Genomic DNA, 101,392 nt, shown 5'->3' with positions numbered 1-101,392 from the left:
GCTTCAATTAATAAATTTATCTTTAACATCAGTGGGATGAACGATTTCTCATTTTCTTTTTCTTTTTTTTCTTTTTTTCTTTTTTCAAACATCTTCTAGACCACAGCACTGCAGAGCACATTGTAATATTTTTTATGAATATCAATCAACTCTCGGTGATGTAAAATCAAACTTGATCCGTATAGGGTTTGGCAGGTAGATACTGCTGCACAGTGCCTGAAATTAATTTAAAGTGATGGAAAATTATAAACACAGAACGTGAAAGAATAGCCTTATGTGGTACACACAAATTAAGGTTAACTAAAGTAAACATTTGCATATCTAAACACAGGAATATCTCCAACTATTTGTACAATTGAAAACCTCATTCCAGTTGCTCTGAAGCTGCTCTCAAAAATAAAGAGCTTGTTAAATTAAGAGCAAATCTTCTGGTTACACACCGACACCATTCCACATGCATTTGCAACAGAGAGCTGCGACGGGCCTGTCTGTGACGCACAAATGCACTCGTTCCATTTTTATTTAATCATCAAATCATCCCAACCTGACAGTAACACAAGCAGCAATATGCTGAGAAATTATTGCAAATGGCTTCATTAGTCTAATAACAAGCATTATTTAACTACAATCATGTGACTAACACGTCGGGTTTTCATCGAGAAGAAACCAAATGATCAAATTCAGCAGCTTCTGTGAAAATATCCAGAGATGGCAATTAGAGTGGAAGTAAATGAGGCCTGCTAATCTTCTATTTTTTTTTTTTTTCAGTCATGCTTGCCACTTGTCTGCCTTGCCAAAACATTAACATAACCTGCTGACAGATTTTGCCAACATACAAGGCCGGGTACTGTCAGCTCCTGACATGAGGTGTGGGTTTTTTGTTTTTTACTGTTCCTGTTTGTGTCATTAAAATTATGCAGGTAAAGTTTTTTTTTTCTTCTAACCTGAACAGCTTGAGGACAGATCAATCAGTTTGATCCAAATGTAACAAAATATATATTTTTTCTGCAAGTGAATTGAACTGTTACTTTAAATGTACACACTCTCTGCTCTAACAAAATTTAGAATGCATAAAAACTATACAGATATCCAACAAAACATATATTAACACAGAGCTGCTAGTTGTATGTTTATATTTTCTTTTGTCTAATCATATATGGTTCTGGTATGAAATTGACATAAACTCATCACGGACATGAATTCTGAAGGAAAATGGGAATCGACCAGCAGCATTGTGCCGATGCTCCCAAGTGAGGGTGTTTTTCTTCTTTCACCCTGTGCAGTATAAAGAGCACTGATGACTTTAGTCATTTATCCTGGCAACAAATGCCACACATTCATTTTTTAAGCCGTACAGATGAAACTAGACACATGTTTGATTTTAAATAACAAGTAATGGTTGCACACGTTGGAATTTAAAGAGGGTTTTCTCCAATCTTCACAGGGCCAAGTTCATACGTATTGTCTCAACTATATTACATGCATATGTTGATATAATTACACATCCCTTGGTTGAAATCCACTAATAAGTTACAGAAAAACCACACACACTGGTCATTAATACATTTTTGAAGTACATTACCTTGTAAAAGTATTCATAACATATGAGAGTTTTCACGTTTTGCCACATTACAACAACAAACTTCAATGTTTTTATTGTAATTTGATGTACTAGAGCAAACAAACATAGTGCATAATTTAGGAATGAAAATTATACACAGTTTTAGAATTTTACATACAGGTCCCAACCAGCTTTTGACATCTAGAAATTGAAAGTTTTTGTCCATTTTTTTTCTTCCCCCAAATAGCTCCAGCTCAGTCAGATCCAAAGTAGAGCATTTGTGAACATCAATTTCTTCATGTACATTCTGACCGATTTATGTGTGGGCTTTAAATTTATAGCCACGTAATATGCTTATAAAAAAAGGACCAAGACCTGTTTGTTCATGATAACATAAGGTTATATACACCAAGCCTCCACCTTGATAGTCTTTTGATAGTCCTTTTTGAGCCTAAGAGTTGTTTGCTCTCGGGTGCGATTAAGAAACAAAAAGAGAAGTGGTGACATCTAGCGACAGTATCATAGAACTATCAAAAGTTTGCTTAATTTATAAATCAATTGGAAATAATGTCATGATTTGGGTTTGGTTATGTGTTTTGTTTGTTATTTGATTAATTACTTTACTCTCCTGCCTTAAGTTCAGTTTCTAATTTTGGTTCTGTCTTAGAGTTTGATTTTGTTTTAGGTTATAAGTTTATCTGGCCTGCTCAGACCATTTATGTCACCAGTCTAAGTTCAGTTCACCTGCCAGCATTCTTTTGTCTTCCTGTCACTCCCCTTCACCAGTCACCATCCAATCGGCTTCAGTTTACTCCCAAGCACTTCCCTGTTCCCGATTAGCTCCACCCATGTCAGTAATTAGTTTCACTCCATTCACCTGATCACCCCCTTACTTATACCTGCCTCTGCCCCCTGCAATCTGCCACATCATTGTTTGTTTCAGCCATGTCCATGGGTGAGTTTTGCCAGCATTCCCTGTACTGTGTTTTTCCCTCCCTTATCAAATTGCCTGCTTTTTTGCCTTGGACTGTTTTTTACCACAAGCTTTGTTTTTGTCCTGCCCTTCATTTTGCCTGCCTGTCTTGGTTTCTGCTCACATCTGTTTTTGGAAAAATAAACCTTCTTTAACCTAACCTCTGCTTGTCTGGTTGAATACTGGGTCCTGCTGTCTCTGGTTCGTGACAGAATGATGTGGCCATAACCGGACCCATCGCCAGACAAGTACGTTGTTTTTTTTTTTTTCTCTCCTCTTTTTCTTTTTTCCCACCATGACCCGACCACAGGAGGATCAGGCTCTATGGGAGAGGGTTTTTGCTCAGGTGGAATTCCTTCGAAGGCTGAGCAGAAAGCCTGAGAGGTTGGATATGGAGGCGATCAGGGCGGAGATCCCGTTCATCCTCCGTGAAGGACTTCATCCCCTGCCTATTCCCCGCCTGGTTCCTGCCTCACAACTTCGCCCAGCAGCGCCCAGCCGGGTTTCCCCTGTGCCACCCAGCAGTAGTCCAGCAGCTGCATCACACGCCACGGCCCAAGTCTGCGTGGGTGTGGAGCACGCTGCGCCGCCGGGCACAGAGGTTCCTGCCGCGCACGCCACGGTCCAGGTCTGCGTGGGTGCGCGCACTGCTGCTGCCTGTGCGGAGACGGTGCATGTCGGAGCATTGGGCACAGAGGTTCCTGTTGCACACGCCACGGCCCGAGTCTGCGTGGGTGTGCATGCTTCAAGACCTCTGGCCTTCGCCGATGTCCCATCTCTGCCTGGGGTTTCTGACTCACCGGAGCTCCATGAGGGGGTCCAGGAGGACCTGCCTCTTCTCAAGCTCCATGAGGGGGTCCAGGAGGACCTGCCTCTTCACAAGCCCCAAGAAGGGGTCCTGGAGGACCTGCCCTCAATCTCAGCCCCAGTGCCTGCTCCCCGCAGCTTAAAGACTGAGTGTCCAGTGCCAGCTCCTCGTAGCTTTAGCGCACTGTCTCCAGTGCCAGCTCCTCGTAGCTTTAGAGCACTGTCTCCAGTGCCAGCTCCTCGTAGCTTTAGAGCACTGTCTCCAGTGCCAGCTCCTCGTAGCTTTAGAGCACTGTCTTCAGTGCCAGCTCCTCGTAGCTTTAGAGCACTGTCTCCAGTGCCAGCTCCTCGTAGCTTTAGAGCACTGTCTCCAGTGCCAGCTCCTCGTAGCTTTAGAGCACTGTCTCCAGTGCCAGCTCCTCGTAGCTTTAGAGCACTGTCTCCAGTGCCAGCTCCTCGTAGCTTTAGAGCACTGTTGCCCGTAGCCTGTAGTCAGGTCCTGCCCGAAGCCTGTAGCCAGGTCCTGCCCGAAGCCTGTAGCCAGGCCCTGCCCGAAGCCTGTAGCCAGGCCCTGCCCGAAGCCTGTAGCCAGGCCCTGCCCGAAGCCTGTAGCCAGGCCCTGCCCGAAGCCTGTAGCCAGGCCCCCGCACCAGTCGCCTGTAGCCAGGCTCCCGCACCAGTCGCCTGTAGCCAGGCTCCCGCACCAGTCGCCTGTAGCCAGGCGCCCCCTGTAGCCGGTAGTCCGGCGCCGTTCCCAGCTTTTAGTACAGCGCCGTCCTTAGCGTTTAGTCCGGCGCCAGGGTCTGTTTTCTCCCTCTCCAGGCGAAGGCCTCCGAAAGCCCTGCTCCGCCGGCGTTCTCTGGGAGGTCCGCCGGAGAACCCGACACGCCGGGGCCGTGCTCCGGGACGCCCGCCGGAGAACCCGACACGCCGGGGCCGTGCTCCGGGACGCCCGCCGGAGAACCCGACACGCCGGGGCCGTCCTTCGGGACGCCCGCCGGAGAACCCGACACGCCGGGGCCGTCCTTCGGGACGCCCACCAGACATCCTGTCTCGCCTGGGTCATCCTCCGGGACGCCCACCAGACTCTTGTTTTGTTCTGTTCTCTGATTGTTTCTGTTTTCACCCTGTGGTTGGTTTGTGTTTGGACATTTGTTTGATTCTGACCCTCCGTCCTGAAACCCCCTCCACCCGCCCGGTCCAGTCTGTTTTCTTTCTTTTCATTAAGGTCGTCTGGAATCCGCCCTTGAGGGAGGGGCTCTGTCATGATTTGGGTTTGGTTATGTGTTTTGTTTGTTATTTGATTAATTACTTTACTCTCCTGCCTTAAGTTCAGTTTCTAATTTTGGTTCTGTCTTAGAGTTTGATTTTGTTTTAGGTTATAAGTTTATCTGGCCTGCTCAGACCATTTATGTCACCAGTCTAAGTTCAGTTCACCTGCCAGCATTCTTTTGTCTTCCTGTCACTCCCCTTCACCAGTCACCATCCAATCGGCTTCAGTTTACTCCCAAGCACTTCCCTGTTCCCGATTAGCTCCACCCATGTCAGTAATTAGTTTCACTCCATTCACCTGATCACCCCCTTACTTATACCTGCCTCTGCCCCCTGCAATCTGCCACATCATTGTTTGTTTCAGCCATGTCCATGGGTGAGTTTTGCCAGCATTCCCTGTACTGTGTTTTTCCCTCCCTTATCAAATTGCCTGCTTTTTTGCCTTGGACTGTTTTTTACCACAAGCTTTGTTTTTGTCCTGCCCTTCATTTTGCCTGCCTGTCTTGGTTTCTGCTCACATCTGTTTTTGGAAAAATAAACCTTCTTTAACCTAACCTCTGCTTGTCTGGTTGAATACTGGGTCCTGCTGTCTCTGGTTCGTGACAAATAATGCTGGACCGAGCCTGACCCTCTGCAATGCCTCACAATAAAGTGGTGGGAGCATCATGCTAAATGTTTGTCTCACTTGCAATGGTGCTGTTGAATTGCAAACATTTGATAAAATAATAAAGAAGAAGGACTACCAGGGAATTATTCAGCTTCACCTCAAAAAGCTTCTAGTCAGCTGGTATTTGGACAAAACCAGGGCAGTAACACCAAACGTGGATAAAAACTGAAATGAGTATGACCTCAACTGACGCTATGACCTCAAATTTATGGAATATGTTTAAAAGTGGGGTTTGTGCCAAGGAACTGGCTAAATGAGTTGATCTACTTCTGACAAGGAGACTCATCAAATATCCATGCACGGTTGTACCAGAATCATGTTGATGACTACAAAAAGCAAGTGCTTTTTATAAGGTGCCAAATACTTCTGGATTTCAGCAGATTGAAAGTAAAGTTCTGCAAACAATATTTACTTAAAAAAATCATATATATATATATATATATATATATATATATATATATATATATATATATATATATATATATATATATATATATATATTTATATATTAACCTGACCCTAGCCAGATTGATATCACTCCGCCTAGCTTCACTCACATCCATCTGGGACCTCTGTCATAAAGAGTGATTTCTTCAACCAATTTTATTGTCCAGCCAATCAGGACGCCGGGCTGGAGTGTCATAGATGTGACGTAGTGGAGAAGTGACCGTCACAAAAAAACATATATATATATATATATATATATATATAGTGGCTGTTTGTCCTGCTTGTCTCTGTGTTGCCCTGCGATAGACTGGCGACCTGACCGGCTCTCGCTCATTGACAGCTGGAGATAGGCACCAGCATCCCTTGCGACCCCGCATGGGATAGACGTGTTAGAAAATGGATGTATATATATATATATATATATATATATATATATATATATATGTGTGTGTGTGTGTGTGTACTGTATTGTCAAGTGTACTGTATTGTCCAAATAATGAAAATCCGGTGTGCCACTTCCATGGCCACAGGTTTATAACAGTCAAATATCCTGGCATGCAGACTTTTTTCTACAAAAATTTATTAAAAAAAATGGGTCTCTCTCAGGAACTCAGTGAATTCCAGGATGGTACTATGATAGGATCACTCCGGTAAAACAAGTCGAGTTCTGAAATTTCCCTGCTCCTAAATATTCCACAATCAACTGCTATGCTGACGTGCATTGTGCTCAGAGGTCGCCAACTTTCTGAAGAGTCAATCTCTAAAGATATCCAAAGTTCATGATGTCTTCAGGTTAGCTCATGAACAGCGTGTAGAGCGCTTCATGGAATGGGGTTTGAATATCAGTAAAGTTAATATGTGTGATCGTTCAAAGAAAAACAAGTCAAAATAGCAATAAAAAAACAAATTAACGAGATTAATGCAAATGATGAGTGTACGTAAATTTGACACTAAAAGGCCAAAGGATGCATTTTAATAGTACAACTTTCATCAATGGTCTCTGTGATTCCTCATATGTTAAACATAAGTGGAACAAATTTTATTAGGTCAAACTTTTCAAAGAATTTTGAGCGTCAGTATCAAGAGGTTTCCCTTCCCTTTAAAACAGCTCAATGTGTGATATAGGGTTTTGCTTTGGGAAGGAAGAAACTATTTGGTTGTGTATTAAAAGACTAAAACGACCACTTTGCAACAGATTGTAGGGCCAGAGCATGTATAAAATTGGGGGGCCTTGTGGATCCATGGTAACTGCATGATTTATGCTTTATGTTTTCATCTTCCTGGGCGGAAAATAACATTAGACCGAGGGGTTGGGGGGGGCGGGGGCTGAGCATATGGCGTAGTACATTTTTCATCATTTCCTTTTAGGAGCGTTTCTACTGTAACCTGCAGAGCTCTCCAGTTACTTTCACAAACATCAGAAAGGTAATGCATTTTCATCATGTGCCTTCGCGGTCTCGGCCAATTCAAAGCCCACCAGCCTCGTGTCTGCATCCAACAGACACATTCATCACTCTTTGCCGCTCCAAAACCTTGTCTCAGGGCGGGGGTCGAGTTAAAGACAAAAACACAAAGAGAACGACACTTTCGGAGCCGCAGACGTGCGTTCCGTCCATTTTTATCTGGCTCCTTTCCAGCAGAGCCACACAGCTCGTGACGAACGTGACTGTTATCCAGATTCAGAGGCTCAAAACCTTAAATACAGAAAACAGCCTGTCTGTCTCCAACCATGCGTGTGAATTATCACCTGTCATTAGAGAGGACCGGCATTTTCTGAGCAATGCTGAAATGCAATTTGGAAACAGCAGAATATGACAGCTTAATCAACCACCCTTTTATGACTTCACTGACTTTGGTTTATATGCCTCAGGCTAATTTTACTGAATGACAGTCCTCTTCCCATTTTCTGTTTCCGGCTCGCTTTCTTGTACGGTTTCCTTTGGAGTCTTGATTGGATCACACTAGGTTATAATCAAGAATGGCTGAGAAAAATGGCAGAAGATAAAATACATTTATGACATGATAATTATCTTCTTTAATTACATCCCACTAATTTCATCTTAAGACATCTCAGCAGTGTCCATGACTCATCAAAAAGTCATTGGTACATGTGAAAAAAAAACATATAAGTGCCCCTTTTAATGGCATAATGACACTAAAAATTCATTTTTTTAAATCACTGATAAAACTAAATTATCACCTGTCAGTTATACCAATTGACCAGCATTAGATTTTTCTCCCAATAAATGTTTTAAAGTTGACATGACAAGAAAATTGCTGGTGTTGCTAATAATAACGTAACAGACCAATTTTGAGTTTTTTTTTTTTTTTTTTTATAAATAGCTTTTCTTTCAATATATCATGCTTGAATGAAAGGTTTCAAAAAGATTGGTAGTAAAAGTTACATTTCTAAGAGTCATTCAGCGGCTCTTTGTAATGGCTGTGGGTTCATTTACCCAGTGGTAATCCTGGCAGAGTTGCTGAATACATGCCCATAAAGAGTAAAACAAAGAACAGTGTGACCTAAATATGTCTTCAGATATAACGGAAGAGTTGGCCTTCAAGGTGATAGCGTTTATTAGACCAGAGGCTGCGTCTTTGCTCAAGCTCCCAGTGAGCCAGCGGAGGACTCGCTGTAATATCTGCCATTGTTTGTAAGCAAAGTTTAACTTAATGTGGCGGATAAGGAAGTAAAAAAAAAAAAATATTTAGAGAGAAAGGGATTCGAGGTTGGTGGTTGGATAAATAGCGCTTGGCTTGTGATGTAACATGTTTGGAACGATATGTAAAATAAAACTTTTCAGAACAGAAACAGAATTATGAATGTGTCTGGGCTTTCTTCATATCTGCGGAGTTGAGAATGATAGCTTTTTGGAATATAAAAGGTCACAATGCATTCAAATAATTTCCCCTTCAGCAGGAAAACAACAATGTGAACAATGCTTATCCATGAATGAGTGAGATGCCAGCTACAAGCAGCAGAAATTAGCTTCTTCTGTAGGATGGAGGAGTGGAGCCGCTGCTCCCCCACATCGAAAGGAGACAGCTAAAGTGGTTCTGATATCTGATCAGGTACCTCCTGGCAGTTTTAGGCAATTTACTTTAACTACGTACATTGGAACTGTTCACCTGTCCCAACTAATGTTTTTTTAGGTCTTTTTTTAGGTCTCTACACCATTTTCTTTTCTTTTTTTTTTGCTTTGACTTAAGTGCTAGAATTCGGCTGACATGCCAGCTTCAGGCATCCCATCACTAGTGGGCCCAGCGAATGCCAGGGTTAATGCTGCAACAGAGGAGCTACAGATGCAGCAGCACAAGGAAATTGGGCAAGAAATAAATTATGTGGAGGAGGCGGTTATCTCCACAAAGGATATAAAAGGAAATATTGGGAATGTGGGAGAAACTTTGAGACTCTATTGAAACAAAATCCCCCAGAAAAAGTAACAACTGAGGGTGTGATGGAGCTATTTGACAACAATAGCTTAACTTATTTCAGAGAAATTCTGAAAGGGAGGATAAAACTGATTAAATTAGATTTTTATTGTACTTCTGTCAGCACATTAATGCCGTGTTGTGAGAAAGAGCTGAGACAAAAAGCAAAACTCTCTATTTACCGGTCTTTCTACATTCCAGTCCTCAACTATGGCTATGAGGTATGGTTTATGACCAAAAGAACAAGATCCTGGTTACCAGCGGTGGAAATGAGCTTCCTCCAGAGGGTAACCGGATTCCACCTTAGAGATCGGATGAGGAACTCTGTTCTTTGGGGGAGCTCAGCGTAGAACAGCTGCTTCTCTACTTTGAAAGGAATCAATTGAGGTGGTCTGGACATCTGATCAGGATTCCCCCACTGGCAGCTCCCTTTGGAGCTTTTTCAGATATGTCACATTGGAATGAGATCTTGCTAAGAGTTAGGAACTGAGTTACAGTATTATAAAACAAACTATTTACCAAATAAATTTAATATTATATTACATAAAAAGAAACAATTAAACACGTAAAAAAAAAAACATTAAAAATGTATGTTTAATTGTTTATTATAAAATTGAGTATGTGATTAATTAAATGGACACTTCACAGAAGTATAGACGGAAAACCCTGTACACTAACCCAAAACATTAAAATCATACTGTTTAATAATATGACACAAGATTCAATCAAATTCAATCTTAAATTGTAGATAAACATTTCAAAATTTGTAATAGTAGAACAATAAAACAGTGGGTGCCTAAGAAAAGAACATTATTGCACATCAGCAGGTTGCTACTAGCTATCAGATCAGTATAAACTTAAATTATGATTGTTAAGCAATGTAGTGGAAATTAAATAACCTCAATGGTCACAAATTCAGACAACTTTATATCAATAAACAGAGATTTCCATAAACAGTACAGAGAGGTTTCTCAAGAGCAATTCTTTGGGGGGATGGCAAAGGCACAATTGAATTTATTGTTGTAAAATGTACATATGGATCCTTATCAATACTGTATATATACTATATTTAGTATAATGAATAATTGGTATATATACAAACATAGATATGTATTTAATAATCCTATTAATGGCAATATCAATTATAATCATATTAACAGTAATATCAGTTATTACTATTCACGGCTTATAAATAAGCGTGTCACCAGAAAGTGCATAAATAAAAAAAGCAATTCTATTTATGCTTTTTATGTGGACCGCCAATGCTTTCGTCCCCCTTCTTACCCCTGTTCTGAGGTTTGTCTGAGAGCAACCTGTTTTGTTTACCTGACTCCGCCAGATAGATTTGCTCCGCATATCCATCTGGAAACCTTCCGTTGAAGTAATTTTGGGAAGGGGCGAAAATACTGGTTAGCTGATTGGCCTATGTTGGTGATAGACGAGCCAAATGAACCAATCAGATTCGTCGTCGCTCTGTTACGAGTGACGACGAAAACACAACCACAAGCCAAGCTACTCTTGCTGCTGCAGGTAAAGGCTCGTTAGCTCAGCAAAGAAATACTCTGTAATTCCGATAAAACTTGCTCGATAGCCACGCTAATGCTAGTTTCATCGGCTGAAGCCGCCATGTTCTTAGACTGAACTGTCGCGCTTCTCGTTGCGTCACACCTCAACCCGCCTCAAAGCCAACTCTGATTGGACGTTCGTTTGGTGAACGGCTCCAAATTTTCTTTAACGGAGAGTAGCCAGACTGATCTGCGAGTGAAACCTTGAAAGCTCGCGAGATCAGGATGGTCTCACTAGGCTACTGTTTTGTTGCTGTCTCTTTAAATCTAGAGGGGCACTTCACACCCCGCCCCCTCCAGGTCGCAGACAGTTACACTCCAGCCTGTTTGGCTATTTTTGTAGGATGCTGGGTGATGGTGTGATGCACAACCAAACTTATCCACTTGTAGCTTTGGCATCCTTCATGTTAGAAAACACAATCCCTCCAAGAAATAATAAAATGGCGGATTCACAAAATTGGTAAGCTGGACCTCCATGACCTTGTTTTGCAGATCTGCTGCAAATACTGTAATATAGTTGTTCAAGAAATGTAATAGAAAACACAATCAACTGAATGGCTTGAATAATGCAACCCAAAAAGAACTTAGACAAACTTTATTATCATTTTGTATGCACAGAGTGCAGAGAAACTAAGGATGTCTACGTAGCACCAGGACAGCCTATGAAAGGTCAAGCAGCAGGAGCTAGGAGCTTTTATTAAGGGTATTCAGGTGGAGCCTAAATCTCATGTCCCCAACCCCCACCCCCGCAGTATTTCTGCAACCCCTCTAGGGGTCGCAGCCCCCATGTTAAAGACCTTTGGTTTACAGGTTTACACATAAAAGATACATTGGTTACCATCAACAAAAAGCCCAAGTTTGTCCAAAACAATTTAGCTAGTTTAGCTAGCTTTGATTTGCATAGTACTTATCTGTCACAGGATCCATCTGAAGTAATGTGGTGAAGAAAATACAGCCTGATCCAAATGTTACTGCGTTTCATTCTGTTGAGAAATCACCAAGTCATCCAGGCTCATTCCAATTTACCAGCTCCTTGATTGGTATGTGGACTAGAAAACAGTAAAAAGAATAACTAAAAAACTTATTACGTACAACTGAGGATGAAAAGAATCCAACACATCAAAGTAGATAAACAAAGACCAAAGCAAATTTAGCCACCAACAATTTCACTCCTTTAACACATTCTCCACCAGCTTTAAATCAATACAAAAGTAATGAGAAAAACCAACAAACACATGAATCTTCTTGCAAACTATGAATGTTGCCACAAGAGGATTGGGTAATCTATTTTTTATCTTCTCTATGAAAAATGTATGGTTTTTGGTTGGAGGTTGGAAAAGATATTTACTAATACATGTGCTTACAATGAATGCTTTTCAGTGATAGTCTTTATTAGTTCCTATATTAGTTTAGGCTTTAGACTTGGAGAAATTGGTAAGCCACTTGCATGAAGGGTGTGATTTTTACCTTTGGCAAAGAGTGGCTTTTTAGCTCTTTGGCCTTCTGGATTGCACTTTCTGCAGGGTCTTGTGTTGAATGGTTACATTTTTTATGATGTAAGAAGCTTACGCTCCAGCGTTGATGAGCGTTTGGAAGAAAAACCCAGACTGGATCAATACAAATAGCTTTAAGGTAGAAGACTGCTCCTGTATATGCTCTGAGATGCATTAGTTTCTTAGCCTGCCTGTAAGGGTCACTCCCTGCATTCAAATGCTATGTAAATACAGTACTTGGTCATGATGAGTCACCTGCAAAACAAAATTGTGTCAACCCATTAGTGCTTAGAGGACATGAATATGACCATTTTAGCTGTAAAGCAAAACATCTAATGTGACTGTCCCCCTATAATATGTCATAACAAACAGTGTCAACCCTAATTGAAGTGTTTTGATTGGTCTAAATTAATAGATTCTTTTGAAAATAATGAGCAGATAATTAGTCATAATCAAGTATGCTAACAAGAGCTGATTTATTAACTGATTTCTCCATACCGGCTTCGTCTGTGTTCACTGCATGCCAGGCTTTATTTTAATAACGCTGTCTGTCCCAATCATCATCAAACCACTTTTTTTCATTGCAGAGAGAGAAGTCAGTTATGAAGCTCTCAAAGTGCCAGGCTCTACTGATGTTTTTTTTTTTTTTTTTCATCTAACACACAATCCTTTATTTAGTGTCCTGATAAAGCAGGTATTCAGAGAGGGGGGTATTTACAGAGATTACAAGTCATTGGGAGATGTACGTAATAGTTTTAGTTCAATATCTGTTCTGCAGGTCAGTAAAGAGGATATGCATCTTTGAATGGCTGTAGCTTCATGGTATATTCCATGTATTTTCTATACCTGCTTCTCACACCATATGGGGGCAGGGGGCATCATTGGGCAAGAGGTGGTGTATACACTGGACAGGTCTCCACTCCGTCACAGGTTATTAGCAGGTCAACGGACAGCCTTGCCTGGACCCAGGAACAGATGATTTTTGATGGACCACCACAACCTAGGTAATCTGTAACAAGTAGAATTTTAATATTTACCATTTAAAGACATGATTGGTACTGGCTTCTATATACATCTTCTACCTTCTTCTATCCTCTCTCCTTCTTCCCCCTCCTCCTCGGAACAGGTTTTGCATTATTTTCCTGATGAAAAAGGCTAACAATAAATTATTAAATACGTTGTTATAGTTAATAATTTGAATCAAATTTAAAATGTATATTCAAAATGTATAGATATTATTTGTATATGTTATAAAGGTCCCAATTAATCTGATTTGTTACCCTCAGCTGTAGACCAATCACCTATTATATAATACGTTTTGCCCCGCTAAGTGAGTTTGATGTGCTAATTAGAGAGATAAAATACATTCCCAATGTTCTGCAGCACATGCCCATGAGGTAATGTATGAAAAAGAACTAAAAATAAGGAAACATTTCTACATTTATTTAATATAAACATAGATACATTTATTTGATGCATGCATCACCAGCTTTATTTACATTTTCTATGCATAAATATACATTTTGGGAGTTTCATGTTTTTAATGCATTGAATTGTGGCGGTTTTGGCTCTCCACACTAGCTAAATCATTTCTATTTTAGGCTACTGCTTTTGTGACATGTTCAGATTTGAGCTCCGGATGCCATGGGCCGAACGTTTCTTTAGCAGCTGAGATTCTACGGTAGCTTCTTCTTCTTATATCTACCAGCCTCCAAATGTTACCTGTCAGACCTGTTCTGGTAATAACTTCAACTAGCAAAGATACACAATAGGTCTCTGACAGAACCGGCTATGTTTGGCAGCACGTGAAACAAAGGTGCTCTGGTTGGACGACGCTAAAATTAAACTTAGTGGCCCTCATGCGACACACTATATGTTATGGAAAACTAAGATTGTTCAGGATCGTTCAGGATGCTAGTTGGCAGCATCATTGAGGATGCTGTTCCTTAGCAGGGACACACTTGAGTGTAGCTAGATCAGTAGAGGCTCCACTTCAAGTTGTCTTTTTACCTAAAGGTCTGGAACAGCTGGGGATGGTTATAATGGGTGTGTGGGGATGCAAAAGATTTAAGACGGTAAAAGAGTTTCCATTCTACTTGTGAAAAATTTACTAAATATATTTTCCTTAAACTCAACTATAATGCACCGCTGCACATCATTGTAGTGCACTCATACTGTATAACCCGAAGAAATGTTAAGGTTTGTGGCAGTAACGTTACAAAATGTCAAAAAGGGAAGGAATGCTTTTGGGAAGCAATGTAGACATCTCCAGAAACATGTCCCTGGCTCCCAGTGCTGCACTAGTGGAAAGTAGCAATCAAAACTCTGTACAGATAGGCTTTGACTTAAAGAGAATAAATGGCAAAGAAAAGTCAACCAAGAAACTAGTAGAAACAATGAGCCCAATATCTGTAGCAATTAATTTCAAGTTCAGGGCCGAGGCTTTTTGTCATGCCAACTAATTTGAGTTGAATACCACTGGCCTACATAGAGCAGGAGGATTTAATATAATTGTTGTGATACCACATGTGAACATGACAGGCATGCCAACTTGAGAATATAATAGACCCTGGAGGCATAACTTGCTAAGGCAAGAAGTTATACAAAATCAGGTCATAATGTCCTCCACTTGTACTGATGTGGTTTTTAAACTGGAAAACAGCCCAAAAGATTAAAACAAGATCCCAGGATCCATTGTGCATGACCTCCTATCATTCATATTCCACATACGACCAAAACAAGTCAGAAGAAATCAGAGCTGCGTTCATTAAACCCTATATACGTAACTGTTTACCCCAGCTACAACATCCTAAGTCATTTAGCTGAAAGTCGAATCGACTCACAGTGAGAACTGTGACACCAACAAACTCTGCGGCAGCGTTTGTTCTGGAACAATAAAACCTCGCTGTAGTCATAGGTGCGACTGAAAATATTTCTCTTTGTGCGGCCTCTTTTGTTCTAAATCCGTAAATAACTGAGACCACCTATGCTTTTGAAGTGAGACGTGCAGAAATGTTAATAAGCGGTAAGACATACAGTTGTACTTCTGGACGTATTCTCCCTCAGAAGCTAATTAAAAGACATCTTTTTGATCTTGTAATAGCAGTGCTTCTTGGGTAAACAAAGCAAGTGACAATGACACAGTAATAGATTTCAGCATTTCAAGAGCAGATGAAACTTTTTATCCACGTCTATTTTTAACATTTTGTTTTGGAGAAATAGGTATAAAAAAATGTATTTCAGTGCCTCTCAGTATTAACAAAAAGCATCCAGATTCTGCCACTTCACAGAGATACTTTTATATGAATCTACTGTCCTGTTTCAGCTTTTTCAGCAAGAAAGGCTTCAGTTTGACCCAACTGATAGGAAGAGGCCTTGTCAGATGAAACAGAAAATTGAAAATAAAATGGCAATGAGAACTAACTACAATTTTAGGGAAGGCTGACAAAACGAATTCTGAAATAACAACTATCTTTTGTAAAGTAACCTTGAGTAGACATTTGTTATGACTTGGTGTGATATAAATAAACAGAATTGAATTTAATTACATTTTTAAAGGCAAAAGGAACATTACTCAGAGAATACAATATGGGTTTGCATTGAAATATGTTGAGGCACCTTATCATTTGGCCAAAAAGAAATTTCACCACGGTAACATGCGGTGACAATAAAAAATCTTTGAATCTTTAAATCCTTTAATACTCCAGAGGCATTTCAGGAAAACACGAGCTCCAGTTTAGAAAAAATAAATATATAAAATATATATATATATATATATATATATATATATATATATATATATATATATATATATATATATATATATATATATATATATATACACACACACACACACACACACATATATATATATATATATATATATATATATATATATATATATATATATATATATATATATATATAAAAAACCTAAGGAAGTTGATCATCTTCATTATTTTATAGGAAGGGAGGTAAGTAAACCCCGTTGTAATGAACACAAGTGCTGTTGTCTTGCTTATTTTATTTATTTATTTTATATTTTTACTTATTTATTTTTGTACCAAAAAACTACATTATTTAAGTAGCCACTTGTGTTCCTCCAGTTGAGCAGGAACAATGTCCTCAAAGATTAGACAACGTTACTTGCAGAAATGCATTTATATACCAGCAACGATCCTCTATTTTGAACTGTGTGGGCAGTCTCTCTCAAGGTTAAAGGATTTGTTTACTCAAGGTTCTCGAGTTGCAGTTCCCATTACTACGAGGAAGAATCTATTGAAATATGCTTGAGCTAAAATAGGATGAATAATGCTTTTTATTTTTAAATCATTTTTGTTTGTTTCACATTTCATCGAATCAGGACCCCTTAGTGCAACAGTTATAGCAATCACTTACAGGTACATCCAAATTACTCAAACTTAAATTTAGACTTGCATTTAAATTATATATTGGTATATCTGTGACGCATTGTTGTGCATTATAGACAATAATGCAGACCATAGGAATAACATGTTTTTGTAACAACAATTATCACATTAAATGTCACACACATTTTGTTAATTTTGATTTTGATTTTTGTAGCCTGTATCACGCTTTTTCATATAGATAGAAAACACACAAAGATAGAAACACTTATAAATGTAGTGACCTTAAATCCCATTCATGCCACTTGAAAGACAACATCTCCTCACACGGCTTACAAACCAAAATCCACTCAAGTCTACTGGATCCTCCGCCTGTAAAGGGCTAATTCTTCATTATAGTATGGCTCTGAAGCTTACGTTTCGATAATTTACGTAACCGCTTAAAATGACGTTCGGTCTGCGTCATAATTTCAGGAAAGCACGTAAAGGCAAAGTCGCGCTCGAACGTTACGGCTTGGAGTCAGGTAACCATGGAGACATTTCCGAGTTAGCTAAACTGCCATGTCGCTGCTGTTCGCCCCCCTCTAACTTGCTAGCTATCGGGTTCTGAGAATATAAACATTAGCACACCTTCAGTATAACGCTTGATACCATTCAGGAACAGGCGAACCTGAGCCGAAGGGTTTCATTCGAGCGAACTTTTTAACTTTCCTTTGATGTGACGTACAGCAATAAAATGTTCAGGAACAATTACCAGGTAATTGCGAGTTGTCCAAAGCGTGCTAATATGAGGAGTTTGCTTTGTAATGTAATGTTTTGCCTATGCATATTATTATTATTATTATTATTATTATTATTATTATTATTATTATTATTATTATTATTATTATGAGAAGGACAATAAATACCTCCTATTTGTTGCAGGGCGGAGCTGTATTTGATCTCTTCAGTGGACAAGGAAAGGACCCTGTAGCCAAATGGAAGCTTTGTGGGGGACCTTCGGCTATACATAAAGTGAGGTTTACAAGCGAGCTCCTATTTCTGCTTTTTTATTTACACCACAATCAAATTTAACAGGCCCATGTGTCCTCTAAGTCACGCTATTGTCGCATCTACACTACAGAGTTGCACAAGCCATTCATGCAATATATAGTACAGTCTAATGCAGCATGGTGGAGCAAAATACATCAGTGAGCACTATGCTAAGAAAAAAAAACAAAACAAAAGGTGTTACACAGCAGCTCAATAGCACGGTGCTCACAGCATAAGTGCCATATGGTGTCATCCTGATAAATCAGATCAGATGTTTGCGACACGCTTTTTGTGGAGGTCAGTTGCTTTTTTCATACAGAGCTGACAAATAATCTTACCTTCATTACAATAGACGCCAAGCAATACTGCCAACTAAACACTTTTTACAGCTGGAATTGATCTTGACACATAGACTTTATAGCTGAAGCCTCTTATATATGCTCCCATAAAAACCATTTGTTATCCCCTGGGGACATTTACACAACAGGTATACAGTCATACACGGGGAGGCCTCAGACTTAGTAAGACTTCTTCTGAATTATGTTCTCTCTTAGGAGTATAATAAAGAAGTTAAAGGATTTGTTTACTGTCTGGAGGGAAGCAGCCACACTGTCAAAATGCAAATGCCGGAGAATGCTAAAATGTCTCGTAAGTCAATATCATTCTCTTTACACATCCATCTGCAGCATTATTTGTGTTTATTTCTTTAACTTGCACGGTGATTAGAGCTCACCCCTTTGTTGTTTAATCACAGTTGGGCTTATTCAGCGATTTCTGGTGCTTCAAGTAAATGTTCCAGAGCGACATGATTTTTCTACTGAGCTTGTGTAAGTTTGAAATAATGTTCAATATGGTATGAAAATCAAAACTCTTGATAAATATTGCTAAATATTATCTTGTAAGAATATGTTACTGAGCACAAGAAAAAAGGGTAACCTACTGTGACCTCTTTTGAAAACAAATTAGAGTGTCCTCAAATGCTTATTTCAGTAATTCAGTTAAGAAAGTGAAAATCATATATTTATTACACACAGAATGATATATTTCAAGCATCGGTTTCTGTTAATTTTGATGACGATAGCTGACAGCAAATATAAACCAATTGTTTTTCTTAGGAAATATAGATAATTTAGAGAATATTATATTAGACCAATAAAAAAGAGGATTTTGAATGCAAAGATATTGACCTTCTGAAAAGTATATAAGCACATATTACTTGATTTGGGCTCTTCTTGCATGTAATACTACATCATTGTGGTGTGGCATGGAGGGCTAGAACACAGTCGACCAACACCAGCAGATGACATAGCTCCACAAATATTCACTGACAGCAGAAACTACCCACTGTACCTCACACAGCTTCTGTTCTCTCCAATCCTCCTCCAGTCTCTTGGACCTTTATTTGCAAACGAAATGCTAAATTTACTTTTCTCTGAGGAAAGGACTTTAGGTCACTAAGGAAACGTGCAGTCGTTCATCTCCTTAGCCTAGGTAAAACAGTTCTGATTGTTGTCTCTGGTTTAGGATTGGCTTAAAACAAGGACTGCAACAGTTGTAGCCCATGTGCTGGATATGTCTGTGTGCGGTGGCTTTTGAGGCGCCAAGTCTGGCTGCGGTCCTTGCCTTGTGAATTTCCGCCAAAATTATTTGCTTCACATTACTCTCAAGCCTGCGGTTATCCCTGTCTTTTGTGCACCCTGTTTGATGTAAATAATAAACTCATCCCTTTTGTCAGATGTTTCTCCCCAGGCCTCAAAAGCAGCAATTAGCAAACGATTGTTGAAAGGGAACAATCTGGACAAGTTGCTATTGCGAAATTACACGGCCATTCCCAATTTCCATTCATCAGTTAGGTTATTAAAAAAAGGTGTGATTCAGCAGGTAAATACCTTCTTTAATAAAATATGTTACTCTGTGAGTAATGAATGTGTATAACATTGATTCTTCACTTTTTAACTGAAATAAGTTTACTCTCCTGTGGTAGTCTTTTTTTTATTGAGAAGTACCTGCAGCATTAAATTGGATCCAGACAGCCGCTGTCCAGAGTTGCATTAAAGTGAAGACATCTTTAAGAAGTCCTATTAGGGACCAATAAAACTTTACATCCTATATAATCAGGATCTCCCAGTGACACAGTTGCGGCAGGTGATAATGCATGTGCTGTTGTGCTATCTGTTATAAACAGGATAACTGATTTAGAGCATCTTAAAAGAAGACTTTACTTTTCTACAGTGCATAAAGAGATGTCTGCCACACTTTTGCACACAAAGATACCTTTCACAGAGCTGAAGCGCAATATTGTGAGTATGTAATTCATGCTTTATGCATTCATCATGAATTTTTTAAACCACTTTTGGCTATGTACTTTTTTATCTTTTTCATGCTTAAATGTAAGAGCTGAACTGTATCACTGAAAACTTAAACTTATGCTGTACCTGTTGTTTCAGTGGTCTACTTTATGCATCGACCTGGCATCAATCGCCAGTGAACTTTTTAAGGGATTTCTGACTCTGGATGGCATCACTTTGTTTGCCACCTGTAAAATTCGGAGGATCTTCACCATGAAAACAGACCCTAAGGTCACGCCAGGTGAGTGTGATGAATTTAGTGATTTGTTGCAAGCTATCTGGATTTATCAGCTTGCCCAAAATCATCCGCATGTCTGGTTGTTTAGCAGTTACGAATAGCTAACTGCTGTTCAATGTAGCAGTTCAGTGGCGTCATCTTAAAGTATGTGCATCTTGTGTGTTTATAGTGTAGCATATGAATAGATTTGGAAATAGTTTGCAGTTTCTTTGTGATGGTTTGCTAAAAACGTATTGGTAGATTTTGTTGAAATGCACAACATAACCAGGTGCAAAAAAGTGGCTGGCCAGTACTTTTTCACTAATTTGTTATTTTTCCTGACATGATAATATGTCACAATGATAGAATTTGGCCTGTTTTCCCCAAAATATCCCCCACGTTTTGTTAGAATTTATCCAAGACTGCATATTTTTTTTTCCCCCATTGCAGACATATTTCTTACTGGGGCCTGTCTCAGGGAGATGATCCCTCGCAGTTTCTGGTACCCTTCAGATGTGAACCAAATTACTCAAATGCTGAACTACGGCAACTTGCAGAAGGCCGAAGTGAAGTCTGATCCTCTTAGCTCTGCCTCTGGTAAGTAAGACAAAAAAAAAAAACAGAATTGAAATGATTCAGTGCACATCGCTAAAGCTCTGAGACAATCCATTTCAATTAAAAATGACATTAGGTTATTTAACGGGACAAAAACACACAATAGAACAGATTATCCTCATCTTCATAGTTTTATGTGCTTTTGCAGTGGACTTTGCCTCTGCAGTCAGCGGTATTAGACGGTTGGCTATGCAGTCGCAGTGTGGGAGGGACCCTTTAATGTTTTAGCTTGGCTTTGCCCCCATGCACAAAAGTAGGTGTAAGTTTTATATGGAGCTTATTTTTCTTCTGAAAAACTTAACCTAAACTCTATTTTGCTATGAACTGCCGGCGGATAGAGAAGTTGCCCTTATCTTCGGCATCAGTACCTGACCACATCCACTGCTCTGGTGAAAGAAATCCCCTGCTGCCTGGAGAGACTTCTTTGTAGGAAAAAGGCAGATAAATAGCAATGGCGATGCGCTCAACATTCTTAAAATAACGTTATGAAGGTCGATTTTCATAATCCATCTAACCATCTTGTGTAACCTAAATCATTTCAGCGTCATGCTGGTAGGTGGGCGTGCTGGTCCTTGTAGTTAATGGGAGAGAGGCAGTGCAAATTGGGCAAGTCATCAGTAAATCAGAGAGCAACACAGACACGCAGGATAAATCACCATGTATGTGCAGTCATAGCTTTTTATTTTTATGTCCCAAACGCATAAATAGGACAAGTCATGGCAAAACAAAGAAAATGTAGTTGTATAGCACCATTCATACTCAAGGTCATTCTTAGTGCTTTACCACACAATAAAAGGAGGAAGGGAGAGAAAATTACATTGAAAGAATCATAGCAAAAATTAAGACACATACACTTTATGCATTATACCAATTTGAAGCAAATAATTAATTCAGATGCTAAAAATGTGCTTATTTTATAAGATAAGTTTTATCATCTGAACTATTGATAGTAATCGCAGACCTTAATGGAAAAGCTGCGGTAAACAGTTATGTTTTCAATCTAGATGTAAATGAGCCAACAGCTTTAGCACATCTCGGGTTTTAAGGGGGTTGGTTTTGGTGCTGAGGTGCATAAACCCTAAATGTTTAATTCTGGTCCTGGGGACATAGACTTAATAGGTCTCTGATGACCTGAAGGGTCCAGATCAGGTGTGTCTGACTCCAGTCCTCCATGACCGGAGCCCCCCATGTTTTATATCTGTTCTAGCTCCAACAAAACTGATTTAAATGCCTTGAACTATCTCCTCAAATTTCCATCAACCTCTGCAGGAGCCTAATAGGGAAGCAGTAATCGATTCAGGTGTGTTGAACCGGAGAAAGGTCTAAAACATGTAGGGTACTGACTGATTTTTTTTGACACCTCTGTTCTAGATGGTTCAAACCTGACAAGCAATGCTGAAACGTGCTTTATAGACCAATAACAAGGTTTTGCAATTTATCCTTTTACAAGCAGGCAGACAGTTCAGGGATTAGAGACTGGTGTGATATCCTTTTTCATGGTCGACTTGTTTTTTTGTTTCTCTTTTACAGCCAATGGTAAATATACTATTAAAAACCTACTAAAAATATTTGCTATGTGTTGTTTTTTTTTCGAGGAAACCCTAAGTTCAGTCGATTCCTTTAAGAAAGTGGTAGGCTAGTTCAGAATTCAACTTTATTTGAATGTTAAAAAAACCACAATGAGCCTGACTGAGAGTTGTTGAGTGCCACAATCAAGCCCAGAACCATTCAAACCTTTGGCAGATTTAGATTTAAAGTAACCTTTTAATTTTGCCAACATGCCTGTTCAAACAGAAAGTAATATTTGTGTTGGATGTTTTTATGTGTGGAGGAAGCTAAAGATTAGGGTGACAGGATACAGACATTCCAACCCCAAAGACCTGGAGATCATTACCAAAGATAGACCATCAAAATACCAATGGAAACATGGACAAATATGGTCAGCGATTATAAGAAGAATTTGATTTTTGTACTGCTAATTATAATTTTTGCATTTGTCTTGTTACTGAAAAGTACTTTCTAAATAAACTTGCCTTGCCTATTAAGAAAGGTATAAATGTTTTTTGACACATAAGCATATAGAAACTGAATAACAGGGGTCCTTTGAGGAAGTCTTGAGGGACTCCCACTTGTTATTTTCTTTCACTGAGTAGTCCTGGTCTGCCAAGTAAGATCTGGACCAATCTGGTACAATACAACCCCACCCAAGTTTCCAGTCTATGAATCTGTATTTTATGATCAACCGTGTCAAACGCAGCACTATGATCCAGTATTACCACAACATGGGTTTTTCATACATCGATGTTCAGACGCGCCATTTAAAAGAATGTAGTATCAGAACTAATATGGGGTCAAAAATCTATTTTTAACCACTGAAGAGATTTGTTGAAAAATAAAATATTGAGTACGTCCTCTGGACGGGTTCTTCTTTGCTGAAACATTTCGTCTCTTCTCCAAGAGACTTCTTCAGTAACTCCTTAATAAGTCCTCAGACTGAAGAAGTCCAGAGGTTCTATACATTTTTATTTATCTGTTTTTTCACGGTAGGGATTGTTTTTTGGGGAGATTAAATTAGTCGATAAACTGCTTTTTCAATGATCCATCTATCCATCCATTATCTATACTCGCTTATCCGTGCAAAGTCACAGGGGGGAGCTGATGCCTTCAGCAGGCTTTGGGCAAGAGGCGGGGTACACCCTGGTATCCATTTTAGGGATGTTTGAAGAGCGATATAGAGTGGCCAAATATAAGATAAAATTTATTTATTTTTTTCTCAAACATGTGAGACATTAGTTGTGGAACATTTCTGAAACACCTGACTGGCTTGTATCTATGGGAGATAGCAAATATTATTTTGAAAGACATGCTCTGATTATGTCAGTTTGTATTATTACGGTAAAAATAATAGACAATTAGGAAATCTTGATAGAGAGGCTTGCATATTTATAATGACACGTTGATTAAAACCCCTTTGCTTTTCCTTATTCCTTATTCTTCCTCATTTTTCCTTTTTGTGTTTATTTGGGTCTTACCTGCTCTCAAGAAGCTGCAATTATCTCCTCATACAAAAGGACACGCACCAGTAATCTAGTTCTGTTGCCTTTTTGGCCTTTTTTTATCAGCGCGTATTTATTTGTTCTGACAGCTGTCCAAGTCATGTTGAATCAAGCAGCAGTGCCCTTAGATGAGAGCCGTAACCACACACGAGAAACATCTTTTTATAATTAGCATGTGCGTTATTAGCACAACATACCTAATCATAATTAAAAACATTGCTATTAAAGTAGGCATTTAATTTAGCTGGGACACAGTTGTTTGTTGAATGTATATCCTTCGATACCCAAACTGTTAAAATGGAAGCTACAGATTTCTTTATTTTATTGTTTGTTGTCATACGACAACAAACAAGCCCCGGTTATCTCAGTGCTACACCAAAGACTCTTTGTTGCGCTGAAGGTCAATGAATTTTCACAGATCCAAATCACTGTTGAAACTACTTCTCCAGAGCCAGCTATCATACCTATATCTCATTGTAATCCTTCCTGTTATCCCATTCTTTATGGGCTTTTGCAGATTTGAAGCACACTGAAATTTATTCACACAACAGGTACAGCTCAGTGTGTTCAATCTGCTGTATCAGAGAAGTGTGATTTCCTCTTTCCTTCTTAGAACATCCAGCTAAGCTCGGTCGGTATCATGTTGTCGATCATGTTTGTCTTGCGGAGTGAAAGTGTTTGCTCGGCGCTTTGATGAGGATCAGATAGAACGTGTGTTTTGCTGTTAGCTTCAGCAGAGGTGGTCCTGATTAGCCCTGGCACAGATACAGCAAGGTCAGGTTGATGCCATATTACAACAACTCCCACTTCAGCCCATTATTTTCACATGATGAAATGGCACCGATAGTCAGAAACACATCTTTCAACTTTATGAGATAAGCTCTAGTTTAATTAAAATCCAATTATTAACTGTTTATATATCTTGATGCATAAATGCTATTTAATAGTGCAGTTAGTTGATGCACACAGGGTCATTCATATCACATTAATACCTGAGGTTTATTATTGGGTATGTTTACAATGTATTGCATCCTAAAACATACCCCTATATATAAACTAAACAAAGGCCTGTTTTAAAAGTTTTTTTTTTTTCCCAGTCACAGCGAAATAGAAACTTTTAATAGGCATTGTTACCAGACAAAACGCTGCTTCTCTCTGACCTTAAATATATCGTTCTGTGCACCAATAAGATGTGAAAATGTCTTTCTTTCTGCAGTGCCTGATCAGTCTCCAACTGCCACATCAACCAGTTATCGGAGAACCAAGCCCCAGGGTGTTTTACAGACAGCCTCGGGCTCCAGAGCATCCTCAGCATCTCCCAATACTGGAAGAACAAGCAGGCCAAACTTGGACAGAATGGTGAGAAGCGTACGCTTTATTTACATTACGGTAATCTATCTGATCCCAGAAAAAAAAAAAAAAAGCAGGCTGGTGAACCACAACTTCAAACATATTGCTAAAACTGTTCAGGTTCTCTTGGTGCGCCCAAAACAGCTGTGATCCTAGCTGCATGGATTTTGGAAGCCCTCTGAGGATGCCTGTTGGTAGAAAGCACCTATCATGTCAGAAGTAGCTCCTTAAATTCCTGTTTTGCAGAGTCTGAGGGCTGGACTTGACCTGTTTTTTTTCCCACACTTTAAAAAATGTCTCTGTTAGATTGAAATGTGGAAATACTGAATGCTCCAAGTTGTTCAAACTACTCCAGATGCATTTCGTTGTTTTGAATGACACATTATTCAGATAAAATACAGCTGTGTGGAGGAAATCGTTGCCTGTATTTAACAGCTAAAAAAGTGGATTTTGCATGATATTTCCCCTGGCATAGTGGACAGTTTTTTCCAGAAATGTAGATAAGAAAAGCCCAAGCCACTTTTTTTTTAATAACTGCATATGCATAAGAGCATCCTACCTGCTCTTCCGCCATCGCAGGAAAGAATCCCCCAAATACACTCTGCTCTTTCTTCTTTCCTCTGACGCCTTGCTCTTCTTCTCATAAACTTGTAAGACAATTTGCTTCTTGCGACTCTCAGCTATTTTCAAACTATATGGTGAGAGCAGCGGAGCTACAATGACAAGCTGAAACCGAAGCTAACTGGATACATACGCACTAGAAGTGCGCATGCGCAGCAAGAGAAAACTAGGAAGGAAAGAGCACGCACACATTGGCATGTAGGACAACCAATAAATAAGATGATCCCCCCCCCAGAACTCAAAGCCGAAAGAAGGTTGTTCACTATGCCTTTAAGTCTCTGCTTAACCAACATGTTCTCAAATATGAACAACGACTTATAGCTGTTTATTCTGATGATGAGAATGTCTGATACTTAGGAGGACTCGCTGTCACCAGGCAGAGAATTTAGAGCTCAGTTAGGGATAATTAATAGATATAAGAACCGGTTTATTCCCATGAGTTGGTAACAATATCATCCATCCATCTCCAGACAGACTGTATGCAGTTACCATATCCGTTAGAGTTATCAGCAATGTTTCAAGCAGTTTGTAGGAGATTAATTCTAGCCACACAGGAAAACCTTCACTGAAGAAACATGTCACGGAGCCTTGACCAACTATGACCGTTTTGCTAGGTGATAACCGTCCTTGGACAACGTTTAGTAGGCATTAAACGTGCAGTATCCAATAAACGTGTAATACACCTGGCTTTTTGGTAATGGGTTTAATGTTTTAGACAAATTGATGTATACCCCTGTGAATTATCTGTGTCATTACAATATAAGAAAAGGTGTGGAAAGCTTGTCATTGAGCTTGTCTGTTTCTTGTCACAGGGGTGTTCATCATACCAACTGAATCAAAAGAAAACCACAGAGAGTCAGAACATTAACATACGAGGTGAAAATCTCTCCAAAGGTCAACAGTCCCATACTATTTGTGAAGGTAAATTTGAGTATGATTATTATTGATATGTATTTTTCTTATTGCGTGAATGTTTTCAGCTTCTTAAATGCCCTTGTTCTCCTCTAGTTCATCATTGAAAATCACAGTTTTTTTCATTGTGAGTTTTGTAGTGTACGGGCTCCGACTAACAACTCAGGAAACACCTTCACATCTGTAACACAAAAAGGGAGAGAATCTGGATGTGACAGGGTGTGGTAGTTTTGCAGGAACATGACAAAATAAAAAAACAATCATGAAAGGTTTCAAAGGCTACTTCAACAAACAGAAATAGCTTCTAATGTTACTTCTGCCACACCTTTGGTAAGCCGCAGTGGTGTTGGATTTGCTGATATCTTTTATTTATTTATACTTTGCATTTCATCCAGTGACACAGAAGAATCTACCAGTACCTATCGACGCTAAACAACAAAAAAACAAAGCAACTGTCTCTGAAGTACCTTGAAAATGGCTACTGTTTGATATTTCCCTATTTCTCAGAGGGGAAGCTTTCATGCTTTGATTTAGTGCAATGTTTCATTTATTTAAACAGATAAGGTAGTAAGTACACTTAGGATTTGTGGCAGCATTGGTTGCAGCAGGCACTGCCAATATATGATATTGGTACTTTACATGTTATGATTCTGGCCTGGCTGCCTCTGCACCCTGCAATTCATCATCAGCTGCACCTGCTCCCATCTGCCACTACCTAATCAACCTTATTCAGCTCACCTGGTCATCTGCCTTTATATACTGGGCTTCCATACTCAGCCAGTCCCAGTGACTAAATGTCCAATGTTCAAATGTTCGCCTTGCTCTTGTCGGACACCCCTCTCGGATACCAGTGGTGTCCAAAGTGGGGCCAGTTGTGGCCTATGGACTTGTTTTGTGCGGCCCCCAGCTACAATTCAAGAATAATTCAGTCCACCAGCACAGCTGGTTGGGACAGACAGTGTTGTAGTCAAGTCACTATGCCTCGAGTCCGAGTCCAGGTTCGAGTCACCAGTGCTCAAGTCCGAGTCAAGTCCAAGTCATTAAAAAAAAAATCCGAGTCGAGTCCGAGTCGAGTCCACTACTCATCCGAGTCAAGTCCGAGTCGAGTCACTATTGATCCAAGTTCGTTGTAGAAACATGCCGTGACGTGTGATGTATGACATGAAGCAGTAACATTCCATTGCACTAATAACTCTTTCGCTGTAGTTACCCTTGGTTTTACTCGGTAAAACTACCGCTTTTTCCAAGTCTGGCGGCGGGCGGGGTTCGCACACCGCCGCGGCTCCGGGCGGCGGACGGGGTTCGCACACCGCCGCGGCTCCGGGCGGCGGGCGGGGTTCGCACACCGCCGCGGCTCCGGGCGGCGGACGGGGTTCGCACACCGCCGCGGCTCCGGGCGGCGGGCGGGGTTCGCACACCGCCGCGGCTCCGGGCGGCGGACGGGGTTCGCACACCGCCGCGGCTCCGGGCGGCGGGCGGGGTTCGCGCACCGCCGCGGCTCCGGGCGGCGGGCGGGGTTCGCGCACCGCCGCGTTGCTGGCCGGCGGGCGGGGTTTGCACACCGCTGGCCGCCCGCCACCGCAGATGCTGTCACGCATTTTCCTCGCCCGTCCACCGGGCGATTCCCACAAACGCGTTCGGCAGCGTTCCCCCATGACTCACAACAAATCTGGTGTGGATCGGTCGATGCAGCGAGGAGATCCAGCCGTTGGATAATGATAATGCATTTGGCTACCGGACCGGACTAAATTGTTCGGCGGGCCGAAAAATTTATACCGATTCCTGGACGGTGACTACAAACAGAAAAAAAACAAACAGCCGCTGACGCTATGAACGCCGAGCAGGAGAAAAACAACGACTTACCTTCCTATCAACTCGGCCCGTCTTTCTAAGCCCTCGACACTCAATCCATCGTTTGAGCTGAACGTTGGTATGTTGTTCCACAGTTCTACCAGTAAAATGGGCGCCTGGACATCCTTTTGTGAAAGTTTAACAGCGGAAAAGTCGGTCATATAGTTTTATCTGTTGCATGTGTAATGGCTGGTTGCTACGAGCGCTCTCACACTGTTTGCCCAACCTTAGCGGCAAGGGGCGTTGCTCATGAGATGGTGACGTCACGTGCGCGGCACGACATTTAGATATTAAAATCATACACCAAATAATATTCTAATGACATATTAAAATTATAGCCTAATGATATATAAAAAAAGTCGAGTCTTTTTCTCAATTTCCGAGTCAGAATGATCTGAATGTAGGAGTCCGAGTCCAAGTTCGAGTCATCAGTGCTCAAGTCCAAGTCAAGTCACGAGTCTCTAAATTTAGCTAATGACTCGGACTCGAGTTTGAGTCTCGGACTCGAGTACTACAACACTGGGGACAGATGAAGATCTTTTTGTTATTTTCAAATATGGCCAAACAAGATACAATTGACAACCTTAGGCACAACACAAAGTATGTCTTTTAATAACCACAATGTCATATTCTCTGTAATTTCAAACTAAATAAGACCAAGGACTTAGTCAAATGCAGACTTTGTTGCACAAAAAACTGTCTTTAATTCAGTTGTTAAAATTGGCTAAATTCAGCAAGTCTTTTCAGAGACAGACTGACCCAAATCCTGTTCCTATTGCTGAGAAAAGACACAATCTTTTTTAAATCAAGCCTAAAATACTTAGCAAACTGGATGACTGTATTTCAATGAGGCAAGTTGCGAAACCCTTTTCAAGTTTTAAATCTACAGGGATTTGCACATCCCTTTCCTACAGTGAATCTGGCTAATTTGTTTAATTGAAATATTACATGCTCATATTTTGTGGAGCAGGTAAAAAACAAATATCACAACATAAGTTGTTGGTCATTTTGTTTTGTTTTTCAAATTCGATTTTTTGGCCCTTGAGTACTTTGACTTGACAATTTTGGCACACGTGACAAAAAGTTTGGACACCTCTGGTTAATACCATTCAAACACTCTGTCTTCAGCTTCTAACTAACTGCAAAGAATTTCCATAAAATTTCATCACCTTTCAGACACACTTCAATTTTACGTTTCGATCCTCTTTAAATTAATTAACACCAGTTTTTTTTTTTTCTCACCAGGTATCTCAGAGTAAGCATGAGGAAAAACCCAACTTCAGTATAAAAACTCACAAATGTAAAAATGCTAAACTTTAGACAAATAAAAAAATATATTGAAACGACAACAGGGGGTCATCTCTGGGTAACAAATTACTTTTCTAGCTTGACTTTGCAAAGTAAACAACAAATAATTTATTTTCACTATTACCTTAGTTTGCTGTATCAAAAGCATGTAGTTAAGCATCACACATTTTTTTCAAATTAATGTTTTTTTTTTTGGGTGAAATAAAACGTTGTTTCAGTGAGCTGGAAGGATACCAACAAGTTTGTACGTATCTGTATCTAAAGCAGAGAACAAATAGACAAAACAAGAAAATGCTGAGGAGGAACCTATTCCCTGTCATTGGTGGAGAGGGCCTAGACACATAGGATGAATGTAAAAAATGTTAAGAGAAAGTGTCACTGACTTTGCCACTGCATTGCCAAGGAGTCTAGATAGCTTTGGCTCATTACATGGCAGCGCCTATGGCTGAGAATCTTCTTAAAGGAAGTGATTTAGCTTCTTCTTCCAAGCACTGTGCCCTTGTAAAAGTATTATATATAAGGCAACAAAAAAAAATAAGCCCTGTTCCTGCAGAGTATGAAGTCTCCCGAGCATCCAATACCAGCCTTTATGATTGGTAATACACTCTCCTTTCAGCATGACTGAATGCAGAATCTGGCTGATTAAAATTCCTTAATTCAGCTGAACATAATGTAGCTGGATATATTCTTTTTGCAATGAATGAATGTAAGAAGCTCAGTTGCCGAAATGCCTTCATTATTAGGGATTTTCACGGTGCATAATCAGTTCACAGATATGCTTCTGGCGAGCTTTAATAACATTGTTGTTTGAATCTATTGTGTTATAAACCATGTTCTGATGTTCAAATTATTATTTGTAGGAGCATCTTGCAAATTACAACCCCACCCACCCAAACAAAGGGTGTTTGGTAAGCAGGGATCTAAGAAGCTACGGATCCTGGCTCCCGGAAAAGAGAGGGTATCGTCATCAGGTACACAATATGTGTGTATCAGGGTATTATTGTGTTTTTATTATGTTAAAAATTACATTTTTGGTTTGACTCCCCCCAGACGCTGAATTTGGTGGTAAAACCAGTGGAAGTAGGGATAATAGCCCCTTTCCATCCAGGCTGCAAGAGCGCAGCCAGCCGCTTCCAACCCAAGCACTAATGTCAAGTAGTTACCTAGTACTAGGTAAGGTAAAAGGAAGATGATGAGTACATTTTGAGACAAAGAAAGTCCCGGTCATATAATAAGACAGCAAAGCATGAGAACACACATACACACACGCACAAAAACATTGATGTACTGATTAGATGATTTTTTTTCCCCTGTTCTGATTTTAATAGGCAGTTCCTTTATACTTGAGAAATAGCAGTCCTACTATTTAGATAATCCAGAAACCAGATCACTTCAAAAATATTGCATGAATTTTAATGCTTCTATGCTGCATATGTGCTTTTGTTCCCTCTTTTGAATTTTACATAACCCACATCAGGGCCACTTGCATGACCCTCCTCTCTCCAACCTGTGCTCTCTTCCCCCACCGCCATCCCCTCACGTAACCCTCATGCGCACACACCCACACTCACATTGTCCTTGCAAAACGAGTGCATGTGTTCTGAGAGCTCATTTATGGAGGTTTCTCCACAAGCAGTAAGCTCCTTTGGTGCAGCCCAGCCCACCGATGGAAAGTAGTTAGTTCATTAATGGTAATGTGGCACATTAAATAAAAGTCAGAGGGACATCTCCTGGGCCCAGGGTTTGCCACACAGTGGGCAATTAGAGGAAGTGATTATACTGTCGAGAGGTTCAAATGTGCTCACTCATTCAGATTTAGGTGCCTCTGTCTTTTAACTGAGGTTTATCTTAGAGAATAAAGATTCACTGTGTCTTACTTGCACTTACACATTGAAGCAACTTCCATTTAAGCTTCTGAAGGCTTTTACCCTCTTGATTGTGCATACAGTGGCTTGCAACACCGCTGATATTCATATACCTTGAATTTTTCCACATTGCAACCACAACCTTATTTGACCGACCAACACAGTACCTTGATTTTTTTAACAAATCTAAATTTTTATGGTTTTGTTTGTCTTTGTATTCAGCCCTCTTTACATTGATACCCATAAATCAAATGCAATGCTACCTGCTGTCTTCAGTAGGTACCTAATTATTCAAAAAGGTCCACATGAGTATGTTTTGTGAAGGAACTAAACAGAGGACAATAACGGAGGACAGCCTTTTGGAGGCTGCAAAAGACATGAGGCTGGGGTGGAGGGTCATGTTCCAGCAGTAAAAAAACAAACAAACAAAAAAAAAAGCAATTTACAGCCAGAACTTCAACTGAATGATTTAGATCCTAGTGCGTGTTGCGTTAAAACGGCCCAGTCAAAGTCCAGATCTAAATACGTTCTAGAACCTGTGGGAAAACTTGAACATCGACGTTCACATATTTTTAACATCCAATCTGACTAAACTTGACCAATTTGCTAAAAGGAGAAATTTGTAACCATTATTCAGAACATAAGTTAAGGCAGTGTGAAGTTCACAAGAGCACCTTGGGTAAGTGCAAAAAACAAGCATTACAATCACTGTACCTGTTTTACTTAAAAAAAATATTCCATGTATGAATCAATCCCGTAGTTCGCATTAATGTATTGAACATTTGTATTTACTATGTCCTTACAGTTTTACATAAACCTGCCATGGGACTGGAGATGAAAATTAGCCATAGGCTATAATCTCACATATTTACTCTATGTTGAGTTCAATATGTATTGTCCCTTTTATAAATAAATCTTTTTTTTTTTTTTTTTTTAAAAGAAGCACCTGCAAAAAAACAATCTCGAGATGTGCAAAGCTCTCATTGCAGTGAGGAGTGTTTTGGCAAACTATTAACTTAATGAAGCTATATCCATATGCACGCAACACAGTTAAGCTGTTTTTATTAAATTTCTATGGTCAAATTCCCATTGGGGCATTTCTATAAAGGGTTCATGAAAAGAAACTACTAACGTATCATGGTCACAAATGTCAAGAATGAAGGTAGATTTTCCCAGGCAGAGGAATTAATTACAGCTATTCATACTGGTATCAAAGATTGCTAAGTGGCTGTCATAAATAGAATTCCATCACCAAGTCATGAAGGTGATGTTATTGTGTCCATAGAGAAATCAATCATCAAAAACAGCCAGAGAGAAAATTAGCTTGAGCGCAGAATAATTGTATGTATTTATAATTCTAGATGAGCAGAGCTGCAGCCCTGCCAAGGAGAGTATGGAAGCCGCCCCCACACCAGTAGAGTCTCAACTTCGATCGGGCTTGTCTTCTGACCTGCAGGTCTGGAACAGCTGGGAAAGTAATGAGGGGTCTGAGCCCCAGCTCACTTTGCAGGAGGAGGTGTTCACTTTCTCATCCCAGCCGCACTCACCCAAACGAGGGCAAAGCCAGGGTGACCAGGAGAAGATGGAGCTGGGAGACGGTCAGGTCCAAAGCGCTGCTGGAGGGCGGCGGGATGCGCAGCCCGAAGATGACTTTATCGGCAGTGAAAGCGATGAGGTATGACTGTCTTTCCTGAGCTACAGAATCACACGTTTGCTTCACAGCACTAGATCTTTAATTATGAACAAACTGATAGCACGGAGAGAAATATATTTAACAGGATCTTGGTTTGGTTGATTTCAAAGCCGCCTTTGCCATTTTGTTATCTTTTTTTTTTTTTTTTGCCACACAGCAGAGTTAAGTTGTTCTTAACATAAGGAGGTGATTCAGACCCACATTACGTCCTTCAGTATGTTTACAATTCAGTCTGATTTGTTTGAATTTGAAAAGATGACTTTAACCACATCAGCTGTAAGAGTCAGGATGCATTGTGCGCTTGATATTCGATGTTAAGTGTTTCATGTTGCACATTTCAGTGCAAAAGTCAGTGGGTTGCTCCTCGTCACATGATATGTTAATCACTTTACTATTTGTACGAGCAGGATCTGTATATGCTGAGCAGGGAAATTAAAACTGTTGAAGTGAAGTTATAAAGAGCTATCTTCAAAGAAATGCTAATTGCTTTTACTTATTTAAAAACACAGAGTTGAGAACCTGCTGCTGATCTTTGTCATTAGAAAACTGGAAACTATCTGCCATTTTAATGACGAAGAAAAATCCTAGAACACACACATACATTCGAAATCAGATATTCACGGCCTTTACTGAACCATCAGTAGGACATTTTTACACTTCAAAATAAATGAATCTTTTATAATGACCTTTGTGAACTGCAGATATAACATTTTATTCTGTAAAACCTTGAACTGAACTGACATTTACTTTTAGAATTACCCTACTTGTCAGGCTTGAGAAGGTTTTTTCCAGCGCCTTGCAAAAGTATTCATTCCCTTTTATCCTGATCACTATTATTTTTTTATCAGACTACAACCACAAGCTTTAATGTACTTTATGGGGATTTTATATTATACTGCAAAGCAAATTACTACTTGATTATGCGACGTAAGTAAAATTATTCATGGTCCTCCAGATTTTTATTACAAATAAACATCTGAAATGTTTATATCAAGCCCCCCTAAATCAATTCTTTTTAGATTAGTCTTTTACTGCAATTATTGCTGCAAGGCCTTTGAGGTATTTATATGTGCCAAATCTGCGGATTTTCTCCCTATTCCTCTTTGCAGTATAGCTCCAGCTTGGTACGATTATAGAGATGAGGTCTGTAAACAAACATTTTTAAGGTTAGCCACAAACTCTCAATTGGATTTGGGTCTGCACTTTGACTGGGTCATCGTACCCCCTGGATACGCTTTAATGTAAACTGTTTCACTGTAACTCTGGCCCTATATGTTTAGGTTCATTTCCCTGTTGGAAGGTGAACCTTTTTCCCCAGTCACAAGTTTTTTTCCAGCTTCTTAACAAGATTTATTCCTGAATTAACCTGCTAAGGAAAAGCGTTCCCATAGCACAATGCTGCAACCACTTTGTTTCAAAATGGGGACGGTGTGTTCGTGTTAGTTTCCCCCCCCACACATATAGCATTTTGTATGTAGGCCAAAAGTTACATATTGGTCTCATATCACTCAAAAGCTCATTCTTCCACCTTTGCTGTGTCCCCAACAGGACATATGGCTTTCTATAAACAACAACTCTCTTCTTGTCACCTTTCCAAAAAAGGCAGATTTGTGGAGTGCACAACTACTGGTTCTCCTGTCAGAGCTGTGGATCTCTGCAGCTTCTCCAGGGATACCATGGGTTTTTTGGCTGCCCCTCCGATTTCCCTTTTCAGGGCTTTGTGCGATGGTGCTGGGATTAAACTACACAGAGCTGGAGTCCGGAGGCAATTTGTGTCAATTCGTGTCAGAGTAATAAGGGTTAAATACAAATGCACGCCACTTATTTATGTTGATTTATAACATAAAATTAGAATATTGTGCATTTCGTTACATTTAATTTTTCTGGTTGTAATAGGAGATTTTAAAAAATATGGCATATTAATGCTTTAGCAAGGCACCGTATATATCTAAAGCTCCTCTCTCCAGCTTGAAGTGCTCAGTCCTTTTAAAAGCTGCAATTATTACACATAACTTAATCAAATAGTCTGCAATAATATTTGTAGTTTATGATAGGTTCTATGCATTGTAGTACAAAACAAGCTGAAAAAACAACATAAATGAATAGACAGAGTCCGGTTTAAGTGTTTTCTTTGTATGTGGGGAGGAATCACATGGTACACTCATGCGCACACTCACACTGCACACCCACACACCCTCTCACAAACATACTTATACACACCCACATGCAGACAGGTTGTTAGAGAAAAGCATCTTTCTCTCCATGCAATCAAATTAACATGTAGCCTCTTCATTGAATTCGTCTGAACGCTTCAAAAGGAAACGAGCTCTTGAAAAGAAACGAACACCACCGTACGAGTGGACATCCTGAGATTTTCATAATATAGTATTGTGTTTCATATGTAATTGTTTTCATCTGCAGCAATTACTGTTATTTGTTATGTTACTGTTATTATTATTATTATTATTATTATTATTATTATTATTATTATTATTATTATTATTATTATTATTATTATTATTATTATTGATTCATCTATTAAAGAAGGAAGACCTGTCACCAACATCTGAAAAATAAGAACAATACTTCTGAATTTGAAAGTCACTGATTTTGAAAGTCACTGCTACTTTATCAGTCATTGTAAAACTTTGTGTCAGTTAACCTAATTTCTAACACTGACATTTATACCAGGGGTCACCAACCTTTTTGAAACTGAGAGCTACTTCATTGGTGTTTTGTCCTACGTGGGGCTACCAGTACTGACCTTTTGAGTACTTGACTAGAGAAGTCAAGAGTTCACTTTTACGTTGTGTAAAATAAACATATTTTCATGCTTTGTTATAGATATTGTCATTTTTGAATCTATATAAATGCAAGTGTGAATAAACAGGAAGAGTAATGGAATAAAACAAAGTTTTAGATGCAGCTCACTGGTGGATGGTGCTTTTTTTAGAACAGGCTTGTGGGCGCCACATGCGGTCCTCAGGGGGCTACATGGTTCCCGCGGACACCATGTTGATTATCCCTGATTTAGACTGTTGTGTGCTTTGTGATGATAGTTGGCACTCTGGAAAAATTATGTCAACTGAACTGAACTTTTTTGACAGTGCACATTATAAAAATGGAGAATATTTCCCAATAAAGATGGACAACTTATTATTTCTCCAACTTTATTCAAATGAATAACATAGTATATTCATCCTTTGTTAAAACAAGGCTTTATGCAGTTAAAATCTAACATTATTGTGGCTTGCAAAAGAATAAACCCTTACTTGTCCAAGAGTCTTCATTTGGTGGAATGTCATCCTACAACCTTCACATGGCTTTAATACACCAAAACCGCTCTGGATTTAGGCGTATTGACAGTTGCTATAATAGTAATAACTCCTGGCCTATTGTAGGTAATAAATATTTATTTTCTAATTTTACTGCACAGTTGCTTAAAAACATCCAATTTGTTTAAAGGGCTTTAGTTTTCTCAAACCATCAGTCTTGTTACAGACATGTAAATCAAATACAGTGTTGCCTTTTAATGTTGTAGCAAAGTAAAAAACCCGCCATTTCTCTAATGCACTCAGAAACCTTGCTATATTGGTCTAAGTACCTTTCAGTCCCACTTATGTGGTAATTCACATGCAACCTTCCTGAGCTGCAGTAATGGCTACATAAGCACCTGTGAGGGAGGCGTAAGAGGATCTTGATAAAGCCACATAAAGGAGATTTGTTAAGACCAGAATAAGAACAATTCTGGCTATTCTGTAGGGCTGGTTAAAGAAAAATGTTGAAGTGTTATGACATTTTAATTTTTGCCAAACTATAGATTAACTGGTTATACAAACGAAAACTTGATAACCAACTTAGCTTATTTTTTGTATATACAGATAAAGATTTTGTGAAACCTGTTAGGAATTCAGAGAAGCATATAGCACTACTGTAATTTAGATAAATAACTTTTCACCTGCTTTTTTGTTTTGAACAACAACTGTGTGTGTGTGGGTTTTTTGTCTTTTTTTGTCTTTGTGTCCTGCTGAACAGGAACGTTGCTGTAATACTCAGGGGAGTTTTGTTTCGTTGTCATTCTTTGGAAGAAGCTATTACAGAAACAAGAAAAATTGATTCAAATTGACTTTGGACATACATATAATTATGTTGTTGAATAATAGCTTTATTATTCAACAGGCGTTGTTGACTCAGTCTCAGGTCTCAAATTTCCAAGCAAACGATATTCAGATGTATTGATTTATCGATGCCAAAACAAAGAGATTACTAGAGATTTCAACTTGTAGTTAGCGCCTTGCATATTTGATTAAAATGTCAAGTTTGGGTTAGGTTTTTTTTTCTGTATTCACCATGTACATTTTATAATTTCTTGAGTTAAACTTGTCATTTTTACACTTTGTTTTTTTTTTTTTTGTGTTGGAGGTTTTAGCAACTTTATCTTTTGAAGTTTGGCTTCCCTGTTTATGTTATTTCCCAGCCTCTGTCCCTACATTCATTTGCCGTTTTTCCAGTCTTATTATTTGTTTGTTATCTCTTCCATTAGTATACTTTTTATTTGGTCACTACCAGGTCAGCGTTAGAGTGCTGTAGTAGTAGAAACTATTCACTCTTGTTATCCTGCTTCTTCTGAGTAGGCTTTTGCGTCATGGATCGATCTTCTGGATTCTTCAGTCGTGTTAGTTTTGAGGATCTGTGAGGCAGCTGACAATGCTCATTTTGACTTCCACCTATGAGCTCCTCCTGGCCTCCTGGCCGTTGGTCATCTACCTTTTATATTGTCATTAAGAAAATTCTTTTATAACAATAATAGGCAGAAAGTATAACACAATGACTTATGTTCACAGATCTAAACGGATAAAAAGTGAGTAGCTGTAACTTTGTGTAAATTTTAAAAATGAAACACCCTTCATGCTGCCTTCTAATAATGCCCCTGTTTATGATATCCGGTTCAGTAAATATGCTTTCTACTGATAGAGCTGTTCTCTAACTAAACTTTAAGTCTAATAATCTAAAAACCATCTGTGAGAAGTTTAACCCACTTTCCTTAAAACCCCAGCTGTATATTTATTATAGGAATCCACACTGTCAACAATATTATCTGACTCAAGTAGTTTTTCTTGTAATACTGCAAGCTTTTTTTGCCAAGCATCTGTGTTGTTATTCGTTTATCCATCCAACACAGGTCAGTCCGATTTTTATTTTTATTCTTTTATTGTAAGTTTGTAAGTTGCTTTTTTCTGAACGTGAAGCATTATTATCTTTCAAAGTGTTGCATCAGGTTCATGCAAGTCTCTTGAGCAGACATTAGTTTTTGAACAGAGAGAAATATTAAAAGCAGAACAAAGCAATGAACTTTCAGCGTATGAAACAGTTTGAAATGTATCAGCAACAATGGACTATGGTAAGGTTTGTAAAACTTTCAGAGGAAAGCAGTTGTTTTGATGTGAAAATAACTCAAACAATGGACAGCACAGCAGCTCAGTAAAGCTCATTCATGCTCGCAGCCACACCCATATCCGGCCTTTCAATAATACATGTAATTCATTGTTTATTCACCTGGACTTATGAAAATGATAAAGCAAAGAAAGAGAGTCGAGAAAATAATATGTGGAGCCACCAAGCGGAAAACCTCCAGGGGCTTATGATAACATTTCACCCTAAACAAAGCTAAGAGATGAAGGACAATAGAAGTAAGAGATAGGGTGCGGAAGTTAGACTAGGAGGACTTAATTTGGGAGAAATAATGGGGATACAATGAGCCTAATAAATGTATATATACTACCAATCACTTTAAATCCATTCTATAAGTGTGACTCCCTGTTCTGGGGGAGTTGCAAAGGCTGGAGAGAAAAATGAGAGGACACATAATTAGAGAAACATTGGTTTTAGGCTGGGAATTCTCAGTATCACCGAAAACATGGTTTATTAAAATATAAATAGAATCTGATGCATCTATTCATCAAGTTAGGATATTAAATCAATGTCAGTTTGTAACCAATAGTGCAGAATAACACTAAATTAATGCTCTGCAGAAAATCTATGCCTTCGATATGAAACATTCATGCAGTGTAAGCTTGAACAGCGTGTCTCATGTGTGTAGCTTGCTCCTTCGAGAACGACGGAAGCTGTTGTCAGCTTTGTCTCACAACCGTTGCAATGGATTTTTTTTCTTTTAGCGACCCAGTTGTACATTGACAAAAAAAAAAACTGTCAATAAAAGGGAGCGAAACTTTCCATAACCCTTTTTGCATAATCACTGATGCTTTGTCCACACAAAGCATCAGTGATTCATATATGTTACCCTTGACATGGTGTCCTGGGTTTGCCAACCTGCTTATATATCTAAACAAACAGTACAAGCTTGCCTTTGGTGCTCAGTTGCAGAGTGGTCAGCTGATCTGGATAGCATTTTTTGAGAACTTTATGTGTGATTTTTGATATTCTTTTCTTGTGCAGTGAAAGTGGGTCACAGTTTGAATTCTGTGCTGTAAAATTCAGCTGCCAGCCCCAGTAAAGGAGCAAGTCACAAACTTTTTAGCATCATGTATCTTTGATGCTTGCTGAGATAACTTTGGTATTCAAAATTGTGGTTTCTATGCGTTCCCCTTCAGTGGATGGAAGAACCATGCGTTGCTTTTATAATTTCCAATGTCTTGTATAACCTCATTGGCAGACACCATCTGAAGCTGGAAGGTTGACAGCTTATTGTAAATCTGATATTTTGGCAGATTAACTCATTTTAGGTCTTAGCTTTTTTTAAATGTGAGGTCAACTTAAAGGTATTCTTACAAGAATGTTGAAGTGAGGTTCCGTTAAAAGGTTTTAAACATTTGATGTCTCACCAGGAATACATAACCCGATTGGCCTCCTCATTTAGCACAAACCCATGTCAGCTGATCCAAGATCCAGTCTCAAAATCATAGCATTCATTTGAACACTATTTATTTAGTGTTGCGTAAGGTGGTGGAGATGTGGACTCAAGTGTACAACTGACAGTCATGTCACACTTAATATGACTGCAGACTTGACCTAGAAACATGGCAAAGAACAGAGACACGGCTTGGACTCAAGGTCTCATTAACAATCTTTATCTAATGTAATCATCAGTGGAAGTAGATCCTGAAGTGTAGATTAATTTAGTGAATGATTATTGTTGTCCTCTCTAAAGCTCCTACACACTTACAACCTTACCCAGTAATTTACTGGTAATTTACTGGGTCAGGGTTATGTGTGAAGAGAGCCAGAACTGATTTACTGGGTAAAACTGACCCGGAAATTTACCGGGTCAAGACCTAGTATCATACCCGGTAATTTACTGGGACCGCTCTAGTTTGAATAAAGCCTTTAGATTCCTGGGTAAGGGTCGCATTTGTGTGATCACGTTAGACGTTCGTAGTTTTCGTTTAGCTCTTCCACTGTTTCTCAGTCGCTTGTCTGACTGAGAAATGTATTGAAATTGTATTTCTTCTGTAGTTTTCATAACGCTACTTGCCGCTGTAAGAATCACCGGTCCTAAATTTATTGTTTGTTGTGGCTAGTAAGCTGTTTTTCATCTGAAATTCTCTTTTAGAGGTTGGCTTGATCAGTTAAAGCTATATCCCTTGCATTATTGCCACCAACAGGGTGTTTTACGTACGTCCATCCACCGTTGCCTAAAGGGGCAGCGGTGAAATAACGCTAATTCTTGTTCGACCCAGGAATGTCGTCCCAGTAATTTACTGGTACGTGCCAGTAAAAAGACCGGAGATTGTCCTGTTAAATATTTGTTTGGTTTATTAGGGATTACCTTTAGCGGCTAATAAAAACCTGTTTGCTGTTGCATCATAATAATCACCGACTGAGCTCTGACTTTGTGTTGTTTGAAAAAATAAATAAACCCCACGTATTTCTTAATATTGTATTCCCTCGCCCTTTAGCTAGTGTCAATGCAAAATTTGGTTCTTCAAAATAAAAGCGCTTCCTACCATTAACTATTATTGCCCCATTTCAGTTCAGTGATTTTCCTCTATAAAACAGGTACTGAGAACAGGACATTTACAAGTGTTTGAATAAACTTCTGTGCCGTTGTTGAGATTTGACTTGTTTTAAGAGATAAAAAGTCCTCTTGGCCTTTCTCGAATTAGCTGTTAGCTTCATCATCTGGGAATAACTTTGCTGGATATAAACTAAACGACAATGCCATGAGAGTTATTTACTGCTGGTAAGAAATAAACGGCTTATAACATTTTGACAGCACCTAATTTCAAACATTCCACCGTATCCATATAAATGTGAGTTAACACATTGACACAAGTTACTTGCCTTTCTTCTAAATACTACAAGAGGCGTGCATCATTCTAAAAAGCATAACAAGCATACAAGTTTAGAAACTCTATTTTGATTCATTCCAGTATGCTTAGATCATAATTGACCATAAATGCAATAGCCACTTGACCAAAACCCTGTATTTCTTTCAGGATATGAGCCACGTCATCTTCCACCATCAAAAAACTAGCATGGTCTATCCTGCCACTCGCAGATCCGATGATACAGATCACCTCCAGAATCCCCCTGAATCTCCAAATACAATCAGAGCATCACCAACGCTGGATTCAACTAACACCTTTGTGCAGTCTCCAAGCAGCGGGAGAGCCGAACCAACAAGGATGGTCCCCGCACGTTGTCTCTCGCCAAGCAGACGCAGCCGCGGGTCCAAAGAAGTAGATCAGGTTTCGGGTGCAAACCTCAGCGTTTCTCTTTGCAGGAGGCTTCTGCAAGAAGTTCACTTCAGTGACTCCAAACAGCATAAGGTAGGACTCACACACTTTACAGTCATCACCCCCCCTTTACACTGTCTTGCAGATTGGTTTTATGGCTAATGTTTTTCTTTCCCTTCCTATAATTAGCTGAATAGCTGTAGATGAGACAACACACCTAATTACCCCCACTGTGAGCTCCCTATGTTTGACGTTGCAATGTATAGCTGCAAAAGACAATGGCTTTTCAGTTAAGATCGTGTCAACACTCACAAGAAATGAATCCTCTGTAGGAGGTGATCCATGCCCATAAAATCCAGCTTGAGTTCAATATTCCTACACTTCAAAGCCAAATATGTTTTATCAATAAGTCTCTTATTTTCATTGCTCTTTTTGTTGTAAGATTTTGCATAGGTGTTTTATCTTGATTTTTCTACATAAAATAACTGAAAACGACCAACTAAGACAAGCATAGATCTACTGAGACGAAGAAGCTATAACCTTCTTTGAGTAAATATATTTAACAGTCAAAGCCCGACTCCGAGCCCCTGTCAGCAGTCCCTGCAGGCGTCTGTTTCCTCTAAAACAAAAAAAAAAAAAAAAGCTCGGATGAATCCACCGTAAACTGTTTGTCCTGCATCACACATCAGACAAAGGGGTGACAGAAGAACAAGTGAACGCAGAGCGGGCTCAATCAAACATCCAAATGTTTGTTGGGAGTTGGGGGACGCCACCGTGGAGTAAAGAAGACAGCTGTTGTTTGTTACCACAGAAACTGATTAATGAACCAAAATAGGCACAATCTTCTTTAAAAGTGCTTTATTGCTGCGAATGCCTGTGTCTTTTAGAACTAGCTGTGAAAATCATATATACATGTTCAGCAGTGATGTTGAAATTGAGCGTTGCGGCCTTGTAGCTAATGGCCAGCATATTCAGGTATTTTTTTATAATATTACTGTAGCACTTAGCAAATGTTTAAAGGCACCTTGACCTTTTTCCATTCTCTCACATTAAAACCACAAACATGTGTGTGTTTCATTAGGATTAGATGTAGACCTAGGACGAAATAGTGTAATTTAAAGTTGGAGGAATTACAGATTTTTTTTTTTTACATAAAAAAAACATGACAATGGTAATGTGATTTAATATTTAGCTGCTATTTAGTTTAATACTTTTTAGAACTACCTTTTGCAGCAGCCACAGGCTTCTGGGATTTGGCTCCTCCAGCTTTTATCATCTAGAGGCTGAAATTCTTATTTTCTGCAAAAACGCTAATGTGACTACATATAAGTGAGTGCCACACTTTTTAGATTTTTATCAATACAAAATAATGATGAGCTTTGATTTGCCTTCTGCATTACAATTACCGTATACTGCCGCTCTACCACATACAGTGCCTTCCAAAAGTAGTCACCCCCTTGGCATTTTTCATGTTCCTTCTTCTTTTCTTCTTTTTTTTTTGTTAAGCAAAAAACAAACAGGACAAAATAGCAGAAAACCTCAGCATGCATAACTGTTCATCCCCCTTATGGTGCGTTCACATCGAACACAAATGAGGCGACCAGAGCGCTTTATTTACATGTTATCCCTATGTAGAGGCTCATTCAGGAGAAAAAGTATGCGAGGCAATGCGAAGGACATATTTCTAGCGATGCGAGCGATGCAATTACGGCAAATACCCGCAGTGAGTTTAGCAGGAGTTCGAAAATCTAAACCTTTCTGTCAATCCGCGTCGCGTCTACCAATCAGGGACTGATTGTTGTTGTAACATACGGTCAATGAAGCAAAGCTTTTTTCAAAAGAAAAATGACAGAAAAATGAATGTTGACATGGGATGAAGTAAGGAACGCTCTTTAGAGGTTTGTGGGTGGCTTTGAAAAAAAGCCGTTTTAATTTGGCCTTTAAAAGGACTGTTAAATCATTCATCATTCGTCCTCCTCTTGTAACTCCAAAGCCGGTCCTGGCCAGACGCTGCCTCTGCGGCCTCCTCTGGTGCCCTCTCTTCCCGGCCCCTTGCTCTGATCTCCCGCTGCTCCTGTCTGAGCTCCAGAGCTGGTCACAGCCAGCCGCCGCCTCTGGGGCTCTCTCTGCGCAGCCGCTTGCTCTGATCTCCTGCTGTTCTTGCTTGAGCTCCAGAGCGCCTCCTCGCCTTACCTCTGTTGTACGGGTGATAAGTCCCAGAAGCGGGAAAACAGTTTCAGATCCCGGACAAACGGAAGTGACCGTCATCCAGCCGTAGCACCTGGACTCCCCGAACTGGGAGCATCTCTGGAGGATCTGGTGGACCCAGGGACGCCGGCGCCGTTGTTCGGTTTTCCACATTAAATACAGCACCGTGACTCGCGCGGTAAAATCCCCGGTCCACCATGTTGAGCTCAACAGACAACAGGCAAACAGATAGAAGTGCCTCCTATTTGATGACGTGGTGAAGCGAGTGGAGCATTGTCCTCGTTGGCCACACGCATTGCTGGCGAAAGGTCAAACAAGTGACAGCACTTGATTTAGGTGGAGATTTCACTGGAATCCCGTTTGATGTGAACTCACCATTACAGTGAGTATTGTATAGAACCACTTTTTGCAGCAATTACAGTCATTTTAGATAAGCCTCTATGAGCTTGTCGCATCTTGTCACTGGTATTTTTGCCCATTCCTCAAGGCAATTGGATTGAGGCCTGAACTTTGTTTAGCCCATTCCAACACATTTTAGTGTTTCCCCTTATGGTGCGTTCACACCGAATGTGATTCCAGCAACATTTTCAAATGATTCGTGTGCTGTCGTGCGTTGGACATTTCGACACCCTGACTTGTATCTCTCAACAACTTTTTCCCTGACTTGTTTGTAGAACGTCTTGGTCTTCGTGGTGTGATGCCTCCTGCTTAGTGATCATGCAGCCTCTGAGGCCTTTCAGAATAGGTGTGTTTACACTGACAGATCATATGACACCTGCACACAGGTTGACTTCATTTGACCAATTGTGTGACTTTTGAAGGTCATTGGTTGCACCAAAACAGTTTAGGGGCTTCAAAGCAAATAGGATGGACACATATGCATATGCCAATGTCCTCTTTTTATTTTATATATATATATATTATATATACACACTCTTTCTTTATCTACTAACATCACTTAACTCACTTCATCTACTAATCCTTCAAATAAAAATTATGATTTAAAGGCATACTATGCAACATTTTTCAGTTAATTAATGTGTTCCATACCGTTTTGGATGATTAAATGAGTCATTTCAGGTCGAACAAAGGTTTTCTTGGCCGCCCTGGGGGTCTGTGGGGGAAATACCGCACTTGCAATTGCAAGAGCTCTCGGCCCGCACACAGTCGGTCTTGCTTTACGGCGAGAACTCCATGTGTTTTTGCCCTGCTATTCACTATATGCACGTGCGAAAGCAACAACAAAGAACCGCGTGTTAACGTCAAATAAGCATATCGAGTTTTATTATTATTATTTTTTATTTATTTTTTTTAAGTTGGCGAGACGCTACGCGGCGGCCGCGGCGAGGCGGCGGCGGCCGCGGTAGCGTCTCGCCAACATAAAATAATAATAATAATAATAATAATATTATTAGCGCTGCGGGAAGCTTGATGTTCATACTTTCACTGTGTTAGTCATTGTTTGTACTGCCGTTTTTTCCACTTTTCGTTGCGTTCGCCTGTCTGCTAAACTCAAAACAACCGCGCCTGGCTTTACGGAGAAACCAGAACAGCTGAGCATCTTTACGACAGTGCACTTTTACTTTCTCCCTCTGGGGGGAGCCTCGCTGGAAAATCAACCCCGGTTGCATAGTATACCTTTAAAAACATTGTCATTCCTGTTTGGAATGTATCGAAAAAGGAAAAAAGCCAATTAGGGGGTGAATACTTTTGCAAGGCAGTCCCAGTAAAATACATTCAAGTTTGTAGTTCTAAGGTAACAAAAAAGGTATAAGTATATGAATATTCTTGCAAGTTACTGTAGCTGTCTACCTGTCCCTATAGCACTGCGTGATCACTGTTAGCTCAGACAGCTAAAGGGGTTAGCAAAAAGAAGAAAAAAAAACATTTTCAGGATTATTCTATAGAAACAATAGAGGAAGTCCCTCGCTTTATATGGGTCTGAGAGGAGTCAACTGAAGTGATCTCAAGCCCTGAAGCATGTTCTGTCACAGAACTGTTGCTTTTTGCATGTACACAACTCTCTGCTGAGTGATATCGCAGCATCCTTCATCAGTGCAGCTCCTCACCGCTGATTTGTGCCAACTCCAGCAGGCAGCATGCAGTGACGGCTTTGAGTGAAATGTTGTCAGAGAAATATGACAAGGAGTCTGGTTCCCCTCCTGCAGCTCCGGTGTATTGACTACCATTGATTCACCATCAGGGTTCCTTACACTTTTTCTGACAAATCAAGTTACTATAGGAGTCTCTTAAATCAATAGATGCACTGTTTAAAGGGGGTCAAAACAACAGAGCCAGAGTCCAGCACTACCTTAATGTCTGCCTGCCATCGTCGTTGCTGTTGACTGCTATGTTGGCTGCAAAGAAAAGAGTGCTCATTCATACACCTTAAGCTTTTTTACATTTGATCACATTACAGGCACAAATGGACATATTTTGATTGGAATTTAATGTAATAGACCAGCGCAAAGTGGCAAATAATTGTGAAATAGAAGGAAAATGTTATTTTACAAATAGGAATCTAAAATGTTTTTAGGGATATTGTAGTAAAGATAACCATAAAAAAACCAGCAGAGTCAGTTACTTAATTGGAATATAACGTGAAACTGTGTGTAATTTAATCCGGACATAATAAAGCTGTTCTTTTAATGCCTCATACACTTGTCGGAGAGCTTTAGTGAACAAACAGCTCAGGTGGGAGAATCTGTTGACAGGACTGCTATTAGTCCCACACCCCATAAATCTGGCATTTATGGAAGAGTGGGACGAACAAAGCATTCATTGAAGAAGAAAAAAAAGCTAAAGTAGTCCAGTTTAAATTTTGCCAGAGGTAATGTTGGGGACATAAGCATCTATGCACAAGAAGTTGCTCTGGTCATATAAAGCCAAATAAAAAATGTTGACCTACATAAAAATGCATTGTGGCAGAAAACCGGCATCCTAAAAAAACACAATCCTCACAGAGGAGCAAAGTAGCGTCATGCTTTGGGGATGCTTTTCTTCAGGAAGGACAGAGACGCTGGCCAGGAATGAAGGGAGAACCCATGCTAGCTAAATACAGAGCTGCAAAAGACTTGAGAAAGTTAACACAAGTGTTAGAATGACAAAGATCCCAGTTTGAATCCATTTGAGAGTCTGTAGGACATGAGAATTGTTATTTATCCTATACTCGGCATCAAATCTGACTAAGCCTGAGATCTTTTGTAAAGAAGAATAGTCGAAAACATAAGTCTCTAGAGCTGCTGGTAGGTTCATGTCTCAAAAGCTGTGATTGCAGGGAAAGATGGTTCTACAAACTATTGTCTCAGGGGGACTATAAACAAATGAACGTCCCATTTATATCATAAATCATGCATTTAATTTTGTTGTTGAGGTGTGACAACGTGCGGAAAAGTTCAAGGGGTATTTAATATATTCCGAGGCACTGATTGTCACATCTATGGATTTAGAGGGTAGTTTGGGGGAAAAAAATGGATGACTTCTAAATAAGTGATCTCTCTTTTATGGGTAATAAATTTAAAGGAAGAAGATGAGATCCTGCGGACTGTTGAGTCGAGTAATTATGTCTCACAACTGCACGGCAACACAAGGATGTGTGAAGATGATGAGGAGCTCCGAATGCTGGCAAGCCTGAAAAGACAGCAGGACGAAGATGAATGTGGGGCTCCCGCCCTCAGCGCGTCTCACATCCACCAGTGTGATGTCAGCACCAGCCTGAGCAGCGACGACGCCTCAACCTGGACCCACGTCCCACACGTATGTGCCATCACGCTCTGATACTTTCCAGCAGTTCTCGTTAACTCTTTCCTCGCAAACCCTGTTCCGCAGAGCGACGTAGTCATTAGTAGGTTGTCCTTCTGTCTCAAATATTTCCTTTGACTCTGGTTGACCCCCCCGCTCTCGCTAATTTCCATTTCAAGCTCCAACATATGCCTCCCTGAAGTGCTAATGCATCTCCTTCTCTGTACCGCTTTCTAGCGTCACAAAGGATTGTGAAGATAGCTGCACATTTATTGGCCTTTTACTGCTTTTAAGAGTACACTGGCATCGTATCCACAGCACCCCCAGTGACTGAAAATTATTTAGGTCATTTGAAATTATCCCCCAGAAGTCTTTCCAGAATTCAAAGATGGTGCAGTTTGCTCTTGGCTATTGAAGGTCATTATATTATGGCCCATTAGCATATGCGCAACTCTTTTATGAAGACAGAACAGTGCTGGCTTCACTGCAGAATCCCCAGTGAATAAAAATCATCACAAAAGCTCAGGTTCTGGGGGCTGTTAGCAACTCTATACATGGAGGTTTCTTTTAAAGTACTGGGTTTCAAGCTGCACATAAACAGGAGTGGTACCAAAGGGATTTTCATCTCGTGGTTTGGTTTGAGGATATACGAATATGGTCACCAATAAAAAAAAACAGATTCTGAAACCTATAGTTGATGCAGCTTTTACTGAAGGCCTGGGAGAGATTTACAGGAGGGATCTGTAGTCAGCTGCCCTGTTTAAAAGTCTTAATGTACACAGTATGACAACAGCACCACCAGCAGTATATGACGAAAACGCTTTTAAAGAAAGGGAAAAGAGACGGCGAATAGAAACACAGTACAACATATTGTGTGAGCAAATATAGATTTGGAGACGCTGTAACAAATAAAGCTTTCAACAAAAATGAAGCGATGCATTTAGAGGCAGAAAATAATCATGAAAGCTTAATAGAAACGACGGGCACTCACAGGAAATGACAAGCTATTTCTTGTCCCTGGACGCTGTGATTTCAGTGATTCCCACTGCTGTCATTGTTGCTGGTTTCCCTGCTTCAGCAGCCACTGGAAAAGCCCAGACAGAAGTTCTCCCCTGGGCGATACCGTGCGAGGCTTGCATTACCAGCAGTCTGCTCGTAGATTAAGCAGTTGTGTGAAATTGTGTCAAAGTCTCCGACTCTATCGGTACGGGATTCTTTTTTTGGCAAAAGAAAGTCCTTCAAAAGTACGTGTGTACCTTGCATGTTTTTTTCCTGTTTTATTGGAACTTAGCTGTGTGCTTATTCAAAGGATCGTTAAGACACCTTTTTTTTTTTTTTTTTTTTTTTTTTTTTTTCAGAAAAATAGTGGCTCCTAATTTTTTATTATTTTGAAGCCACAATGTTGCCTCGATTAAACTGAAAGAACTAAAGTGAGGCATGATTAGGCACCTTCTTTTTTGTGGATTTATTTACAGTGCCTTGAAAAAGTATTTGTGCTCCTTGAATGTTTTTTTCTAATTTTGCCACAGGCAGGCTATTAGAACTCAGCTCTGTTTTAGAGGACCATTTGAAACCCTCTTTCATTTAAAAAGAAATAATTGCCCCTTCTTTTCATCATTTTGAAACCACCAGGCTGCCTCTTGTTAAAGCTTTAACACCTCTTGAACATTCTCATTCTTTGTCTTGTTACAACCACAAACTTCATGTATTTCAAGGGTTTTTAGAGTGATAGACCGACGCGTAGAAGTGCAGAATGTGAACTGGAAGGAAACTGATACATTTTAATCAAACTCTGAAAAGTATGATTTGCATTTGTACTCAGCTCCCACTGAGTCAACACTCTGTAGAACCACCCCTTGCCACAGCTACAGCTGCAAGGGTTTTTTATGGACTATACTAGCTTTGCACATCTTGAAATTGATATTTTTGCCCATTGCTCTTTGAAAACCAGCTGATGATCAGCAGATTCTCAATTGGATTCAGGTGTGGACTTTGGCACATGGAAGGCTCGACCACTTCAATGTTGCTCTGGCCATGTGTTTAGTGTTGTTCAGCTGGAAGGTGACGATGCTACATCCCACTCTAAAGTCACTTGAAACATGTTTTCTTCCAGGATTTGGCCTGTGTCTAACTCCATCCATCTTCCCATCGACTCTAAAGAGTTTCCCATACTCTGCCAAAGAAAAGAACTACACAGCATGACGATGTCACCAATGATGGTGCTGTGTTCAGGGTTTCTGCCACATATTACATTTTGCAATTATGCACAAAAAAAATATATATTAATTTGGGTCTCATTTTTCCAAAGAACTATTCTTTCAGAAGTGTTCTACCTCCTAAGCATTGCTTGTGGCAAATTCCAAATGAGACTAGTCATGGCCTTCTATCTGAGATGGTTTTCTTCTTGTTCTGGTCCATGAAGACCAGACTTATGAAGTCCAGAACTGAGCTGTAAATCTCTGCGGCTGCTACACACTTATGGGCTGCTTGGTTGTTTCTCTGATTAATCCTCTCCTGCTAAAGGCTGTAAGTTTACATGTATGTTTTGGTAAATTTGCTATTGTGCCATGCTCTTTCCATATCCAGATGACAGATTGAACAGTGCTCAATCTGCGAGATGGTCAAAGCTTGGCATATTTTTATAATTTAAACAGCTCCACAATTACATCCCTGACCTATCTGCTAGTTCCTTGGTCTTCATGATGCTGTTTTTTTTACTAATGTTCTCTCTAAGGCCTTCAGAGAGCAGCTGGATTGATACTGAGATTGAATTATACATAGGTGGAGTGTTTATTGCATATGAGATTTCTGAAGGCAGCTGTTTACTCTAGAATTTATTTAAATGCATTGGTTTAAAATGGACTGGTTACAAATGCATGCCACATTTTCAGACCTAGATTTAAAAAAAGAAAAAAAAAAGAAAAAAGAAAATCAGCTATCTTTTTAACTCCACCTAAAAATTGCAAACATACATTGAATTTTGTGTGTGCATTGTGCACAGAAAATGTAAAAAAAAAACAAAAGAGAAATGAATGCTTTTGCATAAATCTCTACACAGTAATAACTACAGATGGAAGTCTAGTTGAAGCAAAACCCAAAAAAGTACAAATAGCAAGTGATAAAGCACCAACAAAGAATTTTTTTATTTTTTATTTTTTTTTATTGTTTTCAAAATAGGTGCTTCTTACTTTCCTTGCCAAAAAAAAATATTTGGCAAGCTGACTTTGTGACAGTTGCTGTCAAGAATTTAAATGGTTAAGGCATGCGACTACACTCAGGTAATTTTAAATGCCACAAAAGTGTTTGTAGAGAGCTTCATCCAGTCGCCTCATCAAAAGAGCTCTCTTACATGTCAGTGTTGACTAAACAGCTCATGACAAGCTTGCAACTTGCACAATGATAAAAGCACGACAATCCCCAGCAACACAGAGTGTCCTGACAATCATCCCCAACAAATGGGGCATTCCCGTGTTTACCATTAAAAAAAAAAACAAAACAAAAAAACGCCTTTCTGATGGATCTTGCCACAACAACTCCTGCTCCACCTTTGGGGTTGCTAGGGCGACTTTTTCTATGTTTATGGCTAGCTGCCTGAGAAGTAGCAACAGTGATGACATCAGCGCCTTTTAAAAAAAGTTCAAAGATTTTTTTTTTTAACCTAAACCTCTTGGATCAGCTTGACAGAATAAAGGGAGAGGAAGCCCTGAAACAGCTTGGCGCAGCACTTTTCTTATAGGAGGTCGCATACAGCCACAAACATTTTCTCATCATTGGGAGGAAGATAAGAGATTCCAGTGCTGAGATATAACACTATGTGGATACAAGCACTTAACATAGAGGTTACGTAGCCTAACCCTAATACAACCTTTGTGTTATAAATGTCCAACTTTTAACATAAGTGTCTCATTACATATATATTTCATGTTAGTTAAAAGGTTTATGAAAGCTCAAATTCTTAATATAAATGTTAATGAAAAAATCTAAACGTATACATCCATTAGATGCGATTTATCTTGTAGGGGAGGCGTTGCACCGTCTTGGATTTTTTCCAAGCTTACTTTAGGAAAGAGGTGGTGTTTTACCCTCGGCCGGTTGCGAGTCCATTCAGAGCGAGCACAGCAACCTTAGACCCACTCGTGCTCAGGCCCAGTTCACAATCAGACATTTACCTAACATGCTTGGGTTTTGGATTTGGAATGTCAGTAGCTATAGTCACCTAACATAAATGTACACATATGTCCTCCTGCAGGGAAAATGTAAGAAACTACAGCATATTCAAAACCTCTAACTGTTTTTAATTCTAAAATGAAAAGACTTTACAGTAGAAAAGGGTTCATCAGAAACTTTGTGGTTTTTGATCGCAGCCTTTTTAGGGCCTTAACCTGCTGATATGGCTTTTAGCCGATTCCGGTTTATCTTCAAAACGATAAATATCAGCAAAACATATATATTTTTTCTAATGAACTTGATGCAATGTTTAGAATAAAACTAAATAATTGTTTCTCAAAAAACACAAAGAGCTTGCAGAGCTGTCTCCTTCTACATTAATGAGAATCTGCAAATAAAGAAAAAATCATCCAGGTTATGGGACAGATGTATTTATATAGACAAAAACTCAAGTAAAAGAAAAAACACTGTAGCTCACTAAATGTGTGTTTTTGCCTTTTTTCCGCACTTTAAAGTTGTGGCGTGCTGCCTTTAGGCTCTCATGTTAGCAGTTAGTGCAGTTAGCTAGATCAGCATTACTGACAGCAGTCCTTGTGTGTATGTATATTATATAAGGTAGACCCTTACCTTAACAGTGAGATTTCCAATACGTTGTCAATATTTCAGCCTGTTCCATGACAGATAAAATTGGACTCTTTAGTGGGATAAAATATTGCAAATTATTCTGCACAATTCCCATCTTCCTGTTATCCTTTTTACATACTAGCTGCCTGCAGGAAAAGTTGACATGACTGCATAGAAAATACAGTTTCCTTCTAGAGGCTGTGTTTCCTCTAACTTCGTTTTAAACAACTCAGCAAAATAGCTAGTTTTGAGTCTTCTTCCTTCAGTAACAACTTACACACTGGAGAGTGTGAGTGTAACCGGATTCTCTTATGCTATCGCAAAAGAGAATAATCGGAGGATTTATCATGACAGTCGATTTTTCCATCGCTAAACTTCTGTGTACAGAAAATGACATGGGACAGTTTTCCCCTTGTTCTGTTCTATCTTTGTCATGTCAACACAGTTTTTCTATTCGCAGGTGTACCTTCCTTTTCTAAATTAGGTTTGTAATGAGGCAGAATGTTTTAAGAAAAATAGTTAACAAATAACCAAATGAGAAAGCAGTTTTCTATATTAGCCAGTGCATCCGTATTACATTTCCTGTTACATCCCAGAAAGATTTATTCACACTGTTTCTGTAATATTACATTTCAATGCCGCCGCTGAGCAAGGTTTGTGAGAGAGTTTACACAATACACATTTGTTTCACTTAAGAACAAATATTCATCGTTACTGCCTCCTCTGTCAATTTGTTTGGGCAGTAAGCAGCGGAAGTAAACAGTTGGAGCTGCATACATAGAAAATGAAAGAGAACAGCCATGAGACAGGAGCTGGGCCGCCACTCACCGCCTGAAAACAGCTTTGATTAAAAGAAATGCTCTTGAGGTAGACAATAATTATCTGCTGCAGTTTATTTAGTGATGTTTGCGAGTAGGATTGCACTGCACAATTGTATTAAAAGCTTTTTGCTGCATGTTTTAAATATTTAATTTGAGATTTTATTATATTTTTACGGGATCACATTACTCCACATGCAAGATCCTAATGTGCAAGAGTGGATATGAGGTGGAGCGATAATAAACTACAGCTCAACGATCAGTGATGATAACATAGTGAGACAATACAAGCAATTGAGATGTCAGCTGTAAAAGCCAGTTGTCCTGTGTGTGTGTGTGTGTGTGTGTGTGTGTGTGTGTGTTGTTTTGTTGTTTTTGAGGAGCTCGGCAGCAACTTGTGTGTCAGGCAAGCCATCAGCGCATCAGCTGCAGTTGCTGAATTGAACTTTCAAACCACATTTTGCTGTCAGGCAAATGGAAAACAGTGTTTGTTCAAAATAAATGATGTACCTCTAAGAACAGCAGATGCACTTTTGTGTTCTGCTCAGTGTAAGGACTCCTGTTTGAAATTCCAGTTTATGCAAGTTTGAATGATCTCTTGGGATTGTTTTTTTTTTTTTTTTATGTTACAATGGAAAACTGAAATGGTTTCTTGCTTTCAGTTTCTGGATTCTTTTTTTTCCCCCTTTCGTAGTCCTCTCCAGGTAACTTGTCATCATCATTTTACCTGCAGAACTCCACAGGGTGCAATTTTAGTTTCTACTACAGGATTACATAAAGAAAGGCAGTGGGGCATCACAGAGAGCCAAAATTAAATCAAGCAATGCAAGGACTCAAGCTCCAGTGTGTCTGCTTCTTCATCAAAGTCATCTAATAAAATAGCCCTTAGACTCAAAAACACTCCTGAGGTTATAGTATGGTATTTAGCCTCAACAAGATCTGTCGGTTTGTTTCTGCCTTTCCTGCAGTTGTTTTAGTTTTGAATTATACATCAGAATATAATTTCGTTATCATTTTATGAATCCCTTGATCTTGCTGTGTTGACCTTTCACAGCTCACCTGTTTATTCAGGTTCTTAGATCTCTTGTGTGCCTGTTTTCTTTTTCTTTTCTGTGGTTTGAATAAAAATCCAAGCTTTTTTGACTTGCTAGCCCGTTACCATCGTGTAGAACCATTAAATGTACTTATACAACACGAAACAAACTTTTTTGCCCCAATCTGACCAGCCAGCGCATTATATACATAAATTACATAGAAGTCTGAAACTAAAGAACTCAAGGCTTTTGTGAGAATTCCCTCTAGGTCTCCTTAATTTTCTTGTGTGCTGTTTTGATGAGTAGTTCCAGTGGTACGCTTTGTGTGAGAGAGTTGAGTTGATATTCTGGACCGTGTCTCCTCAAGACACTCCTCACGCTGAATATAATGCCTACCTGAGGGACATGTTCCAGAAATACAGAAATTACTCCATTGGTAATAGGGGCCATACTGGCATGGTTTAATTCTCTGACAAGACTGCATTGAATTTGGTCATGGATCTCCACAAATGTGAAAAGAAATACAAAGCATATGACTTGATATGCATTTCTCAAGGATGCGAGCTATTTTGTAAAGCAGAAGATAAATCAAAGTGCACCTCAGCACTTGAATTCAAAGCTGTCTTCCTCTGGTTTGTCCTCGCTGCAGGGCTGCTTGTGCACCTGCCAGAGGGCAGCCTTTTGAAGACCCCATGTAAAACATGGGTGGGGCCCTGTCAGAAGAAGTGTGATTTCTAGAGTGTATGCTTGTCATGCAGAAAGGTCAGGGACCAGATGTGAGTAAGTGTGCACTGCATTCTGGATTACATTGTTTTATATAGGAAAAACATTTTAGAGATGGGTTTTGTAGAGTTTTTAAAGGGGACATAGCACGTGAAATCCACTTTTCTTGCCCTTCAATACGTTTTGTTTTGTACTCGGTGTGTCTAAGAGTGCAGAAAAGCTGAATGTAGTCTGTCCAGATGTGGCATAGATATCTTTACATTCTGTTTGGGTCATGGTTTTCAAGCCTTTCAGTTTTGTTTGTTCTTTATTAGATTTTTTTTCAACAATTAATTAACAGTATTTGCTGCAGAGCTGCTAAACAAATTCATGGACTTCCGGCTAACCAATTTTGCATATCCACCACTTTTATATTTCACTGTTATTTTGTAGTCCAAGCTCAAGGATGCTGAAGCTACAAGAAGATAAATGAAAATATTCAGTTGTTTGGTGTATTAACCCGCACAATTCATTACACCATCCTCCAGAATACTACAAAAATGGCCGAACAGGGTGGAGTGGAACGCTCTGTGACCTACAGAGGGGTGAGGTATGAGGTGCCTCATTTGCATTTAAAGAGACCAAAACGAGTTGCTCTCAGACGCACCTCAGTCAGACCTAAATTAGCGAGGAATCAGACCAAAGCATTGCAGTTCTGCTTATATAGACCACAACTGAATGATGTAAATGTAAAAAGAAAAAACTTAAGAGCAGATGTCCCCTTTAACCCTGACCCATTTGTTGTTGACCCAGACACACTAAAGCTACTGAAATTCAAGGCCCAGGCCTTAAATTTTAATTTTATAATAAGCCACAGATAAACACTTATAAGACACTTTATAATATACACATACTTAATTGCTTGTCAACAAAAATAGTGAATAAGCCAATCACTTGGCAGCAACTCGGTCCAGTTGACAGTTCAGTTAGACATCTAAGACATGATGAAAACCTATTGCTGATGTTCAACCCGAGCATCAACATGGTGAAAAAGGGAGATTTGAGTTAAGTTGAACATTGCTATGGTTTTTGGTCTCAGACGGATGATCTGAGTCTTTCAGAATCTGTACAGACATTTTCATGCACCATTTTGGATTTTTTAAAAATGGTCCAAAAAAGAGAAAACAACGAGTGAGCAGCAATGTCAATACATTAAAACCTAAAGCAGATGGTCTACAGCAGCAGAGAGCCACACAGGTGCCACTCCTGTCAGCTAAGAACCCAAACCAAGGCTGAATTTCAGAATCATCTTTGTTTAGCCTTAATCTTGCACAATCAAGGAATTGGACTTTTGCTACGGCGCTCACTGTGTACAAACATTTGTGCAGCTAGCGAAGTACTGCTGCTAGTCATGCCCATCCTTTCATGACCACAGTTTACCCATCTTCAGGTGGCTGCTTCCTGCAGAATAATACACCATGTCACCAAGCTCAAATAACTTCAAACTGGTTTCTTGAATGTGACAATAAGTTCACTGTACTCCAATGGCCTCCATCTCAACCTAAAAGAGAACCTTAGAGATGTGATGGAACAAGAGATTTGCATCACTGACGTGCAGCTGACCAATCTGCAGCAGCTGTGTGGTGCTGGCATGTTCATATGGACCACACATGTCCGAGGAATGTTTTTAACACTTTGCTGAAAATGCGTTCCAACTCAGTCAAAACAAGGTATACCTAACAAAATGGCCAGTGACTATAGCTTTTTAGTAAGAAAAACCTTCACTTTAAACTTAACTTAGTTTATTAGTTTATTTAACAGTGACAGGACACATTAATTAACAGTTTAGTAAATGTGTCAGAAGTAGCCAAAAGGCTATTTCTCATCTTCTGTCCCTGAAGAGATGTTACAGAGTCACCCTAAAAACAAATTACAAACCAAAATAACACATAAGTCAAACTTCCAAATATGAAAATCTAAGGATTTTCAAACCTTAACATTATATTTTATTTACATTTGAAATTTACAAACGCAGCAACATTTAAAACGTTTTCATCTATATCAGTTATCATTATAATCATAAAACAATATAATTAGAAAAATGTAAGTATCTTTTAAAATAAAAACTACATTTAAAAGAAAAAAATCTGGTCTTTTCAAATGTGAAAGTGTTCATAGATTGCGCAACACATTTGTGTGTTAAATGTTAAGTGGAGAAACCGGTATGAGATTGATTGATTTGCATTGGGAAACTGTTGCTGAGGACACACAATATGCAGTCAAACAGGCTCTTATTGCAAGTGTAACCAGCCATCCTTAGGCTGCAGAAACAAATCAAAACCCATCAGAGAGACAGCAGGAATGCTGAGAATGGAGAAAAAACCCAGTGCAGTCTGGTACATTCTGCAATAAAAAAGTGCACTTTGAGTTTAACAACATTAACGGACCTGGAGGTCCATAGGAGACAGCTGTGGTGGCAATCCTTTCAATATTAAAGAAAAAAGCCCCTTAGAAAATCCAGTTAAGTGAAGAAGACTCTAGAGCAGAATGGGAGATCGTTATCCACATCTGTTATGAAACTTCATTAGTGCGAATACTGAGAGTTTTACCCTGAGGTGCAAATCATTCATTCGCCATTACTCATGAACAACATTCTTTAAAGGGCGAAAGATCGACATTAACCGGGATGCTGAATACAAAAAGACGCAGAGAAGGTTTAAATGGCTTATGATCTGAACCCCACATCAGCAGTGAAACATGTGGAGATAGTAAGACAGCAAGGACACACATGGCTTCTGTTGGCACGGGGTCACAAGCATTGTAGGGATTAGGTAAACGATACAATGTCTGCTCTGACTTACCCAAATGCAGCAAATCGGATGATACTGTTTCACACAACAGACGGCCAGTGATCCCAAGTATTTCCCAGCAGCAACCTGTGATTTATTTAAAGTGTAACTCACCCTCGTACCTGAGCCTTACTCCTCCCAGTCTCATACTTGGAAATTGGTCAGAGAGGAGGCGTTGCCCGGCTAACCAGAAAACGTGCGAGGGGATGAGGGCTGGGTTACTTAAATTGCTAACCTGAAACTCCATAGAAGGACCGCAAAATTCACTATTCAAGCTCCAACTCGCTAAAAAGGAGCAAGGCGAAGCTACTTTTATACCCCACCGTGGCAGAGTCAGTTTGACACGTCAGTTTCTCCAAGTGACGTCACAAAAACTTTTGAACCAATCGCAACACTGATTTGAAAGTCAATGCAAGACCACCCTTGAACCTTTGGAGGGCACCACACTGACGGTTTTTGACACAAAAGCATTATTTCAACAAATATGCAGTAAATTGTCAAAATAATCACCAGGATATGTAGACAGCACTATTAAGGCAACCATGTCAACAGTTTATTTGCAAAAAAAATAATAATAATAATAAGATTTAGGAGTGAGTTACCCTTTAATGTAAAATAGCACAAAGTTATTCTGTCGCAGACCAACAACTAAATTGTACAGATCAAAAGACAAGGAAATTAGCACAACACCACAGCTATAAAGTCTGGCAAATCATCAGCACCTCATTGTTTGTACTGCCATGCTATGTCCACTTCCTACCTCATTTATAATTGCAGTCCTCTCCAATTCACAACTGCTGCAAACAAATTTGACTTGACGAAATTCGCTCTATACAGAGAAGAGACTAAATGCCCAGCGACAATTATCTGTCGTAAACTGCCACTTTCGCTTTAGAGGCATCAATGTTTGACAAGCGATGACCTTCATTACTCATCCGGAACAAAAAAATATATTTCTCTCTCGAAGCACATCATTTTCTCTCTCCAAATCACATACTTAGTACTCTTTTCCACACTGACATGTCATGAACGTCACAAAATAATAACAATTTCTGGAAATGTGTTGAACTTGAGTATTGGTGACATCTTAAGGAAGCTTCTGACATTTGTTTCCCCCATCTAGGCAGTGAATCAAGGACATCATTATCAGAAGGAAATGAATCCTTTGCTTCAATCAAACCCAAGGTAAAATCATATGTACCACCATACATGTGTGTTCCATTTAAAAAAAATGTTAAATGTTATATAAACGACCAACTTCTGTGACAAGAGAGAATGTTGTTAGCCTTTCTGTTTTGTTCACTCAAATTTGTTGTGTTTGAAAATACTAGCTCCCTTTAAACAGAGCTGACATGCTGTCTAACCTCTTTGCACAGTGGATTATTAATAGCCTCGGCGAGGAGAGGATAATAGTTTATAAAATTGTAAGCACCACTGATGTACATCATGCATTGCCTAAAAAACCAGCAGCCTTGAATCCCAGAGTTAGGCCTGAAAAAAGGAAAAAGAAGATAGAAATTCATAATCAGATGGTTACCAGTGACTGCAATATTTACTCTAAATGTCAACTGTCAGATGGATGTGTAGTCTGGGGCTTATCTTGCTCTCAGAAGACTCCAAATAAACTTGGAGTATGTCAGGTACTGTGCTTTTCTTCTCCCGGAACTGCTGTTGTCATTTTCACAATGCCATTTGTTTCTTTTCTTTCTTTTTTTTTTTACAGATTATTACGCTTGACAGACTTCATGTCTGGTATAGATTTGATAGCGAGTTTAATTTCACTTAAAAATCTGAGGTAGACATTGGATTTGAGCTTTTTGCAAAAAGAAATCAGAAATAAGCAACCCTTTCGGCTTTAAGCGATGCAGAAGATTCAGTAGTTTTTAATACAGGGCAGCCATTAGACAGGTTACACGTTGTTTTACTTGCCTGCGAATTAAAGCGAAATTCTAACCTGAAAAAGAATAAAATCCAACTAACCTCTCATTACTAGAGGAGAGAGACTAATTTTATAATTCCAATCTTCATTCAAGCTTAAGGCTCAACTAAATTCCGCTGCATAACAAAAAATGTCTAACTGGTGGGAAAGAATGCTTAAATGTTCGCCATTTATGTGTGAGATTTTGTAATTTTTAAGAAAAAGTGAAAATAATTAGGTTGAATTATCCTCGGGTAAAGTGGATTAAAAGTCTATAAATATGCCAGGTTTTTATGATGTGAAAATGTGAGATTGAGATAAATCATTGCGATGTGCAGCTTATGGGGCACATCGCAATCATTGTAGAGGCATTTAAAGTTTGATTGACCACAAATACAGCTCAGCTTCTTCTGGTAGGGTTTTTCTGTCATTTTCTTGTTCACATCACACACCAAACGTTCACCGAGAGCTTTCCGATCATCAGAAGGATCTAATTGTTAAAAGGTATCAGTCAGGAGAATATTAGACATAAATTTCAAAAGCATTCTCCTTTGTCCTTAATGAGTCTAAGGTTTAAGGTCTAGGGTTTAAGGTAGGAGGATGGAAGCCTTTTCTGATGAAGAAAATGATTCAAGCCCAACACAATTTTCCAAATACAAACATAAAGAAATACAAATTTAAATCCTTCTATGTAGGAGGATTTGTCATTTCTTGTTGGAAAACAAGGTTGAACTTCTTTACCTGAATTACAAGACATATGTTTGGTGCAAAAATACCACAAAACATCATGAGAATAACACATGGGGGGAGGAGCATCATATTTCGGGGCTGTTTGTTTCTTTGGCTGGGACTGGAACCTTAGTCACCTTAGTCAAGGTGAAGGGACTTGTGAACAGTGCAGTTAGCAGTCAGCGTTGACTCAAAGCCTGCAGGCTTCTACCAGGAAGCTAAAGATGAAGAAGAAGTGCATCTTTCATCAAAAAAGTGGCCCAAACTATACAGCCAGATCAACAAAAAATCTGGTGGGTTCACCATGAGAAGATTCAAGTCTTTGCATCAATAATTTTAGGCCGTGCATGCTTATGTAACATTATTTAGCTTTCTATGTTTTCACCATCTAATAAAGATTTACATTTGTTTGTTTATTTTTTTTTTTTTCAAATAGACTTGTACAGGTTGTATGTCACATCAAAGGAATAAAAAGTTGTTTATCACAGAAAATAGGTATTTTACCAGAGGTGTGCTATTTCTTTAAGTCCATTGTCAGGCACAATTGTTTTGGTCCTCAAGAGAGAAGTAAGCTTAGAGAATTGAGTTTATTTTAAAATAGGTTCAAAACCTGCGCAAATACCTGTGTCGCTTTCATTAGGAAAAAAACAATCGAAACAAAGAATAATAAATAGTCTAACATCGCAAGCATGTCACAGAACTGTGTTGAGGCTCAGGGAGACTGAATCCCAGCCTTTATCTAGGCTGTATTGTGTACTATTTATCCATCTGAGCGCCCTGCTGTGTGCAGTGTATGAATGGATCCAGTTGTCCTTGGAGGCTTCTGGAGACATTATATCGCGCCAGCGCCGGTTAAAGCACAGCGCCGTCTCTGTGCTTGTCCATCTCTTTATGGGTGTACACAACCATGTGATGTGTTACAAAGGAAGACAAAGGGGTTGCATCACAGATCCGCTACTGAAATTATGCAACACCCCCCCCCCCCCCCCCTTTCCACGCACACATACACACACCACCAGCCAGCCACCCACCCAAACGTTTCTGATTTATTGATGAAAAGCAAGGTACCCCGGCGAGGACACGTGTTGACTCCCATGTGTTTATATAGTCTTTGTGTTATTTGTTAAAAAAAAAACAGATGTAAAAGATCTCTTGAGCTGTGCTAACAAACAAGATGGATGTTTTCCTTTTTGTTGTATTTGGCTAACAAACTGTATGATTGCTCAGTGAAGGGATGTTATTTGATTGAATGTCCACTGAAATGGATATTAGTATTGACTGGAAGCTCAAAGACGCAGCTCCACAGCATCTACAGCTGTAATACTGAAATTAGACTTAGAGGCAAGTCATGATTTACATATTAAATAGCAGCTGCGCAGGATTTCTGGCTGTTTCCTTTGTTTTCTTCAAGGCTTTGCATCCTCAGACACCCTTACAGTGAATACTATTATAATGTTTTTTAGAGCATCCTGGCACCACTGCAAGGCTTTCTCTCCGCTAAGAGCCGCAGCTTCCTTGACAACTAAAATGCTCCAGTCTCTGAGCTTTATGTTGCCATGGCTTTTTTTTTTTTTTTTTTTTTTTTAAGCACAAAACGTATTTTCTTTCGCAGCTTATTTTAAAATCTAACACGTTGACATGCGGTTTATAATTGTGTCTGATGTCAAAATGCAAATAAGGATGTTAGAGGAAGTCTTAGCGGTAAATTAGAACCACAATAGGTTTAAACAAAACACAGTCGTGAACTTTAGTGAAGTCGTGAAGGTGTAAAGCAAACAGGAGTTTTTTTTTTTTTATTGTTCTGGTTTTTTTTCGGGGTTTTGTTTCGTGGAAGCTATTCGGAAAGTATACTTTCAATACACTGAGTAGCTTTGCGGAGGCAGCGTACCTGCTCAGGTTAAATGAAGACGAATTATTCTCTTTATCCCACGCCTGTATTTGGAGTGTAATAAATTAAAATTCCAAGAATTTAATCACTCTTGCCAAGTCCCACTTAACATTTTGAAGTCCAATTTACACTTCGGTTGCAGGGGCCCTTGTCCTTGAAAATTGCTTCCATTAACTTTTGTACAATGTTCCTGCCCGTCAAACAGTCAGAGCGGTTTTTGGAAAGAGGTAGATGCCTTTGTTATACAGAAAAATCAAACCCTCAGAGGAGCTCACGTGTGTTATCCCTTTAAGTGCTGCAAGAATAAAAACTGAAGGAAAGGATTTCATCTTCAAATACTTGGGGAGATCAAATTTCTAAAAGTGTTATAAGCTAAATTTTTGCTTTAGGTGTTTTGGGTGTTATTTGTTTTGCTATTTTGTTCCTTTTTGCTGTTTTGGTCACTTTTGGGTATGCAAGTACCCTCTACCTTTGGACATTTAGCCATGACCTTGTGTGCACCCACCAGAGTAACGTTTTGTCAATGACCATTCCAAGTCATTTTGTAAAGTCTATTTGTTTACTTCTATAAGGATATTACATTATATGACTCCAACAAATGATATCTACCAATAAGTAGGCCGCTTTGTGTTAGGGTTTTATCTGAGGTCATAAAAGTCAACTGTGTCAAACGAAGATCAGAGTCAGAGTATAATCTAAGGTTTTCAAATAGTAGTACACAGCTAAACTAAAAAAAAATGTATATGTATTTCATTGTTGTCGTTCTCATGTGTCTTTTTTGCATGGACGACCAGGAGAACACCTGTAGAGTGACTTTTTGGATGGAAGAATGAATTAAAATACATGTTAAAGTTTGTTTTTTAGGAATATTCCTGAAAATACTTAACTACAATGAAAAATAAGCTGAAACATCATAGTTTAAGTATACATGTGCTCAAAATATTTGTAAAATCTAGAAGTAGGAAGGGCCAAAATGGTGGTGCTTTGGTAAGAAATAAGCAATTAATTAGTCAAGGGTTGAACTGACTCAACAGTTTTTATTTATTTTTAAACTGGTTTTATTCTAAGACTTAATTTGATTGCTGTTTGTTTTATTGTTTTTTTGTTGTCATATCCAATAAACTAGCATCTCTGTGGTGCCATTAATCAGGCAAAATGTTGTAATCATAAACCTTTGTTGATTTTTTTGTAGATTTTGAGAAAAGCTTATTTGGATTTATTTAAAGGTGTTGTTGTTCTTTTTTTCTTTAGTTCTTTTTTTTAATGACAGCAGTCTTAAATATATTATGTTGCTGGCAGTGTGCTGTAAAGTCGAGCGGTAAACAAACCATGAGAAAATTTGCCTCCTAAGTGGATGAACTGTTTTCAGAAAGAGCGACAGCAGCAAACATTGCACTTCTGGATGAGAAGGCAGACCAACCAGAGGCAAACGCTCGAATCTCCTGCTGCCAGGCGAATATTGTGCAGAAGATTATACTGTAATTCCACATTAAATATGCTCTGGTTTGCTCTTATCCAGAGGCGCAAAATGTTAATGGATGATTGCACAACTGATGTATAGCCGAGAAATGATTATGGATGCTGTTTAACAAATGAATCTTGCATCTCTTCCGAGTAATAACTCATCTTGCGATATTTCCTCCATGGCTGCAATCATTCAAGCCGTGCTAAAGGAGCAGTGTTTTCATTTACTGGTAAGTGAAAGATCTATAGTTGTACCCTGCGTACATCACGGATGGAGAGGATGCACTCATTTGGGGGAGAAATGAAGTCATGCTCCCACGGAAACGGCCGAGGTTAGGACCCCGACTCGCAGCCACAATGTGATGTTACTTGCAAGTCACAGCTGGAGTCAGAATTTAATAAGTGATCCTTCAGGTAAATCTGCAAGCTGCGGGAGAAGTGGCTCAAGGACAATGGAATCTTAGATGGGCTTGTGTGAGTGCATGATGATGGGACTCCATTGTTAAAATGTCATAGGGTAAGATGGTGAGTGTAATGGTATGTGTTGTCATGACTGTCTGGCTTTATGGTCTTTTCCCCAGAGAGTGGATGGACGTGCTCAGCCCTCCTATTATGCCTCCCAGCCAGCAGAGAAGGTCAGGCAAAACAGAGAACAATTTGGAAAGTCTACTCAGAGGTATGGTAACCTTCATTTTAGTCCTTTTACCCCCACTCTACCTTTTATGTCCTTGGGAGTACGGAAGACGGCAAGCAGTCCGTTGCTTTAGGACCAGTTACACGAAAAGCATTCAGCTAATGGAAACAGTCGCTGCTGAAAGAGCTTTCAGAGATGTTAAATTTCCACCAAGGATGCGGGCGGGAAGATGGGACAGCAACTGAAAGTGTATCTAATTAGAGCTAAAAAAAAAAAAAAAAAAAAAGCCATGAGAATGGAGCTCTCTGTCCTCCACATAACACCATAGGTCAGAAGAGACAGGCTCATTACAGGCCTGTACCCCCCTAGACACATCCGCAAGGTTAACTGATGAAACCTTTCCAGTTTACTACATCACTTTTAAACCTCTCGCACAACGTGTCATATAATTAGTTTTCATTATTGTTGCCCACGTTCGGGTAAGATAAAATGCTCGTCTCGATGCGTTCCATAACCTTTTTAGCATTTAACTGCCTGTCAGTTTAACAGCTCGCTTTCTGCGCTTTAAGGTAGTGGGGGATTACTGAGAATCTCTTTACGGCTTCATAATTTGGTTCTGCGTCTGGGTGTCTTAGGGCTTGATTGATTAGGGAAAAAATGGCAGCGGCAGAAAACTTTTAAATCCACCTGGGTCTGAAGGTCACCATCCAAGCTGTATTCTATTAAAAGCTGACAGAGTAGGCCTTTATTCGCATCTGGCATTGCAATGCTACCCAAAATAAATAAAAAAATCTGTGCAATCTTGATTGGAATCGGTGCTTTCTTATTTCATTTAGCATGTTTTGTGCATGAGGTTTTCACTATGATTTTCTTTGCTTTAATACAGGAGGGGATGGCTTGGTGAAAGAAGAGGAGAATGAAGATGAATATTTGAAACTGCTCTATGATACTTGCCTCAACTGCTATTTTGATCCTGAGTCAGGAAAGTACTATGAACTAGCTTAACTCAAAGCCCATTACCATCAGAATGAATAAAGCAGATTTACAGCAGATGAATTGCTTCGAGATTTTATTTTACTTTTCTTTGAGGCCGAGCTTTATCGATCGGAAGTGAATTCCCCTTTCACCAAAACCCCTTCCTGCGTTAGCACCTTTGTTCCCGGGAACCAACGGCAGCTTTGTTTTGCCATGTGTGGTTAGTCATGCTAGATTGTGAGGTATTGGGAAACTCACTAAATCAAACACATGCCCTTTTGCGAGTATGGGCTCATTCAGCCAGATTTCTGATGACAAAGAGAGGCTTTTCATAAGTCTTGGCTTGGGAATGAATATGGAAACCTTCTAAAAGAACTTGCCGGAGCTTCTTTTTTTAATATTACAATGTCTAACATTTAAATAGTGAAAAGATTGATGTGTTTTGTTTTGTTTGTTCTTTTTTTTTTTTTTTTTTTTTGCAATGAAATTTATGCAAAAAAAGCCATCAAACTATGTTGATTTGTTTCTGTAGTATTTGAAATAAATTAATTTTTTTATAAATGTGGTTCCGTTTTTTTGTGTTTGTTTTCTTTCTAATTAGTCAGAGCTGTCCAAGAGCACAAGAATAAAATGAAAGATGATTGATTTTAATACATTCAAGCAGATTTAAACTACTCCAGGCTCTTTTCATGGTGTTTAACTTTAACTAGGAGTAGCAGCACGTGGGCTGCTGATTGGGCTTGCAGGTCTCCAACTGTTTTCCATCCACAATAGCCGTCGCACCTGAAGCGATGCTGTATTGATTCGTCATTTTTGTGGCTGATGCAATTACTGCACAAAATGAGAAGAATACAATGTTTTTTCTGTGGGGTCTTGTTCTAATTACCCTGCATCTCATTCAGTAAGCTTGAGTGAAAGTGATAACATGTGCAAAAGTGTTGTTTTAATTTAAAGATCTGGTCAGAAGTTACCATACGGTCATCACCGGCATATTGATGACAAGTTTGGATTTCTTGCGTAGTTTGCCTAATTCACAAAGATTTACATACTGACTGAAATATATTGCTCAAATAAAAAAAAAAATAAAGGGAACACTTAAACAACACAATGTAACTCGAAGTGTTCCTTTTATTTTTTTGAGCAGTATATTTACATTCACTCATTTAATTTGGCTGTTTCCTGGCACTGACCTGGCTTTTTTTTTGCAAAGTTAAACACTTACAAAAGGGTTGAAGTTGGGGCTATTCCACAAGCGTAATGTCAGCCTGCTTTATTAAAATCACTTGTGTTGTTTGTTTCTGGGTCATTAATGTTCCTGTGTCTACGTTTCAACCTCTAGGGTTGTTGATTTGCTCTGTTTTAGTATCCCATCCATTTTCTGGAAGGCATTTGGCTAGTCCATGTAGGCAGCTGCAATTTTTAGTTGATCTCCAATTTTAGAGGAGGCCCTATTCTCACGACTGGCACGCTATCAGTCAACATTAATGTTAAAATTGATTCACTGTGGACAGTAACATTGGAGTTTCAGAGTATTCCAATTAATGGTAAGCTTTGGCCTTGGCGCAACTTGCGTTTTTCTTGAATAACTTAAACAATTTTCTTTCATCTGAGGGAGACTGTTTGAGCCAAACCATTGAATCTGGGAGTTTGCTCTACAAAAAAAGAAAAAAATATACATGTCAAAAACACATCATAGTAATGTTTTTTTAGAGAGGAAAATCAGCCTAACGTAGAGTTTTGGGAATAGCACTGACCTTAACCCGACTGAAAATGAGTGTGCTATGTTTAAAAGCCAGGACCATGCCTTGGAACCACCTAGTTTACAGTAAATTATCTCCACCATGTCTGATGCAGAGAACGGGTCAAACATCTAGGCTGGATTTTGCCAAAACCTTCTTGATGTCTTCAAAATGTGTTTTCTCTGTAACTTACTAAATGACACTGATCTAAATGTGAAAAATTTAGTGGAGATTAGGAAATGTAAGTGTAATCCAAACTTCGTGTGGATTAATATAAACCCACAAAAAATTCAAACTATTTCTTTCTTTTTTATATCACTGATGAGGTATGTCGTATAATATTCCCACCCAGGAAAATACATTATTAAAAATTTCAAATTAAGGGTATTCACAGCCATGATTACTGAATGTAGACTTCCAACTGAAAATGTATTCAGTACAACATCCAGGTTACAAAATTCAGCTTTAATAATTCATTGTTTCAAATGAATAGTTAAGAGATCTATAACAAAACCTTGGACATAGGGTTCAACCATTCTGATTTCTAATGCTCTCGTGCCTCACACACACAAAAAAGAAACAGATAGTGGAAACTCTGCTGCTGCATGAGTGTTAAGAAGACACTGAATGTTACATAAGGAGCTGTCATAAATTAACTACATGTCATACATTTTAAACATGGTCTCAATGTTTTATATCATAATGCATGACTGACTGGGATATGTCCAGGGATTACTTGCGGGTTTGGCCTCCTTGGTTTCCCCTCCAAGTCAAGTATAATTTTGGGGGTCATGATGATGATAATGTCCCATGGTTCTCAAACTGTGGTAGATTTTGAGGTCAGGGTTGGTTGAGACACCTCCTACTTTGGCACTCAGAATTCTATCTTCTAGGGATCTTTCTGTTTCGTTTTTTCTACTTCAAACCTAAAAAAAACTCTGCTTCTCAGAAAAAAAGGAATGCATAATGCAGGTAAGTCACTTCTTTCTCCTTCCATTTTTGTCCATCCTGTTGTATTGTTGCTTAACAATAGGCTGATTGATGATTGCGTAGATAGATTCTTGAAAAACTTTGGTACTGAAGTGGTACCAAAGGTGGGTAATGATGATTTAAATTTACTTGAGTACTTCTCATAGTATTATTTGGAGTTACGCCACTCTTATTTGTAATCTTTTTTTTTCTTACTGTACCAACCTCTGGTCACTTTACTGGATGAAGAACAAAGACGTTTTTACTAACTATGCACAGAAACACCCACACAGTGTATAGTTAGGAATGAATTGTAGGATGGACACAAACTGCCTTGTTCTGATGTTATTTTCCATCTGCAAGCCCTGCTGTTGCATTTTGAGAGACAGTATATCAGGAGTAAGTTTGTCGTTTTTAGACATTCATATGATTAAGTCTGAAAATATTCATACCCTGGCAGATTTTTGCCATTAAGAAGTCTTTTGATTTTACCCACATGCCTCTTGATACTGGAACTAATATGAACATTGTAAAATTGCTCTGCCTGATTTAAAGATTATGTTAATGGCAAGGCGGTGTTCCAACCTCAAATGTGGATTGAGGATGAGCCATCAAAATACAAAAAAGCGAAAAGCTAGTCAGCAGTTATAAGAAAGGTTTGATTGCTCTAATGCTGTATTATATTGATTGATGAAAGAGATACAGGTGATTTTTAACAGGCTATTTTTAAATAAAATCTAAATGAGCAGATTTTTTTCCAGGATAATTAAAATTCTTAGTTGAAAATCATTTTAAATATAAATCCCATAAGCTATGGATAATAATGGGCTTAATTGTAAGATACCTACTGTGAGTTTTGGTTTCAGAAGTTTATGTTAAAAACGAAGATTTGGAAACTTAGGTTTGCTGTTCCCTAATTTGTTATTTTGTACCAATGTTATATATTTTTGCTAATTATTTCATGGTTAAAAGTATCACAATTTGTTTATTATTCTTATATTTTCCTTTGTGTGGTTACATAATTTCCAAAACACACATAGGATATTACAAACCGTCACTTGGTACTTCATTAGTCCTTTATCTGAATACTTTGTTTTCTCTTATTGAGTTATTTTGTATGACTACTTTTTACTTCTACTCAAGTAACAAGAACAGTTTAAAATAATTTAAAAATAATCACTATAACAGAGTTAATGTAACAGTAAATGCAACTAGATACTACTCACCTCCGATAACAAGTACCTGGGTAATGTTTTGAAAAAAAAAAATACGTCTAGGTTTACTGCACCATAAGTTTTGTTTCTAGTTTTGTAAGAATATTTGGAAGTTACGCCACTCTTACATGAATATAATTTTGGCTACTTTATTACTTTGAGTGACTGTTCACTGTATAACAGACAAGTATTTTATAACCAAAAAATGTGGACCTACACACATTACAGTTTATGGTAAATTGAGACCTCATCGTTCTAGAGTTTTTTTCTGTCTGCTGAGCTTGCTGTTATGTGGAGGTCAAGTGAATGTACATTACAAATAATATGCTGGAAGTACTTTGCACTGTTCTAACAGAAATTAACAATTGTATCGGTAATGCTTTAAAAAGCTTTATGTTTGGATTTGAAAATTGCTGTTTCTTTGCCTGGATTTATCATTCGGTTTTGAGTTTCTTTATTATTTACACATTCTTTATTTTTTCTTCAAAATGCCAGAATTTTTGCATATTAATATTTTATCTGAGTGCATATTTTTTTTACAACATAAATCAGATGTTTTTGCTTAGTACTAGTCGTTTTATCAAACAGACTACTTTTTTTTTCTTTTTCTTTTTTTTTTTACACATGAGTGATTTGTTTTCATTATAAACGTTTACCCCTACTTGAGTGAAAATACACTGAAGTACAGACAAAACACGTGAGCACTCTGCTTATGTCTGGCTGTTGCTTCTTGTTCCGGTGTGGAAACCCGTTACCAAGGCGCGTCACGAGGGGGGGCGTGGCAACAGGTGAGAGTCGTAACCAGGAAGCAGGAAGTAAACAACACTGGCTGGCTCCGAAAACGTTGCAAAACTTCTTTACAAGATAGTTTCTTACTTTTTTAATAGTCTGTGAGTCTGGTGTGGTGTGGAGAAAGGTAGACCACTTCACGATGACAAAGTGTTAAGAAACGGCTCTGACGTTTTCCAGGATGTCAACGCAACAGGTACATTTAAAGGCTCGCCTCCTACCTGAGAGCAGATCCGATCATATATAGACATTTTTTTTTGTTGAATTCACGAATAAAGTCGTGGGCGTTAACTTCTGCATAGGTTGTTTTGACGTAAAACTATAGAATAAGTGTGCAGAGGAAAGAGCGACTAAAGTTGTTTTGCCTTGAATAATGTCGATCACACTGAGCCAAATCGTCACTGTCCTCTCGCTACTTGATTGATCGACCCGCTGCTGTATTATTTTCGTTTTTAGTGCTGTTAGCTGGGATCCTAACAGCGACTGTTAGAATAATATAGCCTCAAATGAGGAACTACAGTTGCTTGTTAACTCTTGTCCAGTTCTTTCGTTTTTGTTGTTGTTGTTTGGTGCATGGAAGTAAAATAATTGTTGATATATGCGCTTCCCCGTTCAAAAAAAGTCGAAATTAACGAGGAGACAATAAATTAATCAATCACCAAGTAAAGATTACTACTTAATTATGTGAAACTGCCTTCATGTAAGTTTTCTCATTAGCTCTACTGTTGAGCAGCATTTAACTATTAATGGCACTCATTAATAATTGCTCCAACATCCGTACTGTTTTCTTCTTCTCTTGATAATACTGTAGCCAAGTAATCCATTACTCTAGAGCTTATTTTGCCCCTTCAAGTGAAGTGGTGCAACACATATGTCTCACTCATAGCTAAGCTGTCCTTCAGTGTTTTACTGAAAACCCAACTGCTTTGTTACCACTAAAAATGCACAGAACCCTAATAATCCGTGTTTCGACTTGTCAAGCCCTCACTGACGAAGCTTTAAACAGCATCATTTCATCATGATTAGATCAGTCGCTTCCATGACGACAAAATTAGCAAGACCTGAGAGGGAAAACTGAATTATGCATTGGAATATTTAACTTGTCGAGTATAAATAATACATACGAGTTGCAATCTAACAAGTAGATCAGTCTCGATGACGTAACGTTCGATATGCAGCAGCTTCTCATTCTAACACAGCACTTTGCTTTAAAGTCATCAGTGATGTAATGAAGGGCTGCTTAGTATGCCTCGGGACTTTGCAGAGTCATATATTATTACTTAGAGTGCAGGAAGATATTAGTTAGTTTGTCCAGATTTCTATTCAACAGCATTATAGAAGCTCTTCGGTTTAAGCAATTATCAAACCTAATTCCCAATTTGTGTCCTTCTTCATTTTTAATTAGCTTACCATTAGCCTATCATTAGCACAATTTAATTAGGGGGTACACATCAACTAAAGTTTAACCAGCACTAAGTTCCTCATTTGTTTCTAATTTGTTTTCTGGTAAATGCTCACAGTTTACTGTCCCTCACTTATGTCCGTTGGTTTGACTGCAAATACAGATTTATTGCACATCATCTGAAGATGAGAGTCGCAGATGGCGTAATGGTAGAGCTTCATGAAAGCGCGTTCAGACAAGAATATAATCTCCAAAGACTACTGCCTACCTACATCTTGCTCTGCGTATTGAAAATAATCCAGCAGATTTCTTTTACCTGGAGAGATAAGGTTCCACCACAGAGATAATCTTTACACTTATACGTGACATGTAGAGTTATATTTAAAGGAACTTTTATGAGAGCATTAATCCCGAAGCAGGCAGCGGTGCCAAGACTATGGTGCGTGGTAACTCTGCAGGAGCGGCCGAGATTCACGGCGTAGGTTGAGGGAATCCTTTGACAGGACACCTATTAGTACCCCTGGCTTGAGGCACATTGTCATTAGTCACAAGCAAGGTAGGACACAGCAAAGAAATGGAAGGAGGTGCTCGTCAGGGGAAACTGGAACTGCACAATACAATAAATCGCAATTGTTGATATGTGCGGAAATATCCGCATTTAAACTTTGCGTTGCAGTACATATGGTGGTGGCAGCATCATGCTGCCCGAATGTTGTTTTTTTTTTTTTTTTCAGCCGGATCAGAGTTGATCGGAAGGCGAATGAACAATTTTCAAAGAAAACCAGTTAGAATAATTTTCAAAGAAAACCAGTTAGAGGCTGCAAAATACTTCAAAATGTACCAGAGGCTCACCTTCCAGCGCAGCAATGACCCAGAACATCTAGCTAGAGCTACAGTGGAAAAATCCAGATCTAAAAGCAAGAAATATTTTGTGGCAGGTTTAGAAATTAAATACAGACACCATCAAGAGATCTTAGTGATTTTTGAAAGAAAAAATAATAAGTAAACATCTTAGTGTGTATAAGTACAAACCTAGTGGAGATATACCTGAAAACACATACCCATTTGTTTAAAAAAAAAGAGCAATTATTTTCCTTAAACATCACAATTATGCAATACCGTTTTGTTGGTGTGTCAGATCAATTCCCCCTAAATCACAACTGTAGTCTTTGGTTGGAATGTGGAAAAATATGCATAAAGTTCAAGGGGCAGGAGCATTCTAGCAAGGCCCCTGTACACTACCAATTAAGAGCCGGCGCTAAATGATGCGTTAAACGTGTCACACAACAATCCAGCCTCGTCTCTGTTTCACTGCTCCTCGTGTCTGACGGCGCCACACGTGATAAATTGTTCCTGTTGGGTCTGCTGGGCTTCGGTCACGCTCGCTGTGCTTTCTAATTATTGCTGCAAACACTAATACTCACAAAGTCCACATTACAAAACGATCCCATGCACAGCTCTTGCTTTAAACACACCAAGGAATAATAGATGATTTGTATGATTAGTGATGGTCCAAGAAAGTGTCACTTTTTTTTGTGCTTACTCAGAGATTCACAGCCCTGCTGCGGAGCTTTCGCTATGATTTATAACCCATGGCTGTTCAGCTGTCATATCTCCTGCGTGTATTTCCTTTTTATCTGCGCTACACATCATGAACCGAGCTGTTAGGTTTATGGGCTCTTTAACTACCCCACTGTTACATCTTATTGGATTCATTTGTCTTTTTAGGCCGGGTTAAGGCTTCACCCTGGCATTATTGCATCGGTGATCCTGGTCTGCGCGGCGGCAGTCGCTGCTGCCGTATTGATCATCCGAAAATACTGCTTCCCAGTCAAGTAAGCAGGCTTGATTAATGAGCCGTGGCGTGATTATTTTAAACCATTAACGCAGGAGAAACTCATCAGCCTGTTCTGTCACGTAACTTTATTTCCAGCGAGGCGACGTACAGATACTCGCTGCTGAGGCGCATGGAGGACCAGGAGTCGGCGGTGACAGAGGAAGATGGCGACAGGGGGCCCTCCACAGTGGGAGAGGAGTCAGATGAGGTCAGTGCATTGTGGCATCTCTGACTGTAGCTTTCACTCTCCTCTGTCCCCCAGCACAAGTCAACACAGCCATAACCTTCCTCATCTCATGCAACCTCCCCCTTTTTTTTTTCCTTTTTTGTCTTGTGACAGGAGCTACTGGAATAAATCTCCAACTGGGACGTAGCCGAACTGACTGGAAAGGAGTCCATTGTCGACGGCTTGTGCGGTACAGAGGCCTGCAGCTGACAATCATTTGCAGACGATTTTTTTCAGACTTTTTTTTTTTTTAACCTCCTGCTGCTCATCCTAAAATGTTAGATTTAATACAGTGTAAGACAAGAACATGTTACAAACACTCACATTTGAGAAGCCGGGACCAACAAGTATTTTCTCTCTTTGAGATTTAACTCAGGTCAGTTAATTTTTACTAACACCCTCTGATTGATCTACTGAGGAGCAGATAATAGACTTGTTTCACCTGCCCTGTGGACTCATCATTCATTTAAATTCGACTCAGACTTTTATCTTTTGTTTGATGTGAGGTATTGATCCTCAGTTGCATCGTAGATTCCCACGAGTTGAGTCAGTTTCCATCAGAGAACAGATACAGTTAAAGTTGACGCCTTTGAAGTGACACCAAGCTGTCGATAAGCATTAAGCTTTGACCTTGTTTTTACCTCCGGCTACTGTTGGACCTTCTGATAGGTTGAGGTTGTACCTGCAGGCATAACCCAGGGCTTAAAGAAACTAAAGGAGCCATCTCTGTTTTCCATTGTCAGTATTCTTTTAAAATGTGCAACAATAGAACATAAAATGAGTATTTATTATCAGAGGTGGCAGAGAGGATGGGCAAAGTATCAGACAGAATGTGTATTTTTTGTGATTTTTATATCTACAGATGATTTAGAAGAAATATTTATTTTAATACTTTAGTGCTTATCTACCTAAACTATTTGAACGTTCGCACTTTTTTAGGCTGCCGCTTGCGACAAAGCTAAGTTTTTTTCTGCTTATGTGAAAAAGAGGGAAATAAAGAGCCGCTGTGCAGATTCTTTCTCTTTTCAAATTAAAATATTTGACTATTGTCCAGGGCCTTTTTTTTTTACCCTCTTTAGAGATTTAGGAATTATTTATTATTGGTAGATTTCAGCATATCTGCTCTGTCATACCAGGGTGTTTAAAGGAGATGGATGTTGCCACTGCTGACAACAACCCTGTTTTTTAAACCAGTCATATTGAAACTTGAAACACCATCAAGGTCCAACATCTATTTAATGGGAAAATTCTCAAATAAACTGCCTCAAGTGCCCTGATGAAAGTGGCTTATGATGTTAGGAAGAAATATATTCTCACATAATTTTCATATAATATGAAAATTATTATAGTATGACAAGTTTAGTCAGTACTTGTCATTAAAATGCTTATCCCTAGAGCATGCCTTGAATGAATTTAGAGGAAAATGTTATGTTAGTTAATATTTGATAAGAGAAGTTTCCAATTGTTGAATATTATATCTTCCGCAGTGATGCTGTAGAAGCAGCTTCCATGAGTGGTATAACCCTTTAAGTCTCTTTTGTTGCCGCTTCACGTCCGTCTATCTCTTATATAAATTCTGAGGGTAGACTGCCGTTTGCACACCTCAAGTCTAAGAAAAGTGGACAGGATTACCTGAATGGCCACAAAGCAATCTTCTGCTGTGAATGGGGGTCAAACCCAAAACGTGCTCTATTCACTTAAATCACTACAACCTCTTTCTACACATAAGTGTTTTAAATTTGAACATGCAAAATAGTATTTTTTTTCTACATTTCACCTAGGGAATGAACTAAACACTGTCCTAGAGATGGAAAAATCTGGTTGTAACACGTTAAAAAGGCTCATTATAATCAGCTTTAAAAGTATGCAACATTTGAACTATTTTCACAGTTTCACAGGAAGCCGGCTGTTATATTGCTCTCTTTAAAGCCACCAGACTCCTTTTGAAAAAGTGATAATTTTACCTCACAGATCACATGGGTTGCATCTTCACAGAGGGAATCAATCTTCAGATCTGAGCCATTGTGTTGGAAATCTAAGTTGCACTTAACACAAATGATCTGTAAATGATTGTGGCATCCCTTTCTCTGTATGCACTTGAGAGTAAAATTATGTTTTTTGTCAAAGGAAAATGGAAGCCTTAAGGAGCTCATGGATGGTATATAGCTGAGATAGATACGATGAAAAAAAAAAAAGTTGAACAAGTTGACGTTTTTATTATTGCAATGTTTATATAAAATTCTCACCAGATGTCAGTTACTATACAACTATTACACATATAAGGCCCCTTTCCAGCCAAAGTGGATTTATTTATTTCATTATAAAATGGATATATTTATTTTTCTGTATTTGAATTCCCATGCAATATGCGTGCTTCCTGTTTCCACTCCGCTGAAATGTTCAGAAAAAAATTATTTCATTCAGCCTAAAGACGTATGGGGGAGTTGTGACAAAAACTGCACTACACCTCCAGTCCAGTGGGGGGCAGTGATAAGAAACCAAAGGCATCACCAGCTATTCTCATCCTTACTTGAACAGTTTCTCCATTTAGTTTTTCTGTTTCATTTTTGAAGAACTTCAGCAGTTTTGGCATCATCGCAGGCATGTGCTAAACACGAGCGCATTATTCATCTCTAGATTTACTCTCCTGCTCTACCGAGAAGGCAATAAAGTTCAGTGTTTTGTTTGTCAAATGAAACACTGAAATAAACCAAACACCAACCATTAGATATCCTCTCCTGCATTATATGTGTTCAACATCCACTCATTGGTGAAAGCCAACCGGACGATGTGTTAGGAATCAGGCGTTCTCGCCGGGTAGAGCAAGCTTTGACTGCCCGGTCAGCTGACAGCTGACGGGGTTGCATTTGCCGGGACTATATTGTCCAAATGTTTGGCAGTATACTTAAAACAAACTCCAGTATGTTTTGTTATATTTTTCTGCAGGGGAGTCTTGTGCAGTGTCCATGCATAGGGGTCACTGCGGTTAGTTGTATTGTGTGATATATTCAGGGAAAACAAAATGTTCCTGGGGATTCCTGAAACTCTCTGCAAGTAGTCCTTGACTCTTGGACAACTCGACTGAATATTATGTTATCCCCTATGTCACGAATCTTGCGAGGAACTCCTTCTTGGTGTGGTCAATTTGATTTCCTCACTGGTGCTTAACTGGAACATTGAAAAGTTTAATAATAGGGTTGCAAACATCTTGCTTTCACCCATGATGAGATGCTTTATCAATACCTACTGTTTATAGGGCATCATTTGGGACTAAACAAACTGATATTACTTTTAACTGTTGGCGAGCAGGATTGCTTTCTAAATATAGATTTCAGCAAATTTCATGGCTCTCTGTGGCTTTTTATGTTTTCTTTGCCTAATGGCTTCACTAATTACTCCGTCTCTTATTCCACTTTATTACACATACATTTATATTTTTATGTGGGGATTATTTTGGTTTTTGCCAATGCTTGGGTTGAGTTTCATGGCAGCAGCACCGTTTAAAGATCTATTTATCTGAGAAAGCCTTTTTTTGTCTTCAGTACTAATCTCACCCAGTGTAGATGGACCTCTGTAACGGAGAACACCACTGGATTTGCTGGTGACCCCATATCTTTCATGTTATTGTTGATTAGCTGTTTGGGTTTGGACTAATGGTACAAGGAGAAAGACTAAAACAAGATAAACATTTTATGCATTTAAGAAAATTGCCTATTTAAATATGGTCAAATCTGTGTTGTGAATAAATCAGCAGTATTTCCCTGGTAGTGTAATAAATGTTGTTAATTAGCAAGCAGAGCATTTTTAATTTCAAACAGTGTTGCAGATCACGAGTGTATAACTTCCTGCGCAAATGAAATTAGCTCTCTCTCAAACTATCACATTGATATTAGATGCTTAATTTTTTTACTTTTTTTAAATTTGAAACAAGCTAAATTATCTGCATCTAGAAATAGAAGCATTGGTAGGTGATCCTCCACCAGCTGGCTGGCCGATTCCCTTTTAAAACAGATTCTTCTTTTATTAACCCACTTAAGGTCAATTATGTGCAGAGCTTCGAGTCCAGCGCCGTCTTTTGAATGGGCATCAGCATTTTGCATAACGTTTTCTGACACCTTATCCAACAAAAAGAAGGAGGAGGGGGAGAAAAAAAAGCAATTGCAACTGTCTGGCTGTTTGGAGCAAACACTGATGTGGTGAGTGTCACAGGATGCCGACGGCACTTCATAATGAGTAATTTATCAGAAATTACTTTACTTTGTTTTCTTTCACTCTCTTTCTTCGCTCACCATCCATGTGATCTGAAAATGAGGAAATAAAACCAGACTGCGGTCTTGTGTCTCCTCTTTATTGGGTTTGTCATGTTATTGTTGTGCTGTTTATCTGTGAATGTGGATCACTGTAATGACGTGAATGCTGAACGTTTCTATATTGGTGAATTATTTGTGAAATATATAAATGTATTGATTATTAAACATATTTATCATTTCAACTGTTTAAAATGGTGTTTGGCTTGCTCTTTGTCAAAAAAATGTACGTTAATTATATTGTTTATACAAAAGGAATCCAAATGTTTACCTCAACGATCATGAATTTTATTGCTCGCTTTTTAAATACGCTGTTCAGTTACTGTTTTTTTTTCTTTCCCTGCTGACATTTTAATTAGAGTTTGACATGAATGATTTCTTTCCACTGTTTTTTTGTCTTGGACTCTGAAAGCATTGAGGTCCCCCATATCAGACCGGTAGTACACAAGGGCCCTCTTATGGTTCTCTTTGGTATTACGCATTCATTTAGTCTAATTCTGATTTTAAGATATAAAACTAAATATTAAATTAAAATGTTATCACTGTAGACAGGGACTTGATTAGACGAGGGAACACGAAACCTAAAAGATAAATTAAATACCGGCTACACTCTCAGTGCCTTCCTATGAGCCCAGCTTTGCTCTGTTGAGATTTTACTGCTGGTAATTTCACAGATTAATGTGTTTTCAAATAAAAACGACTTTAAAGCAAAATTGCCGCAATCTTAGGGAATGATTTCCCCCAATGATCTTATATCAAACCCTAATATTTCAATATAATTTAAAATAAGTTCTCTAAACTTGAGCACAAAATTCAACTCAGATCAAAGATTTTGAACAAGATTTGTAAAACATACAGCATTTTAAAGCGCCAAGCATGGTTAAAGCTTCTGTAAAGGTTTACATATGGACAGATGTTTACTCTTTTCCAGAGTAATTAAATTATGTCCAGGATAATGGATGTGATTGCAGTTTTTTTTGTGATTTTATAATCATTGCACAGTTGTTGCCACTACTGGTAAAGATGTGTAGAAATGCAACCTTTCTTGCAATAGCAAAGGGTATTTTATTTTATTTTATTGTTTCTCAAAATTTCCTGAGTCAAGACTAGTGACAACAGTCTCACAGATTTTTATTTTTTTTTTTCGTTTAAATTATCTTCATTGAAATAGTATTTTTCTTTTTAATCCAGAATTTGCTGTTTGCCTGGGCTATAAACATGGTGTGACACAGGAATGTCTAAAAACCACTCATCAAAATGAGAAAGACAATAGAAAACCCCAATCATGTATTGCAGATGTTTTTTTGATCTTCCCATGGCCCCAAAATACAATATCTACTTATATACATGTGAGCTTTTGGGATGATTTAGATTTTTTTGCCATGGGGCCCATAATAGGGTGTTTTCACTGACGTCACTGGCCAACTTCCGGTCCGCCATATTGGGTGGCACACTTCCTTATCTCTAGTTGTCTTACACGTATTATCGTATCGCGAATGGATAAGTACGCCAGCACGCTAGAGCGACCAGATAAGGACGTATATCTGAGGAAATGTTCCGTGATCGACCATATGGACCCGTATGCCCTCCACGGTGCCTTGTTTAGCCGTAATCCAGATGATCGGCCAAATGTAGAGCACGGCGACATAGTGCATTACCTGGTGTTCGGTGAAAACCCTCTGCACACTCTTGAGGAAATGAGAGCTTACAAGGATCTAGAGGCTCACAACCAGTTCACATCTGGTTATGTACATCAAGGAAATCGCCATCATACGTGGACGGGTGAGTTTTAATAAGATGGTAAAAATGTAAACAATCCGACGCAAATGTGTTGCACCGCCCGCCGGCGGCGGGCGGTGCGCGAAGGCGCTTGGCTGCAAGGCCGATCGACGCCGCTCGCGGCTTTAATTATTTAAGCAGAACAATGACCAGTGCAAAATTAAGTTGTATTTACCGTATTGGCGCCGGTAGGAGCTGCAGATCATAAAGCCAGCAAACAGTGGGAACACAGCAACTCGTTCAAAGGTAAGCTGCGTTCAGACGGGCTCTGGCCCATGCTAGTTTAGTAGCTGCTAACCGCCAGTGCTAACAACCACTCGCGCATGTAATGTACTTTTAACTTGCTGCTATGTGTTTCAAACGTTTAGAACACACTCTCATTGACATCGGGATACTGTGGAAAGTTATGTTCGGTCTTACAGCCGCGATCCAAGCGAGCCGACGATCTCTTTATCTCTGTAACTCGTTCAAAGGTAAGCTGCGCTCAGCCGGCTCTGGCGCATGCTAACCGTTAGCGCTAACAACCACTCGCGCATGTAATGTACTTTTAACTTGCTGCTATGTGTTTCAAACGTTTAGAACACACTCTCATTGACATCGGGATACTGTGGAAAGTTATGTTCGGTCTTACAGCCGCGATCCAAGCGAGCCGACGATCTCTTTATCTCTGTAACTCGTTCAAAGGTAAGCTGCGCTCAGCCGGCTCTGGCGCATGCTAACCGTTAGCGCTAACAACCACTCGCGCATGTAATGTACTTTTAACTTGCTGCTATGTGTTTCAAACGTTTAGAACACACTCTCATTGACATCGGGATACTGTGGAAAGTTATGTTCGGTCTTACAGCCGCGATCCAAGCGAGCCGACTCTTTGTTATCGCTAACAGTTGTTCTCCGTGGTTGCGCCTCCAGGCAGGAAAGCGGTGGAAAATTAATCTGTTTCTATGTTTTTCCCATGGCGATCATGTGTTGCGCTGTTACAGCCCACAATACAGCAACGGTTTACCATGGTTGAAATCAAGTTAAGGTGAAATTAATCAAATTAAAACACGGCTGAGAGAGGGAGTACAGTATGCGGTAGTAATAGGCAGTAGAGGCGGCGGAGGCAGTCAACACGACAGCTGCGGAAAGTCATAACGCCCAAGCCCTATTATTAATATATTCTTCTTATATGTTTTAAATACTTAACAGTTAATTACCTGTGACAAAGTGAGCACCGCAGACTCTGGCGTATTCCAGCTTAACACCGTCCAAATCGGACCTGGATATCCGTGTCAGCCATAGGTGACAGCGTTGTTCAGACAGCTGTTTTTTTTTTTTCACACTGATTCACTATTACGGCTGGTAGGCGATAGAAAGCGTTGATCTCCACCTCCACGGGCCGTGCAACCAACCATTAAACACGTTTTCCCCATTGTTCACTTCCAATACTGCCTAAGGCGTCATACAATGCAGGTCAACGGTGCGAAACGACTGCCACCCAATATGGCGGACGCGCTGAGTAGTCACGTGAGCGTGACGTCAGCTGAAAACCCCCTATTCTTGGCGGCATCCATATTTGCCCAAGTAAAAAAAAAATGGCTGCAAGAAAATGGATACATGCCTATAGTTGTTGAAGCTATCGTAAATAAGACTGGCCGAGGATATATGTTTATGTTGCCATCATTGACAGTGAGAAGGACTGAAAGGAAGATGGGAAAAATATCTGAAAGCTCACGGCTAACGAACTGTACCAACTTCTCTGATTCATGTCCACTGTATTTCTATATGTATTGTATTTTGTCTTTGTGACTGGTTGTGGTCATGCACATTTTGTGATCGTTTGTCATCTCCCTTAAGAAGATTTCTATCCCTTCGTGTTCAACAATAGTTGTTTTTAACACGTTGTTGTTGTGCTTATTATAAAGTCCCTTGCAAAAGCATTCATACCTCTCTAACTTCTTCCAGATTTGTCATTTTGCAACCAAAAACCACAACGTCTTAATGAGATTTTGCGTTATAGATCAACACAGTGCATGTTTTGAACCAGAAGGGAAAAAAATCATATGTGGTTTTGCAACATTTTTTACACACATACTGTATGTGAAAAGTATGGTGTGCATTAGCATACAGTCACCCTGAGTCTTTAGGACCACATTAAGCTGCAGTTCCAAATGAAATGCTTTCGGAGTGCGTCTTCATGTTGTGTTTCATTTTGTCCTTGTTTAAGCCCCAAATTAGGAACATGGAGAAAGTTTCAGCAAAGCTTCATTATGAGCAGATTGGGGACTGCGTTCTGATCACTTCCCATCTTTTTGGTGGTTTGTTTCAACTATTCAACAAGATGTTGACTGTCAAAAAAAAAAAAAACTTGTACTTGACGTGTGCACACTGTCATTTTCTCAATGTCTGTGTATAGTTTTTGTTCCGATGTTCTGCCATCTGTACATAACTTTATTTGCGCTACCATCTGTAGGTTACAGCTTTTTATTTAACTGTCTGTGTTGTCATTCTTATGCCTTTTTGAAATCTTATTTTTGTCATTGCCTCTTTATACTGACGAAGAGTCCAGTAGTGTGGTTTATTTTGCTATATTTGTCTTGAAGATCGGGACTTAGTGCGGTATGGTACCTCTGAGTTGAGGGATTTACAGAAATGGGACAATAACATCATTTTGCAAGTTACAAGGAAGTCTCAAGTCCACTTCCAAGTCCTCATCCTGGAATTTCAAGTGAGTTCACCAAATATGTCATTTATTTCACAATAACAATAGTGTAAAAACATTATTGCAGCCTAAAATACAGATTTATTCAGTTGAACAAGCACCAAGTGAAACACTTAAAACAAAAAACCTCACTGATGTAACATTTTACATTAAATATCAATCTTAGTTATATGATGATTCAAATTCCGTTTACCATCCCAGTTGATATAAATGGCAAGGAAGCCCAGCCATTTGCAGTCAATAATGTTGCAGCAATCTCTCGTACTGAGAAAAGCACTAGACAACAGCGGGGAGCTAGGACTCCATTTTAACAGGAGGAAACCACTAACAGAATCGGGCTGATTAAGAGGAGCCATCAGAAGAGGGCATCAACTATCTAGAAAGAGAATATATATATATATATATGGATGGTTTGTTTTGATATTACAGGAAATATAAATGTTGGAATATTGTTGGAAATATTTTACTGACAGCTAGACGAATATAAATGTTTGCTGCTGTTCAGTTTCTTTAACTCTCACCAAGTTTAGTTACTTTTTAATTGTTGTAAATTGTGCACTGCTCAAGACTTTTTCTTTCTTTCTTTTATTTTTTACTGACAACTGAGAATGAGAACGGCCAGCACTTTTATAACAAAGGATTTTCAAGCATCCATGTTTTTAACTAACAAGCCAAAAATGATTAACCCTTAACTGAAACATTAGTCTTTAGCCTATATTTATCATTCTTTGTGTGAATTCATGTTTATACCTGTATGTCTACAGTTTTTGACCTGCTCATTTTTCATATTGCAGTTTGTTTTTGTTTCACTGCCTCATAATTTTCTGTAAATAAATGCAATTACTTTTCTCCTAATGACACCCTGTAACGCATATGTATTTATTTGTGCTTCTCTTCAGCAACTTCACTGAATGTTGTTAGATTGAGGGATTCTGGTTAGTTCGTGTTAACTGACTGGAAATCAGCCATGTTATTGTAGATTTTTTTTTTGTGTGTGTGTGGAAGATTAATTGTCTGATTACATGAAGTCAAATTCAAAGTCATTTAATATGTTACTTTAAACTAAGTTGAGTCCAAGTCATGTGACTGGAGTCCATATATATTGGGAACTGAAGCAATCACTGGCGTAACAACCTACCAATTATATACTAAGCTTCCAGGGCCATTCAATTACATTGTGTAGTATAAAAATATAATTTGAAAATGTAACAAGCCTGTAACACGAGAAGGTCACATATTATCATCCTGCGTTCTAGCCCATTTTCACATTGTCATCTAAATACCAATCGCAGTTTGCATTAATCGACTAAATGTTCCTCCATACATTCATTTACAAGAATTCACATCTGAGTAAAAAACAAAAAAATCTTTCTAAAAACAGATATTGGTCACATTAGTTCTTTCAATCCTTAATTAAGAAGATCAAGTGCAGCATTGTACATATCTTTGTTGAATGAAGATGAGGAGTATACCATCCACTATTCCTTTTTCTGATGAGCCTAAAGGACTAAACAGCAAAACACACACACATATGTGTACATATATATATATATATATATATATATCCATCCATCCATCCATTTTCCGAACCGCTTTATCCCTCATGGGGTCACGGGGGGTGCTGGTGCCTGTCTCCAGCATTCACTGGGCGAGAGGCAGGGTACACCCTGGACAGGTCGCCAGTCTGTCGCAGGGCAACACAGAGACAAACAGGACAAACAACCATTCACACCTAAGGACAATTTGGAGAAGCCAATTAACCTAACAGTCATGTTTTTGGTCTGTGGGAGGAAGCCGGAGTACCCAGAGAGAACCCACGCATGCACAGGGAGAACATGCAAACTCCATGCTGAAAGACCCAGGGGTGTACTCGAACCCAGGACCTTCTTGCTGCAAGGCAACAGCGCTACCCCCTGCGCCACTGTGCAGCCCATCATATATATGGGCTGCACATATATATATATATATATATGTATATATATATATGTATATATGTATACATTTTTCCAACAAATGTGTTCCTGTTTATGTATTATACTTGTTGTTGGCTGCATCTGCTGCATTCCAAAGGATTGTTTTTTGATACCATGCCAGTAACAAAATAACTTATTACATTACTGGCAAAATGTTATTTCAGTATTTATATTATTGGCAAGGTATTACATTATTGGCTTTAATACATTCAAAATGGCCAAATCTATTATGTTATTGGCAGGTATTATGGTGTTGGTTACAACGAGGATTACTACATTAACAATGTTTCCTCCCCTCAAAACCATGAACCTAAACACCGACAGTGTTTACATAGTACACCGTCATATTTATGTTGCCCTTTGTGCTGAGTTCTCCCATTTTCTGCCATGTTTTGAGGTTTTTTTTTTTTGTATTATTTTAATAGATTTTATATGATTCTCAGTCGTGTTGAGGTTCTTATCAGGAAATGTGTTTTCTTACTCGGTTTTAATCCTTCGATTGTTTTTTTTTTTCCTTCTGTTTTCTCCAGAGGTTTTTATGCAGTTAGGTGTGTGAGCTGCTTTATGCAGATATTGGTTTCACAAAAATTTACATACAAATAGAAAACCCTGACAACTGCTACAATGATTCTTTAAACCTTTTTGTTTCATCCATATATGCAATTTGAAATATAGGCTTTTGCCCCCTTTTCCCACCTCCCTTTCCATTGTTCTGCCTGTTCTTTCTTCAGCTGTCAAACGCTTATTTGCACGGCAGACTCGGTTTAGCCGGAGGTTTGATACTTGAGTAAACCTTCTTCAGGTTGAGAAGGGAAACTTGACCACTGAGTTCACATTGGGTGTGATGTATGTGTGTGTGCGCATATGCGTACATGCATTAGTGTGTGTGTATTTTGTTAATGCCACATCCTGGTCTTTCTGTAACTCTAAGAGCCCTGACACATATTTCCTTTTTTTTTTCTTCTTCTTCTTCTTCTTTGCTTACACAAACGCCCGTCCCACAAGAGATGGCTGGCTGCAGGGAGTTTTTCAGGGAGCGTCTGCAACAGATAAGATGACAGCAAAGCTGTATCAGTTTTATTTGCTTAATGAGCACATGAAGAGCATCTGAAAGGATTCGTTTTGGCAGGAAAGTCTTTTAGTTTGTTGCAGAAATGAGAGATCGAAGTAAGGGTTTATTTTAAAACTGGTAGGTTTGCTTCTGAGACTCCTTATCTTCACATGTCTTTCTTCTTCCTTGGCAGCGTTTCTGACCCTCACTGCTGTGACTGTGCTACTTCTAATCTTTTTCCTGACTGCATTTGATGCCCGGCAGAAGGCGCAAAATGTTCTCCGTGAGATTATTTATTTCTATTCTTAAATCTTAAAAGCTTAGCAGTGGTCTGCCGTCAATATCATGCAACGCGATTGCTCTCGTTTTTCTTTTAGGGTTCAATGAAATTCTCACAAAATTCACAACAGGTAAGACAAAGATTCTCCTTTTGCTACTGGCTTTGTCCTCAAGTCATTTTATGCTCAATTTGTATTAAAAGGACAAAGCTTTTCTTTTTCATGTCTGATTTACATTTTAAGGCACCGTTAAAGCCGCACCAAAGTGCATCCTCTCCGCAGTTTGTCCCCCGGACCACTTTCCTTTTAAAATTCAGAGTGGAGTTGCTAATGTCATTGGGCCAAAAATCTGCTTCAATGGTAAAAAGTATGTACAAACGCGGTTGGAGACTCCCATGCCGAACCAGCAAAAGCTGTGGCCCTGCTGTGAAAATCAATTTTCATCTGTGTCTCAACAGCATTATGAGTCACGTTTTGAACAACGTGGGACCAGGACTGAACATTGTGGTGGTAAATGGTAAATACTAAAAAACATAAAACTCAGTACATTGACAAGCTGCCCGTTCACAGTTATGGTGTCTAAATACATCAGGAGGAATGTTTTTTGAAGGACTAACCTGAATGATGTTAAGGTTTGAAGGTCTATTCTTGCAGAAATACTGTGATTCACAGCCATTGATTTTTCGCAATTTGTCATGTTGCATCCAAAGTATTTAACTGGGATTTTATCTGCGAGATCAACACACTGTGGCGCCTGGTTGTAAAGGGGAAGGAATTTCAAGGACTTTAACATGTAGTCAATACTTTATGGAACCATTTTTGCTCCATTTATTGCTGCAGGTCTCTATGAGGTGAGTCTCTACGTGCTTTCCATATCTAGACACTAAAGTGTTAGGCCATTCTTCTTTGCAAAATACATCAAGATCAGTGAGAATGAAAAGTGTGTGTAAACATGAACTTCCACGTCTTCCTGTAGATTCTCACGAAGGTTTAGGTCAGATCCTTGACTAGGCCCTTCTTAACCACAAATATTATTTGACTCAAGTCTTTTTTGCAGCCTCTAACACGTTTCCCTGTATTTAACTACTTGCATTTAGCTCCATCTAGCATCCTATCAACTTTGACCAGCTTCCTTGTTCCTGCTTTATAAAAGAAAAAGCACACCCACAGAATTATGTCTTCTGTATTTCTCTAAAGTAAATATTGTCCTCTTCTGCTCATGATCTGACCCTTAATTTTCTTCTCCAATTGGGGATTTGGCCTCTAAATTTAGTAGTCTACCTCACATACATTGTTCTCCTGTAGGAGAAGATATTTAGTGTAGGTCTCCCCTGACCGTAGTACCTTCTTCAACATCGTTGCTGTATCCCTACATGGCCTGTGGTAAACTAGAACCATTGTGACTTCCCTCCAGCATTGGCCTTTTTCATTCCCTACTTTCATTTAGACCAGATTTGTTCAGTTGTCCAGTCAACAGATTTGTTTTTTCAGCTGAGATTGGATCTCTGCAGCTCCCCCAAAGTTACCACAGGCATCTTGAACAACATCAGTGATTGATGCTCTCCGGGGCCCAGCTTCTGAGCTGAGGTGGTCGGCTATGTCTTGGTAGGGGTGGTTGGACATTTTTAACCTAACCTACCTGCTTTAAACATCTCCACAATTTTCTCCCTGACATGTCTGCTGCATTCCTTGGTCTTCGTGAAATATCTAAAACCTCCACAGAACAGCTGGATTTATATTAATATTAAATTACACAAGTATTTACTGATTAGATTAATTCCAGGGGCAATTTAGGGGTTTCACAGTCAGGAGGGGTGTATAAACATCCATGCCACACTTTTCAGATTGATATGAGATAAACTTATACTTTTCCTTCCACTTTGAAATGATGTGCTATATCTTGTTGTTCTAGCACTAAACTAATTCCAATAAAATACATTGGAGTTCATGGTCGTAACATTAAAAAAGGTGAAAATGGCACTCTGCGTTGCCTCAAGGCCTCCACTCTGACAAAAATAGTTAAGCAGCCAAAGGGAATGATCTGATTCCGACATAATTTGGTGCACACGCTGATTAGGTATGTGTATGTAAATGATGTGATTTGATTTGCAAGGACCTGGCACATGTAGAGCAGGCACTGCGATCGAGAACAGTGGGTGAAAAATGAAAAGAATCAAGCTGCTGCGATGTCCCAGCAAAAAAAAACAAAAAAAAAAACAAAAAAAAAACACAGAGCCTAAAACTGTGGCGAGACATTTCCAAAGGCTGCGCAGAAACAAGTGTGTGCAAATTTTGATGAACAGAAGAGGTGCTTTGAAGCGGAGAGACTGATAGAGTCAGACAAGAAATGGCTACCTCAGCTAGCGAGCTGTTTAATCGAGGTATGCTTAGTCATCTCTTGGCTGTATTCACAGTCTTATTCCCATGATTATAAATGAAATAATAAATAAAGCTCTTTTTTTGTCACCAATAGGTGAGAATGGAGTTGTAGAAAAGTTTGGCTATCTTAATATGATCAGTGGAAGTAAGTAATCTTGACAGTTTTAGGATCAATTTTAAGTGCTAAGCTTTATTAAAGCTCCTAATTTTTATTTTATTTTTTTTTGTCTGTCCAAATTCAAATTCCTTACAAGACTCGGCAGACATCCTGGCATACTTGAAGATGATAAAACCTGGCATGATTGTTCTGGTGGCCTCCTTTGATACTGCAGCAACAAAGTAAGCCCGGATCCCAACTTTTTCGACATTTAAAAAACAATCTGGTGTCACAGAACAGTGACCCTTTCTGCTCATTTGTTGCAGGATGACAGATGAAATAAGGCAGATATTTGTCGAGATGGGAAGCACTTTGATCGGCTCTGTTAAACACAGAGACAACTGGGTGTTCGCGGGAAGAGCAGGGATCAAAATCAAAAGCTTCTTTGAGCAGGTCAGTGAACCCCGTCTGTGTCGTTTTCTTTTGTCGTGTTTGTGCGAGAAACGATTTTGAAAATATACAGAAGAGCAAATCAGCACGCATAACACAAGTGTTTTCCTCTGTTTTGCCCCCGTTAGCGAGCTGAGAATGATAAGAGAACGAACCCTTTTGATGGATGGCCAGAGATGGTGGAAGTGGGCGGCTGTTTCCCAAGAACCGTGGGTGTCTAAAAGCCAAACGTCGTGGAGGTTTTCCTCCATGGATGAAGATTTCTTCCCAAAAGACGTGAAACTATTGAAAGTATTTAATTTAGCTGAATTAAACGGAACACTCCAAATGTACGGTAACCTTTCAATACTTGGATGTTCCCACAGCGGACAGCTGAAGTATTATTGAACTGAATTCAGAAATTATTTGTTTCTGTATCTCCGTTGATAGTATACTTACACAAAAGTCCCTTTAATGGACTCTAGCATATCGCTCTAGCTCCGTGACAAAAACTTTATTAAAAGAAATGAAGCCGTTGAACAGACCTGCTGGACACCTGGTGAATGGTGAAACAAAACTGCTATTAACCTAAATCAGCAAATAATAACTAATATAATTGTCAAAATGTTTAACTACTGATTTTTTGTTTGGAGGATTAGAATAAGTCACCTGACCTTATTGGCCACTGAGAGAAATTGGTCAATGTGTCTAAATGTAAAGGTAATTTAAAATTGCTAGCTTTAGGATGCCTTTAGTTTTGCAATATATGGATACTATTTCCAGAAAGGAAGAAACTAATGCTGTATAGAATATTTTGCTATAGCTAAATTAAGTATCTTTTTTTCAATAGGTTGCAAACGATTTGCTTTTCCATCATTTTGATGCCATTTGCTATAAAAATCAAATGTCCAATCGAAGAAAATCCATTAAACCTATACAGAAAATGCTGGTTTAAATAATAAATAAATAAATAATTTCCCATAGTATACTATAAAAACAAGCTCTTGTTTCAAATAGATGTGTAACTTTTGTGGCTCTAAACAAAATGTGTTTAGCTGGGCCGAGGGCAAAAATGGCTCTGCGGGTTGTAAAGGATGCCGATCCCTGTACTAGACGTAGCGACGCTCAGCTTAGGGTGCTGAGCAAGTTGAAGAAGCTGAGGATTTGCCACCCCGACAAAGCTCAAGGACAATATTAAGCAAAAATATTTGAGATGAGGATGATCAAAAAGAGCCTGTTTCAGAGCGATAGCCTTGTGGATGTGATCCTTAGTTGTACTAATAGGTTGTTGCGTTGGGTTGCATATCATTGGTGATTTTCATTTCCTTTTCAATTAGTGCTAAGGGTAGTTTTTTATTATTATTTTTTGTTAAATTACAGGAGGAAGTGGGATGGCTCTGAAAACTTGAAAGAGGGATGAGTTTGAGAGAGTTATGGAAAAAAAAAGAAGCCAAAACATTAAGTCTAAGGTCTTTATGTGTTAGTAAACTATTCAATGAAACATCATTAAGTCCATCAGTCTATAGTCTTTTTTTAACTTTATTAAACCACTGCAAAGTACCTTTTTATGTTGTATCATGTAAAATGTGGATTTGTCTTGTTGCTGAATTGTGCTATACAAATAAACTTTAATTCCATTTTTTTCATTACATTCAACAATATTAGAAAAAGGGAATATATGTTGTCATGTAATATGACAGCAATATCTTCTAATATTGTACAGTTTTTTCTTAATATATAGCATTATTTGTTCAGTTTGTTGTCACGTGGAGCACAGATCGAAATGATTCATATCTTTTTCTATCTAGATCTATCTATCAGATTTAGGTTTAAAGAAATATTTCATGGTAAAAACGTTTTCCTCCTGGCTAGAAGTAAAACTAGTATTTTGGAGTGGAAAAGCCCGGGTCCTGTTTAGATCTAGTGAAAAATCTATGGAGTCAGCTAAAGATTGGGATGATGACAACAAAGGCCTTTTAGTCTCAAAGATTTGCTTGCATTAGTGCTACCGCCCCCTGTTGGCGATTGGACACCCCGTCGTGTCCAACCGCAAAACATCTCTCATTGTAAAAAAAGCTGCAGCATAAAATGAAAAAAAAAAATCATAAGTTTTTACTTTCTAACAATGTTTGTCTTTTCAATGTCTAATTTTTTTCAATGCCAAATCTCTTTTTCGATGTCATTGCAAGAGATTTTTCAATGTTTTATTTTACAATGCCAAATCTCTTTTCAAAGTCGCTGCAAGCTGTCACTGTTTTAGCTCCGTAGAAAAATAGCCTTGAATGAGAGTTACATCAGCTTCTTATAGATCAGCAAGGACACACCCCTGCTGACGTGGTAGTGTCCCCACTCGGAGTTATTTGTCAGATTGTGAAGTAGCGTTGCCTCCAAGGTTTAACTACATGTACATGCTTCCCCGAGATAACTACAGTAACCGTTTGTTTATGTATGCCATATCTGTGACGTCCACAGTGTCAGTGGGTTATCTGTTATTTACCCAATAACTGCTTTCAGCAGCTGCAGCACCCTGTGGTTTCATACACTTCTAACACATCTAACACTTGTGAGCAATTTAAAGAAAGTTTTTATTGCTGTAATAACAATAAAGATCTTTCTATTGATCATTGAGCAGGATAGAAGCTATTTCATCATTGAAATGTTAATAAAAACGCCTTGTTTTTAAGTGATACTCGTTTTAAATTGAGTTTTTATCTTTTGTGAAAAACTTTTGGTATAAATAAAAATCATTTGAAATCGAACTCTTCTGCCGCTATGAATAATTTAGATTTATTTTGAAGTTAAAACACATGCTTGCCACCTCAATGGACTTGTAAAAATTCTTATAAAATGTTTGTGCTTGAAAAGAATGAAATAAAGCGTATTTCATAAACACACAAAGAGAAATATTGGCAAATGTTTCACATTGAAATTAGTCCATCTCGTCCAAAATGAAGGGGAAATTGTTTTCCGCTTTCACAGCCGTGATGGCAAACAAAGTATTTGACTGCCAGGGACACTGAACGCTGTACGAAACTGTTGGCAGTATTATCCGAAAAAGACAAAACTCAGGTTTTGTGCGGGGAGAAAAAAAAAAATCATCTCAGAAGGCTTTAGAACCGCTCCAGGCTGACCCAAGGCTGTTTCTACTCTGTCTGAGGCACACAATGAACGAGGGGCCAAAGGAGACACCACTACTGTAACAGCAGTACAGAAATGTGAAATTAATGTGTGCCTTAATGAGCCAGCCTTTCTCAAATGAGGCAAAAATAACAAAATAGATCTCTTTGGGAATAAAGAGCATCAGTTTGTTTACAGTCAACAAAACCAAGTCCATGAGGAAAAGAGTTGTCTGTCTATCTTTTGGTCCTTGTGTGTGTGTTTTTTTTTCTATAACAGTTTTTTGGGTAGAGTGTGTGAGTCATACTTTCATCTTTTTGACTCTTCATGACTTTGAGCGCTTATCTAGATGATCCTTTTTTTGGACTTCTTTGAAGACAAATATCTCTTTGAGTGATATATTTTTTTTTTATTTTTTTTTTTTCAAGCGTCAAAATGGGTGAGAAGTCTCAGCGAGAGTTTTTGAAGGACCGGTTTGAAGTTTTAGCAATGCCATGCAGTTTTTGTGCTTATGAGATGCTGTAACATCTTAAACACCCAACTGTGAAAGGCGTTGTGTGGCCTAACTTGGCCTCTTTAATAAATGAAATGGATCAAAGCAGCATTTTTTTTTTCCACCCACTGAATTTATTCAGATTCTGGCAAAATCCAATATTGTCAGTAATCGTTTTGCTTTGAGTGCTGCTTCACTGGAATTATCATTATTGTTTAAAAGGGTTCCCTCAGTCTTTTTTTACTGGGTAGCTGGAGAAGAGAGAGAAAAGGCTCAAGTTACTGTAGAAAGTCTGTCCACTTGCTAATACAAGCGACTAAAGTAGAGTTCTGAATTAAATAGGTTAATCTTTATTTTATTTTTCCCTGCGTTAGACAATTCACAAAACTTCATTTGAAGGTGTCTGGGTTGAAACAGAGCCATCTGTAGAGTTGGGGACACCCTGCCTGGAGATCCCTGGGTAGACCCAGAACCCTCCGGATGGATGACGCTTCCCTTCTGGCCCGGGAACAGCAGGATCTTCCCGGAGGAGAGCGATGTGGCGGTTTCCCGTCCTGGACCCACGGCCCCCTGTGACTTGACCTCGGGCTGTGCAGACAAAGATGAACGGCTGAACGGACTCTTTCCACCCTGGGACCCAGCAGGTCTCCGACTAGTCACCGAATCCTCGCTTCATGCTGAGGACATGGCGGTGACCCGTAGTAGTAAGGTGAGTTCCCTCTTCTCGTCCACGTGAAACACACCGTGTGGGTCATTTCTCAGCAACATTAGGATAACCAAGCAGATCCCGTGTGACAAAACATTTAAGATATAAAACTAACACTTGAGACTTACTTCACAATTTATTTATTTTTTTGTTGTTGTTGTTTTCTGTCTCTACCTTCAACTTATTTCCCCAGAGGAAGTGAATAATCAGACCAAAAACAGGTCTTTATCCAACTGAAAAGATGCCCACTGAACAGTGGGCCTGGGAGACTGTTTATGCTGTCATGTCTTATTAATTCCTCTCAGCACAATATCCCCTCCGTGAGGCCGGCCAAACAGCAGGACTCCCCCCTTCATCAACCAAACAGCTGCTGGCACTGATGCTACCATTAAAGACCGTCCTGCGCTTTTATAGATTCTTTTCTATTTAGATCATTTGCTGCTGTCTTGTGAAATCCAACTAATGATGTAAAGTAGACTCTACGGAGCGTGTGTGACTAGCAGATTATAGAGAAAGAAGACCTTTTTTTTTTTTTTTTTTGCACCGTGTAACTCATTTTGAAAGAAAGTCGCCGTTTATGTACAGGCGTTTATCACCGCGTTTCATCATGCCTCGCTTTAATAGCTCGCTGGAAAGTGTCTGAGAACTGAGGGAGAAAAACTTTTGCGGTTCTTAAACCAAATGTTTTCCTTTAATTAGTCGATGATGGATCTCAGCTGCCAGGCAGCTCACAAACCTTCTCTTTTGCTTTGTTCTGTTTTCATTGAACAAACTAGCTCCGCAGTCATGACTCTAACACCTAAACTGTTTTTCTATGAAGCTCTATGTTGTTTTACATAAAGGGACTTTGGCCCTTTAAAGCCCGGATCTCACCATATGCTCGCAGGATATGATTCATTAGGCAGTTTGTGTGCTGATTTCCTTAGAATAGATCAAACTGATATGGAGAAACCATAACCTGACGGCGGGCTGAAGGTTACATGGCTTATAGCCGATGTTTGTAAGTAGCACATTTTATTCTATGACACCTTTCCATAAAAAAAATAAATAAAAAAAAACAGAAAGTGCCTCACAAAGATGGAGCATAAATATTAAAACATGATGAAAATGAACCCCCAAAAATTAAATTATGACTAAAAACCTATTCTACCCTCATTGCAGTTGGTCTGTTCTTTGTTTTGCGTAATCTCATGTTTTAAATATAAAAATCGTTATATCAGGGGGGGGGGTGTACACTTTTTGTATCCCCCGACATAAGAAATTTAGATTTTGTCAAAAAATGACTGACATAAAGGTCCTCTGGGATTTCCCTGTCTGGGCAGACTGCAGCCGCGGGGAAACCTCAGCTGAAGGCGACAGTGATGAATGTAGCAAACCCCAGCTGCCAGCAATGTTAAAAAGTACGGACAGAGGAAGTTACCGATCCTCTAAATGCTGAAAGGGGAAAATAACACAGAAACTGAAAGTTAAAGCCTCTGGAGTGGAGGGGGCCACCGGATCCCTTGGGCCACTCTCCCCCCTAATCTTTCTCCCAGTCACTTGGGGCTGTGACTGGGGAGAGCAGATTCACACAATCCCAGGAACGACCTCTGATCTCTTGCGAAGAGGAGTGCTGGCCTTGGAACAGGTACAGAGGCTTCAAAGAAGCCTCGGGCTCTCGGGTCTCAGCTTGAGGAGCAGGTTTGAGACGAACCGAGATGAGTTTCAGGTCAGACCTCGCCGTTTATAAAACTCATGTGTCTGTTCATACGTTTCTACAGATGAAGTAATTCGTTTTTTCCTGAAAACAAGCCATTCCCTATGGTTTTAGAACCATTCTTGTGGAATCAAATGTAGTTTCCAAACAGTTTTTAACTTTGTTACTTTTTAGTTTCTCTTTATTCTCCGAACATATTATGTTTTGTTTTTGTTTTTTTATATTTAAGCCTTAGACAAATCTTTGGAAGTTTTTGCTTTTAGTATTTTTCTTAAAAAATCTTCCTCCATCCCAACCCACAGTCCTCATTACGTGGCTGAAACTCTTAATCATCTCTTTTCATCGCACTCATAAAAGACACCTGTTGTTAAATAACATTACAGTCTCCTGGCTCATTTTTTTTCTCAAAGCACAACAGCTTTCTCCTCTGCAGACAAGTTTGAATTGTGCACAATCAAAAATTAACATTTCCATAAATCGCTGTCTTTCTTTCTCTTTTACATTCTCCACAGTGCCCCTTTTCTTGTTTTTTTGTTTGTTTGTTTGTTTGCTTTTTTTTTATTATGTTGCAGCACATTCAATGAATATATTATCCAACAAGAAAGGCAGAAGGAAACAGTTTATTCAGCTGTCCTGTCTGAGTCCCACAGGGGAAGTGATTCGTCTCTCGTCAATTAATTCTGCTCAAACTCCATCAAATGAGGAACTCAGTAGGAAACAGACCCGTTCTTGTTTGATCCCCTCGTTAATGAAGGAGCAGTTCACCTTGAGGGCGCTCGCTTCGCCGGACGTGTGAAGCCCAACCGGCTTCATTTGAATGTCATCATTATAACGTCGACATGTGCCGCTGTCATGTGAAATGTGTCTATTTGTTTCATTAGGGCGTTTATTTGAGACGTTGTTTATTTGAGACACGGAAAATTTGGGTTTCCGTCATGTGTGAGCCGTAATCATCGAAATGACTAGAAATAAAAAGGCTAGAAATGTTTCAGCCTACGTGTAATGAGTCTGTTTAATGCCAGTTTTGCTTTGAAAAGCGTGACAAAAAAAAAAAAAAAAAAAACATTTTAGATTTACCAGAATGTAACTTTTGGAAGAGCAAAAAGAGCACAATGTTTTCTCCCTCATGAATAAATCCCTCACTCTTCAATCTGCCAAAGTGTTTCATCCATTTACATTTTACAGTCGCTGGTCACAATATTGACCTTGCAAATTTGAAATAGGCCATTTTGACAAGTTTGACCACAGGAGCTCTGACCGGAGAAGGAACCTTAGCAGATACATCTGTGCTGCAGATTGTAGAAAGGATATGAACAGTTTTTGTCTGGTTTTCATCAGGAATGGTTCAGTAAGTATTTGAAGGATTTTTGGTGGTTATTAAATCTCTCCTAAGTTTGGTGAGGTTGCTATGTTATCATTCCTGTTTGGGTCACTATAATCTGTGCTCCTCCCTGAAACTGCACCTCTTATCCGGCTAAATATCAAAACGCTTCTTTGTTTTGACTTTAAGCTTCACATTTTTATATCAGGAGCTCAATAAGGGATAACTCGCCCACACACTTTTATTATTGCTTATTTTCAAAGATAATAAAGCACGCACAACACAACTGTGGAGATCTTATTGAGTTGTTTCTTTGTTTTTGTTTAGTTTTTTTATTCAATCTGAAGAAGCAAGATAAGGTACAGTTTACCGCTCTGTTTCACATCAAAACACTAAATCCAGCTCTGAAAACCGGATTTATCACAAATTAACCATCAGAAGAATAAATGTGCTCATAGTAGATATTAATGAGCTCAAAAACATTGTCACTTAGTTTTTTTTTTTCATTTATGTAAACGGAATGGTAATTTTAAGCTATCACTAATGTGATAACTTACCCTAAGTTAAAGTTTTTTGCGTTTTCTTCTTATTGCTCAACGTGACGCGGGTTCATCGGTGAACAGCTTCAGTCTCTTCTGCCTCAGCTATGCTCTCAGGAGGAGAGCAGAGATCTTATCAGACCCCACAAAGCTCCCTGTCATTTAACCGCCTCCAGACACTCCACCAATAACCGCCGATGACCCACAAGAGGTTGGACTGACACACACTGAAAGTCATAAATACTCACAGCCAAGTTTTATTATTTGTATAAATCCTGAAAATGTCTTTTCAGAGATGAGAAGAGGCCGGGAAGGACACTCTGGACTCTAGAAAGTGCTGGAGAGGAGGAAACAAGAGGATGAAGGCAGGACAGAATCAGGAGGCAAAGATGAGGTCAAACTCCATGGAGGATAGGCGGTCAAAGCGGAAATGACAACAACAACAAAAAAACATTTTGATAGAGGTAAACATAGGAAATGTGTGAAAGAATGTCCTTTCAACTCAATTACTCTGTAAAAAAACAAATCTACAGTTTGGAAAAGTACATGCATTTAAAGGGTGAGAAATAAAACCCTGTTGTGCACATCTTTAAACCATGTGACGCACATTTGTGACCCTTATGAGACATTGTCTCTCTCCAAATAGATCCATCCATAGTCTGTACCCACTCATCCATGCCAGGTCGGGAGGGCTATCTCCAGTGGACATTGGGCAAGAGGCGGGGTACAACCTGTACAGGTCGTCTTTTTTGAAACGATGCTTCTTTGCAACGTGCCTTTGCAAAGTATACAGCTAACAGGCTTAAATCGGAGGCAACCGGACTTTCGTTCAATTCTTTCGGAGAAAGTTACGACACCTATCCAGGACTGTGAGCCATCAGAATTGACAAAGACACCGATTTAAGCCTGTATGCTGTTGCGATGACCCGGATATGTGAGAATTTGCACTGGCACGTTGCAAAGTATGTTTTTTTCTTCTTCTGTAGGACGGTGCCATGGTGTGGAAAGACAATGTATATGTGGGCTGAGCAGCATAACTGAATATATGGGCTGGACCCATGACAGAAGAAGAACAGGATGCGGTCCCACAGCCGCTGACAAGCATGAGGAGGTGGTTCCTGGCTGCTGTGGTGTGTACGGTCTTGTTTCTTCAGGCTCAGAACATTCATTGGCACAGAGGAGTTCATGGGTGTAACCCATGTAATCAACTTTGTTTCTCAATCCACGGATGCATTTTACTTACCAGTGTGACACGATCTAAGTGGAAATAAATATGCTAACCAAAACGCAATTGTCCAAACGAAGCAAAAATCAACCAAATACATTTCTTTCCTTACTTCTTATTTGTAATTTTAGTATGCTGAGTATTTTAATCCAGTCCAATCCGACTTCATTTATAAAGCACTTAAAATTACCAAAGGGACCAAAGTGCTGTAGAGAATACCATAAAGAAAACATTTAAAGATTAAAACGTGATAAGAAAAACAACCATAAAATACAGAAATGGGATACAATTAAAATGCATTAGCGGCCATACAATAAAAGACTAATACAACAAGCAGGAGCTAGCATTAACTTCTCACATGGTGTCAAAGGCCAAGGCAAAGAAATTAGTTTTAAGAAGAGATTTAAAATCAGACAGTGATGTACCCCCCACCCCTCCTCCAAAGGCTAGTCTTTGTCTTATAGTTTGGATGCTAACTTTGTGTTAGTGTCGGTTTTTAATGTCAGGTTACTCCTTGAAATGTCCTTTCTAGGGTCCAGGGTGTGCAAAAAACAGAAGAATCGATGCTCTTATTATACTTGCATTGTGCTGTTGTTCCATTATCAGCCAATGGAGGGCACTCCAACCTAGTCTTTGTCAACATAGGGGATTTATTCATTTAAGAAGACATACTGTATCTTATTTCTTTGGGGTAATACAGTTTCCATGGAAATTAGCTGAAATGGATCTCATACAATAAATAAACAAAGAAGTATCTGGACTGTAAACACCATCTCTTGTCTGTTTTCTATATTGCTTCGCATTGAACTGTTTCTGGTTTAGACACCGTGCACACAAGATCTAAAAAAAAAAAATCACTTCTAAAGTTTTGTGTGAGAAATGCAAGAAACGGCCCTCCCTCCAAAGTTAAAGTCCATTTAAATCCGTTCTCAGGGCTGGAGAGAAGGAAACAATGACTCCTGACATGAGTGACGTCCTGTTTGTTTCTGTAGAGATTTTGCACACTTGACTAATGATTTAGTGTCAGGCAAAGAAAAAGGAAAGGTTATTCTAAAAAGGGCCATCTTTTTTTATGCAGTGTATTTAGACATCCGCTTCCCACTATATGTGGGTTTTAAAGTATTATGTGAAATGCGGGACATATTAGCAAATTTTCCATATCAGTGTTATATATATATATATATATTGTCTTTTTTAAAGAACTGATTTGTTTTAATCAAAAGAAAGCACCAGAGAGACACACACCTACAGTTTATGTTAAAGTGAGACGTCTTGTTTGTAGACAAGCTTTGTCGTCTTAATGTTATTTTCTATCTGCTGAGCTCATTGAGCATGCCGAGGTCATGCAACATACAGTAATCAGCAGATATTGTCATTTAAACTACTTTTCACTGTTCTAACATACACTATATTGTGAAAAGTGTCCGGGCACAACCACCAAATAAATGGATTCAGGTGATCCAATCACTCCAATAGCTGCAGGTGTAGAAAGTTTGGTGCCGTCAAAACTTATCTGGCCTGCACAGAGTCCCGACCACAACCTTATAAAACACCTTTGGGATGAACTAGAGCGGACGATGATATTCTTCACATCTAAACAGGAACAACTGCCCTCACCCCCTTAAATTACTAAGAATGGTTCACAGGTCACAAACTCAGTCGTCTTGAACTGACATCTCAGTGCATCGATCTAAAGATTGGGCCACTACAGAAAAATATGATTTTATTTCAACCCTGGTACATCTTTACCAGGGGTGCCAACAAATGTGTTCGCATCTGTAACATTAAACCAAAGCACACTGTAAAAAAAAAAAAAAAAAAAGTTATCTGTGCACTGACTCATTTGTACAGAACTGAATCTGTTTCTCCTTTTGCTTTGCATGAAAAAGACGTTCCCATCTCATGACAACACAAACAATGGATAGACAAGGAAGTTTTATTTAAGTTCCTGCAGTCATTTCTTTGAGGGTACAAATCGTATTTTCATACAACTTTTTTCAATAACCCATGATGCATTGCATCCGTACATTTGTAGCTCAAAACAGCTTTTACAAAAAAGGATATACAATATATACTTATATTTATATTTATATATATATAATATACATGTGTTTCTTTATGCATTTTAGTGTGTCTGTAATGGGTAACAGAAGCTTAAAAAAAACACAGCGGAGTGGAAATAAATCCCAGGAAAGGTTCAACAGAAAGTCTTTACCAAACATATAATAGCCAGTTTATCAAAGTCATCAACATTGGCTATAGTACACTCAACATGAAGCCCTTCAAACACAGTTTGCATATATTCCACAATTACAGTCATGTAAATCCAGAGTGATTGCCTTCTTTTGCTGTACTATGGACCCACATCAACAGCTACAAATGAAAGAAAACTCATTAACGAAGGAGGACGGGATAATGGGTACGTTTACTGAGTTTTTAAAGCTTTTCTTTTACGGAATGCAACATGTCATGGGATACATTCTTTTATACTTGCATGACGTGAATAATATCAGGACTATAGGACTTTTAATTCAGTGCTAAAGTTTCAGTAATATTACTGAGTGTATTCAATCGCTTGCAGAATTAGGGTGTTTGTTGATTGTGTGTGTGCGTGTGTGTGTGTGTGTGTGTGTGTGTGTGTGGGGGGGGGGTCCTGTATCGTAATCTGTGTATGGCTTCAGTGTCTTTTACTTATCAGCACAAATAAAAATTGTGCACTCTAGCAGCCAGGTGTTCCTTCTTGCACCTTTATGTTTTCAAGATCCCTTTTTAATAGACTTTTTTTAAAAAAATTAACTTTCCACAATCGCTGATATGTTGTTTTTTTTGTTGTTGTTTTTTTTGTTGTTGTTTTTTCTTCAATAGGGTCAAGGACGCGGAAACAAAGCAAGCAAGAAAACACAGCCATAAGTAAACATAGTACAAGAAATAGATCACTCAGAAAGAGACTTGACTGTTAGAGTCAATGCAAACGATGAGTCCACTGTGCTGCGTTGCACTTTTGTCAACAGCATTACTTCAGGTGTTAGTCACTTCACATTATATAGCTCAAAAAATTACATCAGTTTTCAATACAACATAGTAATATTAAATCGTGTGTTTATACTAATTGATCATCATTCATGTAAACATATTAAACCAGGTCATGCAAACAGTAGAGCAAAACTTCTTCCACTAGAGGTGCACAGCACAGAGCAGGCAGAGGGCCCAGACTGAGATCCTCCCG

General features: G+C 39.0%; 2 protein-coding genes across 4 annotated transcripts; both read left to right on the top strand.

Annotated features, from left to right (window-relative positions):
* Positions 1 to 17,141: 17,141 nt before the first annotated feature.
* On the top strand, positions 17,142 to 66,320 carry cfap20dc (CFAP20 domain containing). Of its 2 annotated transcripts, XM_021321545.2 has the most exons (17): positions 17,142 to 17,341; positions 17,509 to 17,598; positions 18,171 to 18,264; positions 18,371 to 18,443; positions 19,802 to 19,916; positions 20,064 to 20,205; positions 20,632 to 20,778; positions 25,069 to 25,211; positions 26,636 to 26,744; positions 30,755 to 30,865; positions 30,945 to 31,067; positions 33,121 to 33,434; positions 41,909 to 42,241; positions 47,879 to 48,112; positions 59,415 to 59,476; positions 64,872 to 64,966; positions 65,811 to 66,320. In XM_021321545.2, exons 1-17 carry the CDS (start codon positions 17,321 to 17,323, stop codon positions 65,927 to 65,929), a joined length of 2,325 nt encoding a protein of 774 aa, XP_021177220.2. In that variant the 5' UTR covers positions 17,142 to 17,320; the 3' UTR covers positions 65,930 to 66,320. The 2 variants fall into 2 exon arrangements, with proteins under 2 accessions (XP_021177220.2, XP_035980631.1); XM_036124738.1 differs by lacking the exons at positions 17,142 to 17,341; positions 17,509 to 17,598 and having other exon boundaries at positions 18,228 to 18,264; positions 19,849 to 19,916; positions 65,811 to 66,319.
* A 19,390-nt stretch (positions 66,321 to 85,710) lies between these two features.
* Positions 85,711 to 90,087, top strand: si:dkeyp-67f1.2 (ILEI_FAM3C domain-containing protein). Of its 2 annotated transcripts, none has more exons than XM_021321580.2 (9): positions 85,711 to 86,002; positions 86,080 to 86,169; positions 86,264 to 86,296; positions 86,447 to 86,531; positions 86,623 to 86,681; positions 88,638 to 88,688; positions 88,798 to 88,882; positions 88,967 to 89,093; positions 89,219 to 90,087. In XM_021321580.2, the coding sequence occupies exons 1-9, from the start codon at positions 85,990 to 85,992 to the stop codon at positions 89,309 to 89,311; spliced, it is 636 nt and encodes a 211-aa protein (XP_021177255.2). In that variant the 5' UTR covers positions 85,711 to 85,989; the 3' UTR covers positions 89,312 to 90,087. The 2 variants fall into 2 exon arrangements, with proteins under 2 accessions (XP_021177255.2, XP_012728213.2); XM_012872759.3 differs by having other exon boundaries at positions 85,713 to 86,002; positions 86,408 to 86,531.
* Positions 90,088 to 101,392: the final 11,305 nt, after the last annotated feature.

Source organism: Fundulus heteroclitus, chromosome 20 (genome assembly GCF_011125445.2).
Source record: "Fundulus heteroclitus isolate FHET01 chromosome 20, MU-UCD_Fhet_4.1, whole genome shotgun sequence".
Lineage (NCBI taxonomy): Eukaryota > Metazoa > Chordata > Actinopteri > Cyprinodontiformes > Fundulidae > Fundulus > Fundulus heteroclitus.
Note: the sequence above shows the minus strand (reverse complement) of the source record. Positions and strands in the feature narration are given on the sequence as shown.

Coding starts and splice junctions, on each gene's coding strand:
- si:dkeyp-67f1.2 (XM_012872759.3), top strand. Junction 86,170..86,263: donor GAAGGCGCAAAATGTTCTCC/GTGAGATTATTT, acceptor TTTTTCTTTTAG/GGTTCAATGAAATTCTCACA. Junction 88,883..88,966: donor TTTGATACTGCAGCAACAAA/GTAAGCCCGGAT, acceptor CATTTGTTGCAG/GATGACAGATGAAATAAGGC.
- cfap20dc (XM_021321545.2), top strand. CDS start 17,321: ATGTTCAGGAACAATTACCAG. Junction 17,599..18,170: donor GACCTTCGGCTATACATAAA/GTGAGGTTTACA, acceptor GTTCTCTCTTAG/GAGTATAATAAAGAAGTTAA. Junction 19,917..20,063: donor CAGAGCTGAAGCGCAATATT/GTGAGTATGTAA, acceptor CTGTTGTTTCAG/TGGTCTACTTTATGCATCGA.